The sequence below is a fragment of the Gossypium hirsutum genome, chromosome D11, assembly GCF_007990345.1.
Source record: "Gossypium hirsutum isolate 1008001.06 chromosome D11, Gossypium_hirsutum_v2.1, whole genome shotgun sequence".
NCBI lineage: Eukaryota > Viridiplantae > Streptophyta > Magnoliopsida > Malvales > Malvaceae > Gossypium > Gossypium hirsutum.
Genome location: NC_053447.1, coordinates 48,115,074 through 48,259,252, shown reverse-complemented (window position 1 = coordinate 48,259,252; position 144,179 = coordinate 48,115,074). Strand labels below are relative to the sequence as shown.

At 34.4% G+C, this 144,179-nt stretch overlaps 4 protein-coding genes and 1 long non-coding RNA gene across 5 annotated transcripts; 3 read left to right on the top strand and 2 right to left on the bottom strand.

Annotated features, from left to right (window-relative positions):
* Positions 1-58,212: 58,212 nt before the first annotated feature.
* On the top strand, positions 58,213-66,048 carry LOC107913562 (DNA-binding protein SMUBP-2). The gene is made up of 7 exons (XM_016842195.2): positions 58,213-59,462; positions 59,703-60,011; positions 60,175-60,458; positions 61,511-62,542; positions 63,344-63,512; positions 64,620-64,777; positions 65,530-66,048. Exons 1-7 carry the CDS (start codon positions 58,655-58,657, stop codon positions 65,770-65,772), a joined length of 3,003 nt encoding a protein of 1,000 aa, XP_016697684.2. The 5' UTR covers positions 58,213-58,654; the 3' UTR covers positions 65,773-66,048.
* Positions 66,049-85,033: 18,985 nt separating this feature from the next.
* LOC107911170 (uncharacterized) lies at positions 85,034-99,038 on the top strand. The gene is made up of 4 exons (XM_016839054.1): positions 85,034-85,280; positions 85,446-85,576; positions 85,942-85,999; positions 98,872-99,038. The coding sequence occupies exons 1-4, from the start codon at positions 85,034-85,036 to the stop codon at positions 99,036-99,038; spliced, it is 603 nt and encodes a 200-aa protein (XP_016694543.1).
* Positions 99,039-109,676: 10,638 nt separating this feature from the next.
* LOC107911431 (benzyl alcohol O-benzoyltransferase) lies at positions 109,677-111,593 on the bottom strand. Its single transcript, XM_016839255.2, has 2 exons — positions 111,018-111,593; positions 109,677-110,779 (listed from the first exon to the last, which is right to left on the bottom strand). The coding sequence occupies exons 1-2, from the start codon at positions 111,465-111,467 to the stop codon at positions 109,880-109,882; spliced, it is 1,350 nt and encodes a 449-aa protein (XP_016694744.1). The 5' UTR covers positions 111,468-111,593; the 3' UTR covers positions 109,677-109,879.
* Positions 111,594-127,037: 15,444 nt separating this feature from the next.
* LOC107913563 (uncharacterized CRM domain-containing protein At3g25440, chloroplastic) lies at positions 127,038-129,599 on the bottom strand (the record flags this gene model as incomplete). The annotated part of the gene is made up of 4 exons (XM_016842196.2): positions 127,038-127,362; positions 127,768-127,892; positions 128,538-128,678; positions 129,207-129,599. Coding segments are annotated over 3 exons (567 nt in total), but the record flags the coding sequence as incomplete, so codon positions are not given.
* A 2,882-nt stretch (positions 129,600-132,481) lies between these two features.
* On the top strand, positions 132,482-133,824 carry LOC107913564 (uncharacterized). The gene is made up of 3 exons (XR_001688561.2): positions 132,482-132,582; positions 132,668-132,746; positions 132,827-133,824. It is a non-coding gene; the product is annotated as an uncharacterized lncRNA (long non-coding RNA).
* The last annotated feature ends 10,355 nt before the right edge of the window (positions 133,825-144,179 follow it).

Genomic DNA, 144,179 nt, shown 5'->3' with positions numbered 1-144,179 from the left:
AAAGTTTAAGTCTTTAGAATTGACTTAGTAGTTTCTTGAGGTGAAATCCTAGGAAGCATGGAACGTTGAAAATTATTTAGGCAACTGTTGTTTAGACCGTTTGAGCCTTTCAAGCCAACCATGATGAAATTTTTATCCTTTGAAACCCAACTTTGACACTTTGTGGTCTAATTTTATTTGAACCCTTACTAAGTTAGCCATCACTTTTCTTAATTATCTTAAAAATGTCTCAAACACTAGAGTCAGTACTATTCAGAGTATTCTTTGAAAATAAGTTTGGGGAAGTTACAAAGAAGTATGAAATCCTCGAAAAATTGTAGTACATGCAGTAAAATACTTGAAAAAAAAAAGAGAGCATATGTACTTGAAGTAAATTACACTAAAGAGCATGTGAAAAGGAAAGAAAAATTGATGTATTGAAGGTAATTATCTCGAAAGGTCCAATACAAGCTGAGTCTAGGGTTTTTTAAACCTAAAATTATCTATCTTTTACCTACCCCTAAGCCCAGCCACGTTACAACCTTGTTAAAGACCTATTGATTCAAATTTCCAATGTTACCTACATTAGTGGAGAGAAATTGCTCTATTCAACATATGAAGACATCAGTTAAGCTTAATGATTGCAGTTTAATTTTGAATAAGGGATTAAAATCAAATTGGTAGGGATTAAAATGTCTTTATTAAGAAACATTTAGTCTAATTTTGCTATTGTAGTAATTGTTGAGATTAATTTGAACGATATATATACTTGAGTAGCATAATTATCAAATTTCTAGTTTTTGAGCATAAGTATATTGACTTCATGATTTTGGGAAGAATGTTGTTCTGAAAGAGTTTTTCAAAAAGTGTTTCCAAGAAAATTATTTTCAAATTTGTGCATTACTTGAGACGAGCAATGATTTAAGTTTGGGGGTGTGGAAACACGAAAATTTATGTGTTTTTACATGCCCTTTTTAACTTAAAATCATGCTATTTCTGTTAAATTCTTGTCGAAAAATAATTAAATATTATAAAATAATTAAATTATGTTAAAAATATGAACATGATGAATTTTAATTAATTGTATAGTTAATTTTGATTAATTTTGACTATTCTCGACAAATTCGCACAAAGGGCGAAAATTGGCTCGGCAGACAATGCTCGAAGGATAAAACCGAGAAGCAATTTGAAGCATCCAGGAAAATCTATTTCCAGCCTAAGATGGTCCAAAAATGTTTGTTAATTAATTTTAATTTATTCTCAATTTAATTTGGGCTAAATAAATTATTATTAATTAATTATGGAAAAAAGGTCATGCTAAACCGCCTTGGTTGAACCGAATCTAATGAACCGAACTAGCCACCAATTGGACTGCCCAGAACCGTCCATATGCTTACCCAAATCAGCATTTTAGCTGACTAAATAATCTTTCAAAGAAGCCCTTGAAGAACTTTCAACCTTGCATTCAAACCCCTCCAAAAAATGTGGCTTTATGGATTTGCCCTAGGCTATTTTTAGCAAAATTGAATCTCTCAACTTTGCCATGTGTGTGGCTGGCCAAGGGGGGTCTCTTTGGCTGATGGAATTTTCTATTTTTAGCAGCCACAATCAGCTATAAAATCCACCCCTTGCTGATCATTCAACTCATCCGTCACACCCTCATTCTCTCTTCTCCTCTCTCACTTTCTCTCAACTTTTCCTTCCCATTTTCCCTTTTGTTCAACTGTCGATTTCTTCTCTTGGGAAAGAGGTCCTCATCAGCCATTATTGAGCAGTAATTAAAGTGTTCATAATTCACCTTGATAGCCGAGGACAATGGAGAACGAAGAATGGAGAAATCAGTCAAGCCACGGAGAAACACTGGATTTGCTTCTTGTTCCCTATCTCTTTAAATTTCGTTGTTTTTTGACAAACATGTTTATGAATATTTATGCTATTGAAATGGTTATTTTAATCAATCTAGCTTGAATTTAATCCGTGTCGGGTTGATTAAATTTTTTCTGCTTGAATTATTGAAATTGTGTTTGTGCTGTTATAGGCCTCGGTAAGATGCTTGATTAAGTAAAATCATGCCTAAGTTATTCTTGCAATATTAATTGTTAGATAACTAATGAATTAATTATTAAATCATATTGAAATTGTAATTAATCGACACAATACTTAATCAGTGCATGTTTATTCTTCTAAAGTAGCTGAAGTTAATTTAGCATTGTATTTGGCGATACATATGCCTTGCGTAACTTGCAAGATTATTGTGATTAAACTGTTTCAACGTAGAAATAATCTGTTACCTCACTTGATCTTTTATATGCTTGTAAATATTGATTAATCGCTTGGATTGACATTGAAAAATGTTCAAGAGATTGATTAATTTAATAAGTATGTATGAGCAGTAGTTAGCAAATTACCGAGTTGCCGTGAATTTGTTCGTAGCAGTATAAACATAAAAGAAATGTAATTAATCCAACACAATTATATCATCTTGATTAAACCTTATTTGAAATCGTGCATTAGAACCTTTTTATTTTTAAAATTTTTTACTTAGTTTTTAACCCTTAGTTTTTAATCATCTTTAAACCAAAATATTTTCCATCACCAAAGTGTTTTAACATTAATTTCTTAAATATTCCTTTTTATAGTCTCTGTGGGTACGATAACTCGACATTTACGTGTCACTTTATTAGTTGTTGTGATTGTGTATACTTGCACATTTTCGTCTTTCCAATCACATGCTTTATAAAAGCTATGGCCATCAGTGAATAAACTTGGCCAATAAAATCCTAACTGAAGTACTTTGGCAGCAGTTCTCATTCCTCCAAACTGTCCTCTATAAAGGGCTGAATGGAAATGTTGCAAAATTTTGTGTATTTCATCATCAAGGGCACACTTCCTAATTATCTAATTAGCACACTGCTTGAATAGAAAGGGTTCATCCCAATAATAATATCTTGCATAATGAAGGAATTTCCTTTTTCTTTGGATGTTAAGACTAGGTGGCAGCAGACCGCTTACTAACAAGTTCACTATATCGACATAATAAGGTAATGTCGTGGAAACCAACAGTTGCTCATCTGAGAAGTTTTTATTAATAAGTTTGACATTGCCATCCTCATTTTTAGCTTCTAACCTGTATAGATGGTCCGCTACTTGATTCTCTATTCTTTTTCTATTTTGAAATTCTAGATCGAGTTCTTGTAACAAAAGAATCCACCTAAGCAGTCTCAGCTTTGAGTCTTTCTTGGCTACTAAGTATTTAATTGCAGAGTGACCGGTATACACTATGACCCTAGTTCTTACTAGATATGATCTAAACTTATCCAATGCAAACACAATAGCCAATAATTCTTTCTCAATGGTAGTGTAATTTAGTTGTGCTTCTATTAAAGTGCGGCTGGCATAGTAAATAGCGTGAAAAATCTTACCTATCTATTGCCTAAGCACAGTTCCAACATAAAAATCACTCGCATTGCACATGAGCTCAAATGGCAGTGAACAATCTGGGGCCACTACTATTGGAGCAACCACCAGTCGCTTCTTCAGCTCCTTGAAAGCAGATAGGTGAGCATTATCAAAAAGGAAAGATTTATTTTGTTCTAACAAGGTACACAAGAGCTTAGAGATCTTAGAGAAGTCTTTGATAAATCTTCAATAGAATCCAACATGCCCTAAGAAGCTCCTAATTCCCTTAACAATCGTTGGAGGTGGCATCTTCTCAATCACTTCAATTTTTGCCTTGTCAACTTCGGTTCCTTTATGAGACCTTATGCCCTAGGACAATGCCCTCTTGTACCATGAAATGACACTTCTCCCAATTTAAAACAAGGTTTGTCTCCTCACAACATTGAAGTACTGGCTATAAGTTGTGCAAAAAACCTTCAAAGTCATTCCTAAATATAGAGAAATCATCCATAAACACTTCAATGAACTTCTCAACCATATCCGAGAATATTAACATCATGCACCGTTGGAAAGTTTTCGGTGCATTACACAGACCAAAGGGCATTCTTTTAAAGGCAAATGTACCATATGGATAGGTGAATGTTGTTTGTTTTTAATCCTCTAAGGTGATTGCAATATGATTGTACCCAGAATATCAATCTAAGAAGTAATAGAAATCCTTACCAGCTAATCGATCTAACATTTGATCAATTAAGGGTAGTGGAAAATAATCTTTCCTTGTGGCTTTGTCGAGCTTGTGATAGCCCATACAGACTCACCATCCCGTGATAGTTCGTATAGGTATAAACACATTATTATCGTTACTGACCACTATGACACCTCCCTTCTTTAGCACAAATCAGACTAGACTCACCCAAGAGCTGTCTAAGATTGGGTAGATAATGCCAGCATCCAACCATTTGATTATCTCCTTTTTCACCACCTCCTTCATAATGGGGTTCAACCTCCTTTGCTATTCAATAGAACTACCACGGCAATTTTTTAGCAAAATTTTATGCATGCAGATTGTGGGGTTGATTCCTTTAATATCTGCGATTATCTATCCTAACACTTTTTTGAATTTCCTAAGTACAACTAATAATTGAACCTCTTGCTCAGAAGTAGCTCAGCAAATACAACCACAGGCAGTGTGTTATCCTTCCCCAAATAAGCGTATTTTAATTGAGCAGGTAGAGGTTTCAACTCTAATGTGAGTGGTTCTTCTATGGATAGTTTATCAAGGCTAAAAGTTTGAGTAGATAAATCTAATGTGTCAAACCTCTTTCCAAGTCTATCGACAATTAGTTTAGATTCCAACAACTACTTCTGGTGTCCCAATTTCCCTTCATCATCAATGTCAACTGAATTCGATTCACTATGCTCTTTTTCATGGTATTTTTTTATCAAATTCCTCTTCTACAACAGAGTCTAACAAACTAACAGCATGACACACTTCTATATCATCAGCACATCTTCAATTTTACCTTTTGGGTGTGCATATTATCAATCTGCCAATTGCAAGGTTACAATGGTAGGTCATGTTTCACCAATTCCCAGCTTTTGGAAGACAGACATAGGCATAAGGTTTATGCTCACTCCTAAATCTCAAAAGGCCTTCCCAACATATTGGTTACCAATTAAGCAAGGTATTGTGAAGCTTCCTAGTTCCTTCAACTTTGGAGGCAATTTATTTTTCAGCATAACAGTGCACCCTTCACTGAGTGCGACTGTTTCAAATTCTCTCAATCGTCTCTTCTTTGAAAGTATGTCTTTCATAAACTTGACATAGTTGGGCATTTGCTCCACGGCTTCCACCAAGGGTATATTGATGTGAAGTTGCTTAAGGATAGCCAAGAATCACTTGAAGTGTTGGTCTTGTTTGTGATTCTGAAATCATTGGGGAAATGGTGGGGATGGGCAAACTTCAGGTTGCGGTGATTATTTTGCTCGGGCATTGTATTTAGCAGTGCTATATGAATTTTCTTTGGCATTACTTGGTCCAATTTTCTCATTTGCAGTGCTCTTCTTGTGTTCTTCAAGAGTTTTACTTTGATCAGATTCTAAATTTACTATTTCAGCAACGACACTCTTGTCAACTCTATCTAACTATGCCACTTTGTTTTACAATGTTCTTTCCCAAATGGTCTTGCATTCTCAATATCACTAGGCAAAGTTCCTTTTGTTCTTGATTTCAAAGCATTAGTTATTTTTCCTACTTGGTTCTCTAAAGCTCGTAAAGGTGACTCTTGGCTCTGGATCACAGCATCGTTCTTGGCCATATACTCCTTCAATAGAGATGCAATAGATTAGGAAGAAGATGATGTCTGCCATTTTTGAACTTGTTGTTGAGGTGGTATAGACTTATGGAAACCAGGTGGGACATTCCTGGTATTGGGTCTGACAACTGTGTTGGAATTTCCAACTCTTTGATTCTTCTACCTAAAATTTGGGTGTTGCTTCCAACCAAGATTATATGTGTTGGAATAAGGGTTGTTGTTCGTATTGAATTTGCCCATATAGTAAATAAATGTTGGGTTCAAGGGAAACTCTTCAAACATGTGATCCTCACCACAATAAACACAAGATAATCCAACTGCTTTCAGTTCTTTCACCTCACTAAGCTTCTGCATGGCCTTTGTCATGTCGGCTAAAGAAGATACCTGAGCAATAAACGATGTAATTGCATCCAGTTCAAATGATTCAGCTACTCTCCTACCAGTTTCAGCTCTTGTTGTGGGGTATTAATAATTGTTATTTGAATTCTCTCTAAAATCTTATATGTTTCATTGTAGGACTTGTCCAACAGGGTTCCATTAGCTGAGGCATCAACCACCATTCGTGTCTATACATTCAAACCATTATACAATATCTCCATTTGGGTCCAATGTTGAAATCCATACATAGGACATTTCCTAAAAAGATCTTTGAACCTTTCCCACGCTTCATATAGTGTTGCCTGAAGGATGTTATGTCATTTCTCAATTTAGCATTCCTATTTCGTAAGTTATATCACAGCAAGAATATTTGACAGAGGTCATTCCATGATTCTACTGTTCCAAATGGCAAAGCGTTGAGCCATGTTCTAGCATGATCTCTTAAAGAATAGGGAAACAACTTGAGTTTTAAGGCATATTCAGCGACACCTTGCCATCTGAAAGAATCGCAGACCTCTAAGAAAAGTCTCAAGTGCAATCTAGGATCTTCACTTGGCAAACCACCAAACTAGCCAATTGATTGAAGCATCTGAAACATTACAGTTTTCAGCTCAAAGTGGGGAGGCTTGAATTTTTGGCCTGACTATTCTAAGATTCTAGTCGTCTAAGATAGGAACTACATGCTCTTCAATTGGCCTATCCTGATCATCAAACATCTGAGCAACCAGAGGATTACCATTGCCAGCTCCCGAGTTAAGTAGCTCATTCAAACCAGGTTGATTGTTATCGCCTTGATTCATTTCTCTTTGTTCTCTTTTCCTTCTTTGCAAGTCCCTTTCAATTTCTGGATCTAAAGGATAGAGTTCTTCAAATGGAATGTCTCTATGCATACAACTAGTTATAGACCTATTGTGATCATGAAATAAACATATTAACAGCAAAAAATATAAAAATTGCAATAACAACAACTAAAGTTGCCAACCGCCAATCCCCGACAACAATGTCACAACTTTTCGCATGTGAATATGATGTGTGAATTGTGGAAGTATACACGTCAAATTAAGTAATAAAGTGATAAGTCAGTATCATTCCCACGAGGATTAGATGGATGTTCTTTGTCTAATTTACCAAAATTGAACAGAAAAGATAATTGCATTAAACAATACTTGAATGAAATTAAAATGGGATTAGCACATTAGAAATTAGAGTAATGAAGTATGCTAGCAGAGATTGAAATTGCAACACTTCAAACAAGAGTACTAAAAACTTTAGCAAGATTCGAATATTGATCGTAAAGGCTGGGATTACTAAGGGATCAATTCTAACTTACGAACAGTGCCGTGGCAATACTATGGTAAACTTATTGTTTGACTGGGTACTAATGTGGTTTATCTCTATCGAAAGCAAGACCTAAGGTTATTCACCCATAAGGTTATTTAGCATATTGTGTTCGAAATGGGTTTTAAACATTTTTGTTTGTAAATTTCTTTTTGATCACTTCGGTGGTCAATGTAACCTTCGAGATTCGGTCTAAACTTCTAGGCCGGGTTTTGGGCTGTTACAAAACTCTTGCTAAAGAGACTTTAAAAGTATTTTGAATTTATTTCATATCACATTATGGCTAAAAAAAATAACAAGTTATTCGCTCCACTAGTTTTGTTCCATTCCTCGAAGTGAATGTAGCAATACATAATAATTACCTATTGTCATTATTGGCCAATAGATAAGAAAATGGATGATTCGAAATGTTGTTAAATGACATTCTTAAAATAAAATGATCAATGATTTATACTAATTAATTATTGTTTGAATCGGATGATATGTATATGATCTTAATGGTAAAGAATATGATATATGCTTACATTATTGTCCAAATCATTTTTTGCACATTCCTTGGAATGAATGTTTGCAATAAATCTTTTATAATCACTTTTGATCATTAAAGTCAATTTGGACATTTGAAGATTTTGGCATATTCCCTGAAGTGAATATTGTATATAATTGTTTGCAAATTATATTTCTTTTATTGAGTTAATGACATTATGGACTTCACATTAATTTAGACATTTCCAGAAGTAAATGTCACAATACTGCTTATATGTGGATACAAAATAAAAAGAATGACAGTAAAAGTATCAATTTGTCACAATTTATATTGACATTATTAGTACAATTGAAATGCATGTTAAACTAAACCAAAAGTTTATTGATGCAAATACATTTACTACTTGGCATGACCAATTAGACCATCATGGATCATATATGATGCAAAAATTCATTGAGAATTCATATGGACATTCATTAAAGAACCAAAAGATTCTTTAATTTCAAGAATTCTCATTTGTTGCTTGTTCTCAATGAAAATTGATTATTAGAAAGTCACTAGCTAAAATTGAGATTTAATGTCTTACATTTCTAAAATGAAAACGGGTTCATTCATCCACCATGTGAATGGTTTTGATATTATATGATTTTGGTAGATGCATCTACAAAATAATCACATATGTGTTATCAATTTGCAACCTGTCATTTGTAAGATTGCTTGTTTAAATAATTAATTTTAGATCATGCAATTAAGACAATTCATCTTGCTAATACTAATGAGTTTATATCTTAATTTTTATTGATTGAGTTTGAAAAATTTTTGTAAAATTTTGTTATTTATGCACATAATGGTTTAGAGAAATTATTTATTGAACACTTCTGGTTAATGTCTAAACCATTACTTATGAGAACTAAACTTCCTATTTCAACATGAGATTATGTTGATTTACGTGTTGTACGCATCAAGCCAATAAGTTATAAATACTCCCCATTACAATTGATTTTTGGTCAAGAGCTAAATATTTCTTATCTTTGAATTTTGTATGTGCGTATATGTTCCAATTACTCCACCATAAAAAACATGAGCGAATACTCAAAGAAAGTTGGGAATATATATTAATTACGAGTCTCCTTGTATTATTATATGTTTTAAATGTATTGGAGATTCAATTATAACATGATTTATTATTACTATTTTGATTTGATAGTTTTCCCAACATTAGGGGGAGAGAAATAATAACTTGTAATGAGTTAGGGGAAGAATAATTTGAACCAGAAGTTCAACAAGGATAACTCATTACAAGTTTCAAATATGAAAATTCTCATAAAAGAAAATAATAAATCTAGATGGTCATATAGTGAAGGCGAGTACTCCAGAAGAGACCCGAGACATAACTAATAAGTAAAACTCCAAAAGAGATTCAGGTACCTGAAACTGAATATTAAAATAGTGAAAATAAGATATCTCAATAATTTATGTCAATTTGAGAAAATGTCGAACCGATAATAAAAGTGGTCGACAATGGTTTTACATGAAATATTATTGTTGAAATAATGAAATAAAATGAAGATCTTGAATAAATCTATTTAGAAATATTTATTGACTTAGTGACATTATAGACTTCACATTGATTTAGACATTTTCAATAGTAAATGTCACAATAGTACTTATATGTAGATACAAAGTAAAAGGAATAACAGTAAAAGTATCAATTTGCCACAATTTATATTGACATTAATAGTACAATTGAAATGCATGTTAAAGTAAACCAAAAGTTTACTGATGCAAATGCATTTAGTACTTGGCGTGTAACGCCCCAAAATTTTAATTTTAGGTATTGTGAATGTGTAACACAACTGCGTATCTGCTTCAGTGGTTAAGTGTTCTGGGTGTGTGAAAAGTCCCAAGTTCAAGCCAGGACATGGGTAAATTTTAGTATTTTTATGAATAAGTCCTATCTTTGGTGAGTAGGCTTTTAAGTAAAAGTTGGCAAATAATTAACAGAATGGGCCTGCTAGTCTGGTGGATAAGTGGAGTGTTGGTGTGAATGAGGTCTTGTGTTCAAATCTTGGCATGGGCATTATTTTTGCTCGTGCATCTAGGAGAGTTTGAGATGGACTAAAAATCTGACTAGTGGATTTAGTGGGGAGATTGATGCAAAGAAATAAGGGCTGGAGGTGGTTATCAAATATTATGTTCATATTTTTATTATTTTTTTCCTTTTTTTACTTTCCCCAAAATCTCTCCCCCCTCTTGCCGTTTTTCTCTTCAATACTACCAAATTTCTTTCACCCTTCATCTTCTTCATTTTTCTTTTCCCACTCTTCCTCATGCCACTCCATGTTTGTCTGCGATCGTCCGGTAAGTTTTAGATAAGTGATTTGTCTCTATTTGTTAACTTTCTTCAGAAGTGTTTTGTTTATGCCAATTAGGGGTGGATTCAAGGGCTCGTAATCACCAATCGGAGTCTTAGTTTGTGTGGGAATTAATGTTTATCGGTTGAACGTAAGGTTTAGTCGCTTATGGGTTAAAACCTCGATACGAGTTCAATTTGGGATCACGTTATGTGAGATTAAATTAGTGTTATTTGTTCAATTATAGGCTTTAAAGTGCTCAGGGACTGTTTTAGCATCAAACGAAACCAGGTGTATACCCAAAAAGAAAAAAAAAGATTCAGCAAAAAGCCAAAATTGTTTGCTGTTTGGATAGTAGCAGTAGGCTAAATTTGAAAAATCGCCATAAATTGTGGAAATCGAATTAGAGAATGAAAAAAAATATGGAATTAAAGATTATTGAGTCTAGTTTCTCATAGAAGAAATGATGTAAGTAATGGAATTGTAAATCGTGAGGTATAATAAACTTTGTGAGACAAGGTCATATTGAATTCAGATTCCCCTATTCTGACTTTGGAAAATCATCAAAAATTGGAGAAAAATACTTAGGGGTTAAAATTTACATGTTTCAATTATTAATAAGTCTATTTTCAGTAAAAACAAATGGAAACATCATCCAAATTTTGTACTAAGAGATAATTAATTTTTAGGAAGGAAGGGATGAAGCTGTTAGACAACAGAACAAGGGTAAGTTTGAAGATTTTACTGTACTTAATTGCTAAACCAAAAATTCTGAAAATTTTATGGTAGAAATTTATTTGAGTCTTGTTTCAAAAACATCAAGTAGATCTTAATTCAAAATTCTGTAGCTCAAGATATAAATAATTTAGTAACAGTGGCTCTAGTAGACAGCTTTAAAGGAACATATAAGTAAATAGTGAAAACATATATGAATAATTAACTAGCACGGGTTACATTAAAAATGGATCACGTGGCCAAGGCCAATTTGGACTGAGTGGGCCACATGGGCGTGTGAGCCCATTTTTCAGAAAAGTTCTGTAAGGTTGCATGGGTCACCCAAGTCGACTGTGGACCTACTGTAGGGTCGGTAAGCTTTACTTAGACCCCTATATGTGTGATTTGTCTGTCGGATTTCTATACCGAGCATGACTTATGATATCTGAATGTATATACTATTAATTGCATAATGGCATGACATATTTTGTATGTGCATTGCATCGGGGTGGGTTGATGATATTTGCAGGAAGTGTCTGAAAGGCTATTAAGTCTGTTATCGGTAGCTCAGCTACAACCTTTTGATTATGTGTCGCATTTCGGTACAGCATGGTGTGTAGGGATGGGTGGGTTGATTTAATCACCACATGGTGTGTAGGGTTGGACGGAGATGGTGTGTAGAGGCTGGTGGTAGGATTCTGATTTACTTTATCTGCATTCTGTATCTGATATGGGCCAAGGCTCTAATGTATTTTTGAGACTGTATCTGAATGGGCTGAGGGCCAAACTGATTCTGTGATGGGCACGGGCCCTAGACTGTATCCAACTAAATTTTGTTGATTATCTGTATACATGTTTTCTATGGGGATTACACACTGAGTTTGCAAAATCTCACCCTTTCTCTGTTTAATCTATACAAGTGATCCCAGAATTGACGAGTCGGTGTAGCGGAGGACTCGACGGTGGCCACACGTAAATTTTAGACTATTTTTCGTTAATGCCTAGAATTTATTACTTATTTGAGGTTTTTTATGTATCTTCTGGACTATGAACTGGTTGGCTTTAAATTTGGGACTTTATATTATTTTTTATGGATTTTTTTAAAACTGCAACTCCATAAAACACGGTTTTTTTCTAAAAACTAAAGTTTTTCGTAAATAGAAACAAATTTTCCTAAATTAATTAGTTACAAAAGCTTCCGCTGAGAGACAAGTTTTAAAGCAAATCAACTAGTTTTTTTAATTAAATAAAAGTTAACTTACTGTAACGGTTTTTAAACTCGATAATATTGTCTTCAAATCCCTTTCCATGTGACATCGCCAGATTTGGCCATAACATCTAAGCCGAGTTTGGGTTGTTACATTTAGTGGTATCAGAGCTAGGGTGTAAAACTCGGCTGTGGATTTGGGTTTTAAAACTTGGTTTTAAATAGATGATTTTTAAATGGTTTGAAATATTTTTGACTGAGTATGTGGTACACCTAGTCTCCGGTGTCGATCTTGTAAGTATTCTGAACTGTGATTTGTTTTAAACTGAAACTATTATAGATAGTATATTCTAAAACTACTATAGGTAGTAAACTGTACTGAAAACACTTTAGTTAATGTATACTAAAAATTGTAGATAAATTGGAAACTGCAGTAAGACTGTAATTTACGAAAACAAACTCTGAATAACCGATACTATTTTAAATAAAACATTTGTTAATAAATACTGAAACTATAACTGATACATTAAACTTATAATACCAGATAAATTTGATTAGATATGAGCACACGAGGTATCCGCGAATGGGGTACTAGAGGCCAAGGTAAAGGCCGTAGAGGGGCTAGAGCAGAGTCCTCGTCATTGGGCAGCCTACGAAATTTAGATATGAATGAGATGCCATTTCACTCGCTATTGACACTAGGTCTCAAGATCGCATGGCTGGGGACGATTTATTGTCCCAGGTTATGCTAAGGATTTAGAAGAGGGTCGCTGGGCCCAATACTGGATTTGGGGGCCGAGGGTTGGTTACTGAACAAATTCGGTCCAACGGAGCTTAGCTCTTCAAGGGTGTCACTAGGGTCGCCCTTAATGTGGCTGAGTACCGGATTGAAGCCACGATGAGGATCATGGCTGATCTAGATCTCACCCTTAAGTAGAAATTAGAGGGTGCAGTCTCGCTGCTGCGAGATGAGGCTTATCAGTGGTGGCTGACCGTTAAGGGGGCACACAGCCCGAACGTCTGACCTGAGAGTTCTTTAAGACCACCTTCTAGGTGAAATATGTCAGAGCTAGTTTTGTGGATGCACATAGGAGGTAGTTTCTGAATCTTACACAGAGGGATCGATCAGTGGCCGAGTATAAGGCCGAGTTTCTGAGACTGAGCCGCTATGCGCGAGGTATGGTGGCATCTGAGTATGAGCAATGTGTCCACTTTGAGGATGGCCTCAGAGATAATTTGAGATTTCTGATAGCCCCGCAAAGGGAGTGAGATCTTTCTGCCCTAGTCCAGAAGGCGAAAATCGCTGAGGAGGATATGGAGGTAGTCATGATCGAAGAACGTCGGAACTACTTATCTAATGTGATCTCTGCACTGGTGGCGGAGTTGTTGGTTCGTAAGGGATGTGAGGCATTTTTGGCCTATATAGGTGTTTCAGATTCTGGGGACTCTACAGTTAAGGATATCAGAACGGTAAAAGATATTCCGGATGTCTTTCCTGAGGAGCTACCGGGTTTTCCCCCGAATCGTGAAGTGGATTTTGGGATAGAGCTCCTTTCTGGTACAGCTCCGGTGTCTATCGCCCCTACCGAATGGCACCAAAAGAGCTTATGAAACTTAAGGCTCAGGTTTAGGAGTTATTGGATCGTGGGTTCATCCACCCTAGTATCTCCATGGGGAGCACCGGCACTGTTTGTAAAGAAGAATGATGGATTTATACGGATGTGTATCGACTACTGGTAACTGAACAAGATGACCATTAAGAACAAGTACCCTCTACTGAGGATAGATGATTCGTTTGACCAGTTCTGAGGAGCTTGGATTTTCTTCAAGGTTGACCTCCGATTTTGATATCATCAATTAAGGGTTAAGGTGGTTGATATTCATAAGACAACGTTTAGGACTCGTTATGGTCACTACGACTTCCTAGTGATGCCATTTGGACTAACTAATGCACCGGTAATTTTCATAGATTTAATGAATCGAGTGTTCCAGCCTTATTTGGATCAGTTTGTGGTGGTATTCATTGACAATATATTGGTTTACTTGAGGATTGAGGATGAGCATGATGAGCACCTTTAAGTTGTTCTTCAGACTTTGAGAGAAAAACAGCTCTATGCTAAGTTTAGTAAGTGCGAGTTTTGGCTGCGTGAGGAGACATTTCTTGGTCATGTAGTTTCAGATGAGGGGATCCAAGTTAATCCTCGAAATATTTATGCTATGTTGGAGTGGAAGCAGCCTAGGAACGTGTCTGAGATCTACAGTTTTCTGGGACTGGCGAGATATTATCAACAATTTGTACAGGGCTTTTTATTTATTGCAGTACCCTTGACTAAGCTACTACGTAAGGGTGTGTCGTTTAACTAGACTCATGCGTAGCAAGAGAGCTTTGAGAAGCTCAAGACAGTACTGACTGAGGCCCCTGTTCTGATACAGCCGGAGCCTGAAAAGGAGTTCATTGTTTATAGTGATGCATCACATGTCTGTTTGGGATGTGATTTGATGCAGGATTGTAAGGTGGTAGCGTATGCGTCTCGTCAGCTTAAAACCCATGAGGCAAATTATCCAACGCATGACTTAGAATTGGTTGCTATGGTATTTGCACTAAAAATCTGGAGGCATTATTTGTATGGTGAGAAGTGTATCATCTACACTGATCATAAGAGCCTCAAGTATCTTCTCACTCAGAAGGAACTTAATCTTAAGCAGCTCAGATGGATTGAGCTGCTTTAAAGACTATGACTGCACCATTGAATACCACACTGGTAAGGCCAATGTGGTGGCTGATGCACTGAGCCTTAGGTCTATGACTGACTTGAGGGCAATATTTGCTCGCCTAATTTTATTTGATGATGATAGTTTATTAGCCAAGCTTAAGGTTAAGCCGTCATGGATTGAGCAGATTAAGGGTAAGCAGTTGGAGGATGAGTCGTTGGGTCTTCGATTCCAGCAGATTGAGGGTGGTAGTATTACGGATTTGGGACTGAACAGTGATGGGTTGCCTCTAACAGCCACTAAGAAGGATTCAAATGGGTAATCATGGATCGATTGACCAAGTCTGCCCACTTCATACCGGTTCGTACCGATTATTCTCTGCAGAAGCTGGCGAAGCTTTATATTTCTGAGATAGCGAGACTGCATGGAGTACCGATTTTGATCACCTCTGATAGGGATCCTCGTTTCGCATATCAGTTTTGGAAAAAGTTACATGAGGCTCAAGGTTAGACTTCAGTACTGCATTCTATTCTCAGACCGATAGTCAGTCTGAGAGGGTGATTCAGATACTGGAGGACATGTTGAGGCACTACCGCTCTGATCCTACTCATATTGTCCCTATTGAAGAGATTGAGGTTAGGCCAGATTTGACCTTTGAGGAAGAGCCGGTTTAGAATCTGGATCGTGATGTTAAGGTTCTGAGAAGGAAATCCATTCCACTTGTAAAGGTTCTATAGCGTAATCATAACACTGAAGAGGCCACATAGGAGCCTGAGGATGCGATGTATCAGCAATGTCCTCATCTGTTCTGATCAGGTAAATTTCAAGGATGAAATTTTCTTTAGGGGGTGGAATTGTAAGACCCCAAAATTTTAATTATGGGTATTGTGAATGTATGACACAACTGCGTATCTGCTTTAGTGGTTAAGTGTTCTGGGTGTGTGAAAGGTCCCAAGTTTAAGCCAGGACATGGGAAAATTTTGGTATTTTTATGAATAAGCCCTATCTTTGGTCAGTAGGCTTTTAAGTAAAAGTTGGCAAATAATTAACAGAATAGGCTTGCTGATCTGGTGGATAAGTGGAGTGTTGGTGTGAAGGAGGTCCTGTGTTTGAATCTTGGTGTGGGCATTATTTTTGCTCGTGCGTCCAGGAGAGTTTGAGATGGACTAAAAATCTGAATAGTGCATTTACTAGGGAGATTGATGGAGAGAAATAAGGGATTGGGGTGGTTATCAAATATTTTGTTCATCTTTTTATTATTTTTTTTATTTTTTTTACTTTCCCCAAAACCCCTCCACCCTCTTGCCGTTTTTCTCTTCATTGCTGCCAAATTTTTACTCTCTTTCACCCTTCATCTTCTTGATTTTTCTTTTCCCACTCTGCCTCATGTCGCTCCACGTTTGTCTGCGATTGTTCGATAAGTTTTAGATAAGTAATTTGTCTCTGTTTGTTAACTTTCTTTTGACGTGTTTTGTTTATGCCAATTAGGGGAGGATTCAAGGGCTAGTAATCACCAATCGGAGTCTTAATTTGTATGGGAATTACTGTTCATCGATTAAATGTAAGGTTTAGTCGCTTATGGGTTAAAACCTCGATACGAGTTCGATTTGGGATCATGTTATGTGAGATTAAATTAGTTTTATTTGTTCATTTATAGGCTTGGAGTGCTTGGGGAATATTTTAGCATCTAAAGAAACCAGGTGTGTACCCGAAACGCAAAAAAAAAGGGATTCGGCGAAAAGCAAAAATTGCTTGTTGTTTGGACAGCAACAGTAGGCTAACATTGAAAAATCACCATAAATTGTGCAAATCGAATTAGAAAATGAAAAAAATATGGAATTAAATTCTATTGAGTCTAGCTTTTCGTAGAAGAAACAGTGTAAGTAATGGAATTGTAAATCGTGAGGTATAATAAACTTTGTAAGACAATGTCAGATTGAATTCGGGTTCCCCTATTCTGACTTTGGAAAATCATCAAAAATTGGAGAAATATAATTAAGGGTTAAAATTTACATGTTTCAATTATTAATGAGTCTATTTTCAATACAAACAAATGAAAATATCATCCAAATTTTTTACTAAAAGATAATTAATTTTTAGCAAAGAAGGGACGAAGCTATCAGACAACAAAACAAGGGTAAGTTTGCAGATTTACTATACTTAATGGCTGAACCAAAAATTCTAAAAATTTTATGGTAGAAATCTATTTGAGTATAGTTTCAAAGACATCAAGCGGATCTTAATTCAGAATTCTGTAGCACAAGATATAAATAATTTAGTAACAATGACGCTAGTAGATAGCTTTAAAGGAACATATAAGTAAATAGTGAAAACATATGTGAATAATTAACTAGCATGGGTTACATTAAAAATGGATCACGTGGCCAAGGCTAATTTGGGCCAAGTGGACCACATGGGCATGTGAGCCCATTTTTCAGAAAATTTTTGTAAGGTTGCACGGGTCGTCCAAGTCGATTGTGGACCTACTGTAGGGTCGGTAAGCTTTACTTAAGACTTTGTAAATTTCCATATGAGTAATCATATGTATTATGAATCATTCAAATCAAATAGGTATTCCTTGCTCAAGAGATTTCTACGAATATCATATATATATCACAATATATCACAAGACTTGTGATAACAGAACAAAATTCTGCTATGCTAGGATACGTTTGTAAAACGGAAAAGAATAGGATGAATGAGAAACATAAGGAACTTTGAACCACTAACAAAAAGGGTAGGATAAAATAAATAGACAGCAAACAGGACCCCTATATGTGTGATCTGTCTGTCTGATTTCTACATCAAGCATGACTTATGATATCTGAATGTATGTACTATTAATTGCATAATGGCATGACATATTTTGTATGTGCATTGCATCGGGGTGGGTTGATGATATTTGGAGGAAGTGTCTAAAAGGCTATTAAGCCTGTTATTTGGCAGCTTAGCTGCAACCTTCTGATTATGTGCCGCATTTCGGTACAGCATGGTGTGTAGGGATGGGTGGGTTGATTTAATCCCCACATGGTGTGTTGGGTTGGACGAAGATGGTGTGTAGAGGTTGGTGGGTAGGATTCTAATTTACTGTATCTGCATTCTGTATCAGATATGGGCCAAGGCCCTAATGTATTTCTGAGACTGTATCTAAATGGGTTGAGGCCCAAACTGATTCTGTGATGGGCACGGGCCCCAGACTGTATCTAACTGAATTTTGATGATTATCTGTATACATTTTTTCTATGGGGATTACACACTGAGTTTGCGAAAACTCACCCTTTCTCTGTTTAATCTATACAAGTGGTCCCCATGATTGACGGGTCAGTGTAGCGGAGGACTCGACGGTGGCCACATGTAAATTTTAGACTGTTTTTTGTTAATGCCTAGGATTTATTACTTATTTTGGGTTTTTGATGTATCTTTTGGACTATGGAGTGGTTGGCTTTAAATTTGGGACTTTATACTGTTTTTATGGATTTTTTTAAAAATTACAACTCCACAAAACATGATTTTTTTTTCCAAAAACTAAGGTTTTTTGTAAATAAAAACGATTTTCCTTAAATTAATTGGTTACAAAAGCTTCTGCTAAGAGATAAGTTTTAAAGTTAATCAACTAGTTTTTTTTTTCGAATTAAATAAAAGCTAACTTACTGTAATGATTTTTAAACTCGACAATCTTGTATTCAAATCCCTTTCCATGTGAAATCGCCAGATTCTGCCATAACGTCTAGGCCGAGTTTGGGGTGTTACATGGCATGACCAGTTAGACCATCTTGGATCATATATGATGCAAAAATTAATTGAGAATTCATATGAACATTCATTAACGAACTGGAAGATTCTTTAATTTAAAGAATTCTCATTTGTTTCTTGTTCTTAATGAAAATTTATTCTTAGAAACTCACTAACTAAATTTGAGATTTAATTTCTTGCATTTCTTAAATGAATATGGGTTCATTCATCCACCATGTGGATGGTTTTGATATTATATGATTTTGGTAAATGCATATACAAAATAACCGCATGTGTTACCAACTTGCAACCTGTCATTTGCAAGATTGTTTGTTTAAATAATTAATTTCAAATTATGTAACTAAGACAATTCATCTTGCTAATACTACTGATTTTATATCTCAGTCTTTTATTGATTGAGTTTGAAAAACTTTTTTAAAAGTTTGTTATTTATGCGCATAATAATTTAGAGAAATTATTGATTGAACGTCTCTTATTAATGTCTAAACCATTACTTATGAGAACTAAACTTCCTATTTCAACATGAGATTATGTTGATTTACATGTTGTACGCATCAAGCTAATAAGTTATAAATCCTCTCCATTACAATTGGTTGATTGTCAAGAGCTGAATATTTCTCATCTTTAATTTTTTTGTATGCGCGTATATAATCCAATTGCTCCACCACAACGCACAAAGATGAGTGAATCCTCAAAGAAAGTTGAGAATATATTAATTACAAGTCTTCTTGTATTATTAGATATTTTAAATGTATTGCAGATTCAATTATGACATGATTTGTAATTACTATTTTGATTCGATAGTTTTCCCGATATTGGGGAAGAGAAATAATAACTTGTAATAAGTTAGGGGAGAGTAATTTGAACCAGAAGTTCAACAAGAATAATTCATTACAAGTTCAAAATATGAAAATTCTCATAAAAGAAAATAATAAATCTAAATGGTCATATAGTGAAGTTGGGTACTCTTGAAAAGACCCAAGACATAACTAATAAGTAAAACTCTAGAAGATATTCAGGTACTTGAAACTAAAGATTAAAATAGTGAAAATAAGGTATCTCGATAAGTTATGTCAATTTGAGAAAATGTAGAACCGATAATAAAATTGGTCAGCAATGGTGTTGCATGGAATATTATTGTTGAAATAATGAAATAAAAGAATGGTCTTGAATAAATCTATTGAGAATATAGATATGAAATAGATTGTTCAAAATAGAAATATGCAACTCAAGTACAATTAAATTTGTGGAATTTTTGGACTAATAGTCCAATTATCTAAAGATATAAAGCCACTGATGGTACAAATGAAGTAATTTTGCAAAAGTAGAATAAAAATATGAATTTTTTTCGCTAAGTCCTAGCATTGATTATGAAAAAAATATAATATTCTTTTATGGTGGATGCAATATCCTTTAGATATATTTTTAATTTGACAATTCATAAAAGATTAACTTGTGTCTAATGGTTATTGTTACAACCTTTTATGAATCACTATATAGTAAAGTTTATATTAAAATCCTTGAAAGATTTAGAATGCTAGAAGCATATTGAAATTCTCAGAAATTTGTCTCGGGAAATTTTTTATTTATATGAATTGAAATAATTTGAACATATGTGATAAATTTGACTGAGTGAATAGTAGTTGAAGGAGGATTATAAAATAATCCAAAATACCTATTTGTATTTTTATAGAAGAATAATGATTAAAGTTTGCTATGATTATTGTTGAAACTCCTGAAGAGATCAAAATATATTTCTCCAAAATTTTCCCCCACTCATGATTTCCAAAAGAATGGTGATATAAATGTTTAGCAAATATATTCAAATAGTCATTTGAAAAACTAGCATTCAAGATTGAATACGTAGAATATGAGAAAGTATGTGATGTTTTCATGAGGGGAGTAAATACGCGCTTTACTATTTTTACCTTAACCGAGGCTTTGTCCCATTGAGTTTTACTGGTAAGGTTTTTAATGAGGCAGCATATTATGTTTATTATAGATATTGTACTCTTTTTCCTTCACTAGGAATTTTTTTCCCCATAGGGATTTTATCTTAGTAAGGTTTTAATGAGACACATTATCTACAAATAGACATCTAAGGGGAGTGTTATGAATATCTTATTAAGTGGATGCCCATTAAGATCAAGATAAGTTTTAATATACCTTAAATTCAAATAGTGATTAGAAGTAGATCTCTACTTCATTTATACTTCTTATGTCTATAAATAGAAACTTTGGAAAAGCATTGTAAATATTTCAATTGATTAGTAAAATACGCTCTCTTTTTGCTCTCTCATTCTCTTTGTTGTTTGCTCTATCTATTTATTTTATAACAATTTAATTTATTGTACATGTTTAATAATCCAAAATAAAAGCAATCTGATGGAATTTTTTCTATAAAAAGTGAAAATGATAAGTAGATAAGAGCTATTTACCACTTAATGGAGAATATTTTTAATTAATTTTAATTAATTTATTTAATATTATATTATCCTATAAAAACTTTGCCTTTAAAATTTGAATTTTATTTAAAACAAGGTGAAATATTTAAAAATTAAGGATAAAATGTAAGATTTAAATTTTTTATAAATTAAAACCTATATTTACCTACTTTTTTAAAAAAACCTTATATTTATAAATAATATAATTATATTCCGTAATTAATTTTAATATATCAAACAATTTTATAACTTAAATTTAATATTTAAATTTTCAATACTTCATTTTTCATAAGATTAAAAGGATACTAGAATATATTACACCTATGAGGCATGTTGGTGAGAAATTATGTATTATTTCTTTTGGTAAATGAAAATATGTATAATTTTTATTAGGTGGAGTGATAAAGAGTTTAATTAAAATGCGAGAAAAGAATTTAAATCAGTTTAATTTCAAATTTAATTGAAATGCAATGTAACTATAAAATATCAGAACATGTAAGAAAAATTATTTTAAAAACTAACAGTTATATATATACTACATTTCGAGTCACTATAAACTGGAGTGAAAAAATTATGAATAAAAATATCTCTAAAATATTATTTATTAACGAGTTTAAATTATATTAAGATAATCCTAAAAAGACACTTACATCCAATAAAAATGTGCCACTTTTTTTTTAAAAAGAATTTATAATTAATATCTTACACTTTCTTCACTAAAAAGTATCATACTCTTTCTAATACTAGACCAATTCTCCTCAATACTATTTTACACCTAATTAGTGTTGATTAATTAAATAAATTAATGTCAAAATATTAAATAAAATTAACAAATAATAATAGTAATGCAAGGTTTATGGTTTTTTTGTTCAACTAGATTTATTATGGGTTAGAATTTTAAGATTTATGATTTTAGAGAAAAGATAATACTAAGATTTAAGGCTTAGAGGAGTAGAGGGTTTTAAGGTCTAAGATTTTAAGGTTTTAGATTTGGACCAATTGTCCAAAAAAGGCCCTTTTCTTAAAAAAATTACAGAAATGGGCCGTTTTTTTCAAAAATGACCAGAATGGTCCATTTTTACAAAAACGCGTTGAGCTGGCATCGTTTTCAGGGAAAACACAGAAAAGCGCGCCCAACTTAGCGCTTTTTTCCTTGATGTCAAGTAAAACATGCTTACGTGGAAGCATTTTTGTAAATAGTGTCCATGTGGGCGCACTTTTGCCCGTGCTCCAATAATAAAAAAAAAGAATAAAAATCCCCCACACACATTTTTCACACACAAATTCTCTCCTAATTTCTCAACTTTCTCGCAATTCTCAAAAAGCTCATAAATTATTATCCTAAATTCTATTTTTATCTAAGTTAATATTTTTATTATTTTTTATTAGTAATTTTAAGAAATTGTATTTTTATTACAAATCTGTTTGTGTTCAATTTAGCAATGGCCGGGTCTTTAATCTGTCTTGGTGACAAGCACATCTCCGTCAATCAATTGCAAATGGTAAGAATAAATTTTAATAAATTTTAATTTTTTTAATTTTTTTATTTCATAGTTATAATTAAACTTAATATTTTTTTATAACTTTTTTATGTAAATAGGTGGAAGATCGAATTTTGCAATGCCATATTCGTAATCTACCCGGTCCTCTATCACCGTTGATTGAAACATACTTGAGGGAAGCTAGTTTTTTCCATGTGGCCTACTTAGGCCGGGGGTGTAAGTTGGACCCGAAACTCATAAGTGTGCTAGTGGAGAGGTGGAGACCAAAGATGCATACATTCCATCTTTCATGCGGTAAGTGTACTATCACTCTAGAGGACGTGTAGTTATAGTTGAGCTTACCCATGGACGGTTCGATAGTCACCTGGTCTGTTTAGTCTACTAATTGGGGGACTGTTTGTTACGAACTTTTGTGTGTAGTACCAGAGATGATTATCGGAGGTCGGATTGAAATGGCCTGGTTACGAACTAATTTCGCGAAGCTGGTTGAGGATTCTACTGAAGAGAGAAGAGTATGATACGCTCAGGCGTACTTTAAGATTATATGGAGTATTCTAATGCCTGATAAGTCACGAAACCTTGTACATCTAAGGTGGCTGCTGAAACTCATCAATTTTAGACAGGCTAGCAAACTCAGTTGGAGGTCCACAGTGTTGGCAACATTGTACCGAGAGATGTGTCGGGTGACGAAACCAGAAAAAATCAAAATTGGTGGTCGCCTTTTACTACTATAATCATGGGCTCGGTATCACCTTCCATTTTTACGTCCTCGAGTAGACTACCCGTATACATTCTCACTGGTAACAAGGTAAAATTCAGTATATATTACCATTATTAAATTGATTTAAAATAAATTTATTATGCTAATAAGTTATATAAATAGGTGGAACCATGCCACGAGTCATGAGGGATCACCTACGGAGTTTGAAGATATACAGCTTCTATTGGACCAATAATTGGAAGCAGTTGTATGTATTTATTTAATTTTGAACTATGTAAAAATAATGTAGTCAATTTCGTATTTAGTATTTAGTAGTATATATATAACTAATGTTTTTATCACATTCATATAGTTTGAATGGACACCATACAAGGACTCGACAATTCGAGCAGTAATTATTGAGGACCTCAGCACTGTTGCCCTCACCACATCCCCTTCATTGTGTACTGTCTTATTCTGGTCTACATCCTAACTCCTTTATTTTCACACAAGCACAAAATATTGCACCACATTTTTCTGTTTTAGTCCTTTGTCAGTTTGGACTGTTGGTCATCCATCACCAATGTGGTACACGCTCGGGCCATCTCATTTCCAAATAACGGTGATGTATATGATGATGTAGAGGTAATCTATGCATGAGGCACTGATAGGGAGTCCACTTGTTATCCCATCGACTTCTGAGACTCAACATAGTTACGCTCATTCGCAGTGGGTGACGTAGACACCTTCAACATCTTTGTTCTATCAAGGTGGGTCATCTTCCCAACCACCTAGGTATAAACCAGAGGTTGGATGAATGCAAGGATCTACATCAACCGAAGGTGAACCCCAGCAACCAAAACCTCACTTGGAATCTGAACCTAGAAAGAATCTAGCGCGTAACCGTCAACACCCCGATGTGGCATAAATTCTGACCGACATATGCACTGATGAATTGTAAATTGTATTATTTAAATTAATATAAGTTCTTCTGAATCTTTTTTGGTACACTATCTAATTTCACAATCCATTAAACCCTAATCAAAAGTCGAATTTACCTTGAATATTTTCACATAACATTACAATAAGATTTGACTTGAACAGAAATATCAAATGTTTTTGTTGAAAATTCACATGAAAAAATATTAAATTTATTTTGGATTAATAATGGTTAACAATTCCCATGAAGACATATTATAATGTTTAACTTCAATGGGGATAGGACAACATTGTCTAACCCGGGTTCCTCCACCACCTATATACCCTCTGTTGGTTTGAACGTTTCTGAATATCCATGTTGTCGCGTATGCGGGTCAAGCACGACCGACCTTTTGTTTTGTGACATAAATCTCTATCAGGTAATAACTTAAATGGAGCAAGTGGTATAGGCGGCCACTTACATTCATCTAGAACCAGTGGGAATATATGCCTCCACACCTTGTACGAGTTTTTTAATTTGTACACTTCTTCGACAAAGCCCATTGGATTCAAACGGAGATTCATACAACCTATAATTGCATGAGCGCATGGATAACGAAGTGCATCAAATATCCCACAGTCGCAAGTCCTATTTCTCAAGTGTACCCGATACACCCCTGGCAATACCTTGGTCGAGCCTATCGAACTTCGTCACCTGAAACCATAGGTCGTCACGCAAGTGACAAACTGCTTGCATGTAGTTTGCCCATGCCTTACTATTATTAATTTCTTCCACTACTGTCGGGCACCATACAAGGCCGCCTTGAAATTGCCCAACATAACTCGTCACTCGCTTTGGGAATAGTTCTGTCAGATGAAAGTATATCTCTTTCAAAACTACTGTTATCAGCAAATGACGCATTCTTTTTAAAACGAAATTGATGCATTCCGCCAGGTTCGATGTCATGTGGCCATATCTGTAACACCCCAAAATAAGGCCTAGGAGTTTTAAGGGTATTTTAAGAATTTTGGCCTATATGAGCTCGAAATTTCATAAGGTTGGTACTCGATAGTGTTTTCGACTATGGTATCTTAACTGTCGAATCAATTTTTGAAAAAGTGTTCTAGAAACCCTTAGTTTTGAAAAAGGACTAATTTGAAATTCAAAATAGTAGGCATTTATGTTGCAGTTTTACAATTTCGTAAAATTGAACCTATTTCTTCCCCATCAACATGTTTTTCACATCTATTTCTTTTTCTTTTCAAACTTGTGCCACCCCTTGCTATATCCTTAGCTATTCCATTGAAATTTTTTATTCCCAAACCAGAATACATTGATTTTCTATCATTCTTAAGTAATATATTACCATAAATCTCCAAGAAAAACACCCAAAAATTCATAGATTTCACTATCTTCTTCCAACGTGGAGTTTTTAAAATTTCATCAAAACTCGTTCATTCTTCCAACAAAGGTAACCATTCATGTCACCATTGGTTTTAATGTTATTTAGACTCTAAAACTGAATTATTAGCCTTCAAATTGCATGTTTTAAATAAAAGTTGAAAATCGAACCATTAATGGTGGATTTTAGGATTTTGAGTTAAAAATTGGTTTCAAAGTGTTTTTCAACTCGTTTTAGCATGATTAGAAGGTTTTTAAACTTTCCTTGAAGTTTCATTAATAATTTTTGATGTTTTAATGAATTTTGTGAAAATTGCCTAAAAGATGTCGAAAAATGTTGATACCATGAATTGAGTAGATTTGTCTAGTTTGAAGGTTGTGAGTTAGGTGTAGATGATTAAGTAGATGAATGAAACTGACTTTAAGAAAAAATATTGAGTATAGATCAAGATATTCGTATATAAAGTTTGTTATGTGAATAGTTTAAGTCACGTGAGAACTTAGCATAAAGCTTGTGTTTTAGTTGGTTTGAGTGAATATTGGGTTGATATTTGACTATGGTTATTGTGTGATTTATATGTGTAAAGCTTCAGATTCGTTAGAGCTTGCTACGAGCTAGGGAAGTGTTAGTTGAGCTTTCAATTTTCGACAAAGGCATAAAGTGGTGAATGTATGAAATTGCTATTCCTAAACATGAGTCATGTGTTGCTTGGGAATTTAGATGTAGCTTAAACCCCTACTCTAAATTCCGAGTGTAATTTTTCTTGAACTATACTTGTCTTATGGTTATGTGGTTATATAATATGAAAGATATGTGATATGTGGATATCGTGCTCATTGTATAAAGTGTAATTATATACATGTAAAAAATGTGTAATATATATGTTATATGACTATGCTAGTTTTTTTGCAAAAGATGCAAATATGCAATGATAGTACACAGATAATCTGTAAGTAATATGTGTTATTTTTCGGATATTTTGGCTTTGTGATCTTGGAACCATTGGATATAGTTGGCATGCCATAAGATTGTGAGTACTCACTTATATGTATAGTGGTTTTGGGCATTGAGGACCTGGGACATGTTTGGAGGGATAAGGGAATGAGAGCTAAGCTCCACTTAACGAGACATGTGAGGGGAAATAAGGAGAGTGTTAGCTAAACGCTTCACTTTTGGGACATGTTGACTCTAAGAGTCTATGAGGTGTAACGAAGATCCATGTATCTGATGAGTGGTGATCGAGCTCACTATATGTTTCATAACTCAAGTGCCAATGTGGAAATATGTATCTATGTGTTATGTGACGTATGCCTCAATGAGTATGTATGCATTGTGAGATTGAACTGTTAGATGATGCACGACTTAATACTATATGATGTTAGACTTCTAAATAAGGCACTTGTGAATAATTGATTGGTTGTGTTGCATGATGACATGTTTGCGTTGTGGAAATTTTTACATTCACTGAGCTCGTTAAAGCTCACCCACTCTTTTCAACATATGCAGATTAGTGACGTCATGATGTGGGCGATGTTGTTTTTCCAAAGGAGTGATCCAAAGAAGTCTGGTTATTTTTCGTAGGTGCTTTATTATTTTTATTTTTTGGGGGGGAAACAGGCAATGTGGTAGACTTATTATAGTTACGTTGATTTCTAAACAATTGACTTGGTTTCTAAAATGTCATGTTTTGCTATTGCTTAGGATTGTAGACATTAAAGTTGGAATAATGATAATTGTTCGGACTCGTTTTTGGTATTTTGTGCTATTGCTTAAGTCGTATGAGTGGTTATATAACTTAGAACTTGATGCATGTTGTTTGGGAACTTTTTTAGATGAATTAATTGCTCCTCTATGTTATATTTTTTGCTCCAGTAGCAAAGGTATCGATATTGGGCATTGAAAATCGATACATCAGTGAATTAAAACGTACAAGAATTAGAAAGATATTTGGTATCGATACCTTTGCTCGAGTATCGATACTTAGAGAATAAATATCAATACTGTAACAACCCAAACCCAGCCTAGACGTTACGGTCGGATCTGGCGTGTCACATTGAAATGTCTTTCGAAAGATTGGACTCATTGGTAAAAATTTGTTTCCCAGTTTAACATTAACGTATTTGTTATTAAAAAAAAGAGTTTGTCTTGTTATCAAAATATTGTTTTAATAAGTTGGTTCTAAATCGCGGAAGCTTTTTCAATTCTATTGCTTAAAAACCCGTGACTTTGAAAAACAGTAATTATTTAAAACTCGTCTTCTCCTAACTAGCAGTTTAAAATGTTTAAGTAAAAGCCTAATTAAAAATTTAAACCAATTTAAAGACCTTATTACATAAGCAAAAACCAAACTTATAATTTAAATTAGCATAAAAGCAAATGTGAGCAGCAGTGTTTGTGTAGCCATCTCTGAGTCCCTCACAGCACTGAATCGCCTATGGTTGAGGATTACCTACACAGTTAAATGAGAGGGTGAGTTTATGAAACTCAGTGTTAAATCCCCTATCAGTCAATCAGTATACAACATGCAATAGCAGTCTGGGCCTGAGCCCTATACAGCAACAGTGTAGGCCTTAGCCCAATACAGTAATAGTGTGGGCCATAGCCCAATACAGTAACAGTACAATGCAGTAATGCAACCCATCCCAATCCAACCAACACATCACTCCGTACCACTAACACCATGTGGGGATAAAATCGACCCACCCAGCCAACACACCAATATCGCAGCAAAGCTACCAATAATAGAGATGCAATAAAGCTGCCAGTAACAGTAACACAGCAAAGCTACCAGTAACAGTATATGTGGCAAAGCCACCAGTACAGTATACTTCCCCTATATCAGAATCCCAACCCTATGCAGTATGTCATGTCATAAATCATACGTGTATGCAGTATGTCATACTCAGTAACAGTCGTGTATATATATATCATAGAGTAAATCGGTCATACACATATTTCAACTCCTAGAGGTATAACAGTCATTTTACTCTTCGGGGGTATTTCGATAATGTGACAGCCTAAAATTGACCCTAGTCGGGAAGTGGTTTCGGGACCACAAAACCGAGTCTTATAAATAATTAAAGATTATATTCTATGTTTATGATGTGCGTAAATGCTTGTGTGATAGTTCCATACTTTAATTTGGTCAGTGTATGTGGAATTTATTAGTAGGGATTTATGTGAGACAATTTAGAAATATGCTAGGCAAGTGTTCAAGTGGCCCATTAATATATGTGGGAAAGTGTTTGTCCTTGCATGTCAAATTAGCCAAATTAAAGCATAGTGGCTGGCCATGCTATGGGTGGAAACATGTCACCAACATGTTATGCTAGTGATGTATGCTAAGAAAAATAAAATAAAGAGCATGGTAATTAAACAATGAAAAGGAAGGGTGATGAAAAAAAAATGGTCTCATCCATACCCCCTTGTTGCCGTGAGTTGAGGAAAGAAAACAAAAAAAAATGTGTTCATTCTTGAACACCTTTTGCCGAATAGAGGAAAGAAAGGAAGGGGAAGAGCTTGAGAAAATCGGCTATGGTGGTTTGCTAGACTAAGGTATGTTTGATGTTGTTCTTGAGATGCATGCATGTTTTAGTAGTTGACTTGAGTTCTAAAAACCCATGGTTCAATTTTGTGGATTGATGATGATTTTGTGTTTTGCCATTGATGAGTGCTTGAGCTTTTTGATAGTTGTTGATGAAAAGTGAAAGATATTTTAAAGATTAATATGTTAAATTAAGGCTTGGTAAGCTAGCTATTAAGGTGAAATGCTAATGTTAGTATTTGATTTGGTAATAATCTGTTTGGGGACAGCAGCAGTAAGGTGATTTTGGAAAATCGCCATAATTTGTAGGAGTTGAATTAGAAGCTGAGTGAATTATGCCATTAAAGCTTGAAGAGTCTATTTTCTTACAAAAGAAACTATAAAAACAAAAGAGTTACCGATCTTGAGATATTTGAAGTATTGTGGGGCTGAGTCAAAATGACTACTAGATTCCCTGTTCTGTTTTTAGGAAATCATTATAAATTGTACAAAAATGATTATAAGATAAAATTTATATGCTTAGACTCCTTAATGAGTCTAGTTTCAAATGAGATCAAATACAACACATTTTGAATTCTGTAAAATGAGAAATTTGATTCGTAGTGAAGAGTGGTCAGAATAGTCAAACAGTGAAACAGGGGAAACTTTAAGAAAAATCTGGTATTGATTGGCCGAGCCAAAAATTCTGAAAATTTTATGGATGGAAGATATACGAGTCTATATTCAGGGAAAATTAACGGCTAGTGATTTGGAGTTTTGTAGCTCCAGTTATAAACAATTTAGCGACTACTGCTCAGGAAAACAGCTCGTAGTGAATATGTGATTTTGTTGTAAACATTAATGAAAATTTGCCAATGAGTTATTTATTGACTATTATAAAGCTTACTATAATCTATGTGTGTGAAGGTCAAATCAATATATATATTATTCTGAAAGTAATACTTGAATAGTCGATTAATGACTATTTTAAATTTTGTTGAACTTAAGCTCAAGAGCAAAAGGGAACTAGATCCGATAAAGGCAAAGAAAAGATCACTGAGTAGTCGAGTTGGAACCGTCTTACCCAACACAAGGTAAGTCATTAAGCATGTAGTTGGTATTATTTCAAATGGTCATAATGTTTATGTATTGATGCTGAATGGAATGAATAAATATACATATATATATGCATGTACGTATGTGATGATGAAATTGTTGAATGAAAAGAAAAGAGGTAAGATGTACTGAGTTGTTGATCTCGGCACTAAACGTGCGGGTATAACCATTTATGACCATGAGATTGGCGCTAAGTGCGCGGGATTAAATTGTACAGCACTAAGTGTGCGATTTGACTATGTTGCACTAAGTGTGCGAAATGAATATGATGCACTAAGTGTGCGAATTGACCATGCGGCACTAAGTGTGCGAGTTTGACTATGTAGCACTAAGTGTGCGATTTGATTACGTAGCACTAAGTGTGCGAGTTGATTATATAGCACTGAGTGTGCGGACTCAATATGCATTCGTGAATCATTATGGACACTATGTGTGCGACACTATTGAGTCGATCGCGGACAGCGGATCGGGTAAGTGTCTTGAGTACATGGCTAATAGGTGCTATGCTTATACTTGGTGTTGAGCTCGGTAAGTTTGAACCTATGTGACAACTATACTTGAAGTCACGTACATAAAATTTATCGTAGGATGGGTGAAAGGCCGTTTAGTCGTTTGATTGTAACGAAAATAAATTGATTTATGAAAATGCTTCAATGTCCTATTGATGAGTATATGGAATGTGAATGCATGAATTGATATGAAATTGAATCGATAGGTTGGAGGAACTATGGTATGGTTCGGAATGGATGGAGTAATTAGCCTCGTTCCATTTTGTTTTCTCTTGTGATAATGTTATTGATGGATGGTAGTGCATAGCTTATGACTTACTGAGTTATAAACTCACTCGGTGTTTCCTTGTCACCTATTCCAGGTTTCTTGGACACATCTCTTTTTGCGTGATCGGGCCGTCATCGAAGTCATCACACCGGGTAGCAAGTTTTGGTACTTTCTTCTTAGTTGGCTTAGAAGAACATTTTGGCATGTATAAGCTATTACGTTGTGTTTGAACTTTGGCATGTAAACTTTAAGCCATGCGAAAATGGCACGAATGTTCGATTGAGTTGGATCAAGGGTAGGCATGAAATGGACCTAGTTACTTTCGTAACAGATGCTGGCAGCAGCAGTGTCATGAGATTGAAAAATCACTAAAAATAGTAGGAGTGGAATTAATTGATGAATAAATTATGTAATCGAAGCTCGATGAGTCTGTTTTCATGAGGAAGTAACGAAAAGATCATATGGGCAGTATATTAAGAGATAATCAGATTTTTGTGGGATAGGGCCAGAACGGTTTCTGGATTCCCTTCTCCGACTTTGGAAATTCATTATAAATTAACCAGAGATAATTAGGGGTCGTACCATATATGTATAGATTCCTCTCTGAGTCTAGTTTTCATAGAAACAAACGGCATCAGTATTGAAGCCCCGTGCAGGGAGATATCCAAGTCGTAATGGGCAAAGGTCAGTGTAGTCGACCCCTGCAACATGGGAGACTTTGACTAATAAACTGTACTAATTGGCCCGACCAAAAATTCTAGAAAAAAATACATAGATGGGCACATGAGTCTAGTTTTTGGGAAAAATTACGAAACTGATTTTCGAGTTACGAAACTCAAGATATGATTTTTAAAACGACTAGTACACAGATTGGGCAGTGTCTGGAAAATAAATTTTATAAGGGGTTAAAGTCAGTTAACACCTCGTGTTCGACTCCGGTGTCGGTTTCGGGTTCGGGGTGTTACATTTGATTGGTATCAGAGCTATGGTTTAGTCGGTTCTAGGACTACCATAGCACGTATGAGTCTAGCTATACATGCCTTAATGTTAATGTTTAAAAGGGTGATGACTTCTGACGGTTGAAATGTTTTTGTTTTGATTAGTAAATGGATCCCGGTGTAGAAAGAACCCTAGCGGATGACGTTGAGAGCGTAGCGGCTGCTCCTGCACAAGGGACGCCGCCTGTTGAACCTCAGTCATCTGCGAATAATCAAGGTGAGGGGGCTAAACAAGCCTTCTTTACCATGATGAATGAGTGGGTCGCGCAATATGCCCGAACCAACCCGGCTGTCCAACAATTCCCAAATTTGAATAATCCACCCCAAGAGCCTGTAATGCCATCAGTCGCTGATCCTGTGAGGCTGAGTAAGCCACCTGTAGACTTGATTAGGAAGCGTGGGGCCGAGGAGTTCAAGGCCATAGTAACTGATGATGCCGAAAGGGCCGAGTTCTGGCTTGATAACACCATTCGGGTGTTCGATGAATTGTCATGCACACCTGACGAATGTCTAAAATGTGCTGTATCTTTGTTGCGAGACTCAGCCTACTATTGGTGGAGGACCTTGATTTCCATAGTCCCGAATGAGCGAGTAACTTGGGACTTCTTTCAAACGGAATTCCGAAAGAAATTTATTAGCCAACGGTTCATTGATCAGAAGCGTAAGGAGTTCTTGGAACTCAAGCAAGGCCGTATGACTGTATCTGAATACGAACATGAATTCGTAAGACTCAGTAGGTATGCCCGGGAGTGTGTAGCTGATGAGGTTGCTATGTGCAAAAGATTCGAGGAAGGATTGAATGAAGATTTAAAGCTACTAATGGGTATTTTGGAAATAAAAGAATTCGTAACACTAGTCGAACGAGCCTGCAAGGCGGAAGAACTTGGAAAGGAGAAGAGGAAGGCTGAATTTGAAGCTAGAGATTATCGTAAAAGATCGACGGGTAAAGCTCCGTTCTCAGCTGTAAAGAAGTTCAGGGAGGACATTAATAAGTCGAGGGCGACTGCGGGAATTTCCATCAGGGCAAGACCATCGATGGGCTCCCGAGCTACTTCGGTAGCTAGTGTGGGCAATAATCGTCACGAGAAACCTGAATGTCCCCAATGTGGAAGACGACACCTAGGTGAATGTTGGGGCAAGTCTACTAGCAGGGCCTGTTACGGATGCGGTTCGAAGGACCACTTCATTAGAGATTGCACGGAGCTGGATGAGAAGAATAAGATTCAAGGTGCAAGACCTAGTGGAGTGACATCTAGAGGTAGACCACCGAGAATTTTAGGAGGCAGGGGTGGTAGTTAGAGGGGGGCCTCTGATACGGCCGATCGAGCCGAGAACCGTACTCCTACTAGAGCATATGCCATTCGCGCACGAGAGGAGGCATCCTCCCCCGACGTCATCACTGGTACCTTCACTCTCTTTGATACTAATGTGATTGCATTGATTGGCCCTGGTTCTACTCATTCATATGTATGCGAAACCTTAGCAACCAGTAAGACTCTACCTGTTGAGTCTACTGAGCTCGTAATTCGAGTATCAAACCCTTTGGGTCAATGCGTACTTGTTGATAAAGTGTGTAAGAGATGCCCTCTAATAATCTGAGAATCCTGTTTTCCGGCCGATTTGATGCTTTTGCCGTTCGACGAGTTTGATGTTATTCTTGGTTTGGATTGGTTAACCGCGCATGATGCGGTTGTGAATTGCAAAAGCAAGACTATCGATTTGAGGTGCACAAATAACGAAATAATCCGAGTTGAGTCTGCGGACTTAAGGGGGTTGCCAGCTGTAATATCAGCAATGTTGGCCCAGAAATATGTAAGGAAAGGGTGCGAAGCATACCTCGCGTATGTACTTGATGACAAGGAGTTAGAAAAGAAACCCGAATCGGTGCCGGTGGTTTGTGAATACCCGGATGTTTTTCCTGAAGAGTTACCGGGTTTGCCACCTGTTCGGGAGGTAGAGTTTGGTATTGAGCTTGTACCTGGAACTACGCCAATTTCGATCGCTCCGTATCGTATGGCACTAACAGAGTTAAAAGAGTTGAAAGCTCAGTTGCAAGAATTGACGGATAGAGGTTTCGCTCGACCGAGTTTCTCACCTTGGGGTGCACCAGTATTGTTCGTGAAAAAGAAGGACGGAACCATGAGGTTGTGCATTGACTATCGTCAACTGAATAAAGTGACGATAAAGAATAAGTATCCGTTACCGCGTATTGATGATCTGTTCGATCAATTAAATGGAGCATCGGTGTTTTCAAAGATAGATTTGAGATCGGGTTATTATCAGTTGCGGATTCGAGATTCGGACGTACCCAAAACTACTTTCAGAACGAGGTACGGTCACTACGAGTTCTTAGTGATGCCGTTCGGGCTCACTAATGCCCCTGCGGTGTTTATGGATTTGATGAATCGGATCTTCAGGCCGTATTTGGATCGGTTCGTAGTTGTGTTTATTGATGACATCTTGGTCTATTCAAGAGATGAGACCGAACATGCTGAGCATCTGAGGCAAGTGTTGCAAATTTTGCGGGATAAGCAGTTATATGCTAAGTTCAGTAAGTGTGAGTTCTGGTTAAGAGAGGTTAGCTTCTTGGGTCATGTGGTATCCGCATCGGGTATTCGAGTTCACCCGAGCAAAATTTCAGCCATACTTAACTGGAAGCCTCCGAGAAATGTTACCGAAGTCCGGAGCTTTCTAGGGCTCGCCGGTTATTACCGACGATTTGTCAAAGGTTTCTCGATGATAGCCACACCAATGACGAAGCTACTTCAAAAGGATGTTAAGTTCGAATGGACGGAGAAATGTCAGAAAAGCTTCGATCAACTGAAAACTCATTTGACTGAAGCTCCAATTTTGGTGCAACCCGAATCGGGTAAAGAGTTTGTCATTTATAGTGACGCATCCCTACTTGGGTTGGGTTGCGTATTGATGCAAGAAGGTCGAGTTGTGGCCTATGCGTCAAGACAATTGAAGCCACACGAGAGAAATTATCCGACCCATGATCTCGAACTAGCCGCCATTGTGTTTGCATTGAAAATATGGCGACATTATTTGTTTGGTGAGAAGTGCCATGTGTTTTCGGATCACAAAAGTCTCAAATATTTGATGACTCAACGAGACTTGAATCTGCGACAAAGACGTTGTCTTGAGTTGTTGAAAGATTACGAGCTTGTCATTGATTACCACCCGGGAAAGGCTAATGTGGTTGCGGACGCCTTAAGCTGGAAATCACTGTTTGCTTTGCGAGCGATGAATGTACACTTGTCTGTTCTACCTGACAATGTGTTAGTAGCTGAATTAAAAGCCAAACCATTATTGACTCATCAAATTCTTGAAGCTCAGGAAGTCGATGATGAATTGGTTGCAAAACGAGCTGAGTGTGTTCCGAACAAGGAATCGGAGTTTCAGATTGATGATGATGGTTGTTTGAGGTTTAGAAGTCGTTTGTGTGTTCCAAGGAATTCGGAACTCATTCCGATGATTCTGAACGAAGCCCATTGTAGCCGAATGTCAATTCACCCGGGGAGCACGAAAATGTACAACGACTTGAAACGTCGGTTTTGGTGGCATGGTATGAAACAAGACATCTCCGACTTTGTTTCGAGATGTTTAATATGTCAACAAGTGAAAGCGGAACATCAAGTGCCTTCAGGGTTACTTCAGCCGATCATGATACCCGAGTGGAAATGGGACCAAGTCACAATGGACTTTGTGTCCGGACTGCCATTGTCCGCAAGTAAGAAGGATACGATTTGGGTTGTTGTTGATAGGCTGACTAAGTCGGCTCACTTTATTCCCGTGCGTACGGATTTTTCATTGGATAAACTAGCCGAATTGTATGTTTCTCAGATTGTGAGATTACATGGAGTACCTATTTCTATCGTGTCGGATAGAGATCCGAGATTCACCTCGCGATTTTGGAAGAAATTGCAAGAAGCTTTGGGTACCAAGCTGCATTTTAGCACCGCTTTTCATCCCCAAACCGATGGTCAATCCGAGCGGATAATTCAGATACTCGAGGATATGCTGAGATGCTGCATCCTTGAGTTTAGTGGTTCATGGGAACGGTATGTACCTTTGATTGAATTCGCTTACAACAATAGTTTTCAATCAAGTATTAAGATGGCACCTTACGAAGCTTTGTACGGTCGTAAATGTCGTACACCATTGTTTTGGACCGAGCTCGGTGAAAGTAAAATTTTCGTAGTTAATTTGATTAAAGATGCCGAACAGAAAGTAAAGGTAATCCGTGAAAGTCTGAAAGCAGCCACAGATCGTCAGAAATCGTATGCGGATTTGAAACGAAAAGACATTGAATATCAGGTGGGAGATAAAGTGTTTCTTAAAGTTTCGCCTTGAAAAAAGGTACTTAGGTTTGGCCGTAAGGGCAAGTTGAGCCCGAGATTCATTGGGCCGTACGAAATCTCCGAACGAGTGGGGCCAGTTGCGTATAGATTGATTTTGCCCCCTGAGCTTGAAAAGATCCATGACGTCTTTCATGTTTCGATGCTTCGACGCTATAGATCTGATCCATCGCACATAATTAGCCCATCAGAGGTTGAAATTCAAGCCGATATGAGTTATGAAGAAGAACCGATGCGTATCCTAGCTCGTGAAGTGAAGGAGTTACGAAACAAAAGAGTTCCGCTAGTAAAGGTGTTATGGCTCAAACACGGGATCGAGGAAGCTACTTGGGAAACCGAGAGCTCGATGAAAGAACGATATCCAAACCTATTTACCGGTAAGATTTTCGGGGACGAAAATTTCTTAAGTGGGGGAAAGTTGTGACAGCCCAAAATTGACCCTAGTCGGGAAGTGGTTTCGGGACCACAAAACCGAGTCTTATAAATAATTAAAGATTATATTCTATGTTTATGATGTGCGTAAATGCTTGTGTGATAGTTCCATACTTTAATTTGGTCAGTGTATGTGGAATTTATTAGTAGGGATTTATGTGAGACAATTTAGAAATATGCTAGGCAAGTGTTCAAGTGGCCCATTAATATATGTGGGAAAGTGTTTGTCCTTGCATGTCAAATTAGCCAAATTAAAGCATAGTGGCTGGCCATGCTATTGGTGGAAACATGTCACCAACATGTTATGCTAGTGATGTATGCTAAGAAAAATAAAATAAAGAGCATGGTAATTAAACAATGAAAAGGAAGGGTGATGAAAAAAAAATGGTCTCATCCATACCCCCCCTTGTTGCCGTGAGTTGAGGAAAGAAAACAAAAAAAAAATGTGTTCATTCTTGAACACCTTTGGCCGAATAGAGGAAAGAAAGGAAGGGGAAGAGCTTGAGAAAATCGGCTATGGTGGTTTGCTAGACTAAGGTATGTTTGATGTTGTTCTTGAGATGCATGCATGTTTTAGTAGTTGACTTGAGTTCTAAAAACCCATGGTTCAATTTTGTGGATTGATGATGATTTTGTGTTTTGCCATTGATGAGTGCTTGAGCTTTTTGATAGTTGTTGATGAAAAGTGAAAGATATGTTAAAGATTAATATGTTAAATTAAGGCTTGGTAAGCTAGCTATTAAGGTGAAATGCTAATGTTAGTATTTGATTTGGTAATAATCTGTTTGGGGACAGCAGCAGTAAGGTGATTTTGGAAAATCGCCATAATTTGTAGGAGTTGAATTAGAAGCTGAGTGAATTATGCCATTAAAGCTTGAAGAGTCTATTTTCTTACAAAAGAAACTATAAAAACAAAAGAGTTACCGATCTTGAGATATTTGAAGTATTGTGGGGCTGAGTCAAAATGACTACTAGATTCCCTGTTCTATTTTTAGGAAATCATTATAAATTGTACAAAAATAATTATAAGATAAAATTTATATGCTTAGACTCCTTAATGAGTCTAGTTTCAAATGAGATCAAATACAACACATTTTGAATTCTGTAAAATGAGAAATTTGATTCGTAGTTAAGAGTGGTCAGAATAGTCAAACAGTGAAAAAGGGGAAACTTTAAGAAATATCTGGTATTGATTGGTCAAGCCAAAAATTCTGAAAATTTTATGGATGGAAGATATATGAGTCTATATTCAGGGAAAATTAACGGCTAGTGATTTGGAGTTTTGTAGCTCCAGTTATAAACAATTTAGCGACTACTGCTCAGGAAAACAGCTCGTAGTGAATATGTGATTTTGTTGTAAACATTAATGAAAATTTGCCAATGAGTTATTTATTGACTATTATAAAGCTTACTATAATCTATGTGTGTGAAGGTCAAATCAATATATATATTATTCTGAAAGTAATACTTGAATAGTCGATTAATGACTATTTTAAATTTTGTTGAACTTAAGCTCAAGAGCAAAAGGGAACTAGATCCGATAAAGGCAAAGAAAAGATCACTGAGTAGTCGAGTTGGAACCGTCTTACCCAACACAAGGTAAGTCATTAAGCATGTAGTTGGTATTATTTCAAATGGTCATAATGTTTATGTATTGATGCTGAATGGAATGAATAAATATACATATATATATATGCATGTACGTATGTGATGATGAAATTGTTGAATGAAAAGAAAAGAGGTAAGATGTACTGAGTTGTTGATCTCGGCACTAAACGTGCGGGTATAACCATTTATGACCATGAGATTGGCGCTAAGTGCGCGGGATTAAATTGTACAGCACTAAGTGTGCGATTTGACTATGTTGCACTAAGTGTGCGAAATGAATATGATGCACTAAGTGTGCGAATTGACCATGCGGCACTAAGTGTGCGAGTTTGACTATGTAGCACTAAGTGTGCGATTTGATTACGTAGCACTAAGTGTGCGAGTTGATTATATAGCACTGAGTGTGCGGACTCAATATGCATTCGTGAATCATTATGGACACTATGTGTGCGACACTATTGAGTTGATCGCGGACAGCGGATCGGGTAAGTGTCTTGAGTACATGGCTAATAGGTGCTATGCTTATACTTGGTGTTGAGCTCGGTAAGTTTGAACCTATGTGACAACTATACTTGAAGTCACGTACATAAAATTTATCGTAGGATGGGTGAAAGGTCGTTTAGTCGTTTGATTGTAACGAAAATAAATTGATTTATGAAAATGCTTCAATGTCCTATTGATGAGTATATGGAATGTGAATGCATGAATTGATATGAAATTGAATCGATAGGTTGGAGGAACTATGGTATGGTTCGGAATGGATGGAGTAATTAGCCTCGTTCCATTTTGTTTTCTCTTGTGATAATGTTATTGATGGATGGTAGTGCATAGCTTATGACTTACTGAGTTATAAACTCACTCGGTGTTTCCTTGTCACCTATTTCAGGTTTCTTGGACACATCTCTTTTTGCGTGATCGGGCCGTCATCGAAGTCATCAAACCGGATAGCAAGTTTTGGTACTTTCTTCTTAGTTGGCTTAGAAGAACATTTTGGCATGTATAAGCTATTACGTTGTGTTTGAACTTTGGCATGTAAACTTTAAGCCATGCGAAAATGGCACGAATGTTCGATTGAGTTGGATCAAGGGTAGGCATGAAATGGACCTAGTTACTTTCGTAACAGATGCTTGCAGCAGCAGTGTCATGAGATTGAAAAATCACTAAAAATAGTAGGAGTGGAATTAATTGATGAATAAATTATGTAATCGAAGCTCGATGAGTCTGTTTTCATGAGGAAGTAACGAAAAGATCATATGGGCAGTATATTAAGAGATAATCAGATTTTTGTGGGACAGGGCCAGAACGGTTTCTGGATTCCCTGCTCCGACTTTGGAAATTCATTATAAATTAACCAGAGATAATTAGGGGTCGTACCATATATGTATAGATTCCTCTCTGAGTCTAGTTTTCATAGAAACAAACGGCATCAGTATTGAAGCCCCGTGCAGGGAGATATCCAAGTCGTAATGGGCAAAGGTCAGTGTAGTCGACCCCTGCAACATGGGAGACTTTGACTAATAAACTGTACTAATTGGCCCGACCAAAAATTCTAGAAAAAAATACATAGATGGGCACATGAGTCTAGTTTCTGGGAAAAATTACGAAACTGATTTTCGAGTTACGAAACTCAAGATATGATTTTTAAAACGACTAGTACACAGATTGGGCAGTGTCTGGAAAATAAATTTTATAAGGGGTTAAAGTCAGTTAACACCTCGTGTTCGACTCCGGTGTCGGTTTCGGGTTCGGGGTGTTACAGATAATTTTACCCTTCGAGGGTATTTTGGTCATTTTACCCTTCGAGGGTATTTCGGTCATTTTATCATTCCAGGGTATTTCGGTCATTTTACCCTTTGGGGCTATTTTAGTCATTTTAACCTTCGAGGGTATTTCGGTCATTTTACCCTTCGAGGGTATTTCGATCATTTTACCCTTCGAGGGTATTTCAATCATTTTACCCTTCGAGGGTATTTCGGTCATTTTAGGCTCATTACGGCCTAAGCCCATGAAAATGCTCATGGAGGCCTCTACAATCTAACACTGTTTTTCGTGGGCTCAATTTACCACACGAGCGTTCGCACGCCTATATGGTCTCAGCGCCGTCTTTTCCGGCTTTTCGACTTTTGCCAATTTGCAGTTGAGAGAGGGTGTGATTACACACCTGTTTACGAGAAAAGTGCTATTTCCACGTACGCCCACTTTGAAAGAACGTTGAGCACAAAGGTTGCGTTTTTATTTCAGATCACCTACAAACCACCACTCCTCGAAGGAGATCCGATAGTCAGAAACCTTTAGTACCTAAAGACCAAATTCAGCAAATGCTCCCCAAAAAGCTCTTCCAAATGCTGAAAATAACACACTTTTTCTCCCTAGCCAAATTCTCAATGTTGGAATACCCCCAAACGGCACACACTTCCCCCTCTCATCAAATTCCTTAATTTTCTCCTAAGAATACTCCCCTTATCCCTCCTTGATTTACTCCACCCAATCATAATCTCACTATTCTCTCCACCATTCACTTCTTCATTAAAATTTCGCAGTATTTCAGTCAAACTCCACCACCTCACTGCACAGGTGGTAAAAATAAACACTCCTCAGTGCAGCATAGGACTCAAACCTCAGACCTTAAGGGAACTTCAAACACCACCTTGCCACTAGACCACAGGCTCATTTTGTGTCATAAAACAAGCACAAGTATTAATAAGGCCTATATACCAGCGTCCAGATTCATTTAAGGGAAAAAGTAAAAAATTCTGCAAAAGCCAAGACTTGAACCCAGGCTTCTCAAACACTCCCATATACATCCAAATCACTTAGCCATTAAAGCAAATAGGCAATTTGTGACAAATCATGCAAAAATTAAAAACTTAAATTTTGGGGCATTACAAATACTTTGTTTGGTGGTACCGATATTTTCTGATAGTTGGGTTTTTAATCGAGAAACATTATGCTCATTTGGTATCATTTTTCCAAGTGGTATCGATACCACTCAAGGGAAACATCGATACCTGGATAACAGGATACCTACGGACATTTTTATGGAATTTTGTTAATTAGCCCTTATGCATGATTCTGGCTGTGTGAAGGACCGATTAACAAACTATTTGCATGTAAAAATATTAATTAACTATTTGGTCAACTTAACACTTGTAACAGGTTAACAAAAGATGATCGGTTAGCTTGAATCTAGTTTCCTATTCGATGTACATGCGATGAGACTGTGGTGTGGCATCTCGTATCTAGGCTAGGCGACCAAGCCGGGTATAGGGTGTTACAATATTGTTGCCTGCCATCATGTACTTGTGTCCACTATTCGAATGGTATGTTTTCGAGATATGCTACCCCTGTCGAGTTAGTTGACCGCAGTGTTGCCAACATCTCATGAAAATGGTCCTTCATGATCTCGTACCCTATCAATACAAGTGCATAGCGACAATTACATACCAAAAAATATAAACATACAAATGAAACATTACAAACCAAATAATACTACTGGCAATCAGATACCCATGTTCGTCACTTGTCGTCACTCAATGGTAGACTGATATTGCTTGTAATAGTTGCACGCAACGTGCCTTAGGTAATACCAATGATGTGTGTGATCCCAAAGACTTCCCTATCATTCAATTGTGGACAGTATTCTTGCTTCCCAATCCGAGATAATGCATATATCAAGTTAGGGGTAGACATGCCTCCTCAACCTAGACAAAAAGAAATCTCAGTCGTCTACTTTCTCCCCCGGTGTTATTTCAAACGCAATTGGAAGGATCCTCCACTTACCATCCTGTGCCACAGCCAACAACAGCCGATGGGTATATCTACCATACATGAAGGTACCATCTATTTGTACCAAAGACTTGTTGTATTGGAATGCATCCCAACATTGCTTGAAGGTCCAAAATAGACACCTGAACACTGGGCACACATGGAGCAAGCGATTGTTGTAGTATGCAAGACCCGTTTCAAGATTTGTTATGTAACCAGGTATGTACCTCTTCACCACTTGACACCACTGCCATACCTTGTTGTATGACGCGTCCCACCCACTGTGCATCTTCTCCAAGGCCTTCTGTCTATCGAAAGCGATCTTTAATCTATCTCGAATTTTCTTAACAATGTCTTTCATTTCTTGACTTAATTCAGGTCCGATCATTCTCCTTTTACCCAATTCCATCCAAAAAATAGGTGTTCGACACCTACAACCGTATAAGGCTTCATACAGAGCCATTTGGATACTCAATTGAAAACTATTATTGTATACAAATTTAGCCAAATGTAAGTAACGCTCCCAACCCGATTAAAAATTAATGACACAAGTACGAAGCATGTCCTCCAAAATTTGAATAACATGCTCAGATTGTCCGTCCGTTTGTGGGTGAAAAGCTGTGCTAAAATTAAGTCGCGTAGTGAGAGATTCGTGCAACTGTTTCAAAAATCTTGAAGTGAAACGTGGGTCTCGATAAGAAATTATTATCATAGGAACACAGTGCAATCTCACAATTTCTTGATATAAACTTCAGCAAGTTTTTGAAGTGACCAATCCGTCTTGACCGTTATGAAATGAGCCGATTTCATGAGTCGATGAACTACCACCTACACAGCATTTTTCTTACTTATTGGTAAAGGTAACCCTGATACAAAATCCACCGTGATACGGTCTCATTTCCACTCAGTAATAGAAATAGTCTGAAGTAATCCTGTAGGAACCTGATGTTCTGCCTTAACTCACTAACAAGTTAAACATTTAGCCACATATTCGACCACATCTCTTTTCATTCCTGGCCACCAATAGAATTCTCACAGATCGCGATACATTTTTGTTCCTCCAGGATGCAAAGCAAAAGGACTATCATGAGCTTCGCGAAGTATTAAATCTTTTAATTCAGAAACATCTGGAACACAGATTCGGTTATGAAATCTCAAGCAACCACAATCATCAATGCTGAAATTTTCTAATGTGCCATTCTGAACCATTTCTCTTTTCTTTGCCAACTTGTCATCATCTAACTACACTGAATTGATTTGATCAAACATCACTGGTTTGATCTTTAGTTTAGTCAACAAACTTCAGAAGATGATAATCAATAACACAATCAAAATCTTTAGTTTGAGAAAACATCGCTCGTAACTCAACGGCTGTCTTCCTGCTCAACACGTTAGCTACGACGTTACCATTACCAATATGATAATCAATAACACAATAAAAATCTTTCAGAAGCTCGACCCATTGACGTTGTCTCAAATTCAACTCCTTTTGAGATAAGAGGTATTTGAGACTCTTATGATCGGTATAGATGTGACACTTTTTGCCGTACAGGTAGTGTCTCTAGATCTTTAGAGCAAAAACCACAACAGCTAGCCCTAAATCGTGTGTCAAATAATTGCATTCATGCGTCTTTAGCTGACAAGATGCATAAACGATCACTTTCTCGTCCTGCATCAAAACACAATGGAGACCGCTCAAAGAAGCATCACTATAGACCACAAAATCCTTTCCTGATTCTGATAAAGTCAAAACTGGAGCTTGAGTCAACATTTACTTCAATTTCACAAAACTTTCTTGACACTGATCATCCCAGATGAATTAAACATTCTAATACAACAACTTTTTCATCGGCAAAGTTATCTTCGAAAATTCATTTACAAATTTTCGGTAAGAACCAACTAGTCCAAGAAAACTACGTACCTCTGGCACATTCCTCGGTGCTTTCAATTGAACAATTGCCTCGATCTTTTTCGAATCAACTCTAATCTCGTCTGCGGAGATAACATGACCCAAAAATACAACCTCTAATAAATAGAATTCACACTTGCTAAGCTTTCCATATTACTGTTTCTCTCGTAACACTTGTAAAAAAATTTTAAGGTGTTGTTCATGCTCGGATTCGGATTTCAAATAGATCAAAATATCGTTAATAATAACTACCGCAAATTGATCCATGTACAGTTGAAAAATAAGGTTCATGAGATCCATGCATGCTACTGGGGCATTCGTCAACCCAAAAGGCATCACTAAGAATTCATAATGACCATAACGCATACGAAATGCCATCTTTGGTACGTCACTAGCTTTCACTTTCAACTGATAGTAACCGGATCTCAAATCGATCTTTGAAAACACAAAAGCTCCTTTTAGTTGATCGAATAAGTCATCAATATAGGGTAGAGGGTATCGATTCTTAATCGTCAACTTATTCAATTTTCGAGAGTCAATACAAAGCCGCATCGAGCCATCTTTCTTTTTGACGAAAAGCACTCACAAGGTGATATACTAGGGCGTATAAAGTCGCGATCTAGTAAGTCTTGCAATTTTACTTTTAATTCTTTCAATTCTATGGGTGCTATACGATAGGGGAACATTGACACCAAAGTCGTACCAGGAAACACTTTAATTGCGAACTCAACCTCCCGATCTGGTGGTAATTCTGGTAATTTCTCAAGAAACACATCAGGGAATTCGCAAACAGTTCAGATTTTACTGCTCTAATTATCACCAGAATTTGAATTGATAACATAGGTTAGAAAAGCTTCACAGGCTTGATTGAGTAGTTTATAAGCTCGAATTGCTGAAATGATACAAGTTGAACCACTCGTTCGAACACCACTCACCTCAATCATACTATCGCCTTCACTCTAAACAACAAACTTCTTTTTACGGCAATCCAGAATCACCCCGTGCTCCGTAAGCCAATCCATACCTAAAATCATATCAAAATCGCCAAATGACATTATCAACAAATCAACAAGGAAGGTTATATTCTATATCACTAACGGATATCTCCTACACACCTGATCCACTAACACAGATTGTCCCAATGGACTAGACACCACTATTGATACTCTAAACATCTCAAAATTTTAACTTCCTGACTTAACCAATTCAGTATTAACATACGAATGCGAAGATCCTGGATCTATCAAAGCATAAACAAGTTCTAAATGTAATAAAAAAGATACCTATCACAACGTCATTAGCATCGCCATCCCCATTTGTCCGCATAACATAAGCTTAGGCTGGCGCTCTGCCCTCCGACTGATGAGTAACAGCATCATTTCCTTTCCTAATATCACCTCTCGAAAATGAACCACCTCGACTCAATCCGCGACCCTAGGAGCAGGCACAGATCTTTGAGAAGTAATAGGTGTAGTATTCTCATTCTTTGAACACTCTCTAGCAAAATGTTTCGTGGATCCATAGCAAAAACAACCTCGAATTAACTTCCAACGTTCATCTTAGTTCTTTTTCTCACAATGCACACAAATCGAAATATCAGTATCCCTGATTGGACCTCTCACACTACCTGTGGACACAGTAGGTTGTTGATCACGGTTTCAATCAGTTCTATCTGACTTAAAATTTAATCTCCAGCTACTACGAAATTCTTTTGATCTCTTCACTTGTGGATTTGAACTAGAGGCTCCAGGACGCTTTCCAACATTACGAGTAGGCTTGCTCTTCTTATCAAAACCCAGAGCTTGTTCTACCATTCTCGCTTATTCAACTAAATCCACAAAATTTGTAATTTTATGCGATACTAACTGTACCCGTAGCTCATCGTGTAAACCACGCAAAAATTTCTTGCAACTTTCAATTTCAATCAGAACAAATTCAACGGCATACCAACTAAGTAACGAAAACTCTCGTTCATAATCAACCACAAACATTACACCTTATTTCAGTATCAAAAATTCTTGTTTTCTATCATCAATGTAAAGTTTGCCAACATATTTCTTTTGGAATTCCTTTTGGAAGAATTCCCAATTAGCCTGATCTGCGGATACGCGGCATGTCACTGGCTACCACCAAGTATATGTTTCTCCTTGCAGCAGAGAAACAACACATATTATGCTTTTACGCAGGTTGCATTCAAGCTGTTGCAAGATGTGCTAAGTAGATTCAATCCAAACTTCAGCTGCAGAAGTGTCAACTCCTTTCAAACCTAAGAATTTGGTCACACCGTATCACCGTAGCTCTTTTACCGAAGCTCGTCGAATGGTAGGTGCATGCATTATAGTAGACGTAGTTCCCTCAACACGCTGAAGTGCATCAACGATAGTTCTAAGTAACTGTGAATCACCTCCTCCCTCAGTATTACCATGCTCAACGTTAGGTTGTTGAGTACTAACTGGATTAACACTTGGTGTTACTGATTCGGTTCCATTTAACTTATTGGAGACATCATCTCCGATATACATCTCTTAATCAACATTGTTATTATAATCATCCGACATTTTCAACTATAAAACAAAAACAAAAGTATCAACATCCAAATCCTGACTCAATTCGACTCAACATGGCATGTACCTCTAGACTCAATTTCAAGCTCGGTTTAGTCTGAGAATTGGCTAAACTTGTAAGCTTTGATACCAATAAATGTAACACCCCTAACCCCTCTCCTTTGATGGTTTAAGGTCACAAGCATTACTAACGAATCAAACAATTAATTTAATCATAATCAACATATAAACTAAGTAATAACATTATAATATGCAAGGGCAGGTCACGACAATCTAATACTTTCATGCTAAATTCTTATACATTCGAATAATAAATTATGCTATGCATTTCTAAACTTGGTCTTCCAGTGTCTACACTCTTATCACTATTATCCCTTCTAGAATGTCAGAATTCGGATACATACAAGACTATTCTAATTATTAGCATCAGAGTATTAGTCCATACTCCGTCTATGATTATCTTTTTAATTTATCTTCGATAATGTTAGTAGAATGCACCTAATATAGGTTTGCTAATCCATTCTAATTCAGAGTAAAAGTTACTCTTACAACCATTATCACGAGTATACGGGCCCCTAAAAGTAGTTTAAAAATAGGCAAGGACTAACTTGAAACAAATCTGGAAGTTTAGGAAATAATTACAAAAATTTTAATTACAAAGGTCACACGGTCATGTGGTCAGGCCGTATGACTCACACAACCAAGTCACACGCCCGTGTGTCTGGCCATGTGGGCATTCGAAGTAGGGACACAAGGCCGTGTCTGTGCTCATGCCTGTATACCCTTCGAAATGGCCTCGCACGCTCATGTGCTAGCCGTGTAGACCTAAAATATGCCTTAAACCACAAGTTTACCATTTCCTACTTGCTTGGGTATTAAGCAACTCAAAAACCATTCGTTTAATCCATTCAAATCACGATCAAACACACTCAAAACATGCCAAAACAATCATCCTAGGTGCCTAACCAATGTACCCTTATTTGTACCACATTTATATCATCAAAACATAATATCAATCTATCATTCAAATCAAAGTTTAAACATACCCAAAATCACTCCATTTAGCCTAGTTCATATCTACCTAAAACATCAACTTATATTCACATACACATAACAATCATTGGTTCAAACCAACATGCCAAATTATGGCTTCAAACACAAACATACTTTTATATAATTAAACCAACATTACACTTATAACTTCATTTACAATTCATCCACAAAATAACTATCAACTAGACATCCTAGGTACATGTCAACACAAAAAGATAAACATCACCACATTTGAGATTGGGATCATTGTTGGATGTTGAATCGACGATCAAAAGAGAAGTACCTAACCTGCGCACGGGAAAAACCAAAATCGTATGCTGAGTAAAACTCAATGATATTTCTATAATCCGAACAATTAAATATATAATGATACAAAAATACATATTTGAATTATATGAACGTACTATTGTCCAAGCTTATATTTGCCATATACCATTATTTCAATTTCATGGATATTACCATATCATTTCATACCATATTCAATTTTCACATACTATCATATTTTTTTGTTTAACAAATATCTCAATACACATCACTAGCTATATAAATAGCTTTTCACATATCAATCCACATTTCATATAAACAATGTAGGTCGATCGTCGCTCATCCCGCGTGTTCCCCCCCCCCCCCGTTAAGTTTTTCATCCCTATGGAAAAGCAAGTATTCCGATTGGAGGAAATTTCCACCCTCTGATGATCCATTCCGCCCTTCCCTATACTATAGCCGGAAAGGTATTAAATCTTATGGATTACTTTTAGTAGTTCTTCCACCCCCTATTTGAGTAAGGCTAGAAGGAATTGGCAGAATTTTTTTAGCATTATCCATTCCATATTCAATTTATTAGTACATAACTCATATATTCCATGTGTTTACACAACATATTTCACATTCCATTTTCAACTCATTATATCACTTTCATTTCTCATACCATGCCATTTCAATATCAATTATAGAACTTTATTATTTATTTACCCCAATTAACACGACTTGGACTCAGATGGATACACGGATCCAACCAACACATTAGTTTGGCACCCAGTGCCTCATCGGATAAACCCGAAGTAATAACTGCGCCCAACGCTATATAAATTGACACCCAGTGTCTCATCGGTTAAATCGAAGTAAATTGGCACCCAATGCCTTATGGATTCGAAGTCGAAGAAATCCTTGAACTCTTCCTATCCTATGACATGCCATCTATATCTGACTCAGCCCGATACAGTTAATAGGGTTTCATTTTACTTTTCAAACATAACCAATATCCAATATCAAATTTTTATATAATTACATTATCACATATACACATGAATTCAATTCAATTTATATAAATTCAATAAATTCGTCACATACCGAATCAATCCATTTCAATTCTAAAACGCAATAGTTCTCACCTCCAATGCTTACCATATGCAAGAAATCAAAATGCAATAATTTACAACTTAGTTCGGATTATAGAAACACAAACCGTGGATTCCGAGCTATTCGACATCGATTTTATCCTTCCCCTTTTTAGTCGAGGATTTTGGTACGACGTTAGCTATGAAATTAAAACAATTAAAACATATTAATACAACACAATTCAATTTCACATTGACTATTTCAATTTTTACTCACTATTTGCTTAAATTCCAATTTAGTCCTTAAATCGAGACTAATTTTTATTCTTCATAATTAACCCTATATTTTCATACAAATTTTACTTTAAACTAAATTTAACTCCTTATTTTTGATTAAACCCCTAAATTTTGAATTTTTCACAATTTAGTCCCTAATACACAAAATTTACCATTTATTCTACAATTTAATCCTTTTTCATTTCTATCTTCAAAATTTATCAAGTTAATCCTTAATACTAAAACTATTCAACATTAACAACATTTAAAATCTTAATAATTACTAAAATTTCAACATTGGTCGGGTAGTACTAAACACCGAGATTCTAAAAATATAAAAATTACAAAAAATAGACTAAATTAACTAACCAATTGAAGTTTGAACCTTAGATGTCCTTAGGCCGTGCATTAACCCTTCTCTCTTCTTTCTTTTCTTTCTCAAACTTTTGCATGTATTTCTAATTCTTTTTCTTTATTCTTTCTTTTATTATTACTACTTTTATTATTATAATCTTTATACATATTAATTCCATTTTATAATTCATAATACATAATATATATTAACTATTATATATATAAATACCCCATTAATGTCGTCCACTACCCAATATAAAGGTATAATTATCACTTTAATCCCTCAATTGATTTTTAATCTATAATTCAACTTTCACCTTATACGAGATTTAGTCCTTAAACTATAATAACTTTAATTCAAGAAAATTCTCTTAACCGGAACCTAATTAACTACACAACTAGCTTCATAAATATTTATTAAAAATACTTACAAGTTCGATTTACGAGAACAGAGTCCCGGGAATGCACTTTTCGACACCCCTGACTATAGGGTCATTACATCTTTGTTTATTATTTTTATGTTTTTTCAAATTTTTGTAACTGAAGAATTTATTTAGTATTGGAAACTAGCTAGAATTTCAGTAAAAAAAAAACTCTTTACTTGGTTTGGTGTCACAAGTTAATTAGGGACTAACTTAATTATATAATGATGAAAATAGCATTACTTTACAAAATAAACATATTATTTTCATAGTGTTTTTGTCATTCTATAAAGAAAAATTGGAATATAAACACACATAATATGATTTAAACCCAAACCTCTATAGTTTTCAACATTTATGCTCTATCATGCAACTAATATCTCATTTGTTATTTATATCAATATTTTATAAATATATTTAGGGAAAACTACACCTAAGGTCATTAAACTATTCGTAAGTTTACACTTTGGTCACTCAACTTAAAAAAGTTACAAAATGATTGCTGAACTACTAGAAAGTTTACACTTTAATTATTTAACTTCAAAAAATTACAAAATGATCATTGAATTAATTGAAAGTTTTCATTCAATCACTAAACTATTAAATCTTTAATGGATGGCTAATATGGTCGTTAAATCATTGTTTAGCATGTATAATATAAATATATTGGCTATGTAATTTTCACATGGCTTTTAAAAAAAATGGGTGTTTTTTTTATCCTTTAATGAATTAACTTAACTTAAATTACTATGTTTTAGGATTTTCTAAGAATGTCTTTAAGTTCAGTTTAGTATTTTTAGAGAAAATAGGTTAGGTTTAATTCATTGAAGGATAAAAAAGGCACCCAAAATGGTTTTTTTAAAAGCAATGTGGAAATTAGGTGGCTAATATATATTATATTATACATGATAAACAGTGATTTAATGACTACATAGCCATCCTTTAAAGTTTTAACAGCCCAATGAATTAAATAAAAAGTTCCAAATAATTTAGTAATCATATTATAACATTTTGAGCTTGAATGACCAAAATGTACTTACTAATAATCCACTAAATTTAAGTATAGTTTAGTCATATATTTATTACATTATTTTATTTTTCACTTACATTATAGTATGTCATAATTTAATTTGAATAAATTCTTAATCAAATTGACGTGACTTAATTCAATAACATCAAAATCAATTAATAGCTTTTTATATAAGTATAGATTTATGTTATACATATTGCAAAGAACTAAAAGTAATTTAAAAGTTTAGGCTCATTTCTTTTATTCGCATGACATAATTTTTGTATACAAACTTGTTATATCCTTATCTGAAAGGCACACGTGGCACCACAAGAAGATACCTGTGAGGCACTCATGGACAACCCTTCGCCTCACAACACTTAGCTCCCATTCTGAAGAGTACTACGATGGTTTACCACCTTATAACACTCAGCTAGTCACCTAGTGACCAACCACCCGACCACTTCATCCTCCAAGCCACCCACTTTTAGTATGAATGCATTAATCTTCATGAGAGAACCACCAAGGGACGATAGAGGCGTAACAACCTCGTACTACCTCATCCAAGGAAATGTTAGAATAGTACTATGCATGAGGACAACCAGCTTGCCACTTGGCCAACCATATGAACGAGCTAACACCCATATTGTCGATGATGTGTCAATACCAGCTAGGGGTCTTTCCATTAATAAATACCCTCTATGATTATGAAGGAAGGGTCTTTGAACCTTTCAGCAACCCCAAAAAACTACTTAACATTCAGCCTCATTTGCTACATTATCCTCCTCTTTATTTCCTTTCTCTAACTCTTCACTTGTTTAGGTGAATCGACCTTTCTTTCACCATTATCTTCTCATCATTGTCTCCTCCCTTGTGAACACTTGTATCAACAATTTAAAAATCATTTTGGAGTTTCTTGAGGGTGATTGGAGGTGCTCGTGACCCAAAATAAACCTCGTAAAGATAAAATAACTCAAAACAGTACAGTGGCTTAGGTCTAGGGCACTTGATGTTTCACAAGTCCCCAGTTGTGCTGATACAAGTCATTGGTATTGTAGCAAATTTCTCTATATTGGACTTATTACAATACAACAAGGGACAAGTATTGATACTAAGGCCCCTAAAACTAAAAATTGGTTCAAAAACACTATAGAATATTCCCCAAACATCATTAAATCACATCATTGAGTTCTCAATCGCTTAAAAATATTTTCAAAGCACATTTAAACTCAAATTTGTCTCATAAACATGTTTAAACCATATCAAAAGCCAAAAATTGAATCGAAACCAATTGGAAGTTTCATAAACATTACAAAATGACACTAAGTTTATGATTTATGTGTAAACACACTTAGCCTATGTACATGTCATTATAAATTCTTCTAATACAAAGTAATACAACTAAAATTTAGTAAGCCATTCCAACCTTGCACAATAATGTGATCCTACGAAGACATGATCTTTAGCTTCTTAGAAGGGTCATCCACCTACGTGTTTAAACCACTAACGCATTAGGTTCGAAGAGCTTAATAAGTACACTAAGATTTTTTAATTTACCAATTCTTACACTTAATATTGATTCTCTCATCAATTACAAAGTTTAACTTAGTTATGCCACTTAACAATAAGAGTTAATTCCTCTTTACTTGTTCATCTATTTCACTAAAACTCAAGGATGTTTTCACTCATTTAATCAGATTAAACCTTCAATATTGGTTTCCAATTGTTATTACTTTTACTCATTAAAACTTACTTACTCCATTAACTTATCTTTTCACTAATTGAATTGTTGCTCAATTTTCACAAGTGTCCATAAGCGTCCCTTATTATGAGACTTACAACTATGTCACTTAAACTAATTTCACTTACACTCAATTATTTACCTTTATCATTCATTATTACTATGTCACTTTATCCATACCCATTTTAACACTTATAAAATCATGAGTCCAATTAACACTTATTACGAATACTTAGCAAATATCACTCTGGTTTCACTTATACCAAGTCATGTTCCTTATTATTTCTTATTAACCAAATTCTAAAAAATTACCCTTAGTAAAATACACTTGGATACTCAGGATTCCAATCAAACACTATACACTTGTTGCACTAAATGTTCAACCCAACCATCACACCAAACACTAGGGCCATCACTGTGTACTTGCGTGTTATACCATATGGCATAAATCGTTGTCTTCACACTAAACGTTGTCTTCAGCATAAGCAAGCACACATTAATCCCCATGGCACGCCAATTGTATCCTAACTATTCCACTAAGTCTACCATAGCATTTCACTTTATTAACACTTTCAAGAAATTACAATTTCACAATTGGTCACTTGAACACTTTTGTAAATATCAAATTTTACTTATAACCAAAATCACTTTTTAAAAAAATCCAACGATCAATTCATGGTCACTTCACAATTGTACGTGTGTGTAGATATATTATTTCACTTTTACACTTGTTGACAAGGTGAATACATCACCATTTCTTATTTCCTTTTATATATAATTTATTTATTATTTTCCACATATTATTCACAATTTAGTCACTTTAAAACTTATTTCTCATTACCTCGTAGCATGAAGAATCCACATCACTTTTGCAACTAATTAACAATTTAATTAATGAGAATTCCTTTATTGACATCACTATCAAGCTCACAATCCACTTTCACGTTTTAATCATAGTTTTCAAGTTTTAACTCAGTTTAATATTTCTCAACAACTAATATTTGACTAATATTTAACTTATAACCACATATTCATTAAAATAAGGTTTAGAAAATCTTAGGGCACTTACCTCTTTAATAGTAAATGTTCCAACTCAAAGCTTTTCATGCATATACAACACTTGAATCCACCCAATAATCCACTCAAAATCACCTTCTATGTTCATCAACATTTCTCAACACAAAAATATAAACACAATGTTAATACACATTCTTCCAACAACTCTTTCATGTTAGAATTCTAAATATAAAAGATGGAGATGGTGAAAATCAAATTTTCTTACCTTGCTTGGAGCTTTCTCTCTTTATCCATGACTTTCTCTTACTAAACTCATAAAATTAGGTTTTGAGATATGAGATGGAAGGTGAAAATGAGCTTTGAAATTAATTTCCTATTTGATTTTAGTAAGAAATCCTAGTTTGAACTTAAAGTTTTGGTTACATTTGATAAGGAAGTGAAAAAACAATGGAAAATGGAAGACATTCCCTTCTCTAAATGAAGTAGCCATGCATGGGGAGAAGATAGCATGAATGAATCTCTTCTTCTTCTTCTTTTCTATTTTACCCATTTAAAAATGGGAAAAGTCAAAATAATGGTCAAAATCCTTTAAAAATGTATGGTCCACATTCAAAAATCATAAAAAAATTCCAATCCACAGGCTCCAATTTATTCTCAATATTTTATCACTTCAACATATAATATTTTCGATATGAATTTCATTGAAATAACCAAAATGCCCCTTATGTGGACAGGTTGCTCTTTATCCCCTTTGCTCATCACTTTAATCCAATCAAAACACTTAACACTTAAAATTTTATATAATTTATATTTATCAACCATAATTATGAATTATTCATGAATAAGTTTGCATTTAGGACCTTTTTCGATAAAATGGAAAATTTGTGATTTACTCTCATTTTTAATCAATTTAGTCCCAAAAATCCTTTTGCTTGCACTCATATACTATTCTAATCACATAACACTTAATCAATGCCTTGTCAACTCATTTCTTCATCATTGGGTAATTTGCACCATAGATCCTTATACCTTTCAACTTTTCTAATTTAATTCTCGAAATAGATCTCACCAAATTAATGCTTACTCTAACACATCTTTATGCTCTACAATCACGGTTAACTTTTATTTTCCTTAATTTTGATCAATTTACACTATCATTCATAGCTTTTCCAATTTTACAATTTGGTCCTCTTTATACCAAGATCTCATATTCATAATAATTCTCTTAAATTTCCTCTTTTAAAATCAAAATAATTCTTAAAAAATTCATTTGTAACACTTATCTTCAATTTCTTTTCTATTTTCCATTATACCATGGCCCGAAACAATACCACTTATTATCTTGAATTTGAGATGTTACAATCAAGGTTATACCAAGCTAGTGGAAAGACTAATTGCACATATATAATTAGGTCTCAAATAATTTGTAATTAAGTTCTAAATCTTCATATACTAATTACAACATTATTTAGTCAATGAGTTTTTCCACTAAAGCACCATGATTAAGCTCTCCCAATTATATGTCATTACGAAAGCTACTTTTTAGGTACTCATCCAATGACCTTGTCATATGTGCGTTACCTTTATAGGATATCTTTAATCTTTTTAGGTTAAATCCGTTCACCCAATATGATTATATTTTATCTTATGGTAACCATTATATCTTTTTTCATGAAAAAGTCAATTACTAATAAATAATAATCAAATCATTCATCCTAGACAAATGACCCATGGCCACGTCACTTTTTCATCTATCATGTAATGTTAATGAGAGGATATCATTTACCCTTTATTGGGTTATGAGTTCCATTATCGTAAATGAAGTTATGTCATGCAGAAGTCGTATACCTAATGTACCAATTTTTAGCTCTATTGCCAATTGAACTCACACTTTCAACACATCAAAGTATATAAGTCACACACACATAGTCCGTCACTTATTCAGGATTGAGGTAAGCCACATTATGACCATCTCAAGTGAAAAAATCCATAAATGAATTTAGAATTTATTCTACTTGGGTCTTGTTCGAGGTATTGTTAGTCTAGTCAATCTCATCTATGTTTTTATCTTTTGAGAGTCATCTGTTTAGATGCCCAAGACAAGGTATCTCCTATCCGAACTTAATAAACAATATATTTGTCTTTTAATCGATTTGCTTGATTTTGATTAGACTATGAATCATTTAGATTACTTACTAATAAAAGTTGTGTTCTCGCATTATGATTCAATCATATAATGCAACTTAATGTTAGTTAAATGTTAGGTAATTAGTGAGCTGATATTTGCTTATTCATTTTACTTTGCGTGCAAAAACCATTAAGAATAAATACAAACAATATTATTGTGAATGATGAAATTTTATTAAACTAATCTGTTCGAAAAATTACAAGTACATTATGATGAAAAACTAAGGGTACTAGATCTCAACAAAGATCACCTATGTGAAATCAAATCATAGAAGGATAAAATTTAAGTGTTTCAATGCAATCTAAGTTTCATATTTTGTCAAAATCAAATCACGGTGACTCAAGGATATCTTGAAGTTTTCAATACTTATCTAAGTATTTATTAGTATAACTATAGGCCTTTTTCTAAGGCTATTTGTAGGGAACTTTGATTGTAATTGATTTATATCTTAGCAAGCTTAAAACTCCTATATATGATAGGCTTGCATTAGGTAGTTTAGATGTGAGGTAGCATTTATCATTTGTTTAGTAAGAGACCTATTTAGAATGCATTTCTTTTTTGTAAGTAAAACTCACATAAGTCACTTGATTGTATAACTAAACTTTTAAGGGGAAAGTCTTAGTGGAAAGTGGTCCAGATTTGTGTACGAGTGTGAGGCTGCTATTTACCCAATATCTACCAACAAAAGTCAAATTATTTTCTCATTTGACATAGCATATTTAGGGGTGAGCGTTCAGTCGAATCGAGTGAAAAAATTTTGAGTTAATCGAGCTAACGAGTCTTATTTTATCATCCTAACTCGATTTAAATTTTTTTTGAATTGAGTCGAGTGAAATTGTTCGAGTTAAATTAAAAAAGCAAACATGTCAAATTAAAATATTGTTATAGTATAACTAATTCTATGTTAGAGCGCATAAATTTGAAATCATATATATTTAAAAAAAATTTCAAAGCAAAATAAAAAAAAATACTTTAGCATGATAAAGTTGAATTGTTAATTAACTTATTTAGGTCCCAAAATTATCATTCTAGAAAATTTTTAATTTTTTAACTTTCTTTATGTATTCTTTTAAATTTTTATAAATTTTTAAAATATATAAATTTTGAAATTTTAAAATTATTTAAAATTATTTTGATTTTTCTGTAATTTTTTGTTGAGAGGAAGACCAATTTGCTAATTTTCAAATTTGATAGAGAGCAAAAGGATATTTACACTAATCTATTATTCGAATTGTAAAATTCAACTCGACTCGAACTCGAAACTCGAATAACTTGATTCGATTAATTCAAATTTCAATTTTTTTTTTATTTTTTCAAATCGAATCAAATTTTACCCACCGAATAAAATTTAAAAATCTAATTAAAATTAAAGCAATAAAATAAAATAAAAAAGGTGCCGAGATCCTTGACATGTACCCATTTATACATATGGAGGGACAACAAAATTTCTAAAGAATTCAAAGCCCACGTAACTCAAGGTTTTAAAAAATAATAATATTTAATTAAAAAGTTTTACTTTTGCAATATTAATAAATAAAAAAGAATCCAAGTTTTTGATATACCCACAAAGAGACAAAAAGATAAACCGAAAAATTATTTATTCAATTCGTGGAGCCTGGAGGTTTAATGGAAAGCAACATTTGGTTATTTCAAAAGTGCAGGGAGACAAAATGAAAAATGAAAATTGTGAAATTAGGGAGGAGAGGGGTGTTGTCTGCCGCTGAGATGAGAAATGGACTAAATGGTAATGAACCTATTTGGTAAGCCTAAGAGAAAATTGGGCTGGATTTAAATTGGGCTGGGTTTAAATTGGGAAGGAGTAGGCCTAGGGTGTAAATTCGGTTTACCCGAATTTTTTCGGTTAACCGAGCCGTGTCGAACCAATTTAACCGTTAACCGAACAAATTAAAAAAATTTAACCGACCCTCGACCGAATTTTTTCGGTTAATCGACCGATTAACCGAACTCGGTTGGTTAACCGAAAAAATTCGGTTTTAACCGACTAATGCACACCCTACCACCAACAAAAGGATTTTCCATGGTCGAAACAAGCACACGTCTACTTTCGCATGAAACTCTTTTCTCACACCATCTCATTACCACAAACAGCAATGGCAGCGAATCAAAACAAAAATCAATGAAAGAGAAAAAGATAGAACAGCAATAGAACACGTTTACCCCACACTCCCTCTCCACACAATCTCTCGTAGCCAATCACAACACTCTCTCTTCCATCTCTTCCTTTGATTTTGACCCCCCCCCAAAATATCTTTCTTCTGCGCCTCCCTGTATTTTGCATTACGTTCATATGAAAGCATAGGTTACGAAAATATAATTAATATTAAAGAAGAAAAAGGTCCAATTTTCTTCTTATTATTCACCTCAAATCCATTCTGAGGCTTAAATTCAAAACCCCATTTTTTCTAACTCGAAAACAAAGCCAAAAAAAACAAATCTCCTGAGCATATATATTTGAAGATTCTATTGAGAATCATTCCTGGGATAGACTAAGAGAGAAGAAAAAGAAATGGAAACTAGATTTTTTGCATTATGATTTGGGTTTTTTTCCTTGGAAAGTAAAACAGATTTCTCACAAGTGAAATGGAGAAAGCTTCATGCTTGTTTTGTGGAAATATTCCTTCAACTACAACAAAAGCTTTGGCTTTGACTGTTCGAAAGAGTAGCTTTTTGAGTTCTTTGCCATTCTCTTCTTCTCCTTCTTCGTTGAAATCTATTTGTTTATTTGTTGGCCGTAGATATTCTTTCCCTTCAACAAAATTTCAGTCCAAGCAGCTTGTTTGCAATGGTGGTGGAGAAAGCAGTGGCAGTCATGGTAGCAGCAAGTTTGCTACTACCACAAAAAAGAAGCCTAGAAGCAAAAGCTATATTGGAAGCAACCCAAAAATTAGCAAAAGTGAGAATAAGTCTACTTCTAAGCCCAACGATAGTGTCACTAGGACAAATATATTAGTGGAAGAATTGGGGTTGTTTAAGAAACAGAAGGTTCAAAAGACTAAGGCTTTAAATGTTAGAACTTTGTATCAAAATGGGGATCCTTTGGGCAGAAGAGATCTTGGGAAGAGGGTAGTTTGGTGGATTAGTGAAGGTATGAAGGCAATGGCTTCAGATTTTGCGTCAGCAGAGTTGCAAGGGGAGTTTTTGGAGTTGAGACAAAGGATGGGACCTGGATTGACCTTTGTAATCCAGGCACAGCCTTATCTCAATTCCGTTCCCATACCTCTTGGACTTGAAGCAATTTGTTTGAAGGCTTGTACACATTACCCGACTTTGTTTGATCATTTCCAGCGGGAATTGAGGAATGTTCTTCAAGAGTTGCAGCAAAACTCTATGGTTCAGGATTGGAAGGAGACTGAGTCTTGGAAGCTGCTTAAGGAGCTTGCTAATTCAGGTTCGTTTTTTTCTTTATTGCTGGAACTATTTTCATGTTCAACTTTATTTCTAGTCTGTAGGTTGATTATAGCACAAAGTACTTCTTTGAACGTAGTGCTTGGAATTGCCGATTAATTGATTTAGTAGTTTGAATATAGCACAAATTACTTGTTTTAATATATTGCTTGGAATATTGCTAATTATTAATTCAGTTGTTTGGTAAGAAAATGAGTTTGAGCTGGGAATGATGGATTTGCAGCTCAGCATAGGGCTATTGCCCGTAAGGTTACACCTCCAAAGCCTGTTCAAGGTGTTTTGGGGATGGATTTGGAGAAGGCTAAGGCCATGCAAGGCAGGATTGACGAATTTACAAAGCAGATGTCAGAGTTGCTCCGGATAGAGAGGGATGCAGAACTGGAGTTCACTCAGGAGGAGTTGGATGCTGTTCCTACACTTGATGAGGGTTCAGATTCATCAAAGCCTATTGAGTTCTTGGTTAGCCATGGCCAGGCTCAGCAAGAACTTTGTGACACCATTTGCAATTTGAATGCTGTTAGCACATCAACAGGTAACCTAATAATTTATCTTTGTTACAAATGGTTGTTTCTTTTATATGACACTGATAAGCCCTACGTTTGTGCCTCCATTTGGCCTTTTAATGCCTATTTAGGAGTTTGTCACAAAAATGGTGGTTTAGTTTGCTAATGCCTTTAGAATTGCGATATGTACAGGATTAGGCGGAATGCATTTGGTGTTATTTAGGGTTGAAGGGAACCATCGATTGCCACCTACGACCCTGTCTCCTGGAGATATGGTTTGTGTGAGAATTTCCGACAGCAGGGGAGCAGGTGCAACTTCTTGCATCCAGGGATTTGTTGACAACCTTGGTGATGATGGTTGTAGCATCAGTGTTGCCCTGGAGTCTCGTCATGGTGATCCAACTTTCTCTAAGCTCTTTGGAAAGAGTGTGCGTATTGATCGTATTCATGGACTGGCTGATGCACTCACATATGAGGTATTTCATGAGTGCCTTTTCTTTTCTCATTCTTTGCCCTTACATTTCCTGGATGGTGAACATGGTGGTTTTGCAAATTACAATTACTGATATATTTGTTAACTCTTAGTTGTATTGCCAAATTCCTCTTGACAAAGATTAGCTCATTCCTATCTTATTGGCTATAGCTTTCAATTTGTATGATGTATTGACGTTTTTGTATGATAATTATGAAATGTAGAATTTTATCAAAACTCAAGGAAATAGAAGTTCCTTCATAATATTTGCACAAAGTGCTATTGCCGGGGCTATGTACTTTTTGTATTCTTGCTATCCTTCTTTTTTGAGTTCCATGGACATTATTAAGCTTGGTTTTGCTAGGGTTCTGATATCAATCCTTTGTAATGTCTTAATTTCTGGAATACTCTCTGGTGGCACTGAAATTTTCTAGAAAGTTTGCGCCTGTTATATAAGGACCACTGAGTTGAACCTATACCTTCTCATTTGACTAGGGAACCTAGGTTATTTATAATTGCATCCCTCAAGGAACCATCATAGTGACAAAGTCATTTGCAAACCTTTCCTTTTTTAGGTACAAGGGATTATCAAAAGCTAGAAAACTGCAATCTTTAACGGAATATACTTAGTAATATTTTGGTCTAGACTTAACACATGGGTCAACATGTGATGTTGATTCCTCATCTCAACACAAAAATGGTGCACAATGCAAACTCTCTATAGACTGTTTTGAACTTTTTCTGGTAAGATGCTAGATGTTTCAAGGTGCTGTTCTTGGCTTGGTCTACACCCTTTTTTTAACTTCAATTAGGTTCAGGTTGGTATGAGGTTGCATCTAGTGAATGATTCAGTCTGTAGCATGCCATAAGGAATTTGCTAATGGATAAGACATCTTAAATTTTGGGACAGTTTTTTTGAATTGCCCATCAGTACCAACTCCAGACATATATCAACCCTTTCTTATAGTCTTTTTCTTTACCCTACTTCAATATAGTCGCTTTCTATTTGAATATTGCTTACCATGTCTTAACTGCCTTCTCATGTGTGTCTTTTAGCGCAATTGTGAAGCCTTGATGCTACTCCAGAAGAATGGCTTGCAGAAGAAAAACCCTTCAATTGCTGTTGTGGCCACACTGTTTGGAGACAAGGAAGATGTGGAATGGCTGGAGGAGAATGATTTGGCCGACTGGAGTCCAGCAGAGTTGGATGGATTGTTACAAAATGGAACATTTGATGATTCCCAGCAAAGAGCAATCGCTTTAGGCTTAAACAAGAAGCGACCTGTGATGGTTGTCCAAGGACCTCCTGGCACTGGGAAGACAGGCATGCTTAAGGAAGTTATAGCACTTGCTGCACAACAAGGTGAAAGGGTGCTAGTAACAGCACCTACTAATGCAGCTGTTGACAACTTGGTTGAGAAACTTTCCAATACAGGATTGAATATAGTTCGTGTTGGAAATCCAGCACGTATTTCTTCAGCTGTAGCATCCAAGTCTTTGGTTGAGATTGTCAATTCTAAGCTTGCAGATTACCGAGCAGAGTTTGAAAGGAAGAAGTCAGATCTAAGAAAAGATCTTCGACATTGTTTAAAGGATGATTCTTTAGCTGCTGGAATACGCCAGCTTTTAAAGCAGCTTGGTAAGGCATTAAAGAAAAAGGAAAAGGAAACAGTGAGGGAAGTACTATCAAATGCACAGGTGGTGCTTTCTACCAACACTGGAGCAGCTGATCCACTTATTCGAAGATTGGATACTTTTGACCTGGTTGTTATAGATGAAGCTGGGCAGGCAATTGAACCCTCTTGTTGGATCCCAATATTGCAGGGCAAACGTTGTATACTTGCTGGTGATCAATGCCAACTTGCTCCAGTAATTTTGTCCCGTAAAGCTTTAGAAGGTGGTCTTGGAATATCCTTGCTAGAGAGAGCTGCAACTTTGCATGAAGGGGTTCTTGCTACTATGTTAGCAACTCAGTACCGAATGAATGATGCAATAGCCAGTTGGGCTTCAAAGGAGATGTACGATGGAGAACTGAAATCCTCTCCCTTGGTTGCATCTCATCTTCTTGTTGGTTCACCATTTGTCAAGGTATGAGACCCATTCATGTTGATACATTCTATAAAATGGAGCATAGATCTATCTCATTGTCAGATGTGAGTTAGCTCTTATTGTTTTTGAGTTTCTTCCCATATGCCATAACATTCAAGTCCTTTGGTTCACTAAAATTATCTGCTACACTCAGTTGATAAATCCTCCTTATTTATTAAGTAATGGCTACTGGAAATGCTAAAGGGAAAAAATTGTTCAAACTAATTAAAGGTTAATAGAGCAGAACCTTTTATTCAATTGCTGTTTTAAGTCAATGATCTGAACTTCTCTTTTTCTTACTCTCTTTTTTATTTGAATGCATCTCTTCTCTTTTTCTCTTGCCCTTCACTTCCATGCTTGTATCTGGTCTTTTAGCTTTCCATTAGTATGATTGCTATTTACTAGTTTTCCCTTTTTGATATCAAAGAAAAAAAATAAAGCACACATTCGGTTATAATAATAACTACATCAAAAGTAATAATTATACTTGTCTAAAGCTTTTGTTTCAAAAGGCATTAGGATTCAAATTTATTGAATTCTTCTAATTGGATCCGCTTAACCAGTGCTTCTAGGCACCAGTTAAGAATCATTTATTGAATTAGGAAAGTTTTTTTTTTTTACACTATTTTTATTGGATTCAAGAAAAAGTAATATATTAATTATTTCTCTCTGTCTCTCTCTCTCTGTATAATTTTACCAGTGCCATTAGGCATTGGTTTATGTTTCCTGTATTTGCTTTTTCTGTGATGCGAGAAGAAAAAAAAGATTCAAAGTTTTGATGATATTGTTACATTTTTGCAGCCAACATGGATAACACAATGCCCCTTGCTGTTACTTGATACAAGGATGCCATATGGGAGTTTGTCAGTTGGCTGTGAAGAGCACTTAGATCTGGCAGGCACAGGATCTTTTTTCAATGAAGGGGAAGCGGATATTGTTGTCCAACATGTCCTTTATCTCATTTATGCAGGTGATTGCTCATATCCTTGTTCTTATTTAATGGTGCTTTCTTATAATCTTGCGGGTATTTGGTGAACTAGTTGAATTGCATATACTGATGCATTCTTTATTCAAGTTTTACTACTCCTTGGTACTAAAAATGTCGAACTATATTGGATTTGAGAATGCTAAGCGACATGTTAGAACATGACCAATCTTGCATTGTGTCTGGGTGAATATTTTTCTTCCTTACCTCGATTGGGAGTTTATAACCTGCCACTCTTGTCAAGAAGAATGCTCTGTCTTTACGCTTATAGCAACCTATAGTCGTTTTGGGTTTTAGTTGTTTGTCATTATATCTCATTTTTGTTTTATATAGATGAATTTGTTACGTTTGCTACAACAGTATAGGCTCTCAAATAGATTTCTCGTTCTCAGCTGGGGAGATTGTTCTTTGTCTCATGTTGTTTGCTAGGTGCATTTTTGAGCAGCATTCATTGATATCTCCTACATGTATTATGTTGAAATGCATCTACAAACTCAGTTAAAAACTAAGAATTTTGCCTTTGTTGCGTGCCCTAAATTTTCACTTTGTGCCAGGAGACATAGACTTCAAAATGTTTTTGCATTCATTATCAATCATCTTTAAGATTTTATTCCCCCAAGATGTGCTCCTGCTGGTTCATCCATCAACTGTATAACCTATGATAATAAACTCTTGGCTTTGAACATGAAGGGCTTGTGAGAATAAGAGTGAAGGTATATGATGTAGGAATTGTAGTCTTTTGATGACTCAAATTTACAGAAGTAATAAGATTGTGCCACCTTGTTATATCTCGTATCTTTCATGCTGGATTGTCTTCTTTAGAGCTTCTTCCAAGAAGTTTTCTATCCTCAACATTCCCTTTGTACAAGTTCTAAAGCGGTGTCTGTTATTAACTTCTGCATAATACTAACTTATCAGCTGGTAAACAACACCTGCTCTCAAGATAAGTCGATGACGCAGTTCACCTTTTTGTTTGTTTTTCTTTTCAAACATTTCCATGTTCCCTTCTAGTGATCAATAGGTCCTGAATGTTATGATCTTTCCTCACTTAACCAAGTCAAAAACTAAGTTTTGTTTTAATCTCTTATGCAGGTGTTAGCCCAACAGCAATTGCTGTCCAATCACCTTATGTTGCTCAGGTACAGCTCTTAAGAGACAGGCTTGACGAGTTTCCAGAGGCAGATGGCATCGAGGTTGCAACGATTGATAGCTTTCAGGGCCGAGAAGCTGATGCTGTAATTATATCAATGGTATTATTTATTTATTGTTGCATGAATTACTATGTCTATTTTTCAAAATATCTGATAATGTCATCATGTCTTCCCTGCTGTAAGCAATATGCTTATAGTCTTTGTCTTGCTTATTTCTAGTGATTCCACTCGAATTTGCTCATTGCTAGTAAAATTTTCAGTTCTCTTTAGGTTCTAGACATATTTATGGCACCAACGTACTAGGATCTTTGTGTTTCCTTGAGCATCTATGTTGCATGCAATGTTAATCGGACTTCATTTTTCTTAAAATACATGTGTGACATTTGTGTTCAACACGTATTGGTCATAAATATGAGGGTGCGATCCTCCAACTACTTGAAAGAAAAAAAGAAAGTTAGAAAATGTGAGCATTCCTGTGCTAGACACATTCTCATATCCAGCATTCACATCTAAGTCCAGGCAACATAGGTTGCAGGTGATGTGTGTTATAGTGGTTAGGGCCTACTTGCATAAGATCACATTATAGACACCCTATAGAATATTGTTATCTTTCAGTTTATCTATAAATTCAACACTGCTTTTGTGTTAAAGCATTGCTAGTTATTCATTTGATACTTTGTTACGGAAAACCATTAATGATTTAAACAGTATGTAAGTTTAATTACGTGCCCTTTTGATATTATGGTGTTCTAAATCGGTGCTTCAATCACGGATTGCTTGACACCGAGTTATTATCGGCATAAATGCTGGACTAAATCCTAACTAAAATGCTTTTGTTACTGCTGAATTAGGTACGGTCAAACACTCTAGGAGCCGTTGGATTCTTGGGGGACAGTAGGCGAATGAATGTAGCCATTACAAGAGCTCGTAAACATGTTGCAGTCGTGTGCGATAGCTCAACAATTTGCCACAACACTTTCCTGGCCAGGCTCTTGCGTCATATCCGCTACGTCGGTAGGGTGAAGCATGCTGAACCCGGTGCTTTCGGAGGATCAGGACTCGGGATGGATCCAATGCTGCCATCCATCAGTTAACATGACATGAAACAGGTTCAAGTACCAAGCTTTGAATTTGTTTCAGATGAATGATTGTTTGGAAGTTCAATCTGAGAAATAGATGCTCTGGATTTATTTCAGCATCTGTTTACCCATTAATTTATGTACAGATGGTCATTTTTGTGAACAAAATTGCTACTTCTCGATTTAGTTGTATATAGAACTACACATTTGATGAACCCTAATTTGTATACATTTCAAAACTGCAAATAATATCAATGAAAGAAAAACCCCAAAAAGAAAATTTGACTGCTATTTTAGTTATAATACTGTAAATGTTTTATATTTGATTTAGAATTGTTGTAAGGTTACATTGTACCTGTTCCTGGGTTTTCATAGAATGATTCAATAATTCCATAGATAAAATTCTAGGCCACACTTGTGCAGTGATTCCACGTATGATCCATTAAGTACCTTATATCTAATTAGTAAGAAAATTGTTATTTGTCACATCCCTTATTATAATTTATTTGCTATAATTATATAGAGATGTACATGTTAATAATTTCATTATAGCTTCTGATCATATTTGTTTTTTTTTAACATAATACTTAGAATTACCCATAGTTTCAGCGTACTCAAACCCACCACGTCTTTCTGTCTTGATAATAATACTCATACCAATTAAGCTAAGACTAATAAATAAATTCATACATTTATAAGAATAATCATGAAAGTTTTATTTTCCTTTTTCTTCTTTCAATCTTAGATCTAAAAGAAAAATGATCTAAAATGAATTTTTGTAGTTGAATCATACAAGTAAATAGAAAGGAATTGGTATTTTAATTTAACACAATATTATATTTTAGTTGATGCATCATGTTTTTAACAGGAAAATTAAATCATTGATGTTTTAGTTTGCAATAAATCTTTTATTTGAAATTAGATTATGTATTTGGGTGAAAGAGAAGAATATATAAAATAATTTTTAAAAACAATATTAATTATGAGGAGTTAATATTTTTAACAAAAGATATTATTTGATAAATCAAAAATTTCTTGTCATATTAACAAATATTTTATTAAAGCCAACAACTTCATTTAATATAATATTAAAGTGTTTTATATTAACACGACACAGTTCAAAATTCAAGCTATGAGACATTTGCCCCACCTTCAATGTAAAAAAGGAAATTTTAATAAATACTAGGTATAACGAAAAGGAAACAGTACAAGTAGTCACTCAACTATTAAAAATACTTCATTTTAGGCACTTAAAATAAAAAAAAAGTTTGCAATTTAAGCACTTATATTATATAGTTCGGTCATTTTGGTCACTCCCGTTAAAATCACAAATGGCAAGTTGACATGAAAATTAAAAAATACTGGTATAATAGCAATTCATGTAGTTTTGTATATTCTTTGAATTTTTTAGAATTTGGATCAAATTGAGAACATTTGTAAATTTTGAGGGTTAATTTTTTAAAATTATGACTAAATTGATATAATATGTAAAAGTTGAGGGCTAAATTTGTTATTATACTAGTTTTTTTAACTGTCAAGTCAGCTTGTAGTTTGTAATTTTAACAGGAATGACCAAAATGATCGAACTATGTAACGTGGGTGCTTAAATTACAAACTTTTTATTTTAAGTGCTTAAAATAAAAAATTTTGATAGTTGAGTGACTATCTATGTAATTTACCCTAATGAAAATGTCAATACTTTTTTAAAATGATACTTAAATAGTCCTTTAACTGTTGTTTATCAAACTTATACAAAAACAAAAGGGATAAATATCAAAACTATATATGAAATTTGATTCAACGTGTAATGTATTTATGCATAAACTTTGATTTTGTACGATTTTATAAATGAAATTTTAATTTGATTCAATTTTCAAAAATCAATAATAACATTATTATTACATACACGAATAATTACATTAATCTAATATAAAAATGTATATATGTATGTAGAATTGAATCAAAATCGAAATAATATAAATTTTATGTGTATATTTACACAAAATAAAAGTTTATCTATCAAAATTCATATTAAAATAAAGATGATGAATAAATTTCCCAAAACAAAATAGAATAAATCGAAATGAAAATCTAAGTAGCTGATTTAGGTTGAGTAGCTTCGTTTTGTTTGGTAATCTATCATCGTAATCATCATTAATCTACATACACAAGCCATTGCAGCAGTTATCTATTAGCGTTGAAATAATGGACTTGTAAATTAATGCACCATCCCATTTGCTCCATAATCTAAATTAAATAATAATAAACAAAAATCCTTCAAACTTTCTTTGAACAAATATCAAAATTTCAAGCTCATCACAAAAAAAAAAAAAGAAAGGAAAAAAGACAAGAAACTCTGGGATCATGATTTCTTGTTCCCAAGAACATGAAAATAACATACCACTCAAGCAAACTGAAAAACAACTGGTAAAACAGTGAGCACCATTGTTGATTGTGACCCATTAAAAAAGGGTTAGGAGGCACATAGGCTTAGTCTCTTTGGCCATCTTTGGCTGGTGTTGAACCAAGGAAGGCATCATCAGGCTGGACATTGTGTCTCTTTGATGGAGCAGAGGGAGGAATGGGAACACCTTTGGTGAGAAGATTGATGGGAAAGTGTTTCAAGTCCATCATCATCACCTTATGTTTGTTGGTGAGGCTTAGATCATGGATTCTGTAAATGGCTCCATTGCTGACAGGGAGGATAATAATAACAATAAGAAGAAGAAGTGAGAGGTGAAAGAGGGTTACACTACTAATCTGTCTGCTGCCACCCATTGACATAAAAACAAAAGATGGTTTTGGATTTTGTACAGTCTTGTTGAGAGATGAGACAAGTCAAAGGAGTGATTGTAGGATCAAAATTTATCTATATGTATTATATTATTTGTATGAAAAGCAAAAGTAAGGAGGAAGAGGAGGATATGTGAGAAAATGTCAATGAAAAGAGTTGCAGTGTAACGGATGCTTATGGAGAAAGGGAGAGTTGAATTAAAATAAGGGAGAAAGGGGGGAATGAATAATAATAATAAATAAGTCTGTTTGGAAATCACATTTATATATTTGTTACCTTATCTAGGCTCTTCCCATATGATTCAAAGCGCATCATCCTCCTATTTATAGGTTTGGGAGAGAGGATGGGTACGTGAAAGTTGAGTAATTCAGATAATAATAATAACAACTAGTCTTAAAGCAAGCTAATTTGAAAATATAGTGAATGAAGAAGATAAATAAAGGTAGTAGAAAAATAGCACTATCAATGTAGAAAAAACGCGCACAAATAGGGGGTGAAAGTAAATCTTAGGAAGTGAAGAAAGCTCTGCAAAACTTACGTTTTGTACAAGCCATTGATTTTTTGTTCTAGGATTCACTTTATTGGTGGGGGCAATTTGTGACTTTCACCCCCTTTTTTATTATTAAATCTAATTCATCCTCAATATTTTTATAATATAATCAATTGTCACTTGTCTCATGGACGCACGACATTCTTTACCCTTCTCTTTCTTTTTTTTTTTATTTCAATTTCTTAGTGCTTAATTTATGGCTAAAAAAAGATGGAATGAATTGACGCACTTTTAGTAATAGTTAGAACTAAGGCAAGTTTAATTCCGATTTTATGATTTTTCTTTTAATAATATTTCAAAATACTTAAATTTTTTCAAATTTTATTGTATAATAATTCTAACCATGGTATGTAATAATATTTTATTCAAAATTAAATATCTTTAATCTTTTATCCTCAAATTACCTCTTTATAAAAAAAATGAAACTTTATCTGGGATTACAACTCTTTTTGTTTTTATTAAAAGGAAGGATGAGAATAAGGGAAACTTACTTTAGTTAATCTCTCCAATTATATATATATAAAAGAGGTAATTTGTCTTGAAAGCATAAAAATTTTCTTTTTTTTTTTACTCCTTCGATATTTAATAGTCCTACTAAATTTTGACTAAATCTAAAGTTGAGTCGAATCAAATTCTATAAGTAAAGGTAAAACTCTTCTGATACTATTTTTTTCCATCATAAGATTAGATCATAAACTTAAACAACATCGAATTTCTTAATACTCAGATTCAATTGCAAGAAAAGCTAATAAAAAAATCCACTTTAATTAATGAAAAAAAAAGTATTTTGGGTTGAAAGCATCAAAGCTCTTCCATGTATATATTTCTTTTGCTTCCAACAAATCCTCCTAACCAAACAAAACAAGGAAGTCCCTTTAACATTACATGCTTAACTTTCCACTCAAATTTCCTCTCCCACCAAACAAATTCCATCCATCATCAAATCATTGCTTGTATTTTTGCATGCGGGTGTGTCTGACCTCACAAGTCCTTCCAAATTCACGTTTACCACAAACAATGTGAGCAATCAGAATCCACACCTTGGCAACCATTCAGTCATATAAAACCCAAACTGAAATAAATGGCAGACTAAATGACAAAAAGAAAGAATCATATAAACACACAATGGTTGTGCCCCTTGCAATAAATTCCACGGCAAGTGAATTAATTGGCTTTCCCCTTTTTTAGTGTATGCAGTTATAAATTCCACCTAAAGATTTGACTCTTAATGGTAATGGAATACTATGGATAGGAAGGGTACAACTGCTACTAGCCAAAACTAATTGAAGACCCTTCATAAGTGAAGGAAACTATGGAGAATTATTGAAAGGAGTTTGGGTTTGTCAGTTTGAAAATGTTGCCAATGCTTTTTCATCATTTCTCTCTTGCTGCTGCTTCATCTGTGTTTTCTACCTCCTCACATATGGCTTTGTATGCCATGCCTGCCTCGGTTGTCCCTTGAATGCTCGATGCTGCAATAAGGAAGGTCCGAAAGCTCTGCAAACTAATGCAGCCAAGCACATTTTATGTGCCAAAATCATGTAAATTGCACTTTGGACAAGAAAGTTGTTGTTCCAATAGGGTCGGAAGCGTGTAAATTATTGTACTAAAAAATCACACAAAGTTCAATTCCCAGGGAAGAGAGGTGGATCACATGGATCTCTTAAATACCAAGTCTTTCCTTAGTCAGAATATCCCTTCTATAGTAATTTAATAGCACAATTAAATACTACTATTATACCCTCAAATATTGAAAGAAAAATAGGACAAAAAGAACATAAGCGTTTTAACGAGGTTCGGTAAATTATACCTACGTCCTCGGGCACTAACACCAGATGATAACTTTACTATCTCCAAAATATTACAAACAAATAGAATTCCTTAAGAATTCTCAAATGGGAGAAGAGAGAAAACTAAGAGAGAAAGATTGGTTGGGATGAATTGAAATGAGAAATGAGAAGGCCTATTTATAGTTGAGGTTTAAGGACCAAACAATAAATAGCCCATTATCTCAAGGACCAAAAAAAAAATTATCCCATGCCACTTTTTCAAAGTCAACTTTAGGGTGCTAAACTTGCACCACTTTGTATTGTTTGCCATTAATGTTGTCTCCCATTAATGTTAACAATCTCCACCTTGAAGATTTGATTAGGATAATCACATCTTCACACACTTCCTTCAACTCCCCAAATTCGATAAAGCTATCTTTTGTAGTGCCTACAAATGCGCTCTCGAGCGCCATACACCTGAAGGTGCTCAAATTCTCAAGATGTTAATCAAGTTCAAACAATGATTAAACTTGATTGTTGTTACCACCTTGGTCATCATATCTGCGGGATTATCTGCTGTCGGAATCTTCTGAAGTAGAATTTTTCCTTTTTCAAAGACTTCCCGCACAAAGTGATATCTTACGTCGATATGCTTGGTTCTTGAATGATAGCCTTGATTTTTCGCTAAATGAATAGCGCTCTGACTGTCACAATATAAACTTATGTGACTTTGAACAACTCCTAAGTCTTTCAACAATCCATTAAGCCAAATAGCCTCCTTAACAGCTTCTGTAACTGCCATATATTCTGCCTCTATAGTAGACACAGCTACTGTAGACTGTAAGGTAGACTTCCAACTCACTGGGGCTTTCGCAAGAGTAAACAAATACCCCGTAGTTGAACGACGTTTATCTAAATCACCAGCAAAGTCGGAATCAACATATCCAACTACAAACTGATCAAGTGCTTCATCCTGTTCAAAAATTAAACCAACATCTACGGTTTTTCGAAGATACCGTAGAATCCATTTCATAGCTTGCCAATGTCCTTTTCCAGGATCATACATATACCTGCTCACAACTCCAACAGCTTGTGAAATGTCAGGCCTCGTACACACCATCGCATACATCAAACTCCCAACTGCATTAGCATATGGGACTTTCGCCATATATTCTCTTTCTTCTTCAATTTTCGGAGATAATTGAGCACTAAGTTTCAAATGAGAAGCAAGTGGGGTACTTACATGTTTTGTGTTTTCATTTACACCAAAACATTGTAATACCTTTTTCAGATATTGCTTCTGATTCAAACAAAGCTTGCCTCTCTGTCTATCTCTACTTATCTCCATGCCGAGAATCTTCTTGGCCTCACCTAGATCTTTCATCTCGAACTCTTGATTCAACTGAGCCTTCAGCTTATCTATCTCATTTTGGCTCTTCGAAGCGATTAACATATCATCAACATACAAGAGTAGATAAATGAAAGATCCGTCATGCAGCTTCTGCAAATATACACAATTGTCATATTTGCTTCTTGTGTACTTCTGCCTTCTCATAAAGCTATCAAATCGCTTGTACCACTGTCTCGGGGATTGCTTCAATCCATATAGCGATTTGTTCAGCTTACAAACCCAATTTCTACCACCAGCATCTGTGTATCCTTCGGGCTGAGTCATATAGATCTCCTCTTCTAACTCACCATGCAAGAAAGCCGTCTTAACATCAAGTTGAGCTAGCTCCAAATTCAACTGTGCTACCAAGGCCAACAAAATTCTAATGGAGGAATGCTTCACAACATGGGAAAATACATCATTGTAGTCAATTTCCTCCTTCTGAGCGTAGCCTTTAGCTACCAATCTTGCCTTGTAGCGAATATCCTTCTTGCTAGGAGATCCATCTTTCTTTGCGAATACCCACTTGCATCCGATTGCCCTTTTACCTTTCGGTAATTGCGCCAACTCCCAAGTATTGTTCTTCCAGAGAGACTGCATTTCTTCATCCATGGCGCTTTTCCATTTATCACTTTCTAAGCTTTGCATTGCTTCTTGATAAGTGATAGGAATATCATCAACAACGGGAAGGGCGTAGGCCACCATATCAGTAAATCGAGCAGGTTTACGAATTTCTCTCCGTGGTCTTGCAACTGCAACTGGTTCTGGTGTACTTAGTGGTTCTTGGGTCAGAACCTCTTCAACCTCTAATTCCTCCATTGTGGCTGGAGAATTAGACTTATTAACTGGGCAAATCCCCATCTGCTCAAACTCCACCTGTTTTGGAGTACACTCCACCTGCTGTGGAGTATTGCTCGTCTGAATATCTTTATCTTCTACCTTTTTCAATGTGGCAGATTCATCAAAGGTAACATCTCTGCTACAGATCATTTTCTTTGTGCTTAAGCACCAAAGACGAAATCCCTTCACTCCAGAAGTGATTCCCATAAAGAGAGCTTTCTTTGCCCTCGGATCTAACTTTGACTCCTTCACATGGTAATATGCAGTGGATCCAAACACATGTAAGGAATCATAATCTGTAGCCGGTTTTCCAGACCATACCTCCATAGGAGTTTTTCTTTCTAATGCAGATGATGGCAAACGATTAACAAGATGGCCAGCGTATGTCACAGCCTCAGCCCAAAATTGCTTGCCCAACCCAACATTGGACAACATACATCGAACTTTCTCCAACAATGTTCGATTCATACGCTCTGCCAATCCATTCTGCTGTGGTGTATCCCTAACTGTGAAGTGTCGAACAATACCATACTCTTGGCACACATCGAAGAACAGATCACTTTTATATTCCCCTCCATTGTCCGTCCTAAGCCGCTTGATTTTCTTGCCAGTCTGGTTTTCGATCATAGTTTTCCATTTAAGAAAAACTCTAAGCACTTCATCCTTAGTTCTCATGGTATACACCCAAAATCTTCTGGAAAAGTCATCAACAAAAGTAACAAAGTAGTGTTTTCCTCCCAATGAAGGTGTCTTGGAAGGCCCCCACACATCTGAGTGAACATATTCCAAAATACCTTTTGTATTATGGATAGCAGTACCGAATTTCACTCTCTTTTGCTTTCCCAGAACACAATGCTCGCAAAATTTTAATTTGCAAGCCTTTGCACCTTTCAACAATCCTTGCTTTGCCAGAATTTGCAAGGATTTTTCGCTGGCATGTCCCAACTTCATATGCCACAACTGTATTGAGTCTAATTCTTTGTTGCCGGAAGCTGCAGCGACTGCTCCAATAACTGTACTACCTTGGTAGTAATACAAGTTATTTTTCCTGATGCCCTTCAATATCACAAGTGCGCCAGATGTCACTTGCAAAACCCCATCTCTCATAGTAATAACTAAACCATTAGATTCCAGGGCTCCTAATGAGATGAGATTTTTCTTCAAACTGGGCACGTACCGAACATCAGTCAGAACTCTGGTTGATCCATCTTTATTCTTTAATTGGATTGAACCTATCCCAACAGTTTTACAGGCATTGTCATTGCCCATATAAACAACTCCTCCATTTAGTTCTACTAAATCAGAGAACCACTCCCGGTTAGGGGATATATGATAGGTACAACCCGAATCCAATATCCACTCATCTGAATGGAACGACGATGATGATGCAACCAGTGATAGTTCAGAGTCACTAGTATCATGCTTAGCAACACAAGCATCTACAGCAGCTTTTCCCTTATTCTTCAGCTTTGGACAATTTTTCTTCCAGTGGCCTTTCTCATGACAAAAAGCACATTCATCATTCCCGAGTCTGGACTTTGACTTTGATCTCCCCTTTTGAGTTTTCTTTCGAGTGTATGAACGACCTCGGACTACTAAAGCTTCTGTATCTCTAATTGAGTTTTTCTGTTTGTCCTTCTTTCTCTGTTCATAACTGTATAAGGCTGCACAGACTTCGCTCAGAGATATATCACTCCTGCCATGAAGTAGAGTAGTTTCTAGGAACTCAAACTCCTCAGGAAGTGACCCCAACAGCATCAAAGCCAAATCTTCATCTTTGAATGTCTCATCCATATTCAGCAAATCAGTGACTAACTGATTAAATTTGGTGATGTGATCATTCATTGTGGTACTTGGGACGTATGTGAAGCGAAACAGTCTTTTCTTCAAGTGGAGCTTATTTTGACTGTTTTTCTTCAAAAAATTTTCTTCAAGTGCCACCCACAACTTATTTGCAGAAGTCTCATTTGAAAAAGCATACCTCTGCTCTCGAGAAAGGCATGATCGAATTGTGCCACATGCCAACCGATTGATCGCCTTCCAATCTTTCTCCTGTACATCATCTGGTTTCTCTTCATCAATGGCAATGTCTAGAACCTCACTTTGCCACATACCAAAATGGCCCGTGCCATCAAAGATCTCCACGGCCAATCTTGCATTTGCAATTGTCGGTCTTGTCCACATGGACGATGTTGAAGCTCCTACACCGACCGTTTTCTCCATAATCTTTCAATATACCTAAGGAAATCTTTTCTGATGTGGAAGATCAGTTTAAACTGCAACCACAGAACATACTACGATTAACCTTCGGCTCTTGATACCACTTGTTGTTCCAATAGGGTCGGAAGCGTGTAAATTATTGTACTAAAAAATCACACAAAGTTCAATTCCCAGGGAAGAGAGGTGGATCACATGGATCTCTTAAATACCAAGTCTTTCCTTAGTCAGAATATCCCTTCTATAATAATTTAATAGCATAATTAAATACTACTATTATACCCTCAAATATTGAAAGAAAAATAGGACAAAAAGAACATAAGAGTTTTAACGAGGTTCGGTAAATTATACCTACGTCCTCGGGCACTAACACCAGATGATAACTTTACTATCTCCAAAATATTACAAACAAATAGAATTCCTTAAGAATTCTCAAATGGGAGAAGAGAGAAAACTAAGAGAGAAAGATTGGTTGGGATGAATTGAAATGAGAAATGAGAAGGCCTATTTATAGTTGAGGTTTAAGGACCAAACAATAAATAGCCCATTATCTCAAGGACCAAAAAAAATTATCCCATGCCACTTTTTCAAAGTCAACTTTAGGGTGCTAAACTTGCACCACTTTGTATTGTTTGCCATTAATGTTGTCTCCCATTAATGTTAACAAAAGTCTCATTGATCATGATTTGAAACTCAAGAAAAAAGAGGTCATTTAAGCATGTGTGTAACTGCTGAGTGTTGAACTGAGCAATTTCAGCTTTTAAGTAACTGGTAAGTAGGTGTTGAAGGTTTTAATGAAGTTGCCATAATAGTGCTACATCATAATTCTCAGTGATATGCTATTCAGAGACACAGAGTCCAACAAATCAATCTTTATAGTACTAATTTATTAAGGAAAGACCTAACAAATAAGATACATGGAGTCCAACAAATCAATCTTTATAGTACTACTTTATTAAGGAAAGACCCAACAAATCATCTTTATAAATTAGAATTCCATGAAATCCTGTAATTGCTTATGTTTTGACAATGCAAATATATCATCTACGGGCATGAAAGTCAAGTTTGGCTATCAGTGTAACTGATGATGTGGATGTTTTCATTGGAAAACAATATCAGAGAAGGAATAGGAATTAGTGTTTTAGATTTATTTAATTTCTTTAGGAGTTTTAGTTTTACTAATATTAGGTTTTTTATTTCTTTATAAACTTTAATTACGAATTCTATAAATACTTTAAATTAGGAATTCTATTAGGACTTTCTCTTTGTAATTAATCGCCTATAAAAAGGCTGCCAATATAAAATAAAGCAAGCAGTATATTTTTATCACAAACGTTAGTTTGGGAAGGGGGTTCAGTCAAGGACGAATCTGCCTTTTGAGTAACCATAAGTCGAAGCAAGAATTATTTCTCATCTAGACCTGTGACAAATCCTACACCAAGGCTCATTGTGAATACCTAGTAAGCTGCTAAAATGGCAACTCAAAATGTATGAAATTTTCCCATTTTTTGGAAATTGAAAATATAAGCTATAAAAGTATATATAAGAGCACTAAAAGATGATAATGTCTGTCGAAACTATTTTTTTTGTAAAAGGGGTCGACTTTGATTTTGAAAACGAAAACGAACATGCAAGTCGCCACCAACCCTTTTTGATGAGGTAGGATAGGGTCACCTCTAAAAGTGGTTGTTTTTAATAAGCGATTTGATTTATTAAAACAACGATTTTGGTCCACGTAATTCAGAAAGAAGGGTTCGGGAGTCAGCTACGCACGAGGAAGGATTAGCACCCTCGTACTGCCCAAAATTGGTACCTAGTTGATTACTTCGTGTTTTTTTGGTGCCAAGAATTGAAAATTTTGAAGAGATTTAAAATACGATCCTTTGTTAAAGTATTGAAAATTTTTCGAGAAAGGGGCATATTTCACGTTAATCGAGAAAGAGAATTACATCCCGTAAGTTAGGACAGAATGTCTTAAATTTCCGATATGAGAATAAACGCCGAAAAATTTACTTATTTGAAAGATATTTGATTATCTCGGTTTCAGAAAGAAATCATATTCCGTAAGTTAGAACACGATTTTTATTCCCGAGATTATTTAAAATTCAGTTTTTTTTTAAATGTTTGTTTATTCAGATTTATCGAGAAAATCGAAACCCCGTAAATTAGGGTGTGACCTTTCGAATATCGAAATACGAAGTATTACTTATTTTAAAATCATAATTTATCTATCGAGTAAAATTAATGTATCACAAATTTGTTGTGAAAATAAATCACGATAATAATATGCGTAACAACATAAATGCGTTAAAAACAATAAAAAAAGACGAGAATGAATTAATGAAACAAACAAGCTGATTACAGATTAAAAAGAAAAATAACACGCAAACTAAAAATTAAAAAAAATAGTAAACAACCATATGAATAAATAGGATATACAAGGGTTTTAAAAATAATAATACTAATAATACTGAGAATAATATGAATGATAATAAAAATAAATAATGAATAACCTAATAGGTTTGTAATCATATAAAAGAATATGAATAAATAAATATAATATGATAAAATAGAATAGATGTATTTAAAACATTAGGTAAATAAATATAAAAAGAAATATAATAGAAATAATAATGTAAAACTAATTAATTTAATAATATGATAATAATAACAAGTAAATAAATAAAAAGGAAAATAATAATAGTAATAATAATAGTAAATTAATTAATTTAATAATAAAATAGAAAAAAATAACAAAAAAAATTCATTTCACAATATTTAAAAAAAACTGCATAGCCCCCATTTTTTTCCTCTCCAACCCATGCACGTCTGGCCATTGGGCTAGCGTGGAGGCCGCCGGTCACCGATGACGGTGCCACTGTCCACGGTGGCTGGAAAACGTAAATGTTTTCCTTTTTTGGCCTTTCGGCTTCTCGAGCTCGGATCTGAAGACTACTGGCCGAAAATGTGAAAAAGTTTCGATTTTTATCTTTTCATTCGTTTTTTTTATATTTTGTATATAAAAGTTCACCTAAAAAAAAAGAAAGAAAAATCTCCTTAAAGTTTTTGCTTGATTTCTCTTCTTTTTTTTTCCTCGATTTTTTTTAAAATCAACTCTCTTTTTACAATCTGTTTCTTAGGCTTTTTATAGTCGATATTACATATTACTTTTTACTACTTTTCTACTGTTTGTTGCGTGCTTGTTCTTCTCTGCAAGGGTGGTTGAGGAGCAATAGAGCAGTTGGTGGCAGAGTGGCGACGATGATAGGGTGCGGCACTAGGGCTAGATTAGGGTTTCTGTTGGTTTTAAGGGATTTGGGCCTATTGGGCTTTTTAGGTTTGGGCCATTGTAAATAGGGGCCACTTGTATTTTTTTTTGGGTCTGATATTTGTAATGGATTGTTTATCGGACTCTTATTTGGGTTTTATTTATTTAGTGGGCTAGGCAAAATTGGCCTGTTACAATGTCAAAATGGAACAGGCGAGGAAGTTAACCTTAGAACACATAATTGTTGAAATATGTGAAATCCATATATTTTGGGATATATTTTAAAGTTATTTAGGTAAATAAATCTTATTTAAGAAGGACTTAAACAAACACCATAAACGACTCTAATCATCCTCTAAGATTGAACCTTAGCAAATGGAAGTATAAAGAGCTTTTCACAGCTTCAAGAAGATAACCAAGAAAAAATAACTGTTAAAATAAACAAGAGAGGAAACTCACAAACAGAAAAATTTAACTCTCCTTAGGCTCCTTTTAGATGGGTAGTGAGATTGGCTCCAATGAAATTAAAAATAGCGGTGGAAGTGAGATTAATTATTATAGCGCTGAGATTAGATACTAAGCAGTGAGATTAAAATCAGTGATAGGTTAGGTGTTTGGATTCAATCATAGCTGCAACGGTAAGGTAAGAATAGAAAATAACTATTAAGGACATTAAGTTGAAATGATATACAATAGAAATTTTAAGTTATTTTATTTTTATGAAATTATTAAAAATATGTGAAATTATAATTTTATTTAATAAGATAATAATATGTTTCAGAATATTTTATAATTATTTTATTTAATTATTTTATAATTATTTATTATAATAAATTATTATTAAGGATAATATTTTGAGTTTATAATATAATAAATAATTATTTAAAATTATTTATATTAAAAATTAAATTATTTAAAATTACTTTATATTAAACAATAATTTATATTTTATTTATGATAATAAAATTGTATATATTATTAAATTATTTTATAAAAATAAAATTTATATAATTTTTTTTAATAACAAAATTTATTTGTATTCACTTTGAATAGTTATTATATTTTACATTTATATTATCTAATAATACCTTCACTTTCTATAAAATTCAAAAAAGAAAAAGAAGAAGACTTTTCCTACATTGACAGCTTTGGCTCCAGTAAAAATTAAAAGCAATAGTATGTGGGAGTGCTGAATTGCACCGCAACTCAAATCTTCTAAACAAGAAATCAATTCACTGAAAAAGAATATTCACCCAATATAACATTTTACCACGGGTAAAATCCAATTCAAAGTTAAACAACCTAAAATACTTTAAATTATTTTAAAATTCGTAATAAATAAATAATAAAAATATAAAACCTAATAAATTAATATTGAGCTTATATATAATCAAAATTAAGTCTTAAAATTGATTTTAATATAATTTGAACTCAAATTAAAGTTCAAAATTCATAATTCCTCATAATAATTTCATCCAAAAATCTTGCTTGCTTATTCTTCACTAAAAACTTAAGCTTTTAGACTCAAAATTGGATAATTCAAATACCTTCGAAGCTAAAAGATAACTCTCCAAACAATATAAAGGAATCTCAACCCAAAAATATTTGGATCCTATCCAAAAACTCATAGCAAATTTATTGATCTTTTGAGCTTGAAAAATAACAATTTCGGTGAATTTAAGTTAATAAAAAGGTTAAATATAAAATTGGTACCCAAATTTGTCCACTTCTCCCAGATTGGAACTTATAGTTTTTTAATCTCAGATTGGTACTCGAAATTTTTTTTTGTCAACTAAATCGATACCTAAGTCTAACACCGTTAAGTTTAGGACATGTGGCACTCTAAAATGAATACACATGACAATGATGATGTCATAATGACATCATCATTTAAACAAATTTAAAAAAATTTAAAATTTTAAAAATAATAATAAATAATTTTTTCTTTTGACTTTTTTCCCTTTGTAATTTCTATTCTTCTTTTATCGTTTTCAATGATTTTAGCCAAAAACAAAATATCCAAAAATCCCAAATCTTAATCCCCAATTTCATTTTCCTCCCTTAACCCAAGTTGCTACCTCCATCATCATTAGCGGTTGGCCTCCTTTCTTTTATTTTTTCTTCTTCCTTCGATGAACCCTAGTCGACGCCGTCTTTAGCAGCTTGTCTTGCTCAATAGCAACTTCTCTAGTAGTCCAAGCAGACCAATAAGAAGCACACAAAATGGTACCAACAACCATTAACCACAAAAACACTTTAGCAATATCAATTGTCGGCTGATCGGGAGAGTAAAGTGCAATAGAAACTACTTTGAGATAAAGGTGCATAATATTTTAAAATCCATTTTGCCACGATGCCATGATAACATGTTCATTTGCATGATTTTTTGTGTTTAATTAGGTTAATTCTTGAATTGGTCCCTGTTGAATTAGTGATTTTATGTTTTAATCTTGTTAGGGATGTAATTGGGATGCTATGAGTTAAAAACGAGCAGAAAAGGACCAATTTATAGCATAGTTAACAAAGTGGGGCCAGATCAAAAACGTGGAAATAGCTAAGGACTCACCAGATTTCTTTTAACTTTGTAAAAGCCAAAATTAGAAAAAATTTGATTTTATTTTTTATTAAATTTTAATTAAGTATTGGGTGGTTAAGCCAAATTTAATAAGTGATATGTATATAAATAAGGCTTTAAGGTAGCTTGGATAACACACTTGATACTTGATTTCATTTGGATTAAATAAGAATTACTTTATTTCCTTTCCAAATTCATGCGTCAATGGTTTCATTTGGATTAAATAAGAATTATTTTATTTCCTTTCCAAATTCATGCATCAATAGCTATTGCAATTCCATTTTTATTTTATTGTTCTTTACAAAAATTGTTTAATTGCTTTACAAGTCCCTTTATTTCTCAATTTTCACCATTTTCATTCAAATCTACTCCATAACCAACCGAAGCATGAATAATTTCATGCTTCACTAAACACCATATTAGCTTTAGGCCGATATTCTTTCCGGTCAAGAATCGTGAGATACGTATCCTACTAAAAATCCTTCCAATCAGTATTCACCTTTTTCCTAAGTATCAGGATTGACAACTCATCCTTTAAAGTTAACTCGATTTCAAGTCACAAAGCGCGTTGGGTTGGATTCTTGTTTGTGGACAGTTGGGGAAACGAGTCAGTCGTGCTGTATTGGATCTCCGAGAACAAATCAATGGAGAAGTGCTCGGGTTTAAATGACCCACTTGATTGAGGCCGTTAATTCGATTTGGGTTCTTTAGAGCGTAAGGCTGTTAGAATCTTGAATCAGGAACGTGTATATCTCGGTTAGATAATCGGTAAGGGTTGGTTCGCATGTCGTACTAGGACCAGCTACGAGAGGAAGAATTGGTGGTTATGACATTCTTAACTACTATAGCCACCTTATTATTTAGAGGAGAAAATTAATTTTCGAGGATCAATTCTAAATTCGAAATCCATCGAGCCTAGGGCTGAGGCCTATTATCTCTGATTACAAATTTTGAATTTAATTTCCAATTCAATTTAATTTCCAATTTATTTAATTATTTATATATAATGTTTCAATTATTTAATTTCTAAATATTTCAAAACTCCCCTGATTTATTTGTTTATTTTTCAGTAGGTCCATTTGGATTCGTGGGCACGACTATTGCCATGATTATCGACAAGACATAAATTCTGATCACAAGGTAAATGCGAAAGTTGATTATAATACCAATCCCTGTGGACTTGACCCTACTACCACTCTTTACTACTATCTAGAGTTATTTTAATTGTAGGAATTATTTTTTGTGGTTTCGACACCCATCAAATTTTGGCTCCATTGTTGGGGATTGGAGATATTTTTATAATTTTTGTTTGTTTACCTTATAACCATATCAGAATCGGGAACTCTAGAGTTTAAACCAGAAATTGAGAAATTGGCCCAACAACTATGAAGAGAAGCCATTCGACACGGTAAACGATCAAATCTCATATTCGAAACCACATCTTACATCGAGGAAATTTTACCGTTCAACGAACTAGACGAGATGGCCAAACAAACTATACACCAACTTACAGCGGCACTGGATGAACAACAACCGTTATGTATAACCTATCCGGTGGGAGGAACGCCGTTCGAGTTGAAATCCGGTTTGATTCATTTACTACCTACCTTCCGTGGACTACAGAACGGAAATCCACTCTCCCATCTAAAATAATTCCATATGGTGTGCACAAGCATAAAGCCTCAGTGAGTAACCGAAGACCAAATCAAACTTCGTGTTTTACCTTTCTCATTAATCAACTGTACTAGAGAGTGGCTATTTTATTTAACTCCGGGATCTGTCAACACATGATCTGACATGTCATGTTTATTTCTTGACAAGTTTTTCCTTACAACTCGAGTGGCCGAAATAAAGAGGGACATCGTAAGAATCTATCAAAAGGAGACTGAATTCGCTCTACGATTGCTGAGAGTGGTACAAAAAGTTGTGTGCAATTTGCCCACAACATGGACTGACTGAACAGTCACTCTTGTAGTATTTCTATGAGGGGTTGCTTCCAATGGAAATGAAAATGATAGATACTGAAGTGGAGGAGCACTTGTTGACATGATTTCTCAAAGAGCACGAGAATTGATATCGACAATGAAAACTAACTCTCAATAATTCTGACTGATTATAGAACCCACAAGACGGGTTCATGGGTTAAGTTCGCTATCTTTAGAAGACAAAATTGATAAGTTAACTAACATTGTACAGAATTTACTTATAGATAAAATAGGCCCAGTACGGTTGTGCGAAATTTGCGCTAAGCCAGACCATCTGACGGACTCATGTCCAATTTTACATGAGGATTCGACAGAACAAATAACTGTTGTCGGGAACTTTTTAGGACCGCCCCAAAGACGTTATGACCCCTACTCAAACTTATATAATATGGGGTGAAAAGATCACCCAAATCTAAGTTATAGGTCGAATCCTCGGTTCAATCAACCTTACCAATAAAAATCGCCTCAAAATCAACAATTACCACCCTCAAAGTCATCTTTGGAAGCCACAGTGGAAAGGCTAGCAAATAGTACAGAGAAATTTCAATAAAAGATTGACATGCATTTGAAGGAGTTAGATAAGCAAGTAAGCAAGCATGCGCTCATGGTTAGCCATTTGGAGTCCCAAGGTAAGCTACCATCCCAAACGGAGTCTAATCCTCGACATAATGCAAGTGTTATGACACTGAGGAGTGGGAAGGTTTTGGAGCCCGTACTTGGCACGAGTGGTGCCCACGGCATTGGTTGAGATGATGAGAAACTTAACATAGAGGCTCTAGTGGAGTCAGCACTGCAAAAATCATTTGTTGTACAACCTTCGTTTCCTAGAAGACTTGTCCAATGCAAGTAGCAAGAAGAAAAGAAGATCCTTGACACCTTTCAGAATGTAGAAATCAACATACCGCTTCTTGATACGATTAAGCAGATTTCATTATATGCAAAATTCTTAAAATAATTATGCACGAGTAAGAGAAAGCTCTTGGGCAATAAAAAGGTAAGTGTCGGAGAAAATGTCTCCCCATTCTATAACGAAAAATACCATCCAAATGTAAAGACCAAGGTATGCTTTTCATATCTTGTAAAAAAGATAGTGTCGATATTAGAAAAACAATGCATGACTTAGGCGCGTCAATTAATGTTATGCCTTTGTCAATTTATAAACTACTTAACGCAGGTCTTTTGAAAGAAACAGGTGTAATTATTCAGCTTGCAGATAGATCTATAGTGCATCCAGAGGGAGTGCTGGAGGACGTTCTTATTAAGGTAAACGAGCTAATATTTCCTGCAGACTTCTACATTATCGACTTGGAGGATGAAAATTTGGCCAATTATTCTGATATACTTCTTGGGTGACCATTCTTAAGTACCACACATATGAAGATTGACGTATGAAGTGGGATACTCACTATGGAGTTCGATGGGGAAGTGGTGAAATTCAACATTTATGAGGCCATGAATCGTCCTAGCATGATTTCTAATGTTTCTAATATTGATATCATTATCATTTAACTGAATTACATTTAAAATATCATGACGGGGATGAACTACAAGCTATTCTTTATAGAAGTCTAGACTTTGATGCCATGGAAGAACTAGAGGAGTGGATAACCTTTGAAGAGTCTGTTCGCGAAATAGTGGCTCATATGGAGGCATCGCAATTATGAAAAAATTTAGGTAAAACTTTTGAATTGTCCTATTCAAAAATTAAGCTTTTATTATCCATTTTGCAGGCTCTATAGTTGAAACTCAAACCACTTTTAGACCATTTGGAGACACTTTTCTCAACAAAGGAAATACCTTACCAGTAATAATCTCGAGTAAAATCTCAAAGGTAGAAGAGGAAAACTTGGTATGAGTTCTTAGAGATTATAAAAAGGTAATTGGATAGATGATAGCCGAAATTAAGGGTTTGAGTCCCTTGACTTGCATGCACAAAATTCAAGTTGTAGAGAACGCTATTCCCAAAAGAGAGGCTCAAAGGCGTTTCAATTCGCTTATGATGGAAGTGGCAAGGAAAGAAGTTCAAAAGTTACTTGATGCTGGGATGATCTACCCCATTTCTAACAGTGATTGGGTCAGCCCAGTCCAAGTAGTACTGAAAAAAATTGGCGAGACCATAATTGAGAATTTGGCAGGTGAGATGGTTCCCACCTAGGTCCAAAGCAAATAGAGAGTCTGCATCGATTACATGAAGTTGAATTCCTTAACTCGGAAAGATTATTTTTCACTTTCTTTTATTGACAAGATGTTGGAATCTTTAGCTAGGAAATCTCATTATTGTTGTCTTGATGGTTACTCAGGTGATTTCCAGATTCCAGTGGCACCAGAGGATCGAGAGAAGATAATGTTTATGTGTCCATTTGGCACGTTCACTTACAGACAGATACTGTTTGGAATATGCAACGCACCAACCACATTTCAAAGGTCTATGGTATGTATATTTTCTAACTACGTCGAGAAAATAATTGAGATGTTCATGAAAAACTTTACTGTGTATGGTGAGTCCTTTGAGGTGTGTTTGTCAAATCTTGCAAAAATTCTAGAAAGGTGCCTAGAATTTAACCTTGTTTTAAATTACGAGAAATTCCATTTTATGGTGGATAAAGGATTAGTTCTAGGTCACATAATTTCTATTGAGGGAATTTCCATTGATAAAGGGAAGATTGACATTATTAACTCACTTCCATACCCCACAACTGTGAGGGAAATTCGTTATTTCCTTGGTCATGCAGGTTTCTACAGACAGTTCATTAAAAAATTTTTAAAAATTGCACAACCGCTTTGTAACTCTTACAGAAGGATAATGAGTTCGAGTTTGACCAATCATGCAGGGATGCATTTGACATGTTCAAATGTAAGCTTATTTCAGCACCCATCATTCAGCCACCGAATTGCAACTATCCTTTCGAAATAATGTGCAACGCAAGTGACCATAGCGTAGGAGCAGTCTTTGGTGAAAGAATCGAGAAAGAACTACATGTTATCTCTGTAACACCCCTAACCCGTATCCGTCACCGGATTAGGGTTACGAGACATTACCGAATAAGACACAGTTCAGCACAGTCATTTATCACCTTTCATACACCAAAGAATAACGATACATTTATAACATTATCAAACTTGAATATCCTCAATTCACTTATTTTAATCTCAAATATATAAATGATAATTAGAATTCAAATGAATCATACCTTACTAAGCATGTATCACAAATAAACACATTTCAAAATTCAAACTAATTCAATTTAAACATACATCAAAGCTCAATCGAACGTATTCTATAATTAACAAATTCGAACCAAACTTGTATACATCAGAGTCATATTAAGTTGTATAATACTTTCAACATTCGATTTCCCTAAATCCATCGTATTAATGATATTTTCATAATTAAATCATATTCAACCATATATCTTCACTTTTCATATACAGAAAATATGTCCGTACATAATTTCACTATCTAAATATCAAACATTACATTTCATAACTTCTATATATGTACATAATGAAATCAATATGTATACAACTTAATGTCCAATCACATATTCAACATTAGTAACATTATATTATGGTCGTACATACCTTTGATGTCATTATATTATACACATATGACCATTTCAATGAAATCATTCAATCATAAACTATACACGCTCAATACAAATCAACTTATCCTTTAATCGACTAATCCAATAAATTTATAAAAGCTAAATTCAAACTTGTATTACTCACTTAACTATCATTACCCAAATTTGTATGTACCTCATTCATAAATTTTAAGCCTACTTTAAAATCATTTATATATATCATTTAAAATACCAAAAACATGCATATTTATCTATTACAAGTTTGCGCATATGAATACACCATTTTAGCCATATCCAAAAATCCATACAATTTATATAATTTTACAAATATAAAATCGAATATTAAGTCCACTTGCATAAGCAAATCGTACCTTTATTGAATACTCCACATTCCTAAATTATTTCATAACAAATTGACATCCATAAATAACCTCATAAATTGTACAATATTTAGCCATTAAATCATAAGTCAAAATATGCCATTTCCTAATCAAATCATATCGATTCAAATAATAAAATCATACATATCAATTCACATTTTCCAAACCTATATCCATACACTAATTTATAGCATAAAACACACTTCCAAAACAGGTCTAGATCATGTCCAAATATACACATATTCTTCCATACCTTATAACCGTACATGCATATGCACATTACTAGTTTCTTTCAAATCAATTTATTAATGCAAATATACTCTTACAAACCAAATTTAACTGTCATTTCATCTATGATTTACTTAGCATTTCACCTATATGCCATAACCGAGTTCACTTAATTACTAAATTACATAGCAATACCTTAACAAAGCATATCAAACAAGATTCACATATATTTACTTATAAATAAACCATAGCCGAAACACCAAGACCCAAACCAAACATATCACACATATCATATATATATATAACACATAACCAAGATTAATTAAGCTTGAATATCATTTACCTCATTACCGAAGCACATGACTAAAACACCATAACATATATATACCAAACTCACTTCACTTATATGCTTTAACTAAGTTCACCTATGCCGAATTATTTACCACATTCTTAACAAAACATATCAAACATAATTCACATAAATAAATATGCCATAGCTGAAATATCAAAATCAACATATCTATCACTTGATCAAAAGCATAAAAATCATGCTTAACAAAATAAATAAGCCATTTTCGCATGGCTCATATTTACAACCCAAAAATCAAACATATTAACTAGACTATACATGCCATAAGTTTAAATCCAAACTTAGTAAAATACCGAAAACAGTCGATAGTGTGATAGACTTCTCTGACGATCCCCATGCTCTTAACCAACTTCCAAATCTATAAAATTGAAAGCAATTACACACAATAAGCTATTAAAGCTTAGTAAGTCATAAGCAAATAAACATTTAATCATTTACGTAAATTAAGCTAGAAAATTAGTAATAAACCATTATAATTTCACATATAATTCAATTTATCAACTTATATATCAAAACTTATATAATTTGTAATAACTTCCCTTTTTACCGAATAATCAATTGAACATTAATATAACCAATCATCACTTTCCTCAATGCACATATACAACAAAGGTCGAATACATATATAGTCAAATATGCAATCACATAATTCATATTTCACATAACTTCATATCAACAATTCAAGTATACAACTTACCTTATTTTCAAATAGGTAATCAACTATCACATACCTGGTCACTTAGCCTGATTTATACATTCGTACACAACTTATCTTTGCCCGTTGAACCATTCGGAATTAAAAAGGATACTCGGATAGTCGGAAGACTCGTACAATGCCAACGTCCCAGACGTGGTCTTACATGTAATCACATATCGATGCCACTGTCCTAGACAGGGTCTTACACAAATCAAATACGATGCCAATGTCCCAGACATGGTCTTACATGAAAACACAAGTCGATGCCAATGTCCCAGACGTGGTCTTACACGAAAACACGTATCGAAATCCTATGTCATGACATATGTATCCTAAATATTCTTAAGGCTCATACGGGGCTTTTGAACGTCGTAACTCAGTCGATACGAATTCATAAACATAGCTGCCAAGCTTGTACACATTCAGCTAATACATATATTTATTCACATATTCACTTCAGCACATATAATTCACATTTAATTAAAATTAACGTCTTTTTGCTTATAAACTTACCTCGGATATCGACGAACGGAATAGACGACTATTCGATTATTTTTGGTTTTCCCCGATCCAAATCCGTTTTCTTTGGTTCATGATCTTGAATCAAGCTAGATAATGCCGAAACCTAAAGAAAACATGGATGGTTTCTTTCTTTTCTCCATTCGGCCAACAAAGATGAAAATAGCCATCTTTTATGTTTTATTTTATTATAACTTAATTTATTAACTAAGTTACAAAATTAACCTTTTAGTAATAAATATTTATAACATATAATATAAGGCTAATTTTGACCATTGCCACCCACTAACATTAAAATGGCCTAATTGCCACATAAAACCTCCATTTTATAAAGACAACAACAATTAAGCACTATCATATTTAACCCTCAAATTTTTACTTTACGCGATTAAGCCATTTTCTCAAATTAAGCACACAAACAATAAAATTATTTCACGAAACTTTCACACATATAATTTCACACATATTTAACACAGAAAATAATATTAAAATATTTTTCAAACTCGGATTTTTGGTCCCAAAACTATTGTTCTGATTAAGGTCAAAATCAGGCTGTTACAATCTCATATGCATCTAATACATTGGATGCTGCCTAAAGCAATTACTCGACCACCAGAAAACCGTTTCTAGCTATATTATTTACTTTGGAAAATTTTTTTTCATATTTATTAGGGACTAAAATCGTTGTTTTCTCTGATCATGCAACTTTTAAATATCTGATCGGGAAAAAGAAAGCAAAATCAAGGATTATTAAATGGATATTACTTTTACAGGAGTTCGATCTCTAAATAAAGGATAAGAAAGGACACGAAAATTTGGTAGCTGACCATCTGAGCCAAATACCTCCATCGAAGGATGTCACTCAGCTCAAAGATGATTTTTCGGATGAAAGTCTGGTTGCTACTCAGACAAATTTCCCTTGGTACGTAGACATGGTGAATTACCTTGCTCCAGGTATAGTCTCCTCTAATTTATCACGATCTGAAAAAAGATAAGATCAAATGTGAATCGCGATACTATGTTTGGGATAGCCCCTACCTTTGGAAATGATGTTCCAATCAGGTAATTCAACGTTGCGTTGCAGAAACTGAAATAAAATCGATTATATCTTTTTGTCATTCTTACGCACATGGTAGACATTTTGGACTTAAACGAACTACGCATAAAGTACTTGAATGTGGACTATATTGGCCACATATTTTTCGTGATGCATATTTGTTCTGTAAAACATGCGAAAAGTGTCAAAGGGTAGGAAATTTGAGCTGAAAAAATGAAATGCCTCAACTCCTATACATGTCTGTGAAATATTTGATATATGGGGCATTGATTTTATAGGACCTTTTGTCTCATCATACGGTAATGTTTATATTTTACTTGCAGTTGAGTATGTGTCAAAATAGGTGGAAGCTAAAGCCACTTGTCATGGTAATGCCAAAACGGTAGTCGATTTTCTAAAGAGTTGCAATTTTTCCAGATTTGACACACCGCGAGCATTGATCAGTGATCGGGGAATACATTTTTGTAATAAAGTAATCGACACACTTTTGAAAAAATACGAGGTAGTGCAACGAGTAGCTACGACTTATCACCCTCAATCAAACGATCAAGCAAAAGTTTTGAATCGAGAAATCAAGTTGATTTTGGAAAAAACCGTTAAGCCAAATAGGAAAGATTAGAGTTGCGACTAAATGATGCACTATGGGCGTACCGTACAGCTTATAAAGGACCCATAAGAATGTGTCCCTATCGACTAATTTTTGGTAAACCGTGTCATCTTTCTGTAGAACTAGAACATAAAGCATTTTGGGCGGTCAAGCAATGCAACATGGAGCTAGAAGCTATAGGTAAGTATCGTAAGTTACATATTCAGGAACTTGAGGAAATTCGACGAGAAGCATATGAAAGTACCCAAATTTATAAAGATAAGATCAAGGCATACCATGATCAAAAGATAACCCATAAAAAATTTGTGGTAGGGCAGAAAGTATTACTTTATGACCCTACACTAAGAATCTTTACAGGTAAGTTTCGAACTAAGTGGTTAGGGCCTTTTGTTATTACTCACGTATTTCCACATGGTGCAGTCGAGGTTAAAAGCGAAGAATCTGAAAAAAAATTGAAGGTTAATGAACAGTGATTAAAGCCTTTCTGTGAAAGTTTTCAAGTCCACATGGTTGAGGGAATTAATTCTCGAAGAGCCAGTTGAATAAATTTCTAGGTCGTCAAGCTAATGACGTTAAACAAAAGTGCTTTTTGGGAGGCAACCCAAATTTATTTTCATTTATTTAATTTTGAGATTTAGTAAGATTTAGGTTGTAAATAAATAAATAAATTCTTATTTAATCCAGTTAATTTGATGTTTTCAAGAATATAATGGAGGTTGTGAATTTTCTAAAAATGGGATAATAATGGTAGCGTCGGTATAACATGTTAAATGCTGACAATTATTTACCTGCAAACAAAACCTAACACGCTTATAACCCAAATAATAATCCCAAACCCAAGTCCACTTAGCCTACCTACCCTATACCCAAATACCAACCCAAATGAAGAAAAACCACACAATAAACCCAAAATAAGCCCAACACCCAAACAAGCCCAAGAGGAGAAAAGAAAAAAAAAGAAAAAAAAAGAAATGGGGTCGAACGGCGTAGCTAGCTCAAAGAAAAAAAGAAAAAGAAATAGACAAGAAGGCTCAAACCGGCTACAAGAAAGAAAAAAAAGAAAAAAATAAAACACCCAAAATCCCCAAACCTCTTTTCTTCTTCATCTTCTCCAAAAGGAAAAAAACAAAACCCTAACTTTTTAAACACCACACCACCGTCTCTCACCTCGTCACCGTTGTCGATTATTGTCGCCACCATCACCGTCCACCATCACTGTCGAGTACGGAGCTCGCGAGTCGTCATTGTCTCACTACTTCTACCATCGTCGAATGCCACCTTGTAAAGCACCGTCGTTCTTCCCCTTCCTCTATTCACTATCATCAAACTTGGACGCCACCACGTTGCCGCAGTCTCGCCGCTTCTCTTATTGCTGACTTACACTCTCGCACCGCCGCTCCTCCCTTCCACAACACCCTCTCTTATTTTTTTCTTTTTCTCTATAATCACCAAACCCCCAAACCACCAACTCCTGCCACCTTAACAGATGCAATATATGAGACCCCCACTACCACCTTTCAAAAATTAACCTAACTTATGCCTTTGCCGCCGTTCCTCGCTACCATCTGTCACCATCACCACTACCCCCACCGTATACAACAATCGCAAGTAACCAAAGCTGTTTGTTCTTTAGGCCATACGGAAACCATGGTTCAAACTCGAAACCAAACTACCAACAATATTCCAACCTCGCTCAATCACAGACAAAACCGATTCTCAGCGCCTCCAGTCATCAATTTAGATGATGACGACCCAAAACCTTCTCCACCACTTATGAGACGAACAACCGCGCCTACTAGGAATCGTTGCCAACGAAGCCCAACTCCGATCGAAATAAAGCATTCAAATAGCAACCTCACTACTCCTAAAAGGTCGATTCCTAACCCACAACATGTTTTACCTTTACTATCATATTATGCAGATCACTCAGATGAGGTTGGGGCTTCTAACGACTATGTCGAAGGTCCCTCGACTAGAAACGAGTGTGCTTCCCAACGTTAAACACGGTCGTCCACCACTTAAGCCCCTCGACCACCAATACATGAACTAGCGACGCCTCCACATAATAGTACTGGAACTACTAGAAATTTGAGTCCATCACCTGACTAGCCTAATGAAAATGTTCGACCATTACGAGACGATCAACGTAATAGATGAGGTCGTGCCTACACTGTTCCCACCAAAGGGCAATTATGAGGGTTTCTACACTTTTCAACCTCGGACATCGCGCAAGATACGACAACATTCGATAATGTCAGCTCCTGGTCTGTAAGCAAATTGATCTTTACACTTTTGATATGTTAAATATTTGTGATGCTGTAATTAGTTATTTTGATGCTATTGGTTGTAGTTCATTTGCAAATATTTCATGTAGTGCATATTATGAATTGATTTATGAATTTTACACCACATTTAGCTTCAATATTAATGCATTATGAACTATTGAAACACAAGGCATTATCTGTTTTCAGTTACTTGGTAAGGACTTTAGGATGTCAATTTCTGAATTTAACATTGCCATGGGTTTCGTCGACCCTGACAATATTCGAACCAATTCCTATCATACTGCCCTGTTAGATATTCAATATGTTTATTGTGCTTTAACTCATTCCAGAAATCAACTTTATAATCCAAAGACCTCTAAGGACTTATTGGTGCATGAACCCGCTTTGAGATATATTCATCAATTTGTAACTTGTAGTTTTTCAGGTCGAAATGATTCGTCATTTGTTTTAACTAAAACTGAATTTTTTTTGTGGTGTATACATTCTGGATTTAAAGTTAATTTAGGATATTGTTTTACACGAAACTTTCATGTTGTTTTGCGATCTAATCATCCACTAATACTTGGGCCATATATTACAAACTTAACCTCTTGACTTTTTCCCTCTGAAGTCGATTTCTCTTCCTTAACATATGTATATACTATGGATAGTTTAGATCAATATTGTTTGGATTCTATGGGTTTGCTTGTCGACACCTCTACTGCGTATTATTTTGTTCCTCCAAGTACACGAACTACTCGCGGAGACTTTCGCCAACATCCATACTGCACTACTAGAGAGCAAGAGGAACATCCTCCTTCATCTGTAGAGGCATGTTTAAGTCGGATTGAAGCTCGACTTAAAATGATAGAAACCCAAGTCTTCACAATCCTCGACATCTTACAAAGTTGTTACCCCCAACACCAACAACATCGTTAAAAAAAACACATGGGGAGTATTCTTAACTTTTCTCTTTACTTGTTATTTGGGTTACTATATTTTATTGCATATAAAACATGCTTGCATAGATTAAGTGAGGGGGGATGGTAAGTATGCATGATTTTTGCTACATAATTCTCTTTTGCGCATATTCAATTTTTTGTTAGATTTATTGGATAGTTTATTTGACATTGGGCCTCTAATCTCATTACTTAGTCAATTTGGACAATTGAGTAATTTTTGAATTAAAGTGTTCAAGTATTTAGATTAATCGACATGTTTATTTTAAAGTTGATATATGTAACTAGATTTTCCATATAAATTGATTGTTTGGAATAAAATATTTGCTATTTCATAAATAAATTAATTAATTAATAAAATAAATTAATAAATAAAGGCTCAAGTTATGAGTGAAAGTTTCGAAAAAATGATCAAATTTAGTAACCGGGATGAGGTACTTGGGTTGTCATCTCATCTCGCGTAAAAAGGTTTGAGTGAAAAACTGAAAACTTACAAACATTCTGCTAATCGAGCTTCCAAAAAAATAAAATAAAAAAGAAGACTGTTTGAACTGAGTAACCGGGGTAGGGTGCTTGGGTTGTCATCCTAGTTCGTGTAAAAAGGTTTGACCACGTCTAAAAAAAATTACTGCATGATTAATTAATAATACCTTGCAAATTTTGGTTCAAACTCAATTTAGTGAAATTATTTAGTTCACATGTTTCAGTTTTATGACACTTGTTGATCAAACTAGGTATTTTGAGCATTTATTTATTTTTTTGCCTATATGCTTACATTGATTATGGATGTGAAAAAGAGACCCGATTTTTAATAAATTATTGAATAATTTCTAATATTTGAAGGTACAATATGCTTGAGGGAAAGCATGAGCTAAGTAAGGGGATTTGATAACATGTTCAATTTGCATGATTTTTTGTGTTTAATTCGATTAATTCTTGAATTGACCCCTGCTGAATTAGTGATTTTATGTATTAATCTTGTCAGGGATGCAATTGAGATGCTATGAGTTAAAAACGAGTAGAAAATGACCAATTTACAACACAATCAATAAAGTTGAGCCAAATAAAAAACGTGGAAATAGCCAAGGACTCATTAGATTTCTTTTGACTTTGTAAAAGCCAAAATTAGAAAAAAAAAATCTGATTTTATTTTGTTTATTAAATTTTAATTAAGTATTGGGTGGTTAAGCCAAATTTAGTAAGTGGTATGTATATAAATAGGGCTTTAAGGTAGTTTGGATGACACACTTGACACTTGATTTCATTTAGATTAAATAAGAATTATTTTATTTCCTTTCCAAATTCACGCATCAATAGCTACTGCAATTCCATTTTCATTTCTTTGTTCTTTGTAAAACTTGTTTAATTGCTTTCCAAGTCCCTTCCTTTCTCAATTTCCACCATTTTCATTCGAATCTACTCCATAACCAACCAAAGCATGAATAATTTCATGCTTCACTAAATACCAACTTAGCTTTAGACCGGTATTCTTTCCGGTCAAGAATCGTGAGATACATATTCGTACTAAAAATCCCTCCAATCAGTATTCACATTTTTATAAGTATCGGGATTGACAACTCATCCTTTAAATTTAACTCGATTTCAAGTCAAAAAGCGCGTTGGGTTGGAGTCGCGCTTGTGGACAGTTGGAGAAACGAGTCGGTCGTGCTATATTTGGATCTCCAAGAACAAATCAAGGGAGAAGTGATCGGGTTTAAACGACCCACGCAGTTGGGGCCATTAATCCGAGTTGAGTTCTTTAGAGCGCAAAGCTGCCGGAATCTTGAATCGGGAAAGCATGTATCTCGGTTAGATAACGGTAAGGGTTGGTTTGCAGGTCACACCAGGACAGCTACGAGAGGAAGAATTGATGGTTATGACATTCTTAACTACTATAACCAACTTATTGTTTAGAGAAGAAAATTAATTTTCGAGGATCGATTCTAAATCCATAATCCACTGAGTCTAGGACTGAGGCTTATTATCTCTGATTACAAAATCTGAATTTAATTTCCAATTTATTTAATTATTTATTTATGTTGTTTCAATTATTTAATTTCTAAACATTTTAAAACTCCCCTGATTTATTTGTTTATTTTTTAGCAGGTCCACTTGGAGTCGTGGGCACGACTATTGTCACGATTATCGACACGACAAAAATTATGACCACAAGTTAAATTTGAAAGTTGATTATAATATCAATCCTAGTGGACTCGACCCTACTACCACTCTTTACTACTATCTAGAGTTATCTTAATTATAGGAATTATTTTTGGTGGTTTCGACGCCCATCATGCCATAAGAGGTATTATTGAGAAAAGAAAAACATCAGAAGAGAGTATTTTTCTAGAACAACAAAGAGGAAGGAAAAATTAAGACATTAACATAAAGGAAATGTGGAGACTCATACCCATGGTGTTCTTACTTATATATTTCTCCAAACATGAACCGACATCTTAAGGGAGCATAAAAGCTAGTATTTTTATATCTACATCAACATCAGATTCACAAACCATCTTGAAAAGCTCTACACAATAAGATTAAAATTTTTTAAATCACATTTGAAGTAGATTTATTAATTTTCATGATGATGGATATAGTTGAAAAAAAATGAAAAGATAGCTAAAATAAAATGGTGCCCGATCAGAGCTCAGATGATGGCGACTAGGATTCATTGAAGGAAGAGGAAAAAATAAAAGAAAGGAGGCCAATCATTGGCAACAACTTGGGTTGAGGGAGGAAGAAGAAAGAAGAAGAAAAAACTACAAAAAATTGGAGAAAAATCAAAAGAATTTTTTTTTTAATTTTTTTAGATTATGATATCATCATGACATCATTTATGCCACGTGTCATAATATTATTTTGTCACGTGTCCTAAACTTAACGACGTTAGACTTAGATATAGATTTAGTTAATTGAAAAAAAAAGTTCGAGTACTAATCTGGGACAAAAAAATCATAAGTACCAATCTGGGAGAAGTAGACAAGTTCGAGTACCAATTTTATATTTAACCCTTAATAAAATTTACCCATCTACACATGTATCATATCTAAAGTTGGACTTCAATTTTCACAATCTTTTGAGCTTGTCAAATGGGCCTTGTAAAGGATTAAGCTCGATGTGTTGTTAGACTGGAATTTGAGCCCATATACTCTTCTCATTTTTACAATTTTTATTATTTTATATAAAATTTTTTTATTTTTAATAATTTTTTGTAGTTTGTAATTATTTTTATAATATATATTTTTCATTTATAATAATTTTATAAATTTTATATTTTTATATTTTTTGCACTTTAATATTTTCTATTTTTAATAATTTTTATGTAATTTTTATAACTTTTATATTTTAAATATAAAATATCAATAAAACTCAATTGAGTGCAAAAAAATATATAAAAAATTTTATTTTTTACTTTTTATTTTTAAAATCTTTTAGCTTTTTTTATATTCATTTTTATTTTCGTTTCAGTAGAAAAGCGTTTTATGTCAAAAGTGTTTAAAATGCTTTACCACATATTTGACGATTAAAAAATGATTTTTCATGTAAATGTAAAAGTTGAGATTTAAATATTTTTTATTGTTATCTTTTGTAATTGAAAATTATTAAAAAATCTTTATTTATATTAAATATATACAAAATATAAAAATTAAATTATTTAAATATTTTTATGTATTATTATATTAAATTATTTAAATATCAATTGAGTAAACTACTCTGAAGGTCACCAATTAGACCTGTTTATGGATCAAGCTACTCACTTATGCCCAAAGGCTTACCCGAAATTTGGGAGGGTTTGGTAAAAATATTAAGCCTGAAAAAATGGGATCGGACAAAAAAATTAGACTCATTTAAAATATGAGTCGAGCTCGGGCTTGCACATTCAAGGCTTGAGCCTAGTCCGACCTGTCCCATTTTTAAGCTTATAATAATTTATATTATATTATTTTTATATGTTATGTAATTTAGAACATATTAAAAAAATAAACCTATACTAAATATATAATACTACTCTAATGTAAATATTAAAATAATGTTAAGATGAATATATAAAAATTTTCAATAAATAAAAAATGTGTTAAATTATTAAATATTAAATAATATAAATATAAATATATATTTTAAAAATTTTAAAAATAAAATGGGTAGGCCTAATTTGGGTTAGTCTTTTATAAATATGAACATGTTTAGGTAAAATTTTAAACTTATATTCTGAGTCGGGCTAAGCTTGGACAAGTATAAAATTTGTTAATGTCATGCTTTGGTCCGACTTGGCCCATGAGCACCTCTATCACGAACTATGCTTCAATATCTTTTTTGGTCACCCAACTAATCGAATTTGTTATTTTTCCATTAAGTGTAACTAAATATTCGGAGGTGACAGTCCAAAAATTGGTATAATAATAAATTCAACCTTCAAGTTTTACATATTATTTCAATTTAGTCATAATTTAAAAAAAAATTAACAATCTAACCTTACAAATTATCTCAAATTGAATATTCTTAAAGAATAATGGGTTTGGTTTATGTACCAGAAAGTGTATCTGAGTTCTTGAAACAAGTTTCAAAGATAAAAAAATGGGTTTCAAAGATTATGAAAGATTAGTGATTATGTTAAAAGATTGGAAGATGAGATGAAGAAAATCGATGCCTTTAAACGCGGGCTTCCTCTTTGCATGCTTCTCTTGAAAGATGGTAGTTTTTAATTTTTTTGTTTAAATTTTGTTTGTTTTTTGGGGTTTAATTTGATTTTTTATGGGATTTTATGTTATGGTTTAAATAACGGTCACATTTTCTTTTATATTTCAGTTAAGACTATTAAAACTAATTAGTTAAACGCTGTGTTTTATACTTGAGTGAGTTAGTGATACGGTGAGTTTCATCTAGTGGGAAAACAGGTGCGTTTTAGTCAATTAGAGGAATTGCGGTTATTGGGTCATTATATTGCTTATAGCCTACTAAAGGAGGGTATGAAATTTGAAAACCGTTTTTAGACTCTCCTCTTATTCTTTTTCTCTCTAAATTTCTTCTCTCTCTTCTCTGTTTCTACCTCTCTTCCAGATCCTTACTCAACAAAGGTATCAGAGCTGTCGATCCTCATGACCAGCGATAGAGTAACCACTAGAATGCAGAAAGAACTCGGGCATATTCAAGGCGAGCTTTCTCACATGCAATTGGAATTCTCTCAGTTGGATGGACGGATTGACATTCGGTTGAAAGATCTTTAGGAAGGAATCAAGTCAGAGGTACGTGCAGAACTTTGTTCTGAGCTTCACTTCTTGTTTAAACAATATTTTGGACAGGGACCTCTAGTGGTAGTGGGAGGTGCAGCGAGCAGTAAAGGCAAGGGGGTTTTGGGGTCACCATTTGGGTTTCCAATTTAAGAACACTTAGTGGTATCCTCGACGGCAGATCTCAGCCATTCGAGCATGTCTTTATGAGGAGTTATGGTGAAGGCTGAGCATTCCTCTTTTAGAGTGGAATGTCTGTCATTTGATGGTGAGAATTTTCGAGGATGGTGGTATAAGCTCGAGCAATACTTTGAGACAGAAAGGATTGGTGACCATGCAAAGGTTCGGATAGTCATGTTGCATCTTGAAGGTAAGGCACTTGACTGGCACCATTTTTTTGCTCGAAGGCATGGAGGGTTACATCAACTATCTTGGGAGATCTATGCGAGGGGACTTAAGGAGCGTTTCGGGTCGGACTCCTTTCTTGACCTTATGGCAGAACTAGTGACTCTCAAACAGCTTGGCTCCGTTGACCATTATCATAATGGCTTCCTAAGTTTGCTGAATCAACTCAATTTACCTGAAACTTATGCATTGAGCATATTTCTTAGCAATCTCAAGCCCAAAATAAGCCAATATCTTAGGTTGTTTAAACCTCAGACATTAGTGGAAGGGTACAATTTGGCGAGGCAAGTGGAGAATATTGTATCTGGACCGATAAAAAAAGAAGGCATTACTAACAGTGGAGCTAATTTGGGGAGGCCCTTATTCCCTATATCTTAAAGCCCCCGAGGGAGTGGTAGTCTTGGTTCAGCGAGTGAATCAGTGAATGGGAAATCGAGCCCCAGAATTCTTTCCAAGTCATTGTCTCAGACGGAGCTAGAAGATAGGAGGAAAAAGGGTCTTTGCTTTTGGTGCGGTCTGAAGTATTCGCCAGGCCATAAATGCTCGAAATCTCAAATGTACCAGCTGGTTGTTGAACCATCATGGGACAATAGTACTGACACAATGAATCCTTTTCATGATGACTTCTAAGACTGTTCTAAACAGTTGGATTCAACAGAATTAGTGCTAGGAAGTTCAACTATTGTGCTGTCATTACATGCTTTGCAAGGATTACAGGGTCATAACACCATGCGGTTTCCAGCAGTTATTGACCAATCTGAAGTGGTGGCTCTAGTGGGTTCTGGTAGCACGCACAGTTTTATCGATTTTAAGGTAGCTAGGCGATTGAAATTGACTATAGAACGAGGGCCTAGCTTGAAGGTGCTGGTGGCTAATAGAGTCAGATTGTACACTCAAGGGTTATGTAGAGCTGTAATATGGGAGGCACAGGGGTATAAATGTGCTACAGATTTTTTAGTGTTATCAGTCAAAGGGTTTGATTTGGTACTTGGTATTCAATGGCTGCTGTCTTATGGGCCAATTATATAGGATTTTTCCAATCTAACTTTGCAATTTAAATGTGGGAACCAGAATTGCATTTTGAGGGGTACAGTACCTGGATCGATGCATATTGTTCCTAGTGGAAATTCTCCAAGTGCATGAGTCTGATGGGCAATGGACCATGTCCGATGTTGCTGGCTTCATGTGATCAAACTATCCTCACAATGCAATCAGCTCAGTCATCACCTGAATTGCAAAGACTTTTGGCTGACTTTGATGACATATTCTAGGTGCCTACACAGTTACCCCCTCCTCGATTACTTGACCATAAAATACCCTTGGTGGATGAGTCTAAGGTGGTCAAAGTGAGACCCTATAGGTACCCAGCAGTTCAAAAGACTGAAATTGAGAAGCTAGTCCAAGAAATGTTGTAGGTTGGAATTATTTAGGACAGTAACAGTCCTTTTGCCTCTCCAATGATCATGGTTAAGAAAAAAGATGGGAGCTGGAGACTTTGTATAGACTATAGGCAGCTCAACCAATTAACAATTAAGGATAGGTTCCCCATTCCAATCATTGAAGAGCTGTTGGATGAACTGGGGCAAGCTCACTACTTTTCTAAACTGGATCTGCGCTCTAGTTATGTAATACCCCAAAAATTTTTACAGTAAGATATTATCTTTGATATAATAAAATAAGGAAATAAAGCGGCAAAAAGGGAAAATTTTAGAGTTATGTCAAAATTGAGAAGTATATTATGACATATTAGTTCAAGAAAGGATTAAATCGCAAAAGTGAGAAAAGTTTTTTTTACCCAAGAGTAAATACTCAAAATTTGAGGGATTAAAGTGTAAATATAAAAAAGTTGAAGGACCAATGGCGTAAATATTTTAAGGTTAGAATGATCTAGAAACTAAGAAAAATGGATGGATTAGGACCAAATTGAAAAATGTAAAGAATTTTGAGGGATTAAATCACAATTTTACCAAATTAGTGATGACTAAAGGATGAAATTTTAAAAGATCATGAAGGGCAAAATGGTCAATTAGAAGAGAGATAAATCTAGAAGATAATGATGATGTTGGAGATATTTTAGATTAAATAAATAAATAAATATTAATTTTTTAATATTTTAATTTAATTTTTAAATGATATTTTATTACTTTATTATTATTTTATTTAGTATATATATATATGGAAGGAAAGATGAAGAATCATCTTCTCCCATGCATTCCAATGTATGAAAAGAAAAGAAAGAAAGAAACTTTCTTTTCTTTACAATTTGGTCCTTCCACCAAAAATTTACCATGTTCATCTAGAAATCAAAAGAATTTCCATATCCATCAAGAGAGAAAGATAATAAGGATACTATGGGGAGCTAGAATACCAAGTTAGATTCAAGAAATCGAATCTGGAGGAGAGAGAAAATCAAGTTAAAGATTGAAATCAATATGACAAGGTAGGAACATCAAGATTTTAATATATTTTTAAGTTTGATATTATTGAAAAAGTATGGAAATGATGTTAATGTAAAGTTTTCATATATATGGTCCTATGTTCTTGATATTTTAGTGAAGAGAAAATAAGAGAAAGTGATGAGAAATAGTGTAGAGAAATAAAATAAGGGTGTTATAAGCATGATAATAAACATCTTGCACTAAAACGGTTTTGAACAGCAACAGTAGGTTAACTTTGAAAAATCACCATAAATTATGGGAATTGAATTAGAGGATGAAAAAAATATGGAATTAAATATTATTAAGTCTAGTTTCTCATAGAAGAAACAGTGTAAGTAATGAAATTGTAAATAATGAGATATAATAAATTTTGTGAGACAAGGTCAGAATGAATTTGGGTTCCCCTATTTTTACTTTGGAAAATCATAAAAAATTGAATAAAAATAATTAGAGACTTAAATTTATATGTTTAAAATAATTAATGAGTCTATTTTCAATAAAAACAAATGAGAACATCATCTGAATTCTGTAAAAAGAGATAATTAAGTTTTAGTGAAGAAGGGTCGGAACTGTCAGACAACAGAACAGAGGTGACTTTAAAGAATAAACAGTACTTATTGGCTAAACCAAAAATTCTAAAAATTTTATGGTAAGAAGATATGTGAGTCTAGTTTTAGGAAAAATTAGTGGATCCTAATTTGGAGTTCTGTAGCTCAAGATAAAAATAATTTAGTGGCTATGACTCAAATGGACAACTTTGAATAAATTTACAAGTAAATAGTGAAATCATAGATAATGTTTTCATATATATATATATATGAATGAATATTCAGCTAGCATGGATAATTTACACGTTTTAGGCTCAGGGACTAAATTGAATAAAAGTAAAAATTTATAGGTAATTTTGTAAAAATGTCAAAAATGACCAAATTGTATGAAATGGATTGTTTATTTATTTAAATTACAAAATTGAATGAAATTAGAACAAGATCGGGTGAAAACATGTTTTACGGATTAAATTGAAAAGTGTTAAAATTATGAAAAATTCTGATATTTTATAGAATTCATGGCTGTTATCAATATGTATGGGAATAATTAGGCTTAAAATAAGGATTAAAATTACAAGAATTTATTTTTCTAAGCCTAAGGATTAAAATTGTCATTAATTAAAAGCTTAGGGGCAAAATGGTTATCTTGCCTAGAGCATTAATTGAATGTATCAGAATATGAAATGAATGAAAATGATGATTAAATTTATTTATAAAGATCCGAATGACTCAAATACGAGACTTGAACGTGGAAAGAAAAAAACATCGGATTAGTGGAATTGTAAACACGAACAAGTAACGAGGTAAGTTCGTGTAACTTGAATTATATTCTTAAATGCTTGAAATGTTTGTTATTGATATGAATATGATTTGAATGTTCATTGTATGAAAATTGATGAAACATTGATATATTTGATAAAAAGGGGAAGAAATCCCGGTTGAATGGAAGGAAAATTTGATGGATCTCTGAAAATGAATTGATGGTAAAAAGGATCTAGCCCGGATGGGTGATCCTATCCTAATATAGCCCTCCCGAAGAATATGTGTGAAAAAGATCTAGCCCGGACGAGTGATCTTGATATAGCCCTCCCGAAGAATATGTGGAAAATGGATTTAGCCCGGACGGGTAATCCGAATTAGGGTCTGAATTTAGCCTGGACTAGTAATTCAGATCCAAGCTCATTAGAGTAATTGTCATTGCAGGGGATTTAGCCTGGACTGGTAATCCCGCTGTAAGAAATGAGGTTCGCGAGAGTGTGCTCTCTTGCAAGGGATTTAGCCTGGACTGGTAATCCAGTTGTAAGAAATGAAGTTTGCGGGAGTGTGCTCTCTAAATTGGAAAATGTACGCACATGAATATGAATTGACGGACCCAAATTTAAACACTAAAGTGTACCCCTGAAAATCCATCGAAATTCCGAGAAATTCAACGAGATGAAAATAGAAAATGATAAGTACTTAAAATCATGAAATTAAACTTGAAATACATAGAAATGATCATTATTTGATATACTGAAATATGACATGGAAAATACATATATGTGAAACTTGCCTGATAATTATGCATATTCAAGATTATGAACTACTACTGGAATAAATATACATTGAACTTATAAAAATTATGGTACATGAAATATTGTCATAATGAATTGAATGATTTATATTTAATAAGAAACAACAAGAAAATGATATGTATCATGACATGTAAATATGAGACTATCTTTGATACGTTGATACAAGGAAAATTATGTGTATTAAGACGAGTATTAAATTTAAGTGAGACATGACAAGAAAAAAAGTTTGTCAATATTAAAGTACGCTAACCAATGTTGTTGCTTGAAGTTTTGGCAAAAGCCAAATTACTGTTGAATGGTAATATGTTTAATTATAAGGTGCATTGGAATGGTAAGTGCTTAGATGAAAATATAATTGAGATTATGAAAGAGTGGAAAGGTTTCAGTTATGCCATTTCTTATGAAAACATTTGTTATGTGATACGCTTGTTTGAATCCTGCACCTAATTCAGAAATTAAAAAATGTAAAATCTAAATATATTTATTTAGGATTCTGCGAAAAATTTCCTATGATTCTGATTTAATCCCAGTAGGTTCCTAATGAATGTTTTGGGCTTCGAGGGCCTAATAGAGGGACGTTATGATTATTTTCAGAATATGGATAATAAATGACTCAGAATTATTGAAAATGTTCAGTAAACTCCAGTAATGCCTCGTGTCCTATTCTGATAACGGATACGGGTAGGGGGTGTTACAAGTTATCACCAGATTCGAATGTGTGAGCAAGATGTATTTAAGAAGACTTTCAAAACCCATGAAGGTCATTATAAATTCTTGGTCATGCCATTTGGCATGATCAATGCCTCATCAAGCTTCTAGTCATTGATGAACTCGGTCTTTCGATCCATGTTAAGGAGGTCAGCTTTGGTGTTCTTTGATGACATCCTTGTGTATTTGCAAGGATGATCTGATCATTTGAGTAATTTGCATGAGGTTCTTCAAGTGTTACGGGCAAACCAACTCTATGCTAAGAAGTCCAAGTGTACCTTTGGAGCTACACACGTGGAGTACTTGAGACATGTGATTTTTCAAGGAACTGTTAGTATGGGTCGAGATAAAATAGCTAATGTCTTGGATTGGCCTCCTCCACGATCAGTTAAAGAGTTGTGAGGGTTCCTTGGGTTATCAGGGTATTATAGGCAGTTTATACGAGGATATGGGCTGATTATCAAGCCTCCTACTGTATTGTTAAGATAGGGAGTCTTATGGTAGTGGACAATGCAAGAACAAGAGGCTTTTGAGCAACTCAAATCGGCAGTCTGCCAAGCTTCAGTGCTGATCCTACCAAATTTTTAGGAGGTATTTTGTGTGGAGACAGATGCCAGTGGTTAGGGGGTGGATCAGTTCTTCAACAGAATGGGCAAACAGTGGCCTTTTTTAGCAAGGCTTTGGGAGTCAAATACCAAGCTCTGTCTATTTATAACAAGGAGATAATGGTAGTGCTCTTGGCAGTTACGAAGTGGCACTCTTACCTTGTGGGCAGACATTTCATTAACAAGACAGACCATCAAAGTTTGAAGTTTCTCTTCTAATAAGAAGCTATCACACCTTATCAGCAGAAATAGGTGGCTAAGATGCTTGGTTATGACTATTCGATAGTATATCGCAAAGGAGCTAAGAATGCTGTGACCAGATTCTAGCCTTATATGTGACAGACCAAAAGCTTTCTCAGTTATGTGACCAGATGCGCGCTCAGCCTTATTTGCACCCTAAATATTCATGGCATGGTACCTTCTTGCGCAGGAAGGACAAGGTGGTAGTAGGTAATTATGTTCCACTTCGAAAGCATATTTTAGGCTTTTTCGTGATACTTCTATGGGTGGCCATTCAGGGGTCAATGCTACTTGCCATAGGATATCAACCCTGTTGTACTGGAAAGGGCTCTCTAATGACATCAAAACCTAGGTACGTAAGTGTGTTATTTGCCAGCGATGCAAGGTCTATAATACAGCTTCACCTAGATTGTTGCAACCATTACCGATTCCTAAACGAGCTTGGACAGACATCAGTATGGACTTTATTGAAGGTCTTCCACTATCACAAGGGAAATCAACTATTTTTGTAATGGTTGACCACTTGACCAAGTACGATCACTTTTTGGCATTGGCTTACCCTTTTACTGCCCTCACGGTAGCTCAAGAGTACCTAACCCACATATACAAACTCCATGAAATTCCTGAGTCAATTGTTTTTGATCAGGACAAAATTTTCTTATGAGTCAATTGTTTTTGATCAGGACAAAATTTTCTTGAGTCAATTTTGGCAGGAACTGTTCAAGCAAATGGGAACTAAGTTGAAGAAGTGGTCAGCCTACCATCCTCAAACGAATGGCCAAACTGAGATTTTGAACAAGTGCTTGGAAGGCTACTTGAGGTGTATGGTTGGTGAAAAACCATCAGCAAGGGCATCTTGGCTACCATTGGCCGAATGGTGGTATAATACCACCTATCATTCAGCGATTAAAATAACTCCCTATGAAGCTCTTTATGGACAACCTCCTCCCATTCATTTACCTTATGTGGCAGACGCATCTCCAATTGCTTCTGTGGACCGCACCTTGCAACAGAGAGAAGATATGCGCAAGGTTCTGAAGTTTCACCTTACTAGAGCTCAAGAATGAATGAAGCAAATGGCTGACAAACGGAGATCTGAAAGAGAGTTCCAAATTGGTGACTTGGTATACTTGAAGCGCAACCATATCGCCAGCACTCTCTGCGCAAGTTCACAAATCAGAAGCTTTCGCCTTGGTATTTTAGACCCTTCCCTGTAGAGGCTCAGGTAAGGAAGGTGGCGTACAAGCTAACCTTACCCCCATCAGCTTGAATTCATCCTACTTTTTATGTGTCTCAATTGAAGAAGCACATTGGTTCAACTATGAGTGCTTCCACTTTTCCACCAATTGGTTCTGATGGTGCCCTTCTTAAGTCACCAGTTCGAGTGTTAGATTGGTGTCTGGTCAAACAGGGTAACCAAGCTGCAATGGAGGTATTGGCCGAATGGGCAGACACTTTTCCGGAGGACACCTCGTGGGAAAAATTGCTGGACCTGCAGCGTTGATTTCCAACATTTGATCCTTAAGGACAAGGATCTCTTCCAGGGCGGGAAATTGTTATGGTTTAAATAACGGTCACATTTTCTTTTATATTTCAGTTAAGACTGTTAAAACTAATTAGTTAAACGCTGCGTTTTATACTTGAGTGAGTTAGTGATACGGTGAGTTTCAACTAGTTGGAAAACGAGTGCGTTTTAGTCAATTAGAGGAATTACGATTATTAGGTCATTATATTGCTTGTAACCGACTGAAGGAGGGTACAAAATTTGAAAACTATTTTTAGACTCTCTTCTCTCATTCTTCTTCTCTCTGGATTTCTTCTCTCTCTTCTCTGTTTCTACATCTCTTCCAGATCCGTACTCAACATTTTAGCTATTAAGAGATTAAAGGAGGAAGAAAATTTGTGTAATGAACTTGGTGATGGATCAGTGACCATTAATGAAGGAAATGGAAGGGTAAACATGGAAAACGATGGCGGCACCGGCGATAAGAGGAGCTGGATGAATACTGTTCAACTCTGGAACTCCGATTTCGACAACGTTGATTAGGACAAGAGTCCAAACACAGTTCTAGACTGAAACTGGTAATATCCCAAACCAAGTGTGTGATTTTAATCTTGTTTTATGGAACAATATTTTCTAATGTTTTTAAGGGGGTTTGACTTTCGAGTTTGGTAGAGAAGTGAAGATATGTTTGAGGACCCAATTGAATTTTTAATAACAAAAGATTCAGACAAATGAATAAGGAAAATTTAGATTTTTCTCTTATGACCCCAAATTTTGATTTTTTTAATTGGAATTAATGAAAAAAAAAACTGAAGATCCATGGAGAGGTTGAAATGTGAAAGAGATGTTGATGGTGGTAGAGAGTCTTTGAGATTTGAAAGGGGGCTGAGTCGATTTTAAAAATAGTTTTTTTAATGATTTTAGTATAAACTATGTGTATTTTTTAAATATTAATTTATTATTTTAAATAAAAGACAACGTAGTTTTTATATATTTGTTAAATTAAATATAGTTTTTTTTAATATTTGTGTATTCTTTTTTTATTTTTTTTAAGAATTAGAATCAATTTGAGATAATTTATAATGTTGATGGTTAATTTTTTTAAAATCATGATTAAATTAACACAATATGTAAAAATTGAAATTTTTTATTATACCAAGTTTTGGACTACTAGCTCACCCTTCTGGCAAATAATTACATAACGGAAATGGATCAAAAAGAACAAACCTGATTAGTTGAGTGACCATTTTAAAACTTTTAAAAGTTGAATAACCAAAAACAGACTTCTAAGCATAATTGGGTGACCTGCAATGGAGTTTACCCATATAATTTATATTATATTAAATTGTTTAAATCTTATTTATTATTATATTTAGTTTTTAAAATAATTTATATATCATTCATTTTACAAATAATTTATATTAATTACTCAAAAGGTGTTTGAAATTTATATTTCATGTATCATTATATTAAATTATTTAACTTTCTTTTTTACTTTTTACTATCGTATCTAAAAATGACATTTTAATATTCAATTACAATTTTTGGCAGCACACTTATAATTAATGAATCATACTTTTTCACAGTATTTCTCTAAATTACTTTTAAAAATCATTTATTTTAAAAGCAGCTTTTGACCGCAACAACAATGGAGAACCAATATTAAGTCGCTCTGTTTAAAGCTAATTTAGCATTAAAGTTAAAAAGTGCAGTAAAAGAACTTTTGAAAGTTTGATAGTGTTTATCATGATATTGCAAAGTATAAAACGAGATAAAAAGATAATCTGATTAAAAAATATTTTTACAAAAGTCAAAAGCTAAAATACATCTATTTAAAATGACTGAAATTAATGTTTAAGAGTTGTGGTTTTAATGGTTGTCAGGTGGCTTCGTTATGACCGGAAACACCATTGAAGACGCGTCGACTGTTAGAATTTTGAGAAAATTGTACGGGGGAGTATTGCTATTTAATTTTTTTAAAATTTAAACAATTAAAACTATATTATTAATTAAAAGATTAAATAGAAAAATCAGAACATAAGAAATTATTATCATATTAAAACTAAATAAAATTGAATTAGGCCTTATATTAATCTTAAATTGCACTTTTATTAAAGTATAAAATATTCTAATTTATAGATAATTAACTATTATCTTACTGCACATATTTTAATCATTTTATATTACATGAAATAAAAAATTATTAGATAAATAAAAATAACTAATCGTGTATCTTTAAATAATAATTATTTACATTAAAATAAAGTTACATAATCAAATAAATTGAAATAAAATAATTAAAGACAATTGTATGTTTATTAAAAAAAAAGTGTCAGTTGTGTATTACATTATGCATATAATATTAATTATATATAATTATCTCATATAATATTTATCACAATTTTTTTTATAAGAAAAGAATAGTTGAGTTATTTGAATCTAATATCTACGAATGCAAGTGTTGTTGCTACTTACATTTTTCATTTTACTAGATATATCATATGAATTGTTATCATATTTTCTTTAATCATACTAAAAGATATTAGATTAAATATTTAGATAGCTTGTAAATAGATTTATAATGTAGAAATTTATTATTATTGGTATTATAATTGGATTAAAAAATCCCAATTCAATCTGTTCGTACCGTTTCTTGTTCTAATCAATTTAAAGTCACTTTTTAGATTTCGATCCAGTTCAAACAATACTGTTTTGCTCCTGTTACTTACTAAACTGGTTGTTAAACCAATAGTAAATTTGTAGTATATTGTGGTTGGGAGGAGATTACAGAGGGTTAAGCAATGAAAGTGATTATTCTACAAACCGGATGAAATAAACAGGGATTTACTGTGGAACTCCAATTCCTTGGCAAATATATCCATGGCTGGGGCTGGCAAACAAATTGAGATAGCAATTCCACCCTTGATTGCCACTAAATTAACGCATGGGGAGGCAGCAGGTAATTTAGCACCCAATCCAGCTTTTGCAAGCCCTCCATACACTGCCTTACCCCACCCAAAATCCACTTCTTCAAATCCTGCGCGTGTTACGTCTGTTACCACGCATGACCCGGCCATAGGGTAATGGGGTCGACCCTTCATCACCATTAAATCCGCCACCGATTTCACATACTCTCCGCTCACCCTCTCCTTGGCTTGTTTCACCAGTTTTACTGCATACCCTAATGGGTTTTGGCTAAGTTTTCTAGCTGTTGTTATGGCAGCTGGGAACACCACGGCGTTACCGTAATATCCTGATGGTAATGGAGGGCTCAACTTTGAGCGTACATTAACCATGCATAGCAAGCGGACCTCTTCGTCAGGGTGGGGTTTTAGGGCAATGGTTCGACAGCGCCATATGCAAGCTGCTAAGACTTCAAACCTCGAACATTGGCCAAGGGTGTTGGATAGAAGTTTGCGAAGAGTTGAAACTTGGTTGGGGCCAATGGAAAAGGAGCGGTGGACCGTGTTTTCGGATGGGTTACTTGTGATCGTGCCCTCTTCGACTTGGTTGTACTCGCGGTGCAACAATGAGACTCGTGGAGGATCTCGAGCATTTAAAAGCTGCCTCTCCCATACGGGTTGGATTGAAGGGGCGACTGCTCCACGCCCTATCTCCGCCATGCCTAAAATCAATTGCATCATTCCACTAACGTCGCTCATCACGTGGTTTACACTGATTCCTAATATGAAACCTCCGCATCTCAACCTTGTTACCTGTAATTCAATTTATACATCTCATTCAAAAATTCTCATTTATCATATAGTTTAATACAAAAACACAAATTCAAATTTAATAAAATATATATATACAGTTAACTGTATATAAAATCATTGCATGTAACTAATTATTAAATAAAGAAAAAGAAATTTTTACTCAATGAATCAACTCAGATCTGAGAAACTCAGCGTATCTCCAAGCTCATAAGAAATTGGAGGTATATTTAAGAAATACCTGAATGAACAACAAGGGGTCATTCAGCATCCTTTTAGGGTTAGGAACATCATAAAGGAGCTTGTCAATGCAAGGAAATGGTGGTTGAAGTATATCCCCGAAATCCTGGAGTGCAACATCCGCATTGGCTTCGATATACAAGGCACCTTCGCCAGTACAATCCACACTAAGCTTGCAGTTAGGTCCTTCCCTTAACCTACCAGCAAATGGATAATAATACACTAGAGTTTGTGCCAGGGCCCCCCGTATAACCGCAGCAGGGTCTTTCCCTATCATGGAAGGATTATATCTATAAAATTGGATCACCGGGATATAAAACCGGAGACTCTCCTGGTCATCGATGTCGGATAACAGTTTGCACTCATGAGGGGTGGGCCTTGCCGGAGCAATAAGTTCTGGTTTACGTCTTCGGACGTTGAAAGCTAGGGTAGTGGAGGGTGGTGGTGCCATTGGCGGTGAACTGAGTGTTGGGTGCTGAAACTTGGGCACCTACAAGACGTATACATATAGCAAAGGAAAATTGATATAATGGCTGGGGTTCTGTTTGCTACAAAAATTTTGGACGTGGGCATTGACCGCTTGTGAAGTGGACTAATTTGTTCTGTTCTTGCAAACAAAAATGAATAGAGGGGAAGAAACTTTATCTTTTCAAACCAACACGTTTTAACCAGTGGTCACAATTCGAATTAAATATAATATTATAAATTTAAGATGACACCGATCTAAAATTTGATTCAAAGATGGGGCCAAATGTAAATATCATTCCTTAATACTTCTTCAATGTACATATATTTACAAAGAAAACATCAATGGGTCGGCTCAAATTTATCGAATCATATCTTTTTAGATGTATACCACAAAATAAGTCATTATGTTCTCTATTTATTTAACTAATGTCGATTCTTTCTTTTTTTTTTTTTCTAAAATTTAGAAGGATTAAACCAGTGCATGTTCATGTATCTAGAATAAGGAGAAATAAATGGAAAAAAACTAAAAAAAAATTAAAATCAATTATAAACCTAGGCTTCATAAAATAATACACCCTTACATCTCTATTTTAAAAATGATTGAGCTATCAAATTTAATTTTTAAAGTCTCAATTTAAATGAATATTCCATATAATATTAACATTTTAAATTTAAGAAATAAAAAAAAAAGTACACTAGATAATAAAATTTCTATATAAAAGAAATTGAAAGATATCACCCTACATCCAAAGTATATTACAAATTTTAGCATAATATAAAAATAAAAATTCCCTTTTTTTTAACAATCATTAATGTACGCGCTTGTTTATGTCAACTCTTTTTTAAGAGACATGTTTGCCTTTATTCCAGTTTTTTGAATTTCGGATATTTCTATGTGTACCTTTTCTGGTAATACAAGCTTACCAAAATTAAATATTTGGGTTAGGTACTTATTTAGTATTTAACTTTTTTTTTACTTAATTGAAACCTATTTTAAAAATTATAAATTAATTTGGTACTCTTTTTAAGTACTTCATTAATGCCGACAAAATGTGTTGATATGATACTAATAATCACTATCATGGTGACACGTGGTAACTTTACATTTTGATATGTGAAAAAATAAAAATATAAAAAATTATATATTTTTGACATAAGCAGATGAACCTGGACAAAAAATTGTCTAGGTTAATTCTAGACATATATTTTTGTATTTTATATGTTTTAAATTTTTTTATAACACATTAGATTACTATTTTGAAGTTTAAAATATATAAAATCTAAAAAAATATATTTCAAATAATATTTCATACAGTTAGTTCTCCAAGTTCATTCTAGTGTCAAATAATATTTTTAATACCTTTTTTAGATTTTATATATTTTAAATTTCAAAATAATAATACTAATATGAAATTTTTGATATGTTATAAAAATATATATAAAAAAATACTAAAAAAGTATGTCTAGAATAAACATGGAAAAATGATTTCCAGATTTTGATTTATCCAAGTTCTTTTCTTATGTGTAAAAAAAATTATATTTTTTAATAAATTTTATATATAATTTTATTTTTCTTATAATTTTTTTACCACATGTAAGGCTATTACGTGTCATCATGCTATTATTCACTTGTACCACATCAATGTATTTAACCGAATTGGTTAGGTACCTAAAACTTGTAACATGATTGAAAGAAATGTCACAATTATGGAAAAAATGTTTTTAGTGGTTACTGAAAGATAATTAAAAAAAAAATCTAAAGATCAACATTTCGAATTAAACTCCATGTCATGGCTTGATGGTTAAGGGTGTTCACTACTTTAGGTGTGACTTGGGTTTAAGTTGCATTTGTTGCGTTAGTTGTTTAAATATTAAATTTATTAAAATAACATTATTTTTGGAATAGTTAATCTAAAAATCAAATCATCCAATAGAGTCTCAGTAGGAGTATGATTCCTCCACTGCTCAATTGTCAAAAGACCATCCACCAGCCACCAGAATGACGTCATCACAACCGCAGGCACCGCCATGTCCGGTGGTGTCATGGCAAGTGCGACACCCTCACGGCACCCTAAGCCGATTCGGCTTTTGCCAGTTCGATCTGGGCCTAGTGACGACCTGACCTGTCTTGTCCAGCCACCGGCTAGATCGTCGGCTCAGTTTCACATAGCATGCTTGGTTCAACCAGCTTTTAGGTCTCAGTTTTGGGCCACCACTTACCACTTGTATTAGAACACGAGTTACATACACATGGTTAGTGACTAGCTCAGGATTTAGGTAAATCACACCATAAACGTCACAAGTGAATTAATTCACAAACATATTCAAAATTAATTCATCTTGAGTTCAGTCAAATGTATCATTCTTCCAATGAATACATCTATATCTCTACTCGTGAAGTCGACTGCTCTGATAGCCAAGACTAGCCATCTCCCCAATTGGAATTGTAGAGCACATAATAATCCTTCTAAGTATTTGAATCAAATGTTCACTTTGATTCTTTTACAGGATTATGGTCTCGTTTAGATTATCTACTAAAGTAAGTTACATTTTTCGCAATGTAAACGTTCTTATAGTGCCACTTATCATCAGTTTGAAATTAGGCAATCAATAAGCTAATATTTGTTTGTCACAATTTTACTATGTATGCAAAATATGAAAGACAAAAACACAAAAGATATAATAATGAAATGTGCAATTAACTTTATTATTTATTCTTCATTCAAATACATAGAAATAAATTACATGTTTAGTACAATATGATCACATTTCTCTACATCCTCCACTACCTTCTCTTCCTTGTTGAAATCACTTATTAACAATCAATCAATAAAATTGGATCATTGGGATATGGAAATGAAGAGTCTCTTGGCTATCGATGTCAGATAACAATTTGCACTGGGCCTTGCCAGAGCAACAAGTTATGGTTTACGTCTCCGGATGATGAACGCTAGGGTAGTGGACTATGGTGGTGCAATGGGTGGTGAAGTGAGTAAGTGAAATGTGAACACTAGGGTAGTGGACGGTGGAGGACTGGGTTTATCACAAAAATTTTGGATGTGGGGCATGGACCGCTTGTGGAGTGGACTAATTTGTTTTGTGCATTAGTATTGGAAACAAAAACAAGAAGCAGAAGAAACATGTTTTCTTTTTGGTTTTTCTCCAATTAACTTTTACATGTGCATGGACCGCTTATGGACAAATTCCTTCTGAATCAGTAAGACAACTAAAAGCGAAAGCAACATAAGAAACATGTGTGTTTTTTGTTCTATTTTCTTTTCCAAATTATTGTCAAATCTGTCTAGTAGATTTGTCTTTACTAAATATAACATCATCATAAAAAGTAGGATGAGTTCATATTATAAATTTTAGCATGATAGAAAAATCAATTTCAAATTTCACCATTTTAACTAAAATTGGAGTATGCAACTATGCATGGACCGCTAGCTTGTTCTCAAGTTTTTCTTTTGAAGTATAAAAAAAAATTCTTGTAAAATATTGAAAAAATTAATTGAGCATTTAGTTGCAAATTACATTTAATTAGGATTTTAATTAAAAGTTAGCAATTAATTAAGTCCCTATCATATGATTTTTTGTCAAAGCACTTAACAGGTCGTTAAATATTGATAAAGTAAGTGATGTGGAAAGAATATTGATGCGGAGAGCTTAATTGATTTTTTAATTATTTTATAAGGTCTTAATTGATCTCAAAAATTATAAAAGTTATTAAAATTTATTGAAGGAGTAGTAATTGTTAAAATTTTTTATAATACTTAATAATTTTTAATAACTTATATTTTTTTATATTTTCCTATTTTTATAGTTTTTCTATTTTTATAATATTTTAATAATATATAATAATTTTTTAAAAAAATTTAATAGAAAATTAATACTCATTTTTATTTTCCTTCACATGTTTGCCTACATCATACATCAATTCATCATCATAAACTTCTGCATCACCTCTTTTAAACTAAAATAATTGCTCATCATTCCCCTTAAACTACTAAATACTAAACTCATTGTCTCTCGTACCCAAATTAAAACCAAATCCAAACCTTCAAAATAACAATTTTTTTCTAAAATTTTCTTATATATTTTTTAATAATTTTTAATACTTTCAATAACTTTTTTTGTAGTTTTTATTTTTAAAATATTTCTACCATTTGTAAAATTTTATAGTATTTATATAATTTTTTTATAATTTTCATAACATATTAATATTATTTAACAATATATTTTAATATTTAATTTTTTTTTCTAAATTTTATAATATTTATAGTTTTTCTATAGTTTTTTTATAATTTTACAAATTTTTATAATATTTTAATAAATTTTAGGCTTAACAAATTAAAAAAAAATCAATTTAAGCCCTTCATGTTAGCATTATTCCATGTCATCAATTTTTCACCTCAACTACCACATCAGTCGCCATGTCAGTACTTAACAATGTATTAAGAGCTTTGATGGAAACTATATTATTGGAATTTAATTGATTTTTTAATTATTTTATAGTAACTTTTTTTAACTAAAGTGAAGCAAAAGAAAAAGGTTTATTTTTCTAGTTTTATAAATTTCTTGTTAAGAGTTTTAGATAAGATTGTATGAACAAAAGATATGGTATATGAACATTTTCAACTTATCAAGGCCTACCAAAAATAAATATTTCAAAATTTGTACCTACCCTTTTCATGGAAGTTTAAGAAAATATATAAACATATTTGCTAAATTTATTTGTACATATTTTCTTAATAAATTCAGTGAAGTCTAGTAATTTTCTTATCACAATACTAAATTATAATAAAGAGATATGAATGACGTAGAATCATAGTTTCATATCATTTTTTCTTGCCTTCTTTATTGGACAAGTGATATGATTGATTAATTTACATATAATTTTGTAAAAGGAAAGTGTAGCAATCTTAAAAGGAGAAAGTATGCATAAAAGGAAAATGTACATAAATTATGTTTGATTAAAACAGTAAATCTAAAAAGAAATAATTTGGCAAAGTAGTAATTTACTATAATTTTCGGTTTAACAACATTTATTGGATGTTTTTATGTGTAATATTTAGATAAATTCCGGAACATTAGTATAAATATATAATTTAACATACTAATTTATAAATGATAAATTCCAATTCAGACAAAATTCCTTGCAATGACTGAACCCAGAAAGGTTTGAAAATCGTTCTTCTTTCTCTTTTTTGTTTGATTATCAGACATCACTTTTCTTGTTATCAAACTTCACTTTACAAGGAAGATAAGAAATATTAAAAGAAAGATTTTGTCATTAATCAATGTTAACCTTCAATTAATGGGAAAAATATTCACATTTCTTAGTCTCTCCTACCAAAATGCATGGCTTCCTCTTTCCCTTCGATTTTTGAACCGCAACACCATCGTTATCACTGTCATCACTGCTCTCGGGCCCAAAATGGCATTCATCGGGTCGATTCTATGCTCTTTTCTTTGATCCCCAAATATCTTATTTCGAAAAGGTCTTGGATTTCACGAATCCAAACCTAAAGTCTAAACCCTTTTCCTTTTTAGGCTGTCCAATGTAACTATAGTTTTGGTTGGGCCTATCTCTCTTCACTGTTCAAATCTTTAAGCAAAAGACACAAACTCTTGAAGCTAGCCCTAGGTTGAAAATCTCCTTCAAGCTTTCTTTTCATGTTCTCTCTTATCTCTGTGTGATTGTGTTCATGGTTATTTTTCCTCGCAAGTATTTTTTCGGGGGTTATGATTTTTTTTAGAATTTTCATATGGTTTCTCAAGCTTTTCTTATGCGGAAAAAAATATGTGGATTGTTGATTCTGCAATCCATTAGTGACCAAAATATGACAAATCTTATTTAGTAGCTTATCTTTTTTTTTACTCATCCTTTTAATTTAAAGTTTAAATTTGTATTAATTATTCTTTATTTTATATCTAACTACTTAAAACATACGTGTTATATAAACCTTTTCCTCATGTTATTATACTAGTAATCAAACATAGCATTAATGTTTATTTATTTCGTCATTTTGGCCATAAAATTTTTTTTGAGATCACTTTGGTCCTCGACATTCAAAATTTAGTTAAATTATTATTTTAGATGAAAAAAAATACACTAAACTGTTAAAATTTTAACAACACTAACATGGTATCATTTGTGGTCTACTTTATAAATTGATGGGCATCGAAATCACCAAAAATAATTCGTACAAGTAAAATGACTCTAGATAGTAATAAAGAGTGATAGTAGGGTCGAGTCCACAGGGATTGGTATTATAATCAACTTTCGTGTTTAAATTATGATCAGAATTTCTGTCATGTCGATAATCGTGGCAATAGTCGTGCCCACGACTCCAAACGGACTTGCTAAAAAATAAACAAATAAATCAGCGGAGTTTTGAGTCGTGGGCACAATTATTGCCACGATTATCGACACGACAGAAATTCTAATCACAAGTTAAACGCAAAAGTTGATTATAATACAAATCCCTGTGGACTCGACCTTACTACCACTATTTATTACTATTTAGAGTCCTTTTACTTGTAGGAATTATTTTTTGTGCTTTTGACGTGCTGTTGTCAGGGATTGGAGATATTTTTATAATTTTTGTTTGTTTACCTTATAACTAGATAAGAACCAGGAACTCTAGAGTTTGAACCAGAAATTGAGAAGTGGTCCCGACAACTGTGAAGAGAAGTCATTCGACGCGGTAAACGACCAAATCTCAGATTCGAAACCATATTCTACACCGAGGAAATTTTCTCGTTTGACGAACCAGACAAGATGGCCTAACAAACTATACGCCAATTCGCAGTGGCACCGAATGAACAACAACCCTTATGTATAACCTATCCGGTGAGAGGTAAGCCATTCGAGTTGAAGTCGAGTTTGATTCATTTACTATCCACCTTTCTTGGACTGCAGAACGAAAATCCGCACACCCATCTTAAAGAATTTCATATGGTGTGCACAAGCATGAAGCCTCAGAGAGTAACGGAAGACTAAATCAAACTTCGTGCTTTTCCTTTCTCATTAGCTGTCTCTGCTAAAGGGTGGCTATTTTATTTACCTCCGGGATTTGTCAACACATAGTCTGACATGTCTCGTTTGTTTCTTAATAGGTTCTTCCCTGCAGCTTGAGCGGCTGAACTAAGGAGGATCATTGTAGGAATCTGTCAGAAGGAGACCGAATCGCTCTACGATTACTAGAAGCGATATAAAAAGTTGTGTGCAAGTTGTCCACAACATAGACTGATTGAACAATCACTCTTGTAGTATTTCTATAAGGGGTTGCTCCCGATAGAAATGAAAAAGATAGATGTTGCAAGTGGAGGGGCACTAGTTAATATGACTCCTCAGAGAGCACGAGAGTTGATTTCGAAAATGGCTGTTAACTCTAAACAATGTTGACTAGCCACAGAACCTACGAGACGAGTTCATGGGTTAAGCTTTCTATATTTAGAAGAAAAAATTGATAAGTTAACTAACATTCTACAAAATTTGCTTATAGATAAAACGGGCCTAGCACGGTTGTGCAGAATTTGCACTAAGCCAGACCACCTGACGGACATGTCAAATTTTACATGAGGATTCCACAGAAAAGTAAATATTGTCAGGAACTTTCTGGGACTGCCCTAAAGGCGATATGACCCCTACTCGAACTCATATAATGTAGGGTGGAAAGATCACCCAAGTCTAAGTTATGGGTCGAGTCATTGGTTCAGTCAATCATACCAACAAAGACCGCCTCTGAATCAACAATTACCACCCTCAAAGTCATCGTTGGAAACCATAGTGGAAAGGTTAGCCAAGAGTACTGAGAAGTTTCAACAAAAAACTAACATGCATTTGCAGGAGTTTGGTAAGCAAGTGAGCAAGCTTGTGCTCACAGTTAGTCGTTTGAAGTCCCAAGGTAAGTTGTCGTCCCAAATTGAGCCTAATCCTCGACACAATGCAAGTTTTGTGACATTGAGGAGTGGAAAGGTTTTGGTGCCATACCTAGCACGAGTCGTGCCTGAGACGTTGGTAGAGATGAGGAGAAACATGACACAGAGGCTGCAGAGGAGTCATCACCATAAAAATCATTTGCAGTACCACTTCCATTTCCTGAAAGACTTGTCCAATACAAAAAGGAGCGAGAAGAGAAGGAGATCCTCGACACCTTTCGAAAGGTAGAAATCAACATACCTCTTATTGATGCGATTAAATAGATTCCACGATATGTAAAATTCTTAAAAGAATTATGCACGAGTAAGAGGAAGCTCCTGGGCAATGAAAAGGTAAGTGTTAGAGAAAATGTCTCCACCGTTCTACAAAGAAAAATACCACCCAAATGTAATGACCAATGTATGTTTTTCATATCTTGTAAAATAGGTAGTGTCAATATTAAAAAAGTAATGTATGACATAGGCGCATCAATTAATGTTATGCCTATGTCAATTTATAAACTACTTAGCGCGGGTCCTTTGAAGGAAACAAGTGTAATTATTCAGCTTGCAGATAGATCTATAGTGCATCTAGAGAGACTGCTGGAGGACGTTTGTGTTGAGGTAAACAAGCTAATATTTCCTGCAGACTTCTACATTATCGACATGGAAGATGACAATTCGGCCAATGTGTGTAACATACTTCTTGGGAGATCATTCTTGAGTACCGCACAAACGAAGATTGTCGTACGAAGTGGGATACTCAATATGGAGTTCGATGGGAAAGTGGTGAAATTCAACGTTTATAAGGCCATGAATCGCCCTAGCATGATTTCTAATGTTTCTAATATTGATATAGTAGATCCTTTAACTGAATTTCATTTAGAATATCATGACGAGGATGAATTATGAACTGTTCTTTGTAGAAGTCTAGACTTTAATGCCATGGAAGAACTAGAGGAGTGAATAACCTTTAAAAAGTCTGTTAGCGAAACAGTAGTTCATATAGAGTCACCGCAATAACGGAAAAATCCAAGTAAAATTTTTGAATTGTGCCATTCAAAAACTAAGCTTTTACCATCTGTTTCCGCAAGCTCCAGAGTTGGAACTCAAACTACTTTCGGGCCATTTGAAGTACGCTTTTCTCGATAAAGGAAAGACCTTACCGGTAATAATCTCGAGTAAACTCTCAAAGGTAGAAGAGGAAAACTTGGTACGAGTTCTTAGAGATTATAAAGAGGTAATTGGATGGACAATAGCTGACATTAAGGGTTTGAGTCCCTTGAATTGCATACACAAAATTCAAGTTATAGAGAATGCTATTCCCAAAAGAGAGGCTTAAATGCGTCTCAATCCGCCCATGATGGAAGTGGTAAGGAAAGAAGTTCAAAAGTTACTTGATATTGGGATGATCTATCCCATTTCTGACAGTAATTGGGTCAGCGTGACCGTAATTGAAAATTCGGCAGGTGAGCTGGTTCCAACCTAGGTCCAAAACTGGTGGAAAGTCTGCATCGATTACAAGAAGTTAAATTTCTTAACTAAAAAAGATCATTTTTCACTTCTTTTTATTGACCAGATGTTTGAACATTTAGTTGGGAAATCTCATTATTGTTGTCTTGATGGTTACTCAGGTTTTTTTAGATTCAAATGGCATTGGAGGATAAAGAGAATACGACGTTTACGTGTCCATTTGGCACGTTCATTTATAGATGAATGTTGTTCAGACTTTGCAACACATAAGCCACATTTCAAAAGTGTATGGTAAGTATATTTTTCGACTATGTCAAGAAAATAATTGAGGTGGTCATAGATGACTTTACTGTGTATGGTGAGTATTTTGAGATGTGCTTGTCAAATCTTGCAAAAATTCTGGAAAGGTACCTAGAATTTAACCTTGTTTTAAATTACGAGAAATGCCATTTTATGGTGGATAAAGGATTAGTTCTAGGTCATATTATTTCTGCTGAGGAAATTTTTGTTGATAAAACAAAAATTGACACTATTAACTCACTTCCATACCCCACAACAGTGAGAGAGATTTATTCTTTCCTTGGTCATGCAGGTATCTAGCGATGGTTCATTAAAGGCTTTTCAAAAATTGCGCAACCACTTTGTAATCTCGTACAGAAGGATAAAGAGTTCGAGTTTAACCAATCATGCAGGGATGCATTTGAAACGATCAAACATAAGCTTATTTCGGCACCCATCATTCACCCACCAAATTGGAACTATCTTTTCGAAATAATGTGCGGCGCAAGTGACCATAACATAAAAGCAGTCCTTGGGTAAAGAATCGAAAAAGAACCACACGTTATCTCCTATGTGTCTAAGACCTTGGATGCTGCCCAAAGAAATTACTTGACCACTGATAAAGAGTTTCTAGGTATAGTCTTTGCTTTGGAAAACTTCTGTTCATATTTATTAGGGACTAAGATTTTTGTGTTCTCTGACCATGCAGCTCTTAAATATCTAATCAAGAAAAAAGAAGTAAAACTGAGGCTTATTAGATGGATATTACTTTTACAAGAGTTTGATCTCGAAATAAAGGATAAGAAAGGACGTGAAAATTTGGTAGCTGACCATCTGTGTCGAATACCTCCATTGAAGGATGTCACACTACTTAAAGACGATTTTCCGGATGAAAGTTTGCTTGCTACTGAGACAATTCTCCCTTGGTATGTAGTCATGGTGAATTACCTTGCTACAGGTATAGTATCTTCTAATTTATCACGATCTGAAAAAGATAAGATCAAACGTTAATCGCGATACTATGTTTGGGACGACCACTACCTTTGGAAGTACTATTTCGATCAGGTAATTCGACGTTACGTTACAGAAACTGAGGTAAAATTGACTCTATTTTTTTGTCATTCTTACGCATGTGGTGGACATTTTGGACCTAAACGAACTGCGCATCAAGTACTTGAATGTGGACTATATTGGCCACATATTTTTTGTGATGCATATTTGTTCTGTAAAACATGTGAAAAGTGTCAAAGGGTAGGAAACTTGAGCTGAAAAAATGAAATGTCTTTAACTCCTATACATGTTTGTGAAATGGTTGGTAGTTGACTATGTGTCAAAATGGGTGGAAGTTAAAGCCACTCATCGTGCTGATGCCAAAACGATAGTGGATTTTCTAAATAGTTGTATTTTTTTCCAGATTTGGCATATCACGAGCATTGATCAGCAATCGGGGAACACATTTTTGTAATAAGGTAATCCGCACCCTTTTAAAAAAATACGGGGTAATGCAACGAGTTGCTACAGCTTATCACCCTCAATCAAATGATCATGCGGAAGTGTCGAATCGAGAAATCAAGTTGATTTTGGAGAAGACTATTAAGCTAGATAGGAACGATTGGAGTGTATGACTAAATCATGCACTGTTGGTTTACCGTACAGCTTATAAAGGACCCATAGGTATGTCTCCTTATCTGTAACACCCCCAACCTGTATCCCTCGCCGGAACTGGGTTACAGAGCATTATCAGAGTTTATAGATCAAACAGACAGAAATCTCAAACATTTTATATCATCAAAACAAGTCATCAAAGTATCATTTTAATCCAAATTATAAACTCTCCAAAATAGATCTTATAACTTCATTTACACTCAAACCACAAAATAACTAATATTTAGACACTCTAGGTACATGCTGACACAAATAAATAAACATCACCATAATTGAGTTTGGGATCGTTGTGATGATGAATCAGCGATCAAACTTAAGTACTTAACCTGCGCATGAAAAACAAAATCGTATATAATACCTTTCCATAATTTATCCACGTATCATTTAAACAATGGCTCTATCCATTCCACAATCAATTTATGAATATATAACTCGTGTATTCCATGTATTTACAACATATTTCACATTCTATTTTCAGTTTACTATCTCATATTCTTAGCCCAAAGTAGATTTTATAGAACACGCCAGATATACGGAACAAATACAGAGGTGCATTATTATGCACTAATGAACAGAGAGCACTAAAGTGCTAAACAGAGAGCACAATGTGCTAAACAGAGAGCAGTGACATGCTAGTAATCAGAGAGCACCAACGTGCTAATAATCAGAGAGGGCGCTAAACTTCCTTAATGACATGCCACTAATATCTCAGTAGTTCTAAATTTCGTCTACTTGGGCATTAAAACTAAATTTTATACATATAAAAAATAATTCAATTATCATATTTGCACAATTTCACATTTACACATATTCATAATATATATTCCAATTCAATTCAACCAATATAATTTCATCACATATCAAGACAATTCATTTCAATTGTAAAACACAATAATTCTCACCTCAATCACTTACTATAACATTTAATCAAAATATAACAATTAATGATTAGATTCAGATTATAGAAATACAAACTAGGAATTCCGAGCTATTCCTCGTCAACTATATTTTTTCCCTTTTTAGTCGAGAATTCTGGTACAATGCTAGCTACAAAATTAAAACAATTAAAAATCATCAATACAACATCATTCAATCTCACATTAAATATTTCAATTTTTACTCAATATTTGCCTAAATTTCAATTTAGTCCCTAAACCGAGACTAACTTTTATTATCAAAACTAATTTCATATTTTCATTCCATTCCCACTTTAAACTAATTTAACTCTCTAATTTTACCATAAATCCCTAATTTTGAAATTCTCTCAATTTAGTCCCTACTATTCAAAACTTATGTTTTGTTTTGCAAATCAACCCTTTACTAACTCCTAACTTGAAATTCAATCAATTTAACCCCTAATTCATCAATTAATTCAACATGAACAACATCTTAAAATTTACTAACTTTAAAAATTTCAACTTAAATCAAGTAGTATTTTGTTCTAGGATTCCAAAAACATCAAAATTTTAAGAAAAATGGACTAAATTGAATAACCAATTGAACTTGAAAACTTTGAAACCCTTGGCCGTGGCTTCCTTCTTTTTCTTTTTCTTTCTTTTTCATTTTTTCTTCTCTATTTTCGTTTCAATTTCCATTTTGTTTCCTTTCTTTATAATATAATATAATATAATATAATATAATATAATATAATATAAAAATATCTTTGATATTTCTCTTATAAACCGCCTCAGCTTTAAAAAACAGGCGTAATTACCTCTTTAGCCCCTTTAGTTTTTCTTTAATCTATAATTAAACTTTCAATCTATTGCAATTTAGTCCTTTTTCCTAATTTCTCTTATTTGAAGCTAATTTACCTAACCAAAACCAAATTAAACTCACAACTAACTTCGTATATATTTATTAAAAATATTTACAAATTCGATTTACCAGAACGGAGTCCTGGAAATGCATTTTTTTAAAAAGAATTACATTTGACTTGTAAATATTAAATAATAATATTTACGAACTTACTCGTCGGATTTAGTGGCCTCGAACCACTATATCCGACACCACTGAAAATCAGATTGTTACATTATCAACTAATTTTTGGTAAACCGTGTCATCTTCCTGTAGAACTAGAACATAAAGCGTTTTGGGCAGTTAAGCAATGCAACATGGAGCTGGAAGCTACAGGTAAGTACTGTAAGTTACATATTCAGGAACTTGAGGAAATTCGACAAGAAGCGTATGACAGTGCCCAAATTTATAAATGATCAAAAGATAACCCGTAAACAATTTGTGGTAGGGAAAAAAGTATTACTTTATGACCCAAGATTAAGAATTTTTGTAGGTAAGCTCCGAACTAAGTGGTTAGGGCCTTTTGTTATTACTCATGTATTTCCACATGATGCAGTCGAGGTTAAAAGCAAAGAATCCGGAAAAATTTCCCAGGTCAATGGACAACGATTGAAGCCTTTCTACGAAAATTTTCAAGTTCACATGGTTGAGGAATTAGTCCTCGAAGAGCCGGTTGAATAAATTCTCAAGTCATCGAGCTAACGACGTTAAACAAAAGCACTTTTTGGGAGGCAACCCAAATTTATTTTCATTTATTTAATTTTAAGCTTTAGTAGGATTTAGGTTGAAAATAAAATAAATAAATTTTTATTTAATCCAGTTAATGTGATATTTTCAGGGACGTAATGGAGGTTGTGAATTTTTCGAAAATTGGATACTGATGGTGGCGTGGGCACGCTGTGCTAAGTGTTGACATTTATTTCCCTACAAACGAAACTCAACATCCCTAACCCAAATAAGCCGACAACATCATTAGAAACACATGGAGAGTATTCTTAACCTTTCTCTTTGCTTGTTGTTTGGGTTATTGTACTTTATTGCATACAAAATATAGATTAAGTGGGGGGGGGTTGAAATGGTAAGTATGCATGATTGATCGATTTTTGTTGCATGTTTCTCTTTTGCATATGTTCAATCTTATGCTAGATTTATTTGATAGTTTATTTGACATTGAGATTTTAATCTCATTACTTAGTCAATTTGGACAATTGGGTAATTTTTGAATTAAAGTGTTCAAGTATCTAGATTAATCGACATGTGTGATAAATTTGATATATGTAACTAGATTTTTCATATAAATTGATTGTTTGGAAAAAAAAATTTGCTTGTACATAAATAAATCAATAAAATGAAAAATACATAAATAAATAAAGGCTCAAGTTATGAGTGAAAGTTTCGAAAAAGTGACCTAATTTAGTAATCCGGATGAAGTGCTTGGGTTGTCATCTCATCTAGCGTAAAAAGGTTCAAGTGACAAACCGAAAACTTACAAACATGCGTAAGAATGACAAAAAGATAAAAATAAAAAATAAAAAATAAAAAATAAAAAAGAGACTGTTTGAATTGAGTAATAGAGATAGGGTGCTTGGGTTGTTATCCTAGTTCGCGTAAAAAAGTATGACCACGTCTAAAAAAGAATAAAATTTATTGCATGATTAATTAATAATACCTTGCAAATTTTGGTTCAAACTCAATTTAGTGAAATGATTTAGTTCACATGTTTCAGTTTTATGACACTAGTTGATCAAACTAGGTATTTTGAACATTTATTTATTTTTTGACTATATTGTTTATGTTGATTATCGATGCGAAAAAGATGCTCGATTTTTTATAAATTATTGAATAATTTTTAATGTTTGAAAGTACAATATGCTTGAGGACAAGCATGAGCTAAGTAAAATATGTTATCATAAATTTTTTGAAAAATTAAAACAAAAAAAAAGCAACAAATTTTAAAAGAGTTCATAAAAATTTAAAATTTATAGACAATTGTTGATATTTTTTCAAATTATTATTATATTCTTGAATTTATAAAGTACACATGAACTATCATACACGTTGTCACGTCAATATTGTTATAATATCAATGGTACATTCAACTTTTTCATCTAAAGGGCCAAGATGATAAAATAAAAAAAATATTAAAAGCTACATGTCATAATACTTAAAAATTCTTGAAAATTTAGTCTATTTGTTTTAATTTGTCAAAATTCGATTAGTGTTATGATTTAATCCAAATCATTAAAAAGAGTTGGTACTAATGTGAATATTTTCTTTTATATAAAAGTCAGTGAACTCAACTACCTCATTACAAGATGAAATTAGAATAAATAAATGTAGTAAAAAAAGTTAAATAAAAAATTAATACTCGAATTTATTCACTTCTTCAAGTTTGGTATTTCATAAATTTTTTTTAATCTTAGATTGATAGCAAACTTTTTTTTAACTAAATCGACACCCAAGTCTAACATCGTTAAGTTTAAAATAAAATTATAACATGTGGCATAAATGATGCTATGATGATGTCATAATCTAAACAATATAATAAAATAAAATAATGTTTTTGTACTTTCAATTTTTTTCCTTTTCTTGCTCTGAGAGGACGTTTACTTTCAATAGCTGATTTCAATTCCTATACTTCACATTCTGCTGTTGATAGTGCTTGTTCTTTGTTCGAGAAGTCGACTGTCTTAGCGGCAGCTTCATGTTTGTCGCTGGCGTCTTCTATCGAAGGAGCACTGGACGGAGCAAACAAAATCCCAATACAAAATCAAAGCAGAGACTACACAGATAATAAACATGGAATCCCAATCAAAAAGGTATACCGAAATCAAATTCACCCGTTGGGGAAAATGGAATCAAATCCCAGAAAACATACCCATACCGAAGCTTAGTTTTGCAAACCCAGAAAATTCTATAGTTCAGTACATTTCGTCGTTGTATCCCATTTGTTGGTAGTTTTATGTTTAAAACCAGTGACGAAATTTTATGTCAATAAATAGTTTCTTATTTTTATTTTGTAAGATTTAAGGTCATATAGTTGGACATTTTTATAAAATTAAAATAAATTTGAGAGTTGAATATATAATAAAATTACTCTCAAATTGGAACTTCATAAGGTCAAAAGTTGACTGAATGCTTACGGCATGAGAAATAACTTGATGCCATGAACCGAATAAAACACTCATCGATGTTTTGCTTGCGGTCTGTATCATCCAGTCAAGAAGATGATTATTTAACTCAAAGTTGAGATGCATCCATTATCGTCCTGCATTGAAATAGACAAGCCTTGATAAAGAGGGGGATAAAAGAAAGCATTGAACTGAACCAACAGATTCATGAAATCACATTCGAAACAATAACAAGTAGATATAATCCAAAAATAAGGGGAGAATGAAAATATCATAACAAATACTAAGCCAGGAGATCCAATAGGCCAAAAGAGACAATATGACCCGACTTAATCACCAAACTATATAATCAGGAGTTATTTTAGAAGTATAGAATCCATAAGCTCAATCAATTTCCTTCTGTGGTCAAAGCAATGAGAAAACAATAAGGCTTTGGTGGCAACAATTGGAGGTGTATGCATTTGCAATTTTCTTTTTCTTTGTAACAAAACCTAAATGATTTTTCTTAGTCATTATTTGCAATCTTCTATCATCCTTATGTCTGCTTATTACCCAGTTTCACCGATAAACAGAAAAAGTATTACTTGTCCCATGAGACACAAGTGAAACAGATGCTGATGCATACACACTGAGATCATGTAACTTTGGAAAAGGGGTTTTTAATGCATAACTGCAACAACATAAAATGATTAGAAAGCAAAAGTCAAAATCTACTCATAAGGACGCTTTCTAGAAACCGAAATGTGGCAATTATTTTGTAATTGATGTTGTAATATACTTACTGCGAAATCCTGTGGTTCACTCTCTTTGGCTTTATGGTACCAAGCTTTATGCTCAAGATACTCTTCCAGCTCTTTCTCCAACTTCTCAATGAATTCACTTGTATGATCGAGGGATTGTTCGTACTTGTATTTTTCCATAGCCTGCAATATTTGAATAGAAAAAGGTAATCTATATTGATATCACGCATCAGAAAAAAAAACTGGTGAACTGTTGAACTCTCCCTAATGTGTCAGCCACAAGTAAACTACAGTATCCTTGTCAAACAGAAAACAACTTCACTAAAGAGAGAATATTTATTTAGATGCATTACAATATGACAATGGGAGTAACACTGAATTGTGTTTACCACTATAGTACAAATAAACCTCCAACAACTACAGGTCTTAAGATGCTAAACCAGCCTAAAATTCCAGTCATAACTTTGAAGCATAAATATCTACAAACACAAACCGAGCCGAACTACCTTTTTACTTTGTACACACACAAAACATAAAATAAATAAATAAATAACCCTGATGCATTAGTAGTTCCATGCATTGATGCTAGCATGACTGAATGGAAATGAGAAATCACAAATTACCGACAACTAATTCTCAAGGAGGAAAATTTAGGAAATATCAAATATATAAGCAATAAACAGATAACCAAAGAAAGCCAAGAAATATTACTTTGTTTTTAGACAGGGTATCTGCTGGAGACATAATATTTGGTTGCACATAATTCTTTCCACGGTAAAAAATTATAGTATTGTTAGGTTTGATGTCAATCACAATGCCTTTGCTAAGTCGCCCAAGTTCGTCAGCATGTTCATAAACCTTCCCTGGCTTGCAAGGCTTGCAAATGACCTTCACAGTTTCATGTTTCTTCCAATGCAGATGCATATTGAGAACAAAACCTCCAAATACTCCTCGTCTTCCAACTTGAACATAGTTTTTTTTCTTCTCACCAGTACGCTTTAGGTAGTGTATCTCTTCCTCAGTTAAAATTTCAGGATCATATGCTTCAGCTGGGGCCTTGGGAACCTCATATTTTCTCAACTTTTCGATCAGACATGCTTCCTTTCATTTGGCCCGGAGTATTTACAAAAATAACAATCAAAGACATCTTTTTGGAATAAAATCATATAACTAAGTGAAGATGAACTAGAAAAGAGAGAACGAGGGGGGAAAAACCCAACATGTTAGACTTTACTAGTGACTACTAAGAAAGCTCACATCCAAGAAAAAGATAACAACTCTTAACCAAAATATGAACTATAGTAAAAATGAGAAGCTATCTAACCTTCTCGAGTTTATATCTAATCCTAACTTCTGGATTTGGTGAATTCATCTTCTTTTTGGCCTTTAGACGATAGAAACGAAGCTCATTCATTTTTGCCTTTCTAGACATTTTCCTCTTTCTGTTTGTGGAGGCTAATCTACAGACCGGCTTATTAAAAGAAAACCTGATAACATCCTCATCTGTCTTTAGCTCAATTGATGCATTACTCAAATATCTTGCATGCAACCATTTACCAAGTATGTTGTGAAGCTGAAATACATTCTGCTTCGCCAGCAATGAAAAATCAGAAGGAGAGGTTACACATAGTGCATGTTATGAAGGCCTCACAGCACTGTAGCTTCTCTGGCTTGCAAATGTGATACAATCATGGCATGGTCTAGGAAAAAAAAGACTCATTTTGGACAAAACAACAGAACCTGAGTAAAGATTCGCTGCACTAACAAGCAAAATAATATTTGTCACCAACTTTGACAGATTAGAGTTTACAATTTCTATCTAAGGAAAAAAAAATTCGATTATATATATTGTTGATACAAGGAGGAGGTTGCGGCAATTTGTGACTGTTCACCCACTGGGGGAAAGCTGTGAGAGAGTTGAGATAATCGGAATGTGGATGTCAAGAAAATATTGGAGAAGAGAGGAGAGAGTTGAGAGTGCTAGAGGGAAGAATGTCTTAGGCTCTTAGCCCCTTTTTTTGATGTCAATAAACTTTCAAGGGGTTGTTTCTGATAGTTCTCAAGATGTCATGTTTCACTCATATATTGGTTCCAAACTCCCTGGAATTTAGCCAATCTATTAATGACTTATTGCCATTGGTATGGGCTGTCATGTCTGAGGAATGGATATGTGCACCATCTGAATGACAGATATCCTATCCATGTCAGACATGTGGCTCATCAGTTCGGGTTCACAAGGTCTTGTGCTCGCGAATTGTTGGATTCGCAAGCGTACTGGCTCACAAGGTGTCTCTATAGTCTATCTTTCAAACCTAGAATTTATATCTCTTGAATATTAATAAAGAATGTAACATTACTTAGAATTTCAAAATTGTTTTCTTCTGTCTCTTAATTGCAGCAAATGAAAGAAAACTTCATGTAAAGCTTAGCATTCAAGTTCTCTAACACTAACTATAAAAAAATCACAAAATCATCAAAAACAAAAAATTGAAAAAGAAAAAGTGATCAACATAAGCAAGATTCAAGGTCAAAAGAAAATTGATTAAGAATCAAAATATTCCTTTTCCTTCAATTGATACATTTTTGAGCAAGCAGTAAACTAAATTAAACCTTGAAAAAAAAATTTAGAAAAAGGAGAAAATGGAGCAAACCTTTTGATAGAGAATGTAAATTACCCGCTAATTTGTCGAATTGAAGCAATAGCTGCCATTATTATATCACAAAATTAATATATGAAGCTCGAAGACTCGATTTTAGAGACTCGGATGATTCATTCATTTTGATTAACAGAGAGAACATTAAAGATAATCGATAGCATATCACATAATGTCTAGCAAACAAAATGGTAGTTCAATCCAATCCTTGAAACAAGTAATGTATAATAAAAACATTATCAAAAGAAATCAAAGACTTAAAATCCATCAAAGCTTTCAACAAGGCTTCTTGCCTTCTTCACCTACGTAGATCTCTTACTTCTCAGATGAGTTAGGTCCTCTTTTTTTGCCAAATCTAACCACTGTCAAAAAAACCGAACAAATTCATATTATTAACAATCATTTAGTTTCACTGTTTTGCCTAGTCGATTGCAAAAGAACAAAATAAAGGATTGCGTTAAGTGATTAACCCTAAAAAGTATTTAAATACTTCTTAGAGCATAAAAAATCCCTAAATTCTCAACGAAATTTGAAAAAAAAAAAAGAAGCAATTTAATTTTCATTAATTACCTTTAGTGTTAAGGCAACTCTTACCTTGATTATACATGGAAATTTAAATATACAGATGTATTAGGACAAATAAATTAATAAATTGAAATCGTAAGTTAAATGTAAATGGCAGCTGTATTATCATTGTGAACTTGAAATAATGAGTGCAAAGATTAGGTTATTATAATTTTATATTGTGGATTCAAAATAATAAGTGTAACGATTATGTATTTATTTCCGCAAAAATAATTGAAATGCAAGAAAAAAAATGTCACAAGTTTCTTGAGTATTTTGTTGTGTCTTCAAGGTGAGGAGAATTGGGTATTTATAAGATATGGTTACTGCTCATTGAAGTGACGTACTAAATAGGCTCTATGCCTGCCGACACATATGTTGTTCTAGACTTTACGTGTTCATTAGTCTACTCGCTTGACTTCGTAACCTCTACTTGTGAACACCTAGTGACATGCTAGCTAGGCTCACGAGCCCCTAATGTAGGCCTCGCGAACTGAGCTTGCGAGCCCTCCTTTCAGGTGGTGGGTCGGTAGCTCAGGTTATATTCGAGTTCTGGGTCGGTAACGGGAAATATCATAACAATATAGTCCCCCTGTTGGCTCTAAGGGTTATAAAGTGCACTTCTTAGAGCCAATGTTTTGAATTTATGACTTATTAAACACGTTTTGATTACTGATGTATAATGTTTACTTTGCCACGTGTACGAGTGGATTACATCTACTTGCATCTGACCATTCCATAATTCTCGGTTATTTGAATTGTTAAAGAAAAAAGGCAAGAAACTCTTTAAAAGGGGGGTTTAGAAGCCCTAAAAATCACATATTACAAATTCTCAGCAACTGCGATCGACGAGAGGCATTTCTTTCAAGGTAAACCCCTGTAAAATTTTTCTACTTTGGGTATTCTTTCCCCCTCTATTTCGACCATGCCTAAACTAGGGAAGGTATTGGTTAGGTAACTCTGAGTTATCCACCGCGACAGCGTACGACAAAGGTTCCTGCTGAGGCTAATTTATATGCCTCCACTACAAAGAGTAAGGAAATGTTTCATGCCCTAGCTACGCGAGGAATTAAAATTCCCAATTTCACGTGTAATTTTTTTTTATTCTTGTAGGGTCGCATCGACTGAGCGATACCAACAATGACAATATTCTGCTCCCCCTCCATGTAATAGAGGCTTGATTCCACTTGCCTCTACATCGTTTCTTCTGCTACCTACTCAAGGATTATGGGATCGCCCCTGGCAAGTTATCCGAGTTCTCCTAGTGGATTATGATGGCCTACTTTATCGATTGTTGTCGACGCGATGAGGTGCCATTGCTCTCTTTTTTCAACGTCTATACCAATTGAAGGCCCACAATCGAAGGAAGTCATCAGGTTTATAATATTTCACCCTTTGTGAAGACGTGGAATTTATCATTTTCAATAAGTGCCCCAATCTCCGTTTGAATCAGAGCAAGTATATTCGGGTGAAGTGTAAGCTTGTCGATGGCTTCAGTTTTCCCATTGAGTGGTTCTCACCAAGTAAGGATGTGTGCTTAACTTAATGAAACATTATGATAGAAGGAGGTTGGGCGTAATTTGAGAGGCTTTACAAGGGGCGTGTTCTAAATCTAAAGGATGTCTTGACCGTGAGGAATGTATTCCAATACAGTCTAGAAAAATTTAGCCTCAACGAATGGAAACAGGGTGATAATAATGAAGTAGTTGATGCTGTTAGGGTGCAGATTGAGAGAATCACGTGGCCGTATGGGGCCAAAGATGACCTAGGACTGATATTGTTAGGATACAAAGAACCAAGGAACTACTTCTATAGCTTCTGTAAAATGAGGCCTCGCCCTTGGTTCTCACTGCCTCATGTGGAAGTGGTGTGAACCCTAACTTGCTTACTATTACTACTGATATTAGATTTGTTGCTGGTGCAAGCACAACTCGTGACACTAAAGATAGTTCGGAGGAGTTACTAGCTTGTCACAGAAAATTGACGAATACATGGACGTGCGACTTTTTATGTTGGGTATGCGCAAAAACCATAGGCTAACACAAGGGCTACTAATATTGTGTTAAGTAGCGATGAAGAGAAGATAGTGCAAGATTAGAACAGCGACAAAATAAAAAAGACAAATCGCGCTGGACCTTCTGCTATTGTGGTTGTTACTCCCATTTCCCTTATTGCGAGCTCACCTTCTGTCGCTAATGTAAGCTCGCCTGCTGTTCCTGCTAACTCACCCCTTGTTGATCTTTCTCTTTATCCCCAACCATGGAGGAGCATTCAAATAAAAGAGTTTTAAGCACTATCGTTGACCATGGTGTAGCTAGTGCACCTATAAAATTTGTTACGATAGGTGGTGAGACTGGCGAACTGTTCCTTTAGTAAGAGCATATGAGCATGAGGGAATTCCCTTATAGTCCAATGATGCCACCAACCACCTGAAGATCTGTGTGCCAGAAGTAGCTAAAGAGCGTATGTGTTTGGTTAGTTCGTTTAGTGGTGTGAAGAAGCCTTTTCTGTAAAAATTAGCTCTATCCCTACAAGTTCTTTTGGCTGAGGCTAGCATGGTTGGTTTGGGTCTCAGGGAAGGTATAAGCGAAGCTAAAGTAAACAAAAGGGAGTGCGATGATTCTTACTAGAATGTTATGCAAGCTCTAAAGAGAGCTTGTGAGCTCCATTCCAAACTAAAGAAAGAAAACTAAGACCTGTAGGGGAAGATTAATGACTTAGCTGAACTTTTGGTGACTGTTGAGGGAAAGGTAGAGAAATTATCTAAGGAGGTCGTAACTGAAAAAGAAGAAAAATAGAGTGTGGATGCTACTATGAAGAAGATGGTTGAAGAACATAAGGTCACTGTGAGCAAAATGGCTAAAGAGTAGAAGGCTGCAATGGTGAGCTTAGTACAGAGGCACATTGAAGCTTTAGAAGATTTTATGAAGGAAACTCTTCAAAATTTTAACAACTTCCTGCCCGAGCTGAAGGCCAATATCTTGCTGTACGCGCAAGTTACTAGTGGCCCTTTTAATGCACGCAGAGTTAATCTTAATGCTCTCTGTGACGTTACTGATGATCAATTGGAATTTGATGTCCACTTCCCTTCTGGAGCTGAATGGGAAGAGTTCACGTCCAAATGGAGGAATTGTAAAGATTTTTACTTGGACGAAGATCTAAGTGAAACTAGTGTTGTTACTGCCAAAAAAGGTTACAATAGCAAAACTGGCGAAGGAAGCATGAGAGAGAACGAAGCCTCAAGCAACCTTGAAGAGGCTAATGATATGCCTTAATTTGTGTACTGTTGTACTCATTTTTTTAATACGAAATGAAAATTTTGAGTTTTGAAAAAAAATTAAGCTTATTTGTTAATGTTATACCATTATACCATTTTGCGATTACCTTATATCTTGTTGCACAATGATATTGTTAATAACGATGGATTGAACTTAGCCAAAATTTTGAACACGTTCTCATAAGCTTTCAATTGACTTAGTGTAGCCCAATGGCTTTATTTATGCAATTCTTAACCAATTTTGACTCAAATAGTCTTAAATAACTTAGGTTGAAAGCTTAACTCAATTAACCTTTAAACATTGGCTAGGAATGTAGGTTCACAAGTAGTTTCGAAGTTACAAGCTATTCAGCTAACTCAAATAAATGAAGGCTGTGAACATAACTCAACTAACCTTTAAACATTAGCTGGTAGCGTAGGTCCACGAGCTATGTCGAAGTTTATCAGCTGGGAGGGTAGGTTAGCCAGAGTTTCGAGCTCAACTCAACTAACTCAAATAAATGAAGGTTGTGAGCATAATTCAACTAACCTTTAAACATTAACTAGGAGCGCAGGTCCATGAGTTGTGTCGAAGTTTATTAGCTGAGAGCGTAGGTTTGTAAGTTGTTTCGAAGTTGCGAGCTTAACCTAGCTAACTAAAATAAATGAATGTTGTGAGCATAACTCATCTAACCTTTAAACATCAACTAGGACCGTAAGTCCACGAGCTGTGTCAGAGTTTATTAGCTGGGAGCGTAGGTTTGTGAGTTTTTTCGGAGTTGCGAGCTTAACTCAACTAACAAAAATAAATAAAGGCTGTAAGCATAACTCAGCTAAGCTTTAAACATCAACTAGGAGCATAGGTCCGCAAGCTGTTTCAGAGTTGCAAGCTTAACTCAGCTAACTTTTAAACATCAACTGGGAGGGTAGGTCCATGAGTTGTGTTGGAGTTTACTAATTGTGAGTGTAGGTCTGTGATTTGTTTTAGTAAACAAATAACTTAAATATAGAAATCTGTAAATAACATTTTTCATTAATGAGTAAAAAACTATACATAGTACCTTTTCAAGTGATGGGCAAACTATACATAGTACCTTTTCAAGTGATGGGCATTCTAAGTTCGTGGCAAGACAGGACCTTCCATACCCTATTTTCTATACGATTCTATAGAGTCCTTCTTAATTGGGGGCCATCTTGCCTTGTTATGATGCAAGGAAACTTGCCTCAGTATTCTTCAGCACTAGGTCACCTACTTGAAACTATTTATTTCTAACCTTGGAATTATAATAGTGAGCTACTTGTTGGGCACACGTTGTGTTTTTAACTTCTATAAGGTTTAAATTAGCCCTCATCGCCTCTTGGTTTGCAACTTTGTCAAAGTGTGCTATCCTATGCGGCTATAGGTGTAATAACCCGTTTCTAGAGAAATTAGAATAGTGGTTTCGGGACCACAACTCCGATAAGTAAATTTTTATTTTATTATTATTTTAATGTGTATGAGACGTTAGTAAGGTCGTAGTAAAATTTTATTAAGAAATTTTAATGTTTTCATGATTAAGTGAAAAGGGCTAAATCGTAAAAAGTGTAAAACTGGAGTTCTATTAGTTAAGGGTGTCAAGTAGCTATGAAACTTTAAAGTGAAGGGACCTATATGGTAATTAGGCCATTACTATGGCTAGTGGATATTCATGGCAAGGTGTTGTTGTAAATTATAAATAGTAATAAGGCTAAAATGGTAATTAAGGAATTAAAATGAAAAATTAAGTAAAGAAAAGATGAAATAAGGTTATCATCTTTTATTTTCTTCTTCTTCTTGGCTGAATACACCATTGAAAGGGGGAGGAAGCTTTTCTTTTAATTTCACTTGCATGGTATGATTTTTAAGCCTGTTTTTAATGATTTCTATGTTTTTGAGGTCGTTTTAGCTGAACCTAGCTAGCCCGGGGATCAATTTGTAAAACTGTTAAAGATTGAGGGTTATGCCAAAAATGTTCTTGAATGATTTTTAATGTTAAATGATAGATTATGAACCTTTGTTGAAAAATAAACAAGTTTTGTTAAGTGATTTTGATAAATTTTAGAATTAGGGATTGAATTGTTAAAGGTATAAATTATAAGGTTTTATTGTGAAAAGATGATAAATATGAGTAGTTTCAAGGTCCCTTGCATATTTGGTTAACATGGAATTTGATAGAAATGATTAGATTTTATGTTATAAGCTTAAGGATTAAATTGTGAAAAGTTAAAATGTTAAAGGAAAAATGGTAGTTACACATAAATGTGAAATATGAATTAAATTGAATGTTTGAAATTAAATGAAATACTTAATTGAATACAAGTATTTATTTAGATCAAGTCAAACCTCAACCGGATCTAAATCGAGGGAAAGCGAAACCTATAGATTAGCTCGATCATAATTCTACGTCTTAGTTGTCAAGGTAAGTTCGTAGTGTCCTAATATGTAAACAAATTTCTATTTGTGTACTTATATTATGATGTTTTAATTATTATTTAGAAGATTATTGTTGAATTGCATATACGTGCCCGTGTTTGTACTTCAGTACCCCTGAATGCACTTTTGTGCCCTGTTTAGACTTAGGTAACTCTGAATCAAATAATATATGAATCGTATTCACTTATTGTTAGATTAAATGATATACTATGTTCTTACTAAGTGCTATAAGCTTATTCATTCTTGTAGATTGTTTTGTAGATTATTTTCGCTGACGTTTTGGACGGATCAAACCTTCAACTCACACTATCCATTGATATTGGTAGTTTTTGTATCTCCTAGGGTAGTGGCATGTATAAACTTATGTAGTTGAATTTGTGGTTGAAATGTATATAGGATGTTTTAAAGTGATGTTTGATGAATATGTAAATAATAACTAAATGCGTTAGTGTATTGGTGTCATATACGCATAATGCTTGCTTAGAAAGTACTTTTGGTCACATTTGATAATGGATGAGAATGGTTTATTAGTATCATTTGATGGTTTGTATCATTGAGCTACCATATGTTGTATGTTTAGTAAGTTTTTGGAACTAGTAGTTGATGATTGGTAAGTGGTAAAATATACATGTTAGGTAGGTTTTGATGATTGAAATTGTGGTGCCTTGAATGACATATTGGTTAGTTGATTTAGGACTCTTGAATTGGAATTTATATGTATGTTTTGATAAGGTTTTGATGCCTTGAATATGTGCACAATTTGCTTAAAGGATCATGCATGAATTGGTATTGGAAATGACTTGATTTTAGGCAAATTTTGGGACCACACGGTCTAAGACACGGGCGTGTGACTTAGCCATGTGTGACAAGGTCATGTGTCTCCTGTAGGTTCCTTTGCATGCAAGTTAGTTAGTTACACGGCCTAGCACATGACCTGACACACAGGCATGTGGGGCTATTTCAAGAGTTACACGACTTGTCACATGGGCATATGACACGATCGTGTGACCCTACTCAGAGAGTTACACAGGTGAGGACACGGGTTGGGACACGACCATGTGTCCCTAGTTTGAAGATTACACGGCCTGAGACATAGGCGTGTGTCTCAGCCGTGTGAGGCACACAACCTGGCCATACGGCCGTGTGACCCCTATAGTCAAAATTTTCTAACTTTTTCTTAAACTTTCCAAATGTTTCCAACTTGGTCCCGAATTATTTCTAAGGTATTCCTTGGGCCTTGAGAGCTCGATTAAATGACGATATGCATGTGAACAAATTTATTATAATATGTTTTCAATTATTTATAAAATATATGTTTTAATGTGCCGTTTGTACCATAATGCTCAGTAACCCTAATCCGGTGACGGATATGGGTTAGGGGTACTACAATAGGCTTATTTCGGTGGGAATAATTGTAACACCCTTAACCCGTCTTCGCCGTCTGATTAGGGTTACAGAACATTACCGTACAAATTAAAACCATAATGTCATTTAATGAAAATTACTTAAAACTCATTATAAACTTAGAAAACATATACATTTGGGCCTTAAATCAGGACTTTGAGGTCGTAAAATCAGTTTGGGATCAATTTGGGGCTAAATCGAAACAAATTAGAAAATTTGGGAAAAATTTGAAAATTTTAAAAACATGGGTCACATGGCCATGTGATATATCCCAGACCGTGTAACAGTCGAACAAAGGGACACACGGTCATGTCCCAGCCCGTGTTTTAAATCGTGTAACTCACTAAGTTAGGTCGCACGACCATGTCGCAGACCGTGTAACTCTCTGACTCGTGACACACAGCCGTGTGCTAGACCGTGTTGCTCACTAACTTGAAAGAATAAGTGACACACGACTATGTAGCTAGGCTGTGTGCGTCACACGGTTATGTGCGTCACACGGCTGTGTGACAGCCCATGTCCTAGGCCGTGTTCTACAAAATTTGACCCTATAATCAAGCCATTTCAAAACCAAAACATACCCAATCAAGCATTTCATTTGTGCATACATTCAAAGACCTAAACACCTTTCAAACACATTTAAACATACCAATTCAATCAACCTATTTCACCTAATCAATGTACCATTCAAAGGCACCACATTTATAACAAAACAACTTCAATCAAAACAAGGCTATAATGCCACATTTCAAGCACAAAACCTATCCAATTTAGCTACTCAAAGACATCAACTTAAACATTCACATTTCACCACAAACATACCAAAATGACCATATATTACAAGTGCTTAAAAATGGCCAAAAGACTTAAACTTGTCAAGGCATTAAAAGTCCATTAAACAAGACATAAACTCTAAAAGCATATTCATACGAATTTGATCATTAACACATTCAAGAACTACCATTATAAAGAGGTCTTATACATGCCATTTATAACCTTGGCCAAAATAACTCAAAAACTACTAAAGTGACTGCTGGGTAGTGTGATAGATCTCTGACAAGCTTCCAATCGGTCGAGCTTCCAATAATCTATGAAACAAAGGAAAGTAACTACATAAGCAAATAATGCCTAGTAAGCTCGTATAAACTCAAACATAACTTAACATTCTTAAGCACAATTTATAAAATAAGCATAACATCATTACCAAGACCATAAGCTTAGTAAAATCCTATATAGGCACCATCAAACTCACAAGTTAGTAAGTTCATATATGATACATATAAGTTCAACCATATCATAAGTAGATTTTCATGTACACAACATTTATCACATTAAAATTTTTATAAGATCATGAACTAATATCAAATTGTATACATACCATGCCATTACCCTTTACTTACCCATTGAACCATCTAGAATTGCATTGGATACTCGGGAATACTCACACATAGTGTGCCTTTCCATATAACCGTAACCTTTCCTTTTTAATAGTGCTTACAAGAGTTGTGAAATGGGCCTGCTCACACGAGTTGTGAAATGGGCCTATTCACACGAGCTGTGGGTCCAAATGTTAGCTACACGATGCTGCTCACACGACCTATGGAGAACCCATAACAATTGTAGGACCTCAGCCATCAGTAGGACATTCAAGACTAGCACCCGAAACATGAAATCCCTAATGACATGTCATTCCTATACTAAGAATTCTTAAGGTTCAAAAAGGATTACTTATCTGTCAATTACTCAAATCGTTGATATACATCCATTTTCAAGCCAGTTTATAACTAACACAATATAACCGATAATCAATCAAACTATCATTAATAAGATTATAATTTATACAAACTTACCTCGACAACTATGGTTGTAATAACAAAGTTGAAGTCTAGTCCAAAACTTTAGATTTTTCCTGATTTAAGTCTGGTTATTTTTTATCTTGATCTAAATAGATAAATTGATTCAGTTAAGTACTTCAATTCAATCAATAATTCACATTATCATAAAATTATGAATTTACCCCTCATATTATAACTTTTTCACAAATTAGTCTTTAAGCTCGAAACTTGTAAAAATATTATTTTTACCCTCCATACATGCTAGCCGAACTTCTTAGGGACTTATATCAACCCACTTAAATCATCATTTTATAAAGTTACCATGAAATTTTACTATTTTCATGAATAAGTTCTTAAACCCTAAATTCACTAAAAATCACCTAACAAAACAAGTTTGTTTAACAACGAAGTTTAGTAATCTACCAATTAACATCAAAATACATTAAAAAAATCATGACAAGTCCCTCAACCTTTAACAATTTTGCAAATTAACCCCTGAGCTATGTATTTTAAGCTAAAACGAGCTCAAAAACATAAAATTACTAAAAATGGGACAAAAATACATACCATGCAAGAAAAAAGAGCTTGGCAGAACTTCTTAGCTCAAAAATGGAGATTTCAGCATTAACAAAGTGAAAATGAGAAAGATGATAGTTGATTTTCATAGTATATTCACTTATTTAATGATTTACTACATTACCCTTGTTTTAAAAGCTTATAAAACAATTAAATCATATCCATTACTATACACTAGCATTAAAAATTACATAATTACCAAAAATGTCTATTAATTTTCATTTCAAATGTCATTTAATCCATTTAACTATTAGAAACCAACTTTTGCATCTTTTACAATTTGGTCCTTTTTACCTAATTAACCATTTAAACTTAAAAATTTCTTAACGAAACTTTAATACGACCTTAATATAATCCCATAAACTTTAAATAAATAATAAAATATTTATTCTCTCATTAGAATCGTGGTTTCAAAATCACTATTTCTGACACTACTAAAAATGGGCTGTTAAAACCCCCTAAAGGAATTTTCGTCCCCAAAAATCTTGCCTATAAATAGGTTCGGGTAGTGCACTTTCATAACTTCTTCTGGTTCTTAAGTAGCTTCCTTGACTCCATGGCGTTGCCATAGAACTTTAACCAAAGCTATACGTTTATTCTTTAAAGCTGTCAAAATCTTTTTATTTATTACTTCAACCTGGCAATTTGTTTGCGGCGATTTAACAAAACTCTATGCTAAAGCAATCTGTAGGTCTTTGCAGAAATTCTTAATTTTTCCCTAAAATTGTGTGTCGTTATCTTTTATAATCAATTACGGTAAGCCAAACCTGCACACAATTGACTTCTAGAGGAAATACTCTATCTATTTTTCTGTAATAGTCGCCAAGGCTTCTGCTTTTATCCACTTAGTGAAGTAGTCTATAGGTACTACTATGAACTTCTTCTGATCTATAGCTATCAGGGATAGGCCAAGGATATCAATTCCCAAGGTCGCAAATGACCAAGAGCTCGACATAACTTACAAAGGTTCTGTTGATTGCTACTGTATCTGAGCATGCCTCTGGTAGGAGTTGCATGTACGAACCATATGGTGTGCATCCTTTTGTACAGTAGGCCAGTAATACCCCTGTCTAAACACTTTCTGTGCAAAGGAATCTGGCTCCCAAATAATCACTACAAATTCTTTTGTGTATTTCACGGATCACGTACTTAGTTTCTGTGGGTGACAAACATCACAATAATGGCGAATACCCTTTTCTATAGAGTACACCCTCCAAGAAGGTATATCTAACAGTTATAATTAACAAACCACTTTAGCAGCTTGAGATTTAAACAATTCATAGATAATGTATTGATTGGACTATATTTGAGTTATAATTGGTAGTAACATACCTCGTAGATTTGCACCGGAGTTTGTCAAATTCTCTTTTATCCAACTGAGCATCCTCTTCTTGCAGCGTCTACACAATTGGAGTCATCCAAGTTTCCTCATAGCTTAGACTATACACTTAGACCTCCCTATGCTCCAAAAAGATCTCCCTTTTTGTTCAATAATGATAGATGATACTAACATCGAGAGATTATCTGTGTGTGTATTGTCCTCTTTAGGCAACTGCTAAATGTGTACTTCAACAAACTCAATGAGCAATCAAGCTGCCTTGGCATGGTACTTCTTCAATATTGACTCTTTTACCTCATATTCTTTGTTCATTTGTTTTTCCACCAGTTGGGAATTAGTGTAAACAATGAGCTCGTTTACTCTAAGTTGGTGAGCCAACTGTAATCTAGATATCAAAGCCTCACATTCCATAACATTGTTGGATGCTTGAAAGCCAAAAGATAGCCCATACTGACACTCATTTTTATCAAGATTGATTAATAGAACCCCTTCTTCAGATTTTTTTTATCGTGAAACCATCAATATAGGTTGCCCATCTCATCAAACACTTATCCGAGCTTACTTCCACTTGTGGTGGAGTAACTACTATGTCCAATACAACAGATATAAAAAGACATCTTAGAGAAAAACATGTATTTATTTCAAGTACATACAACAAGATATAATGGTATGCCATATGCATTTATTAAATGTTAAAAGGACATAATAATGTTCACGAGTTAATATCATGATTAATAAGTTACTTGCGAGGTTAATTGTCTGTTGAAAAGAGCATTCTACTATATAGTCCGCTAAAATATGACTTTTTACTGCTGTTCTGGGGGTATATCGTATGCCAAATTCAGCCAACTTGATGTTTCACTTTGTTATTCTCCCAAAGATGTCTACTTTAGACAATACATCCTTAATGGGCTGGCTTGTCATAAATGTGATGGGATGACCTTGGAAATAGGGTCGCAGTTTGTGAACTACCACTATCAAAGCAAAAATAATTTTCTCCATATCCGTATGCCTTTATTCTCCACCCTGGAACACTTTACTTACATAATAACTGAAAATTGGCGAACCCCTTCTGCCTTAACCAAAACCGCGGCTACAGTCTCATCTGAGGTCGCTAGATAAACAAATAGAGTCTCTTCGGTGCTTGGTGACATCAATAGTGGAGGGGAGGTAAGATATAATTTGATTTTGTCAAAAGCTTCTTAAAACTCTTCGATTCATGAGAAAGAAGTCCTCAGAGCTTTGAAAAAGGGTAAACACTTATCTGCCATTCTGGAAATGAACCTATTAAGTGCCACTACTTTTCTTGTTAGGCGTTGAATATCATTAATTGTTTGCAGAGGAGGCATATCTAAGGTAACACAAATTTTCTCTAGGTTCACCTCTATTCCCCTATCGGAAATTACAAAACCTAAGAATTTGCTAGCTCGCACACCGAAAACACACTTTTCTGGTCCACTTGCTTGACTTCGTAACCTCTACCTGTGAATACTTAGGACATAAGAGCTAGGCTTGTGAGCTCCTCAGTGAGCCTTTACGAGCCCTCCTCTCAGGTCGTAGGTCGGTAGTTCGGGTTATATTTGGGTTTCAGGTCTGTAATGGGA

Bases quoted from the DNA above. Each gene is read 5' to 3' on its own strand.
- LOC107911431 (XM_016839255.2), bottom strand. From the start codon at position 111,467: ATGGCACCACCACCCTCCACTACCCTAGCTTTCAACGTCCGAAGACGT. The intron at 110,780-111,017 runs GTATTTCTTAAA...ATTGAATTACAG, and splicing joins ACCCCTTGTTGTTCATTCAG to GTAACAAGGTTGAGATGCGG.
- LOC107913562 (XM_016842195.2), top strand. From the start codon at position 58,655: ATGGAGAAAGCTTCATGCTTGTTTTGTGGAAATATTCCTTCAACTACA. The intron at 60,459-61,510 runs GTATTTCATGAG...TGTGTCTTTTAG, and splicing joins CTGATGCACTCACATATGAG to CGCAATTGTGAAGCCTTGAT. The intron at 64,778-65,529 runs GTATTATTTATT...CTGCTGAATTAG, and splicing joins ATGCTGTAATTATATCAATG to GTACGGTCAAACACTCTAGG.
- LOC107911170 (XM_016839054.1), top strand. From the start codon at position 85,034: ATGATAGCCGAAATTAAGGGTTTGAGTCCCTTGACTTGCATGCACAAA. The intron at 85,281-85,445 runs GTGAGATGGTTC...ATGGTTACTCAG, and splicing joins CATAATTGAGAATTTGGCAG to GTGATTTCCAGATTCCAGTG. The intron at 85,577-85,941 runs GTATGTATATTT...TAACTCTTACAG, and splicing joins CCACATTTCAAAGGTCTATG to AAGGATAATGAGTTCGAGTT.